Genomic DNA, 144,179 nt, shown 5'->3' with positions numbered 1-144,179 from the left:
CAGCGGTGGGACTAGTCATGCGCAAAACCCCTGGCTTCTATGGACTGCATCAGCTGCAGCCCTACGATGCCGGCTAGGGCTGATGGGGCAGGGAGTGGCTTTCTATAAGATAGCTCAGTTTGGCAGTCCCGGAGTAAGGAAACACCTCCCAATGTGACTGCCTGTCCTGCAGATGACTGGCAGGTAGGACTTCCAATAGGAAGTCACTGCCAGTCACACTGTAACTAGTGCAGTCTATTAGACTGCATCTGTCTTACTGAACTGAGGTGGTGGATTTTACCTGGGTCCTTTCTGTACTGTACATTACCACCACTTACGAACAGGGCATTTCTGTACTGTTCACTACCACCACTTAAGAAGCTTGTCTCTGCTGTCTTAAAGAAGGTGCTGCCTGATATAAGGCTTTCACTGATCAAATATCTGCAGAATTAATTTTTACATTAACAACTCCTGCTAAATTATTACCTCACATTGATGTACTTATCATTGAGACATACTACAATGACTTCCTACAATGATAATCTTTATGTACTAGTGAGCAGTTAATGAGAAAAGGCTATTTTAATTCAGATTTATATTTTAATGCCAGCTCAAAAATCTGTATGATATGCTTGACTCGGGTTCCTAATCTTCTTGCATTCTGATGACCCAGGAGCACAGCGTGTTCCGTGATCATGCTACTGACCTCATTTTCCTGTTTTCCCTCAACCGGAACATTTTCTGTCCAGCAAATGCAACCATCAGCTTTATTTTTCATTATTATTTATAAAAAGAATGTTGATATTTTACAAGCTCTTAGACGTATAAAACCCATAGAGCTACAATCTTTAATTTCAGTAAAGGAAACAGCAAAGTGGATACAAAGAACAAAACAGGATACAGCATAGAAAGTTATTTTAGTTCTATGTATAGTTTAGCAGTACATCATGTAAGTAATACAATCTAGAGTAATAGAGTGCAATTCTTCTGATCATATAATTTTTGAGGTAATATAAATTGGTGTGACCTACTAGGGGAAGGAACAAATTACATAATCTATTACTTGTGTAATCTGTAGCTTTATACATAGCACTCATTCTTTAGATTGTAAGCTTGCGAGCAGGGCCTTCCTACCTATATGTCTGTCTGCTTTTACCCAGTTTTGTTCTATTACTGTTTACCAGTTTTGTTACTGTTGTTCTAATTGTAAAGCGCAACGGAATATGCTGCGCTATATAAGAAACTGTTAATAATAATAATAATAATTTATGCAGATCATCTGCAATACAAACTTCAGAGACATTCTCACACTGTCAGTAGACAGACTCTTGCTTACTGTATGTATGTAAGTAGATATTCCCAGTCCATAAACCTTAACTGTAGATTGTGTGACACCCAAATACAGTTTCAGCTGTATTAAGATAAAGACATTTATTTGGCTGAAATGCTTATGTAAGACAACAGTGCATCAAGATGACTACCAACATGACAAGTACAAGGACACTAGGCCATCTGTTCCAATTATCTTAGAGTACTTACTGTATGTAACATATACAGCACATGCTGTGTCACCACAGACTTTTTGAAAGAGCAGTGCACTAGCGTGCAGACTCCAGTCTTTATTTTCTCAGGAGAGGCTTCATGATTTAATCCAATATGGCCACTGAGCCTGTTCAGGGGCCATCTTGATCTTTACTGTGTGAGACTGTGTGAGAGCATCACAGTGAAAGACACATCCTTCACTTACTCTAGCTCCAGAGAGACCTGTGAAAGGTTGGGATGCTCATCGGATAGAGAGCATCCAGTTAAGACGGGGAATTTCACCTGTGGTGTTCGGACAACAAGCACGGGCGCCCCGCAGGGATGTGCTCTCTCCCTCATCCTCTTCTCACTCTACACCAATGACTGCACTTCTGACGACAAATCTGTGAAACTCCTTAAATTTGCGGATGACACCATGCTCATTGTTCTCATTAGGGATGGTGTAGAGTCTGCTTACAAGAAGAAGGTTGTGCAGCTGGCCACCTGGTGCAGAGCAGACAATCTAGAGCTAAATACACTAAAAATGGTTGAGATGACTGTTCATTTTAGGAAGCATCCTCCTACTTTCTCCCTACTCAGAACGGCAGACAATGTAGTAACTGTAGTGGAATCCTTCAGATTCCTGGGCTCCACAATCTCCAAGGATCTGAGGTCTAATATCGAGGGCATTGTGGGGAAAGCCCAGCAGAGACTGTACTTCTTATACCAACTTAAGAAGTTTAAACTGCCGCAGGAACTTCTGATCCTTTTCTACTCGGCAATCATCCATTCTGTTCTTTGCACCACAATAATAGTGTGGTTTGGCTCTGCCTCAACCCACAACAGAAACAGGCTACAATGAATTGCAAGGGCAGCGGAAAAAATCATAGGGACAAATCTTCCGGCAGTCAAGGATATCTATTGGGCAAGGGTTGCGAAGCGGGCCGGGAGGATCATTGATGACTATACCCACCCTGCTAATGACCTGTTCCGGCTGCTGCCATCTGGCAGATGGAACAGCTTGCGGCTCGTGAGAACTGCTAGACACAGGAACAGTTTTTTTCTTCAGGCAACTAACTTGGTTAATTCGGCAATCGCTTAGTCATATTCTCATATTAATTCAGTACTCAACTCATAACCTATCCGTCATGTGTTCGCCCTTCCTTTATGTTTCTTGTCGTATATGTCTTATACTGTCTTGGAGCTGTGGTTATCGGAAACAAATTCCTTTTATATTATATACTGATATACCTGGCAATAAACTCATTCTGATTCTGATTTATTTCTGAAGTGTTCAGAATACCCTACATTATGTGACAATCCCCCCAGCATGGCATTACGTATCTGCAAAAGTTGGAAGGTACAAAATATTAATAATATTATTTTGTATTTATAAAGTACCAACATATCACACAGCCCAGTACATTGAGAGAGTCATGATACAAACAAATCCGTAGAGTAATGTGAACCAGAAGTTACAGATGGCCCTGCTCAAATGAACTTGCAATCTAAAAAGTGTTGGGAACACGATTCATAAGGTAGAAGAATAACAAATCTAACTACTGGTGGGAAGAATAAATGAATTAGAACACTTTATGTAAAAATAAATAGCTAAACAGTCACATTTTACTATGTTAACAGCATATACCAGTGTAATATTCACTTCTCATTAGTAACACACAGCCAATTTGTGAGAGATAGCAGGAGGTCTGCATGTCAACATTAAACATTATTAAATGCACAACACAGCCTTTTGGTGTCTCTGCACAGCACACACTTGTTATATCATATGATCCGAAAAATAAGCAAATATATTCACAGTGACCTCACCCAGAGTTTTAATTTACAAAGGAGTTCATATTTTTCTGCTCCATAGCAATTATTACGTATAAAGTGGCTTATTGGTGATATAAATACCCACAGCCAGCTGCAATTGCCATAAGGTTCGATCACCTGATGGGCTGGTCTAGCCATTTGAAGGCCTAGCTGGCAACTCCACCTCCTTGTGCTCTGCTTGGCTCGCATGCTGTGAAGCCAAGCACTCGTGATTCATGGCATGACCTGTGACAAGTGGCCATGTCCCCCACAACACATACACGGAGACAGTACCAGGGCCACATTTTAGCCCCAGTCTACACCTGTAAATACCTATAGCACATACCTATTAGTAGGGACTTAGCAGGACAATATTCTGCCCTGTGCTGTCCTTGCTGGCACCCTGAAGGAACGGAGTTTCCAAAGCAACCCAAATACACTTCGGATGGCTCTTTGGTGGTGACCAGAATTGGCTGTCATTCCAAGCACCTTCCAATCCAAATGTTATTGCCACGTGGAAGCATGGAGCCCTGGTAACTCAAGAGACTGCAGAAGCCAGTGTAGGTTCAAGCCGCTGTTACTGACCCTGTCTGTGCTGCTGCAGTGAAAACTGCAGGGTGCTGGCATATTGAGGAAGCCTGGCACAATAAAGCTTATTTTCTCTTTGTGATGCAGCAAGTGTGATACCATGATGCCAGTGAAGAGTCATGAAGAGGAGCGTGAGAGGTACTGGGGGGGTTTGTAAACTAGATGTAATTATTAGCAGACACCAACAGATAACAGTTAGTAGACACACCAGTTATTGTACAGCCACACTGGCAGTTCTTATACACAGACAGTGGAGCATACAATGGAGGTGGTGCAGAGTATACAGAGGTCATGTATATAGGCAGGATCAATGGATGCACAGGTACATCAAGTTTCTAAGGACCTGAGGAGTACACTCATGTCTGTACCACTGTGGCTCTCAAGATGTTGAGCAAGGTGGTGTTGCACATGCATAAACTAACTTACAGTGGTCAACTTGATAAAGGTGAATGCTTCCATTGTGAGGCAACATGGAGCAAGCATAGTACATCAACAGTTTGCTGGAGCTTAAGAGACATGGGGAGCTTGCCATAGCCAGAGAGATACAGATATCTTGCTCCAGAAGTGGAGAGACACGGGGGGGGGGGGGGGGATATGCCGAAAGAGCGGGATGAGGCTAGAGAGACAGAAGTGAGGATGAGGATGAAGATGGAGAGACAAAGAGGGGGATGAGGATGAAGAAAGAAAAACAGAGAGGGGGATGAGGTTGGAGAAACATAGAGGGGGATGGCACTGGAGAGACAGCAATGAGGATGTGGCTGAAGAGACATGTGGAATTGTACTGAAGGCACTGGGATAGGACTGGGGAAGGAGGATGAGCCAATGGCCAACCCGCCTGTATTTACCTGAGAGATATCAGGCTTCTAGGCCCAGCACCCTTGGTGTCAGTAACGCTTGCCTACCCCAAGTTACAGTCCTTTTTATTAGAACAAAAAACTACGGTGCTGAAAGTGTTGATACAATCAAAGTGATTCCCTGTCACCTAACTATTCTATTTGTCATCATAAACTACTGGTGAATATTCATACCTAGGAAAATATATTGTGTGGCACCTGCTGTCCAACACAGTTTAGCAGAATTGCCACATATGGTTGGCCTAAGCTTACAGACCCTGAGGGAGATACACGGCAGCTTACCATGTATTTGCAAATATATGCAACAAATATCTCTGAATTTCTATTACCATATACAGATGGAGCCGTGCTCATCTGAGGCGGCTCCGTTGCAGGCGTGCCCTCCCGGCATGACTAGGCGATCTGTCCGCCTAGCCCCGCCAGGAGTGCACAGAGATGCTCTCCCATCCTAGTGAATGGGGCGCTTCTCCATCAGCGTCTACGTCACGGACGCACGTGCCCTGGACGGAGATGCTCTCCCATTCTAGTGCATGGGGAGCATCTCTGTCACAGGCGTGCGCACCCACCCAGATTGAGATGCTCTTTGCATTAGGCACACCTGGGCAGGTGCGCCCAGGCACAGATGGAGCCACCATCTGTAGCTCTCAAGTATTAGCTTAGTAGCTTACCATTTATTTGCAAATATATGCAACAAATATCTCTGAATGTCTATTACCATATACTTCTCAAGTAATTTTGCAAGCACTTTTTAGTGAGCAGGGGATGCCAGGGGGAGGAAAGTACCCTCATTTCTGTTTTCTGTGTGTGCAGATGCCAATAATTGCCAATTTTTTCTAGATACACTGTAATATACGAAGAGATGGCAACTCTGGATGTTCACTCACAATGTCAATATACTAAAGTTCTCAGTGACTACAAGGTGTTTTGTTGTTCTGGGTTTCAAGGCACATCAGCTAGAACTCAGTGTTAAAGAATAAAACAATAGGTTTAGTGACCCTGGTGAAATGCGCCTAAAATTCACTCCATGCTTGTATTTAAGTTGCTATTGTTATTAATCTTATTATGATTCTTATTATTCTTAAAATTATAATTTTAATGTGTGGCTTTAAATAAATACTCCAGATGCCTGTATCTGGTTTATGCAGTAAATATTATTACCTGTGTGTTTTTCATTTAGTAAATATGGAGACATGTATTTGAAACAATATGAATCATATCTTTGTAGTCCAAACCATAAATCTTTGTTTTCCTGCGGCCTCAAGTGGCTAGTAGAAACGCAATTATATCTAAATGCACTATTATATATACACATGGAACCACATCTGCAGTCAAAGGGTCTGATTCAGAATTGTATGCAAACCCAATGGTTTGTGTACTACTCAGATGGTGGATGGAGTGCACGTGCCAAGGTCAGTGTCTGTGTCTTTCGATGCAGATTTTTGGTCCCCAGCTGAGCATGAGGAGTTCAGGCGGCCATTCTGAATAAACTTAGGCTTACTCAGATGAGGTGATCTGATGCTGCATCTTCAGACACAGCACTTGTATTTGCAATATGATGCCTCCTACTCCGTTAGCATACTTTCACATTGCTGCTGCGTCCAAAGAAGCAAAAAAGTCACAATTAAACGATCTTTTAAAATTACATTTTTAACTAACAAATTCTGAAAAACAATTAAAAATAAGACATTTTTATTTAAAAAAATGCTTTTTAAACACATTGTTTTATAGAATAATTTTTTTTATCTTCAGTCATTAATAACAGACATCCAAGTTGGATTGCTGAACATAGAAACCCAATCTTGTCATTTGTACTGAGAGAAACAGACACTAAAGTAATTCATTTCTATTGCAAGATCTTTAAAGCACAACAGTTGCGGTAGACTGTCACCTATTCTGCAGTAGCTGCAGATTAATAACATTACTTTGTCTAATATATCTAAAGTGTTTTATAGCCCTATTTTAGGATGTTATTCTCTGTGAAAATTGTAAATAAGGTCTGCGTGATCAGAGCAACACTTAGTGCCACTCTGTATATCCCTTGTGTGCCAACATCTAACAATATAAAAATAAGGGGCAAATTTATAGTAGACCAGCTAAAAGTCTTTCAAAATTGTTAAACGTGCATGCAATGTTAATAGAATCAGTCAGTCATAGATCAAGCAGAAATACTTGGGTGGATGCTACTAAAAAATGTAACCTTAATGGTCATTTCAAGGTCATTCTGTTACCAAAAAAGGTCACATTTTAAAGTCATCCAAAATATAGGGCTTAATTCAGACCTGATCGCAGCAGCAAACTCTTTATCTAATGGGCAAACCCATGTGCACTGCAGGGGGAAGCAGATATAACGCGCAGAGAGAGTTAGATTTGGGTAGGTTATATTGTTTCTGTGCAGGGTAAATATGGGCTGCTTTATTTTTACACTGCAATTTAGATTTCAGTTTGAAAACACCCCACCCAAATCTAACTCTCTCTGCACATGTTATATTTGCCCCACCTGCAGTGCAACATGGTTTTGCCCATTAGTCAAAAAGCCATGTCCCTTTTCCTGAGGCCATGCCCTTTGTTGGGAGCGCGCGTGGCTTCTCCGCGCAGAAGTCCCTCTTCAGTAAGGATAAATATTGGGAGGTATGCTGTATACAATAAGGGTGTGTTGACTCAACAGCTCCTGTTGGCACACTGATGCTAGCAATTTGCATCTGATTGGCTGATTGCAGATTCACCTCTTAAGCTTACAGTGGCTTTACTCAATTGTTCATGCCTTTTTTGCTAAATTCATTCGTGCACCAGGAGGAAGATTGAACCAAATAGGAAAAACACTTATGTGCTGGTTGGGTGTAATTGTGGCTAGAGAAGAGCTGTATGTATCTACAGTATATGGGCATACATAATTTTATAGTATGTTCAGCTTTTTAGAGTTTACTTTTTTGAAACATCCCCATTGTGTTCTAATTTTTTTTAACACCTTTTCAAATCTTAAGCTAGGTACACTCTATACAATTATTGGACCAAATTGCCAAGAATCAGGGTCTCTGCCAATTTGATCGTATTGTGTGTATGAATGATCGTTTTGGAGTTTCACCAATAAATTGGAGATGATCATACACCTTCACTTATCCAAGACAGAACATCTCGACCTCAGTCTCCTGAAATTGTGCAGTGTGCAGGCATTATCAAAAATCTGACCATGTTTGTCACGTTTTTACTAGAGATGTGCACTGGAAATTTTTCGGGTTTTGTGTTTTGGTTTTGGATTCGGTTCCGCGGCCATGTTTTGGATTCGGACGCGTTTTGCCAAAACCTCCCTGAAAATTTTTTGTCGGATTCGGGTGTGTTTTGGACTCGGGTGTTTTTTTACAAAAAACCCTCAAAAACAGCTTAAATCATAGAATGTGGGGGTCATTTTGATCCCATAGTATTATTAACCTCAATAACTATAATTTCCACTCATTTTCAGTCTATTCTGAACACCTCACAATATTATTTTTAGTCCTAAAATTTGCACCGAGGTCGCTGGATGGCTAAGCTAAGCGACACAAGTGGCCGACACAAACACCTGGCCCATCTAGGAGTGGCACTGCAGTGTCAGGCAGGATGGCACTTCAAAAAAATAGTCCCCAAACAGCACATGATGCAAATAAAAAAAGAGGCACACCAAGGTCGCTGTGTGACTAAGCTAAGCGACACAAGTGGCCGACACAAACACCTGACCCATCTAGGAGTGGCACTGCAGTGTCAGGCAGGATGGCACTTCAAAAAAATAGTCCCCAAACAGCACATGATGCAAAGAAAAAAAGAGGCGCACCAAGGTCACTGTGTGACTAAGCTAAGCGACACAAGTGGCCGACACAAACACCTGGCCCATCTAGGAGTGGCAATGCAGTGTCAGACAGGATGGCACTTAAAAAAATAGTCCCCAAACAGCACATAATGCAAAGAAAAAAAAGAGGTGCACCAAAGTCACTGTGTGACTAAGCTAAGCGACCCAAGTGGCCGACACAAACACCTGGCCCATCTAGGAGTGGCACTGCAATGTCAGACAGGATGGCAGATTTAAAAAATAGTCCCCAAACAGCACATGATGCAAAGAAAAAAAGAGGTGCAATGAGGTAGCTGTGTGACTAAGCTAAGCGACTCAAGTGGCCGACACAAACACCTGGCCCATCTAGGAGTGGCACTGCAGTTTTCTAGCGAGAGGATGAGTGCTTCCATCCTCATGTGAATCTGAACCACTAGCCATGAACATAGGCCAAGGCCTCAGCCGTTCCTTGCCACTCTGTGTCGTAAATGGCATATTGGCAAGTTTACACTTCTAATCAGACGCTTTTAATTTTGATTTTTGGGTCATTTTACATGCTCTCTACTATGACATTGGGCATCGGCCTTGGCAGACGACGTTGATGGCATTTCATCGTCTCGGCCATGACTAGTGGCAGCAGCTTCAGCACGAGGTGGAAGTGGATCTTGATCTTTCCCTATTTTAACCTCCACATTTTTGTTCTCCATTTTTTAATATGTGGAATTATATGCCAGTATCAATAGCAATGGCCTACTACTATATATACTGCGCACAACTGAAATGCACCACAGGTATGGATGGATAGTATACTTGACGACACAGAGGTAGGTAGAGTAGTGGCCTTCCGTACCGTACTGCTATATATACTGGTGGTCACTGTCAGCAAACTGCAAAACTAAAATGCACCACAGGTATAGAATCTAGATGGATAGTATACTTGACGACACAGAGGTAGGTAGAGCAGTGGTCTTCCGTACCGTACTGCTATATATACTGGTGGTCACTGTCAGCAAACTGCAAAACTAAAATGCACCACAGGTATAGAATCTAGATGGATAGTATACTTGACGACACAGAGGTAGGTAGAGCAGTGGCCTTCCGTACCGTACTGCTATATATACTGGTGGTCACTGTCAGCAAACTGCAAAACTAAAATGCACCACAGGTATAGAATCTAGATGGATAGTATACTTGACGACACAGAGGTAGGTAGAGCAGTGGCCTTCCATACCGTACTGCTATATATACTGCTGGTCACTGTCAGCAAACTGCAAAACTAAAATGCACCACAGGTATAGAATCTAGATGGATAGTATACTTGACGACACAGAGGTAGGTAGAGCAGTGGCCTTCCGTACCGTACTGCTATATATACTGGTGGTCACTGTCAGCAAACTGCAAAACTAAAATGCACCACAGGTATAGAATCTAGATGGATAGTATACTTGACGACACAGAGGTAGGTAGAGCAGTGGCCTTCCGTACCGTACTGCTATATATACTGGTGGTCACTGTCAGCAAACTGCAAAACTAATATGCACCACAGGTATAGAATCTAGATGGATAGTATACTTGACGACACAGAGGTAGGTAGAGCAGTGGCCTTCCGTACCGTACTGCGATATATACTGGTGGTCACTGTCAGCAAACTGCAAAACTAAAATGCACCACAGGTATAGAATCTAGATGGATAGTATACTTGATGACACAGAGGTAGGTAGAGCAGTGGCCTTCAGTACCGTACTGCTATATATACTGGTGGTCACTGGTCAGCAAAACTCTGCACTGTACTCCTCCTATATAATATACTGGTGGTCCCCAGTACCCACAATAAAGCAGTGTGAGCACAGATATATGCAGCACACTGAGCACAGATATGGAGCGTTTTTCAGGCAGACAACGTATACTGGTGGTCACTGTCAGCAAAACTCTGCACTGTACTCCTCCTATATAATATACTGGTGGTCCCCAGTACCCACAATAAAGCAGTGTGAGCACAGATATATGCAGCACACTGAACACAGATATGGAGCGTTTTTCAGGCAGACAACGTATACTGGTGGTCACTGGTCAGCAAAACTCTGCACTGTACTCCTCCTATATAATACTGCTGGTCCCCAGTCCCCACAATAAAGCAGTGTGAGCACAGATATATGCAGCACACTGAGCACAGATATGGAGCATTTTTCAGGCAGAGAACGGATAAAACTGGTGGTCACTGATCAGCAAAACTCTGCACTGTACTCCTCCTATATAATACAGCTGCTCCCCAGTCCCCACAATTAAGCAATAAGCACAAATATTTGCAGCAACATTAATAAACGGAGAGGACGCCAGCCACGTCCTCTCCCTAACATTTCCAACGCACGAGTTAAAATGTCGGCGACGCGCGGCTCCTTATATAGAACCCGAATCTCGCGAGAATCCGACAGTGGGATGATGACGTTCGGGCGCGCTCGGGTTAACCGAGCCATACGGGAGAATCCGAGTATGCCTCGGACCCGTGTAAAACGGGTGACATTCGGGGGGTTCGTTTTCCGAGGAACCGAACCCGCTCATCACTAGTTTTTACGCCATCCTCCTTGTGGGGGACATATGCTAATTCAATGTGGTGTGGAAGACAATTGGTCACATTTTTTAAAAAAAAAATTCACTTAGTGTGTAGCGCACGTATTGGGGCCTTCAATTTGCTGAAAAATCACCCTGATTGTTGGGATGACCAAAAAACTGTGTATATGGCTTTATTTCTCACTATTGTACAGTATAATATGTTGTATTGATAAAAGTGCAGCTCATGAAAAGCACATTAGGAACACAGTAGCTAAAAGGCCTAATGCACATATTTGTTTTTATACCTTTTTGCCCGTTTACCAGTGTGTACTGTATTTATGAATGAGCTATGGAAATCATACGTGGACAATACTGTACAAATTGTTAGCATGACATAAAGGATATTACAATAGCCTTACTTTATCTTCAGATAGAAATTAGCCAAGCAGGAAGCAGTGCAAATGGCTGTGTTATCTATTTCATACAGCTTTTCCCATGTAACTTAATTATAAATAAAGTGTATAAAGTTAGACAGTCAAGATTACAACTTTTCATAATTGAGTAAGTGACCAGAAAACAGGTATGTACAGAAGGGAGGATACACATGGTAAAGCCTTTTAACATGATCTCAATTATTCCCTCTATAATGAACTATTAACAAATACAATTGCTGAATATTGAAAATATGTCATGATCAATTACTCAGCACAAAGAACATGCCGTTGGCAGTATGAGATAAATAAGGGAGCCTGGATTGAGTTAAATCATACTTTTTAATGATGCAGGTCCATATAAAAGAAGAATATGTGAAGATGAGTGCTTCAAATAAAACGTATATACTGTACAACACAAAAATGTTAAAACATAGTACCGTTATGTTCATTACCAAGTGTCAAGGCTGTCAACGCAATTCAACCATGTGGAAAAGCTGTCTGTGGTAGCAGTTTATTAGGGGATGCAGAAACAAAACCCCCCCTTACACATTGATAAATAGAACAGTTACCATGTACTACTTCCTGCATTGACTGCATGAGAGTGTTTTCTTTGTAATTCTCGACTCCTGCTTTGTTGTGCAGCCCATACAGGTGAAAGAGGAAGTGCAAAGTGATTGGTCTATTTATATATGTGTTATTCCTCCTGTAGTGATTGAATAAGAGGTATTCTTACTTCCCCATAATTCTCTACTCCTACACAGGGCTGTCTTTTCATATGGGCTGAATGGGCACTTGCCCAAGGGCCCCATGAGTATAAGGACCCTAGGCTGATAGCAGAGTGTCCCCTCTTTCCAGGGGTACCAGATTTTTGAAAATTGTCCCTTGGGAGCCGGAGAAATCCGACTTCAAATCTATGGTCCCCATCGAAGCCTGTTAATTGCTCTTCCCAGCAAGATATCTTTTGTTTGGTCGAACTTAAACTTTTTCTGTGGGTATATTCCAAAAACTGTGAATCTCCCCTTTTGGTGGACATTGGCAGCTTGTCTCTACTATGCCCAGTACCAGAGCTATCAGCCTTCAAGCAGCTGGTCCCTGCTCCAGCTCCACACACCAGGTATGCAGTTTTATATTATTGTTGGTAGATTGCTCTGGCTCCTGAACTTTGATCCCCACATCCCCAGTACTTCCAGAAAGGTGTGACTCTCTCGTTTTTAATTCCAAAGCTAAGAAATCTACTTCCAGGAACTTGAGATATCTGCAGTCAAACAAGTTGCCCTCCCCATTCTACAGTTTAGTATTCTCCCTCCCGCCCCATCTCCCACCATTTCTGCAGTAAAGGAGTAACTAGCAGAAATTATTGCTCTAGGTCCTACATGCTGAGCGGAAGAAAGAGCACCACTCACCCTTACCACTGGTGAATGGGTAGGGGCCCCAGTGTATTGCTGTGCCCATGGGCCTACACTGCTGTTAAGATGGCCCTGCTACTACAATGTTGTCCTTTCCATACAGGTGAAAGAGGAAGTGCAAGGTGATTGGTCTATTTATCTCTGTGTTATTCCTCCTGTAGTGATTGAATAAGAGGTATTCTTACTTCCCCATAATTCTCTACTCCTACAATGTTGTCTTTTCCATACAGGTGAAAGGGGAAGTGCACTGTGATTGGTATAACTGCCTCAGTATATTTCCTCCTGTATTGATTGTATAAAAGGTATCCTTGCTATACTGTAATTCTCTACTCCTGCTGTCAGTCAATGGTGTGTTTCCCATACAGATGAAAGAGGAAGTGCACAGTGATTGGTCTATTTATCTATGTGTTCTTCCTCCTGTAATGATTGAATAAGAGGTATCCTTACTTCCCAGTAATTCTCTACTCCCACAATGTTGTGTTTCCCATACAGATGAAAGAGGAAGCGCACAGTGATTGGTCTATTTATGCCTGTGTGCTTCCTCCTGTAGTGATTGTATAGAAGATATCCTTGTTAAACTGTAATTCTCTACTCCTGCTGTCAGTCAATGGTGTGCTTATCATACAGTACAGGTGAAAGAGAAAGCTAATAGTGTTTTGTCTGATACTCTCTGTGGTCTTCTTCTGGCAGTGACTGTATGAGTGTTAGGTCCTGCATGGGCCTGAACACAGACCTTGCTTTTTCTCTCTGTTTTGTATTTGTTTATTGTAGAGATGAGCGATCAGGGAACCAAACCCTACCGAACCTCCCTACCCGAGTCCAGATCCGAGTAAGGCTCGGATATTCCCGCCTGACTCGGAAACCAGAACAAGGCAAAACATCATCATCCTGCTGTCTGATTCTCGCGGGGTTTGGATTCCATATAAGGACCCGCGCGTCGCCACCATTTTCACTCCAGTCTCGGAGAGTGTAGTGAGAGGACGTGTCTCTGTCCAGCCAGTGACAGTGGTGGTGTCCTCTGCTGCTATATGTCCCCAGTGCTGCTGTATAAGTCCCTTGCAGTTTTGCTGTTTTGTCTTGCATCAGACATGGGGTAGTGTCTTGTGCAGCATCTGTCCAGTGATCAGTCACAGTGGTGGTGTCCTCTGCTACCATATATCCAGTGTTACTGGCATATAATTCCTGTGATACTGGCATATAATACCCATGATATTGCCGTATAATTCCCGTGATACTGGCTTATAATTCCAGTGATATTGCTGTATAATTCCTGTGATACTGGCGTATAATTCCTGTGATATTGACATATAATTCCTGTGATACTGGCACATAATTCCAGTGATATTGGCGTATAATTCCAGTGATCCTGCCGTATAATTCCAGTGATCCTGCTGTATAATTCCAGTGATCCTGCCGTATAAATCCAGTGATCCTGTTGTGTAATTACAGTGGTACTGGCATATAAATCCAGTCCAGTGATACTGCCGTATATATATATATATATATATATATATATATATACCCTGTTGCAAAGCGGATTACTGAGGCCATAACAACTATGCTGGTGTTAGACGTGCATCTGGTATCCGCCATTAGTGCAGTGTTACTGCGGTGTAAACCCTAGATGGGCCAGGTGTTTGTGCCGCACACTTGTGATGCTTAGATTAGTCATACAGCAACCTCATTGCCCTTTTTCTACTTCTTAGCATCATGTGCTGTTTGGGTACTATTTTTTTTAAGTGCCCTCCTGTCTGACACTGCAATGTCACTCCTAGATGGGCCAATTGTTTGTCGCTTAGCTTAGTCATACAGCTACCTCATTGCACCTCTTTTATATCTTTGCATGATGTGCTGTTTGGGTTTTTTTTTTAAATCTGCCCTCCTGTCTGATACTGCATTGCCACTCCTAGATGGGCCAGGTGTTTGTGCTGCACACCTGTGTCGCTTAGCTAAGTCATACAGCAACCTCGGCGCACCTCTTTTTCTTTGCATGATGTGCTGTTTGGGGCATATTTTTTAAATCTGCCCACCTGTCTAACACTGCAGTGCCACTCCTAGATGGGCCAGGTGTTTGTGCCACACACTTGTGTCACTTAGCTTAGTCATACAGCCACCTCGGTGCAACCTTTTGGTCAAAAAACAATATTGTGAGGTGTTCAGAGAAAGCTGGAAATGAGTGGAAATGACTGTTATTGAGGTAAATAATACCATAGGATCAAAATTATGTGATTTTATCTGTTTTTATGGGGGAAGGGGGGGGGGGGGGGTTCAAAAATCATCCAGATCCAAAACCAAAACACGAAAGGGTGGTTTTGGCAAAACCAACTCAAAACCAAAACACGAGCGTCGAATTAGAACCAAAACACGAAAAGTGCCCACCACACATCTCTAGTTTATTGTGTGTTTTGTGTGTCAATTCTGTGCAACCTAAAAATCTAAATAAAGCCTGAATAAATAAGTCTAAATAAAACTCTAAAACAAGCTTCTATGCATTATTAGGCTGGGTTCTTTGTGTTATCTAATTTTTGGATCTTGTTTATTCCTGCAATTTATCCTTGATCTTGAGCTATCTGTGTAAAATTTAGTGTTTGTTTTGTTACTCTGTATGGTATTGTTTATCCTTTACTACTACCATACAGTATCTGTCCTTTTGTGCCTTTAGCCCAGTATCTTTGATAATGGGTAATAATGATAATATTCAGTGGGGTCAATCCTACTTGCCATAATTTACTCACGGGTGCAAGTAAGTGCGGCTATATAAAGCTGCATACGAAAATCCACAAATATGGGTCAATATAGAAGAGGGGTGAGTTCCAATTAGATTGCTAGCATTTACATGATGTCACAACACTTGTCCACCACGCAAGTTTAGGTGAGTTAATTGGATTAAGCCCAATGTTGTAGATTCTGTATGGTTTTGGCAGTGGCAATGGGAGAAGAGCAGAGGAACTTTAAAGTACAGTAGAATTATATGGTGCTCTAAAGAACTTTCCTAATCATTACCTAGGATCAAACCTTGATTCTATATTTACAGGGTATGAATATGTTTTATACATACATATTAGAGATGTGTGCAGACCACCATGTTTTGGTTTTGGATCCAGCTTCATGTTTGTGTTTTGGTTTTGCAAAACCACCCTCAAGTGTTTTGGTTCAGATTTGGATTTTGGTTCGGTTTAAAATCGATACAAATTTTTATAATCATTGATAAGAATAAATACAAATCGATAAAAACAACTAAAATCTTTTAATTTTTGCCATTCAAAACCTGAAATTTGGATGCTAAATCCCAATTCCGAACCGCAGGAAGATCCTAAAGGGGACTTGTTTCAGATTGGATCTCCTCTAGAGATCCATACCTAGTTTTGGTTCAGTTCGTATCCACAAAATTCAGGTAGATTTGGATTTCTGGAGAAACCAGGGTGGGTCAATAAGTAAGGTAACAAGACATCTCATGAGTATAATGTTCTCTTTTTGTATTCTAATTTCCTGCCAGATGTGAGCAGGTAGACCACTGCCTCCCCTCACGGCCATTAGACCAGGGCCGGCGCTACCACTAGGCAGCTTTAGGCAGCTGCCTATGAGCGCCGGCCACTGGAGGGCGGCACAACACGCTGAAGATGAGAAAATGCTTTCTCTACAATCCTGTCGCCCCCCACCTTTGTGATAGCACCTTACATATTCACCTGAGAACTCAGGCATGCAGGCAGCATCCCCCCCCCCCCCACCCCCACCGGGCCTGGGCACTTTTATTTCCCCTTTGCAGCCACATGCTGCAGTGTGCTTATGCAGATGCCGAGCAACTACCTTCCAATGCTCTGCTGAGCTTGCTTCCTGCATTGACAGGAGGAGCCTTCAGACGTGAGGAGCAGCAGCCCAGCAGGTCTAGCAGCCAGCCATACCATACGGGGGAGCACAGGCTCAGGTACATTCTGCTGCTGATACAAGAGGGAAAGTGGTAATTTTACTGTGTGCTGGGGAGGGGGGGGGTGGTATACAAGTGTGTGCTGGGGAGGGGGGTTGGTATATTAGCGTGTGCTGGGGAGGGGGGGTGGTATATTAGTGTGTGCTGGGGAGGGGGGTATATTAGTGTGTGCTGGGAAGGGGGGGTGGTATATTAGTGTGTGCTGGGGACCGGGGGTGGTATATTAGTGTGTGCTGGGGAGGGGGGGTGGTATATTAACGTGTGCAGGGGAGGGGGGTGGTATATTAATGTATGCTGGGGAGGGGGTGGTATATTAGTGTGTGCTGGTGGGTGGTATATTAGTGTGTGCTGGGGAGGGGGGGTGGTATATAAGTGTGTGCTGGGGAGGGGGATTGGTATATTAGTGTGTGCTGGGGAGGGGGGTATATTAATGTGTGCAGGGGAGGGGGGATGGTATATTAATGTGTGCTGGGGAGGGGGAGTGGTATATTGATGTGTGCTGGGGAGGGGGGTGGTATATAAGTGTGTGCTGGGGAGGGGGGGTGGTATATTAGTGTGTGCTGGGAATGGGTTGGTATATTAGTGTGTGCAGGGGAGGGGTGGTGGTATATAAGTGTGTGTAAGGGACGGGGGGTGGTATATTAGTGTGTGCAGGAGAGGGGGGTGGTATATTAATGTGTGCAGGGGAGGGGGTGGTGGTATATTAATGTGTGCTGGGGAGGGGGGTGGTATATTAGTGTGTGCTGGTGGGTGGTATATTAGTGTGTGCTGGGGAGGGGGGGTGGTATATAAGTGTGTGCTGGGGAGGGGGAGTGGTATATTAGTGTGCGCTGGGGAGGGAGGTATATTAATGTGTGCAGGGGAGGGGGGATGGTATATTAATGTGTGCTGGGGAGGGGGGGGGGTATATTGATGTGTGCTGGGGAGGGGGGTGGTATATAAGTGTGTGCTGGGGAGGGGGGTGGTATATTAGTGTGTGCTGGGGAGTGGGGTGGTATATTAGTATGTGCAGGGGAGGGGTGGTAGTATATAAGTGTGTGCAGGGGAGGGGGGTAGTATATTAGTGGGTGCAGGAGAGGGGGTGGTATATTAATGTGTGCAGGGGAGGGGGTGGTGGTATATTAATGTGTGCAGGGGAGGGGTGGACGGTATAGTTATGTGTGCTGGGTTGGGGGGTGGTATTTTAATGTGTGCTGGGGAGGGGGAGAAGTATATTAAAAATTTGTTTGGGGGAGGGCCATATTAATGTGTTTTTGTTTTTTAATTAAGGCATTTTCCCACTGCCTATCACCCACTGCCTCTCCCTGCCCATCACCTCTCTCCTGACCCCCTCTCCCTATCACTCACTGACTCTTATACTGCTTTTACACCAACAGCGCGGGTTGCAGCCGAGAAACTGACACGGGTGCTACCCGGCTGCGCCCCACGTCAGCCCCCTTTCCCACTGCACTCACCAACCCGGCATATTGCCAGGTTGGTGACGTTGCCAGTGACGTGGCGGGGGGTGGCGATTGGAGATCACGTGATCTCCAAGTGCCGCCCGCGCATTCACTGTAAACGGGAAGCCGGGTCTATGCAACCCGGCTCCCGTTTACACTGCACACTTTGCTGGGTTGAATACGTGTTCAACCCTGCAAATCACCCGAATTGGAATACCGGGTCACTCGACCTGGATTATTCCAACTCGAACCTTTTACTCCAGCCAGCAACAAGGGTTCGGCACCTTCATGTGCAATAACCTGTTATACAGTATGCTGGTGGTGTAAAAGGGAATTACCCTCACCCCGTCACCTCTCTTCTGTTACACTCTTCCTGTTGGCAACTGATTCTCACCATTTCCCCATCACCTCTCTCGCTTGTTACCCAGTGACTCTCACCCTCTCCATATCACCCAGTGACTCTCACCCTCTCCATGTCACCCTCTTTTTTCACCCTCTGCTTGTCACCTTCCTCCACTCACTGGTCACTGCCGCTCCCTAGCTTCACTCTCTGCCCTTCTCCTACTGCCTCTCCCTGCCATTACCCTTTCCCCATCCGCTCTCTCTCCTGTCACCCTCTCCCTGTCACCAACTGACTTTCCTGTCACCCACCGACTCTAACCCTCTCCCGATCACCCTCTCTCTCTTTTCACATTTCTGTTTGGTCTATTCATGAAGCAATGATAAGTGTGGAGATGTAAGTCAGTGAAGAAGTTGCCCATGGCAACTAATCAGCTTATATAATTTTATAAAATACACTTTATAAATGTTACCTCAACACTGATTGGTTGTTATAGGCAACTTCTCCACTGGCTCACTTCTCCACTGTTTACACTGCATCATGAATAGACCCCTATGAAACATAGTAAAGAGACATGTCAAGCAGACATACAGCTGTGTCCCTCCTCAGCTTAAAGGCTAATAAACCTCCTACTGGCTGAGGGGTGTACCTTCCTCATGGCAATGAACAATTCCAGACAACTTATACTATAAAATAACGACACGGAGACATGTATTTTTGCAGAAAGTTGTTAGCTATTTATTAGTAATCTAATAAACTAGAGAAAAACCTGTAATAGAATGATATTAATATGTAAATTTAATAAAAGAGTATGGTGGCCAGAAAAAAAGAACGTCTGAAAACCAATGACAAAAAACCCAAGCTAATTAAATCTAAACCAATCAAAATCACAAAACATAGGTATCCACTCAGACCTTCATCTTGACTACCCACCCTGTAGGGTGATGACACTGCCCCCTGAAGGGTGGTCCAGCAGATATAACAGTCAACGAAGGAGAGTGCACCTAAACAGCACCAAACCGACTGAAAACTGTGACTAACAACTCAAACACGAGAACCTGCCGCTCTTTTCCGCCAACAGCGAAAGGCTCTTCTTAAAGAGGCGTGCACCGCCACCATACCCACAACCAAAACGAACCAAAGCCGAAAACATATCCTCCAGGAAAAACACCAACCCTTCCTCCGACAAGTGCACACCATCTGCCCAAAAAAGGTAATCGCAGCGATACTTGATCCTATCATGGCGAACCACCGCACCATCGTGAGCTAGAACCCACTTTGCCACTGCTGAATTCGCCTTTTTTCTGGCCTCATCAATAGGGCGACCATCCAGCACTCCACGCCAACACAATCTGGGAACTATAAAAGAAAAAAACAATGTGCAGTGAGGCCAGGCCACGGCAATACTAACCAAATCCTTCACCATAGAACATCTCAAATCTAACAATGTCCTCTTACCTAAATCATTGCCACCCAGGTGCACCAACAAAACACTAGGGATACCATGCGCCGAGCTTTACTCAATAGCCTACCCTTAAGGTCCTGCCACAACATTCCACGTCAACCAAGCCAACGAATACCACGAGCCCGTGGAAAAATCTGTGCCCCCTTAGAGGCCATAAACCTGGCTGCCCAGTACACATAGGAGTGTCCAACTACCCACACTGAAATTTCATCCTCCACCGAACCTAAAATGAAGGAAATGAAATAAAAGTATGTTAGTAAATTCGGCCCAAATGAATCAATACCTGCAATAAACCTGAAGGATCTGCCAAAAAGAAATTTTTTTGGGATACCACGGCCTGGCCGTGCAAACAAGCTTCAAGCCAATCGAAGCGAACATAAAGACATAATGGGAAAGGAATAAAATAAATTAAAAGAAAAAAGACAAACCTTAATGGTCCAAAAGAAGTGTAGGGGGGGAAGGGGGGGGGGGGGGGGGGGGGGGGGAGGGAAAATACAGAGAAAACTCAGCTGGAGGTGAAACTTAAAAAAACCTGCCGAGGGACTTTCAATTGGAGTCCAATTAGCCGAATTAAAGAGATTAAACCGAATAGGATGAACAGGGGATAACACACTAACATACTGGACATTGACGTGCTTAACAAGTGAAACAAACAAATCGCAAACAACTGCAAACCAATAACTCATAACACTGGGCGAATATAACGTTTGTAGCTGGAAGATTTCCAACGGCCCAACAATTGGATCACCCTGACGAAAAAGCCTGCCGCCGCGGCCGACGTAGCTGCTTTGATCCTAAACAAATGCGTACCGAAAGCTGCGGGTGAAAGGCCCACGCTGGCCAAACAGCAACTTAACATCCACCGAAATTGGTATCTCGTCAAAGGCAACCCGTCATAATGCAGCAGCCAGGACCCCCGCAAGGAGTGCCAAACTGCCGAGTAGCGGGGCCGCCAGAAACACCTGGCAAATGCGGTCATTCAAAGATGAGACCAAAGTAACCCATCGACCTCTACCCAACTGGTCCGTCTTAGAGCGACGCAGTCTACACAGCAAGGACCTCTCACCCACAACCACATCCTCCCGAAGCATGGGCGAATCTTTCCACTTTGACGACGCCACCAACTCTGAAATGCGAAAAGCCCCATGATACGCCATGGAAAAAGCAAATTCAAATAACAAAGTCTCAAAACTTGAAGAAGCTACGTCGGCAACAGCTCCGATAATTGCTGGCAGAAGGGCCGCATCAATTGTGCGTCTCCTATCAGGCCGCGTTGGCGCCAACCGTGCCCAACCTTTCAGAGCCTTCGCAAGGAGGAAACTCTTTGTGACATCAGGGAGACCCTTCAGCTTAGCGAAAAATGAAATCCCCGCCAGGTACCTTGACATGACCGCTCTAGACCTACCAGTGACGAAGAGTTGCCAAATGAAAGAAAGCATCAATCGATGCCCACTCTTACCTTCGCGCCCCCGTCCACGGGCAAACTCCTCCCATTCACTGCAAGCCTGGCTGTAAGCCTTGAGCGTACTCGGAGCTAATGACCGCATCGCTAATCCCTCCAGGCCGGCCCGATCACCTGCCAAACATAATCGGGACAGCGGATTCCAAAAGCATCAGCCTCAGGTGCCAAAAACCGAAATCTCTCCCACTGCCCCCGGGACAAAGCGTCGGCAACTCCATTATCTTCCCCGGGAACATGCTGCGCGCGAAACCACACATTCCAATGCAAACAAGCCAACACAAGCTGCGCAAGCACCCTCAGCACAACAATCGACTTTGCCCTCTGACTGTTAATCGCATGCACCACGCCCAGATAATCACATCTGAACAAAATGCTGCGATCAGACAGACGCTCTCCCCACACCTCCAAGGCTACCATAATCGGGAAAAGCTCGAGCAGCAAAAGATCCTTAGTGAGACCCTTCTGAAACAACTCCTCAGGCCAAGAAGCCACGCACCAAGATCCCTTGAGGTAGCACCCAAACCCCGATGAACCCGCCGCGTCGGTAAAAAGCTGTAACTCAGCATTGCGGACAACCGGAGCCAACCAGATCCGCACCCCATTGAACTCCTCCAAGAAAGCCGCCCAAACGGACAAATCTCGCTTAATCTCGGAAGACAAACGAATGAAATGATGCGGCCTGGAACACCCCGCCGTTGCCCTTTCCAACTTTCGGCAAAAAACCCTGCCCATCGGGATGACTCGACAAGCAAACTTCAAAAGGCCCCACAAAGACTGAGCCTGCCGAAGCATGACCTTGCGCGATGCTAAGAACTGCCCGATAACCTCGCGAAGCTTGGCAACCTTGGCCTGGGGAAGGCGACACAAACCTGCCCCCGTATCAATTTCGATACCCAAAAATGATAAGCACGAGACGGGCCCTTCAGTCTTATCTTCAGCCACTGGCACTCCGAAATGATACAAAAGCGCTCTGATGCTAAATAACAATTCACCGCAACGCCCGTAATCTGCAGGCCCTATGCACAAAAAGTCATCAAGGTAATGCGCTACCCCGTGACCCCCCGTAGAAGACTCTACGCACCAATGTAAAAAGGTGCTGAACTTTTCGAAATATGAGCAGGAAACGGAACATCCCATTGGCAAACACTTGTCAATGAAATATTCCGACCCGATACGAAAACCCATAAAACGGAATGAGTCAGGATGTAAAGGAAGTAACCTAAATGCGGATTCCACATCAATCTTAGCCATCAGGGCCCCTGGACCGTAAGCCCGCACAATACCAAGAGCCTCGTCAAACGACTGGTACACCACCGAACATAGCTCAGGAGGTATCCCATCATTGACGGATGACCCCGATGGATAAGACAGCTGCTGAATGAGCCTAAAGGAACCCGGAGTCTTCTTAGGGACCACCCCCACCGGAGAAATAACCATATTCTCCAGAGGGGGCAGAGCAAACGGCATGGCCATTCTGCCCAATCGAACCTCCTTCTCAACTTTTTCACGTAAAACCAATAGAAAAGCGCGAGCTGACTGAAGATTCCTCGGGCCCGTATTTGCACCTCGCCCGCAACCGTCAGGCGGAAACCAAACTGAAAACCTTTCAACAAAAACTCTGCGACCTCCTGATCTGGATACCAGCTGAGCCACTTGGCCATAGTATCCAACCTAACTGGTGTCGGAGCCCTACTGAGCACCCCCGCCGCCGGTGGGTTTTCCTGATCCTGCCTTCCCTGTTCTTGGTGCCTGACGACTCCCTCGAAAACAGTTCGAGGCCGATTGAAACCCACTGCAGCGCAAGCATAAGTGTCAAAAACGACACTTGTGGCCTAACGAGCACGACGAATTATTGTACGCGAAGCATTTCCCTTTCGCTAGTGACCTCCAAACCCTCGACCAGCAGCCCCCGACTTCCGACCAGACGCATTCTCCGCACCAGTCCCCTGTGTAGGAAGGCCAGCCTGCTGACCATCATCCCCCGTACTCCGGGGCTCCTTCGAATCTTGAGTAGCCCGAGTGACGTCCAACCACACTTCAATGTCCTTACACCCGAAATCGATGATCCACAAACAGTCCTGCTTGCGCCAAAACTTCTCATCATATGTACGCCATTCCGATCTCTTGGACGTTCGCTGCATATTGTGAATAATATGTAAGTACCGAATGATGTTCATATGCTCATCCGGCCTATTCTCCAAATAAGAGGCGGCAAACATGCAAAAGCCAGCCAGCCAGTTATCATACGACCGAAATGCATCAATGCCTATGCCTCCTTTAGCTCTCGCCACCTTTTAACTCCTTTTTCGCATCTTCAATCAGCATGAAAATATCCACATACTCACCCTTACTAATCTTCCTACGGCAGCTATCCCGCAGGCCCCTCAAAACCGCTGTATAATCGCAGTGCACCACTCCCGGCAGATTGCGACGCTTCTTAGCTCTGCGCTCGCTCTCACTCAGCCGCTTGCGCCTCTTCCGACACTCGCGCTGCACGGACGCTCTTTTTGCGTACTTCAACGGACGCTTTTTCGCTCTCGACGCACTACTAGCCTTTGACGCCTGCGACGATAAGGACTAAGAAGCGTAAGTACTGTCAGAAACAGAAGAGAAGGTGGAGGCCGAGGATGACTCCTCCCCCTCGCCAATAGAAAGATACGACACCTCACCTGACGCCTCCGACTGTGCCGACTCAGCTGCCTCCGCCGCGTAAACATCAAAATCTTTGTCGTCTTCACCATCCACCTCACCACATCCATCTGAAAAAGAAGACACAACACGGGCCGAGGCCCCGGGAGCAAGCGACCTGGCAGGAGCAACAGCAGCCCGCACAACGCGCCTGCGCGAAATCCCCTCCTGCTGACTGCCCCACTGCGCAGCGGCGTCCCCCAAATCCTGGCAGGCACGCACAATCTGCCCCACCGGCGAACCCGGCATAACGGCAGAAACCCCTCCGCCGCGTTGCCCGGCGGAAAGCCCGGCAGCATCAGTGGACACAGCCGCCACCAGCGGAGCCAAAGCAGCCGCCACTGATGACAGCGCGGATGTCAAGTCAACCACGCTACCCTGCTCTTTCAAAACATCCCGGTGTCTGGGGGGCAACGGGGAGGCCCCCCCAGCCACAGCATCGCAGCCCCGCGTGGGAGGCCTGCGGCTCCATCCCCTATTCACAGCCCTGCCCAACGGAGGCTCCAACCATCCCGCAGCATGGCCACCGCCACCCAAATAGCCCCGCCCGCTGATCCCTCTTGCGCCGAAACGGAAATCATGTCGGGAGCTACCAGGGGACTGCTCCCTGGAGCTCCCCCAATCAGCAGCAGCATCAGGGAAAACATCCCTGTTAATACTGAAACGCGCGCACCCCGCGCGCCCCTGATCTCTGCACTGCCCGCTGCCGCCCACGGCCGAGAACAGACTCTGGCTCAGCGGGAAGCGGCAGGGGAGAGACACTATGATAAGCAGCCGCTGCGCGCTCCCGTGGGACGCAGCTTGCCGTGGCTAGTCATCGGCGCAATGTGGCTGCTTGCTGGTAGGATGAGAGTGGCCACATCTGTATTTGTAGGAGGGTGCAAAATGTATAGTTTGCAGGAGGGCACTGAACACCCTAGCACCGGCCCTGCCTGCAACCCCTGCATGATGCCCGCATTCCTTCTTCCCCACAATTGCAGAATCGGGCATAGTGTCCGCACCTCGCCCATTCGCAGACTCTGGCATGTTGTCCGCATCCCCTTTCCCCACCACACACCCCACGATTTCAGTCTCAGGCGTGTTTTTGACTACCACCCCTTCAGTGATTGCAGATTCCCACATGTTGCCCCCCCCGCGATTGCAGACTCTCGCATGTTGCCCGCTAGCCCCCACCCCCACAATTGCAGACTCCTGCATGTATGGCATCTACCACGTACCACTGTGTAAGCATGGGGAGGGGGTGGGAGCAGGCTAAAGTTTTGCCTAGGGTGTGGAGAAACCTTGCATCGGCCCTGCATTAGACTGTGCCTCATATCAGTCATACATTCCCAACATCAGATGTACTGTAAGGTGGAGGGCTGGTGGAAACATAGTAAATCATTGAGGTGCGTAGTGTGATCAGATTTCTGAATCTAAAGATTAAATTAATTACCAACTTGTCAACCTGTACAGTGATAACATCATGTCATGGAAACTGGTTTGGGTTTTGTTATAGTAACACAATAAAATACTGTAGTTGATGAGGTTAAAAAAAGACAAAGTCTAGGATTTGTATCATAAAATTTTATTTCATTTAAATGCTGTATCCTTGTATATTTCTTTCAGTTAGGAATTTATCTAATCCAGAGAATTCCAAATCCTTACTGATCTTACTGTGAAGAACCCTTTCCTCTGTTGTGTATGACAATTTTTTCTCTTCTAACCTCAGGGGGTGTCCACATGTTCTGTGTAGCGTTTTTTTTATCTGATAAATCCTTGTATTGTCCCTTTATGTATTTATAAATATTAATAATGTCCCCTATCAGCTGCCTCTAACCTTGTAGGTCTTTCCTCATAATTCAGTGCTTCTAACCCCTTAACCAGTTTGGTGGCTCGCCTCTGAACCCTTTCGAATTCCAAGATATCCTTTTTATAGTGAGGTGCCCAGAACTGTACACAATATTCCAGGTGTGGCCGTACCAATGATTTATACAGTGGCAGGATTACACTCTTTTGGTGCACTGCTCTTGAATATGGCAGGACAGACATTGAAGTTGAGCAGTGGTCTAGCCAGCCAAGCATGTCCACCACAGTCAGCACACCAAACCCAAAAAAATTTCCATAACATGATGTTATCACCATACACATCGACAAGTTTCCAATGAATTTCAGCTGCTGATGTGCCCTTTAGATGCAGAAATCTGATCACACTGTGCACCTCAATGTTTGACCATGTTTCCACCAGCCCTCCATCTTACACCTGATGTTGGGAATGTATGACTGATACGAGGCACAGTTTCATGGCCATGAGGGGAAGCAGTAGTCTCCCTGCTCTGGCCTGGTGGAAATTACAGTAAATAGAGAACATTACACACCTGAGAGGTCTTGTTACTTTACTTATTGAGCCACCCTTATATAAAAAAAACAGAAAAGAAATATGTTGTTGCTCGGTTTTACCCATAGTGTATATGGAACCAGCTATGTGGCAGTATTAATGCCATATAGAATATGTATACAAAACAAATACTTTTGCTTGATGATGGGCTGCAAGCTTTGATCAAAATATGAACTAAATCCCCTTGTTTTTATTTGCAAATACACACAGATTTGCATTATATTACTATTAGCACTGATAGCAAAAGTATTGTTTTATATACATATATGACATTAATATGGCCACGCAGATGGTGCCATGTACAATACGGGTGAAATCAAGTGCAGGAATATTTATTTTCTGTTTTGCTTCAAATTTTGCTTAGTGCTATGATGGCAGATTCCCAAGGCTATAAAAAGCCTCATTGGGTGTGGCTCACAAGACAGCCCTTATATAGATGTTCCCCTCTATATCTGCGAAGTGAGTACATTTAATAGCAATGCAATGGTGTGCTGGCCTAAATATTAAGCAGCGTGCACTGGGGGTCATTCCGAGTTGATCGCTCGCTGCTATTTTTCGCAGCATAGCGATCAGGCTAAAAATCGGCTGTTCTGCACATACGTATGGGTCGCAGGGCGCATGCGCCAAGTAATTTCACACAACGTGGGTGTTTGTGGGCGGAAACTGACCGTTTGCCGGGAGTGTGCTAAAAAACGCAGGCTAAAATGCAGGAATGGCTGGAGAAACGGGAGAGTGGCTGGGCGAACACAGGGCGTGTTTGTGACGTCAAACCAGGAACTAAACAGTCTGCAGTGATCGCAATCTAGGAGTAGGTCTGTAGCTACTCAGAAACTGCAGGAAAAGATTTTCGAGCAAATCTGCTAAGCTAAGATACACTCCCAGAGGGCGGAGGCTTAGCGTTTGCACTGCTGCTAAAAGCAGCTAGTGTGCGATCAACTCGGAATGAGGGCCACTGTCCCTCCCTCCCATCAATCAACCTGCCGCGGTGCTCACCTTAATTGATACATACAATTGTGAGATATTGAGAATACCGCTGAGCACCACATTTTGGGGGTCATTCCGAGTTGTTCGCTCGCTAGCTGCTTTTAGCAGCATTGCACACGCTAGGCCGCCGCCCTCTGGGAGTGTATCTTAGCTTAGCAGAATTGCGAACGAAAGATTAGCAGAATTGCGAATAGAAAATTCTTAGCAGTTTCTGAGTAGCTCGGGACTTACTCGTACACTGCGATCAGCTCAGCCCGTTTCGTTCCTGGTTTGACGTCACAAACACGCCCTGCGTTCGGCCAGTCACTCCCCCATTTCTCCAGACACTCCCGTGTTTTATCCTGGCACGCCTGCGTTTTTCCGCACACTCCCAGAAAACGGCCAGTTTCCACCCAGAAACACCCACTTCCTGTCAATCACACTCCGATCACTTCAACGATGGAAATTCTTCATTCGGACGTGAGTAAATCTACTAAGTTTTGAGCTAAAATACTTAGTGTATGTGCGCTGCGTACCATGCACATGCGCATTTTCGCCTTAATCGCTCCGTTGCGAAAATCGGCAATGAGCGAACAATTCGGAATGACCCCCTTTTTTATGTATATATATATATATATAGAATCCAAGTGTTTTCTGCATACAGCAGAACACAAAACACGGCACTGCAGGATACGGTTCAGCAATCAATATTTACTTCTTCAACGTTTTGGGGACTCGCACCCCGTCTTCAGGAAGGTACAACAAACATTACAACGAAGAATTGAATCTTACCTTTACCCCACACCACGTGAAAAAGAGGATGCTCCGGTCCCTGGTCGCATGTTCAGGTTGCTGGGCGGCGGGCCTTAATGACGTCACTCACTCCAGTCCTGAGCGGTTGCCACAGCAACACATCAGCGTTCACAGGGAACCGGATACTGCAAGCCAAAAGTGCACATTAAAAACAAACACCATGCTGTGCAGAGACATGAACTGACACTTATAACTGTGTTGATTACATTGTAACACTAACATTAGACTGGTTACTTTTACTGAACTTGTTACTGATTGAACTATCTGTAACTAGAGAAACAGTGCAGATATATTAGCTGGGTGTGGTATTGAAAGTCGACAGTAACTAGGTCGACAATGTCTAGGTCGACCACTATTGGTCGACAGTAACTAGGTCGACAGGGTGTCTAGGTCGACAGGGTATTTAGGTCGACATGTTCTAGGTCGACAGGTCAAAAGGTCGACATGAGTTTTTCATGTTATTTTGGTGTCGTTTTCTTCGTAGAGTGACCGGGAACCCCAATTAGTGCACCGCATTCGCTCGCCATGCTTCGGGCATGGTGCCTTCGCTTCGCTCGGCACAGATTATCATTCAATCGTAGTCCACGTGGATCGTTAAGTATGAAAATGTTCAAAAAAAAGAAAAAAATTGTGAAAAACTCATGTCGACCTTTTGACCTGTCGACCTAGAACATGTCGACCTAAAGACCCTGTCGACCTAGACACCCTGTCGACCTAGTTACTGTCGACCAATAGTGGTCGACCTAGACATTGTCGACCTAGTTACTGTCGACTTTCAGTCCGGATCCCATATTAGCTATATCAGAATTTAACTATGCTGGCCATTCTACCTGAATAATCCTTACAGTATCGAACTGTTATAGATGACTATATATGCATTATTATAATATGCCAGTGTCCCAGAAAGGCGAACATAGAAATAGATTGTTCCTACAGATCGTCGTTCAGACTCGGATATCCCCTTGTATAACCACAAGAGTAGACAATCACTAAAGTAAAATGTTCCAGGAAATTCTTTCATTTAGACCATGCGGAGCCACTGTATTGAGTCTATAAATCCATGACGCCTCTCTTTTAATTAGCATAGCCATTCTATCACCACCCCGGAATGGTTGAGGGATGTGGTCAATGATTTTGTATTTTAATGATGACATTTGGTGCCCTTTATGTTTAAAATGTGATGCTACCAGTTGGTCCATGGGTTTGCCGTCCAGTGCTGCCTTTATCGCAGAGCGATGTAACGCCATGCGTTCCTTAAAGGCCAGTGATGTCATCCCTACATAGTATAGTCCGCATGGACATATGATGATGTACACAACAAATCTGGTATTGCAGGATACTACATGTCTAATGCTCAGGGTTTTACCCGAATGTGGATGGGAAAAGGTCGCTCCTGGTACCATGTAGTTGCATGTGGTGCATGAGGGACATTTGTAGCATCCCGGTTTTTTGTTGGAATAATTAAACAAGCTGTAGTCGGTCACATCCATGCGAACTACCCAGTCACGTATATTGCGGTTCCGTCTATAGCATGTCATAGGACGAAGTTTTTGTAAACCCGGTAGGGTTTTATCTGTGGCAATAATTGGCCATGTGGCTTTTTGAGCTCTTGGAATGACAGCGCTAGATGAGTCGTAAGTGGTCAACCACGTGAAGTTTTGTGACTCTCGAGAAGATGGTTTAGATTTTAATAGATCCTCCCGCTGAAGATTCATAACTCGTCTTTTTGTTGCGAGCAAATCTGAATAACAATAGCTCCTCTCTCGGAACTTCACAATCATCTGATCTAATTGGCTTGGTACATCCATAGGATTACTAGTGATCCTTGCCACACGTAGCATTTGGGAGAAGGGTAAACCCCTTTTGAGAGGAGGTGGATGTTGACTGCTGGCAAATAGCAAGGTATTTCTATCCGTCGGTTTTTGAAAAATGGTTGTCGAGATCTTCCCATCTGATAAAGCTACTGACACGTCTAGAAAGTCAATACTGGTGGAACTGGAGCGATACGTGAATTTTACAGGTGAGTCTGCATTATTAATGGACATCATGAATTCTTCAAATTGATCTGTACCTCCATGCCAAAGCATGAAGAGGTCGTCTATATAGCGTGTGAATAGACCAATATGAGCAGTAAATTGTGGATGCTGAAAAAATAAAAGTTCCTCCTGGTGAAACATAAAAACATTCGCATACGATGGGGCCACAGGGGACCCCATCGCACACCCAGATACTTGAAGGAAATACTGACCATTAAACAGTCAAAATTAATGATAACAATTTCAAAAAATCGTTTTTGTCAAGACCAACATCATTTGAGGATATAAATGCTTCCATTGCATGCAGCCCAGCATCATGTGGGATGCATGTGTAAAGACTCTTGACATCTATGACACACATAATTGTGTGTGTCCTGATGTCTAGATCTCCCTGTAAAAGATTTAAAAACGTAGTCGTATCCTTTAGGTATGTCGGTCTTTGAGAAACAAGCGGTTGTAATAATTTATCCAAAAACTGCGAGATAGGGTAATACAGGGAGTCACGTGCTGAAATGATTGGACGTCCAGGCGGCTTAGTCAACACCAGTTCACAGTATACAAACACTATGGATGAAGCGACATCAGAACTCACCAATACCAGCACAGTACTGGGAATTTCTTCTATGTCAATACCAAGAGGAGAAACATTAACCTTTTCAGACATACAAGCTACAGATATCCTTTTTGTGGAGGAGGCTACAGATATATCAGCAGAGTTAAATGTTGAGACACTATACCATCAATTATTAAGTTTAAGGAGGCAACTGAACTTTCGTATGGGAGTGCCGAACCAACTTGCAAACTATATATATATATATATATATATTTATACACATATATGTATGTATGTATGTATGTATGTGTGTGTGTGTGTGTGTGTGTGTGTGTGTGTGTGTGTGTGTGTGTGTGTGTGTGTGTGTGTATATATATATATATATACAGTTTTGCTCTTAAGTTTACATACCCTAGCAGAATTTGTGATTTTCTGGCCATTTATTCATTATGATTTAAAAAGAGTAAACACAGTTGTTTGACAATAAATGGCTTCACCCAACCACTAACCATGAGTGAAAGAAAAGTTTGTGAGTTATCATTCATATTTTCTGACAAATGGCCAGAAAATCACAAATTCTGCTAGGGTATGTAAACTTATGAGCACAACTGTATTTATACTGTGTAATCATATACTCTATAAACTCGAGTATAAGTCAACCCGAATATAAGCCGAGGAACCTAATTTTACCACAAAAAACTGGGAAAACTTATTGACTCGAGTATAAGCCTAGGATGGGAAATGCAGCTCTAGCCGTACACAGCCCTCATACTGCCAGATATACCCCCACAGTGCCAGATATGCCCTCATAATGCCAGATATGCCCCCACAGTGCCAGATATGCCCTCACACTGCCAGATATGCCCCACAGTGCCAGATATACCCTCATAGTGCCAGATATGCCCCCACAGTGCCAGATATGCCCTCATACTGCCAGATATGCCCCCACAGTGCCAGATATGCCCTCACACTGCCAGATATGCCCCCATAGTGCCAGATATGCCTCCACAGTGCCTGATATGCCCTCATACTGCCAGATATTCCCCCACAGTGCCAGATATGCCCTCATAGTGCCAGATATGCCCCCACAGTGCCAGATATGCCCTCATACTGCCAGATATGCATGCCCCCTCAGTGCCAGATATGCCCTCACACTGCCAGATATGCCCCCACAGTGCCAGATATGCCCTCATAGTGCCAGATATGCATGCCCCCTCAGTGCCAGATATGCCCCCACAGTGCCAGATTAGCCCTCATAGTGCAAGATATGCCCCCACAGTGCCATATATGCCCTCATACTGCCAGATATGCATGCCCCCTCAGTGCTACATATGCCCCCCCACCCACCCACCCACCCTCCCAAGTGCCAAATACGCTCCCCCAGTGCTTGGTATAACTTACCCTCCGCCGCTCCTGCGTTGTCTTGTGAAGGAGGGACATGGAGGGCACAGCGCACGCCTCTCCTGTGTCCCTCCTGCGTCTCCGGCAGGCGCTGTGGGTCTGTTAAATAAAGTGCCAGTTCATGAGCCAATCAGAGCTCACGAACGGGTACTTCCTTTAATAGACCCGCCGCTGCCGCCGGAGACACAGGAGGGACACAGGAGAGGCGCGCGCTGCGTCCTCCATGTCCCTCCTTCCCACTGCACTGCACTGCCACTGCACTGACTCGAGTATAAGCCGAGGGGGCTTTTTCAGCACAAAAAAAGTGCTGAAAAAGTCGGCTTATACTCGAGTATATACGGTATATACACTGCTCAAAAAAATAAAGGGAACACTAAAATAACACATCCAAGATCTGAATGGATGAAATATTCTTATTAAATGCTGTGTTCTTTACATAGTTGAATGTGCTGACAACAAAAAATTATCACTGGAAATCAAATTTATTAACCCATGGAGGTCTGGATTTGGAGTCACACTCAAAATTAAAGTGGAAAAACACACTACAGGCTGATCCAACTTTGATGTAATGTCCTTAAAACAAGTCAAAATGAGGCTCGATAGTGTGTGTGGCCTCCACATGCCTGTATGACTTCCCTACAACCCACACAAGTGGCTCAGGTAGTGCAGCTCATCCAGGATGGCACATCAATGCGAGCTGTGGCAAGAAGGTTTGCTGTGTCTGTCAGCGTAGTGTCCAGAGCATGGAGGTGCTACCAGGAGACAGGCCAGTACATCAAGAGACGTGGAGAAGGCCGAAGGAGGGCAACAACCCAGCAGCAGGACTGCTACCTCCGCCTTTGTGCAAGGAGGAACAGGAGGAGCACTGCCAGAGCCCTACAAAATGACCTCCAGCAAGCCACAAATGTGCATGTGTCTACTCAAATGATCAGAAACATACTCCATGAGGGTGGTATGAGGGCCCGACATCCACAGGTGGCGGTTGTACTTACAGCCCAACACCGTGCAGGACATTTGGCATTTGCCAGAGAACACCAAGATTGGCAAATTTGCCACTGGCGCCCTGTGCTCTTCACAGATGAAAGCAGGTTCTCACTGAGCACATGTGACAGACGTGACAGAGTCTGGAGATGCCAAGGAGAACGTTCTGCTGCCTGCAACATCCTCCAGCATGACCGGTTTTGCAGTGGGTTAGTAATGGTGTGGGGTGGCATTTCTTTGGGGGGCCGCACAGCCCTCCATGTGCTCGCCAGAGGTAGCCTGACTGCCATTAGGTACCGAGATGAGATCCTCAGACCCCTTGTGAGACCATATGCTGGTGCGGTTGGCCCTGGGTTCCTCCTAATGCAAGACAATGCTAGACCTCATGTGGCTGGAGTGTGTCAGCAGTTCCTGCAAGACGAAGGCGTTGATGCTATGGACTGGACCGCCCGTTCCTCAGACCTGATCCAATTGAGCACATCTGGGACATCATGTCTTGCACCACAGACTGTCCAGAAGTTGGCGGATGCTTTAGTCCAGGTCTGGGAGAAGATCCCTCAGGAGACCACCCGCCACCTCATCAGGAGCATGCCCAGGCATTGAAGGGAGGTCATACAGGCACGTGGAGGCCACACACACTACTGAGCCTCATTTTGACTTGTTTTAAGGACATTACATCAAAGTTGGATCAGCCTGTAGTGTGTTTTTCCACTTTAATTTTGAGTGTGACTCCAAATCCAGACCTCCATGGGTTAATAAATTTGATTTCCATTGATAATTTTTGTGTGATTTTGTTGTCAGCACATTCAACTATGTAAAGAACAAAGTATTTAATAAGAATATTTCATTCATTCAGATCTAGGATGTGTTATGTTAGTGTTCCCTTTACTTTTTTGAGCAGTGTATATATATATATATATATATATATATATATATATATTGGTGTAGGGGCTTCCATGACAACTTAAATGTTTTATACAAAATATCTAAATCTCCTTGCTTTTATTTTCTACATACACAATGATCTGCAGTATGTTATTGTTATTGTCAATAATAGAAGTGTGTGTGTGTGTGTGTGTGTGTGTGTGTGTGTGTGTGTGTGTGTGTGTGTGTGTGTGTGTGTGTGTGTGTACTGTAAGTGCATGTATGTGTGTACTCTGAAACATGTTCTGAGTGGGAGTTTCAGAGCCATTCACTCCAGCTCACATATTCTTGTAAAAGGTAACACAACCTGAAAGTAATCCGGATTGTCAACTAGTACATCCCTCACAGAGGTGTCTTTGTTCCTATAACAGTAGTCTGGACACCACAGGTATCTACACAAAGACTTTTTTTTTTCTTTTATTTGTCATGAATCTTGAAAATCTGACAAATTCTGCAGTTCTGTTGAATGATGCGGCTTGTGCCTTAGTCTCTAGGCCAAATGCTACACAAAAGATTTCTTCATAAGGTATCGTCTATTAGACTTGTACCAAGTTCAAGTATGAAAGGACAGATCTCTATCGACTAAGCCGCATTTAGACAATCCACAATTATCAGAATATTATAGATGACATACAAGTACTACTTATCTAGATCAAACATAAAATTTTAAACATGAGGGAATTTTATTTTATATATGCAACCTAATGTATTATCTCAGTGTAACGAATTAGATACTGTGTGAAATGTATTATTATTATTATTATTATTATTATTATTATTATTATTATTATTATGTTTTAAAATGTAAAAAAAAGTATTTTGGGTTTAAAATATTCATGTAAGTTTACTAAAAACATCTCTAGCTCCATGGTACACGACCTATTACCACTAATGCCCATTTTTGTATAGCCCATTCCCCTGTACAACTTTTCTATAGCATATCAATCATGGGATGGTGTATATATGTGGCAGCCTAGTGCAGTAGTACCCAAACTTTCTTGAATCACAGCACTTTTTCCACGGAACCCCTAAAGTTTCTTATTATTAATAATAATAATAATAATAAGTAAATTTGTGCTTACCTATGTTCCTTAGGTTCAGTTATGTGGTGGTAGACAGGGTTGTGTTTCTGTTTGTCCACAAATTTTATGATTGGCAGCAACTACCATTGGGTTTGCCTATCACAGTGATAATAAGTAAGCTTGATTTGGTACTAGACCACCAACTTGTGGCACACTTGCAAGTGCTTTGCTGTACCCAATTTGGGAGCCACTGAACAAGTACAAGAAACAACATATGTCTGTAAGAGAGGAAAACAGAACAGTGCTTTGTAAGCCAGTCTGTAGACCCACAGTTTTGCTTTATCAACATATTCAATGTACAGTGTGAGGGCACAATCCAATAGTGTAACCCAGGATGTTGAACAAATTGGTCTCCACTAACTACAGTTTACAAAATTTGTAATAGTTGAGACAATAAACATAAAGAGGTATAAAGTATTGCCTCAGTTTTTTTTCTACAACTGTTTCAGTTTACATAGTGTTCCCCTCTAAACTTCAGGACCCCACTGCTACCTAACAGCGGTCATTGATTACAGGAACTAGGATCTTTTTGCATGGGGTATAGCTTAGGTGAGTAATTCATACCTGCCTACCTGCAGGTATGTAATGACTATGGAACCACATAGGTTCCAATCAGCTTCATGTTCATTTCAGACTTCGTTTTTAGTAGATTAAGTCATTAGGTTGGGTTCTCTCCTAAAAGTTCACTGGTGGCCATACTAAGATTGGCAAGTAATACACAAATAGAAAAAAGAAATAAGCGCTTCGTATGTTTGGTAATTCTGGTACTTGTAGTGCGGGAAGAGGGAGCATGAAAGGAGGGTTTAGGCAAAATGGGAAAAGGCTAAAATCAATACAAAAACAAGTGTGTTAAAAAAAGAGAAACATTGAAACAAAAAGTAAAAAAATAATAACTGTGAGCAAACAAATGTTTAACAGATTCTTTTTTGCAAAGTTGTAGTGGTGGGAGGTAAAAAAGGAAGGAGCTTCACTGCATGCCCATCTGGTCTAAAGTCGTTTGTATGCACTGACACTGTCTTACCCTATCTTCCCATTGGTGGTGTTTGCAATACCGCTGTGTCTCTACTAGAGATGAGCGTGTTCGGTTCCTCGGAATCCGAACCCCCCCGAACTTCACCCATTTTACACGGGTCCGAGGCAGACTCGGATCCTCCCGCCTTGCTCGGTTAACCCGAGCGCGCCCGAATGTCATCATCCCGCTGTCGGATTCTCGCGAGATTCGTATTCTATATAAGGAGCCGCGCGTCTCCGCCATTTTCACTCGTGCATTGGAGATGATAGGGAGAGGACGTGTGCAGCGTTCTCTCAGTTGTGTTCAGTGTGCTGCAAATATCTGTGCTCAGTGTGCTGCAAATATCTGTGCTCAGTGTGCTTGCAAATATCTGTGCTCAGTGTGCTGAAAATATCTATGTTCTCTGCCTGAAAAACGCTCCATATCTGTGCTCAGTGTGCTGCAAATATCTGTGCTCAGTGTGCTTTATTGTGGGGACTGGGGACCACCAGTATTATATAGTAGGAGGACAGTGCAGAGTTTTGCTGACCAGTGACCACCAGTATTATACGTTCTCTGCCTGAAAAACGCTCCATATCTGTGCTGCATTGTAGTATATAGTAGGAGGACAGTGCAGAATTTTGCTGACCAGTGACCACCAGTATTATATCAGTACGGTACAGTAGTCCACTGCTCTACCTACCTCTGTGTCGTCAAGTATACTATCCATCCATACCTGTGGTGCATTTTAGTTGTTGTGCGCAGTAGTAGGAGGACAGTGCATAATTTTGCTGACCACCAGTGTATAATATATAGCAGTACGGTACAGTAGTCCACTGCTCTACCTACCTCTGTGTCGTCAAGTATACTATCCATCCAGCGACTTGGTGCACCTCTTTTTTTCTTTGCATGCTGTTTGGGGACTATTTTTTGAAGTGCCATCCTGTCTGACACTGCAGTGCCACTCCTAGATGGGCCAGTTGTTTGTGTCGGCCACTTGGGTCGCTTAGCTTAACCATCCAGCGACCTTGGTGCACCTCTTTTTTTCTTTGCATCATGTGCTGTTTGGGGACTATTTTTTAAATCTGCCATCCTGTCTGACACTGCAGTGCCACTCCTAGATAGGTCAGTTGTTTGTGTCGGCCACTTGGGTCGCGTAGCTTAACCTTCCAGCGACCTTGGTGCACCTCTTTTTTTCTATGCATCGTGTGCTGTTTGGGGATTATTTTTTAAATCTGCCATCCTGTCTGACACTGCAGTGCCACTCCTAGATGGGCCAGGTGTTTGTGTCGGCCACTTGGGTCACTTAGCTTAGCCACACAGCTACCTCATTGCACCTCTTTTTTTCTTTGCATCATGTGCTGTTTGGGGACTATTTTTTAAATCTGCCATCCTGTCTGACACTGCAGTGACACTCCTAGATGGGCCAGGTGTTTGTGTCGGCCACTTGGGTCGCTTAGCTTAGTCACACAGCGATCTTGGTGCACCTCTTTTTTTCTTTGCATCATGTGCTGTTTGGGGACTATTTTTTGAAGTGCCATCCTGTCTGACACTGCAGTGTCACTCCTAGATGGGCCAGGTGTTTGTGTCGGCCACTTGGGTCACTTAGCTTAGTCATTCAGCGACCTCGGTGCAAATTTTAGGACTAAAAATAATATTGTGAGGTGTGAGGTGTTCAGAATAGACTGGAAATGAGTGAAAATTATGGTTATTTAGGTTAATAATACTATGGGATCAAAATTACCCCCAAATTCTATGATTTAAGCAGTTTTTGAGGTTTTTTTGTAAAAAAACACCCGATTCCAAAACACACCCGAATCCGACAAAAAATTTTCAGGGAGGTTTTTTTTCAAAATGCGTCTGAATCCAAAACACGGCCGCGGAACCGAATCCAAAACCAGAACACAAAACCCGAAAAATGTCCGGTGCACATCACTAGTCTCTACTGTAGAGCTCCGGGACCTCTGCGGCGGCTGCCGGGTGACATCAGATGTTCAGACGCTTAGTAGTGTACTCTCCCACCCGCTGCTGCTGTCACCAACGCGTTTCCAATTAAACACACAACAAAGTGAAAAAAAGCATAGACATATTGGATGTAGCAATACGAAAACAGAATCAAGGAGCATTAACCCCACATGGCTATTAGTATAAAACAGACAGTTGCGGTATAACATATATTTGAATAATGTGCTACAAATTCAGATAATGTTATAGTTCTGTAACAGACACCTCTATTATACATGGATGCACATGCAGTACATTCCATCAATATCTATCCCCTACATATACTACCCAGTAAGGGTCACCTGGTAACACCACAACTCCATACTATAACAAACTAAATGCCATTTGTATATTTGCTGAACTAATAATAGAGCAACTCTAAACAACCCCAGCCCAACAAGCTATAGACAGCAACTCTATAGGAAGCAATTTAACAGAAAATCCTCATTGAGCCCCCTTGGTGCAATCGTATCCAAACTGTGAATCCACTGTGCTTCCCTCCGCAACAGGGCCTTTCCCCTATCGCCCCCCCCCCCCCCCCTTAGTCGTTTAAGATATAAAATCATTGATTCGATCCCTAAAGTGGCCAGCCCATGGTTAAAACTCTTAAAGTGCCTAGCCACTGGCTGGCTCTGACCACTTTTTCCATCCTCCAGGGCCAACCTGATCGCAGACCGATGGAGCGCCATGCGCTCTTTAAACTGTTTCGTGGTCTTCCCTACATAGAGAAGACCACAGGGACAGCGAATAATGTAAATCACAAAGGTACTGCTACAGGTTAGCACCTGTCGGATGTCAATACGTTCACCTGTGTGTGGATGAGAGAACGTGCAACCAGGTTCCATGAAGCTGCACGTAGTGCAACCGGTACACCGGTAGCACCCAGGTTTACTTGTCAAAAAGTTTGTCTGGCCGCCCTTGTTGAAGGAAGAGATTGTTTTTGACTAACCAGTCCTTCACATTTCTATTCCGTTCAAAACTAGGCATCAGTTTGGATTTACTTAACATCGTAAGATCAGTGTCAGATGCCACCATTGGCCATAGTCTCTTAGCTGCAGCAGTAATGGCACAGCTGGCTGTAGTGTATTGTTGTTCAAAAGGGTTGAAGTCATTTTTCCTGACATTCTTCACCCCAGCAGGGGCCAACGTGGCAACCCTAGGAATGGCTTATTCTCTTTCCTTAGCCCGAATAAGTTCTCCATAATCGTATCCCCTCACAAGGAACTGTTTAATCATTTTGTCAATTTCCATAATGGTATTACTTATGTTATCTGAAATCCGATGGATCCTGAGAAATTGCGAGAACGGGAGTCCCTTTTTTGTGGATATAGGGTGTTGGCTGGTATAATGTAAAATTGTATTCCTATCAGTTGTTTTCTTGAATAATGAAGTGTGTAACCGTCCTTCAATCAAAGAGATTTGTACGTCAAGGTAATTTACTTTCTGTGTGCTCATAAGGTATGTAAATTTGATAGTGCCCTCCATCCCATTTATAGTGTCCATCAGAGACCTAAATTCATCCTCGGTACCCGTCCAAATTAGCAGAAGATCGTCAATGTACCGTGTAAAGAATGGAATTTTGGATGCTACCTGAGGGTCACTGAAGAATAGCTGTCGTTCTACATCAAACATGTAACTGTTGGTGAATGCAGGGGCCACGCATGATCCCATAGCACAACTCTGGCGCTGGCAAAACCATTTAGGGTCAAACAATAAATCATTTTGTTTTAATGTTAATTCTGGCAATTTGATGAAGAACCCCAAGTCTGGACCAGTATATAAAGTACTGCCTGTAAGTAAGCGAAATACAGCCTCCATACCCCCTGAGTGAGGTATGTTGGTGTATATGCTAACTATGTCTAAGGTACATAAAAACACCCCTGGGGCAATATAGGAAGTTTCTGTAACATCACTATAAGTGTAGTGGTGTCCTTGAGGTAGGTGTGGGATGGTTATGGATTTTTGGCAAGGTATACAAAACCGGAGCCACTGGATTTTGCTGTATTAATGCTGTACTCGTGTCCCGATTTATCACCCCATTCTCGACCGCTTCTTCCAATACCCCCTGTAACTCTGTATTAAACCTTGTTGTAGGATCTCCTGATAACTCCACATACACATTTGTATCAGACAGTTGCCGGTATACCTCTTCTTTGTACTTGGCAATATCTTGAATGATGATACCAACCCCTTATCGGCAGGGCGGATGATAATTGATTGGTCCTGGCTTAGAAATTTCATAGTCACGCGTTCAGCTATAGACATGTTGCTCCTCTTTCTCTTTTGATTCTTGACGGCAACTTTCACTTGTTGGTCAAGGGTTCTACTAAAACATTTAAGAGTAGTATTAGTACTTATGGGATCAAAATATGAGCCAACACCCTATATCCACAAAAAAGGGACTCCCATTCTCACAATTTCTCAGGATCCATCGGATTTCAGATAACATAAGTAACACCATTATGGAAATTGACAAAATGATTAAACAGTTCCTTGTGAGGGGATACGATTATGGAGAACTTATTCGGGCTAAGGAAAGAACATTAGCCATCCCTAGGGATGACACGTTGGCCCCTGCTGGGGTGAAGAATATCAGGAATAATGACTTCATCCCTTTTGTACAACAATACAATACAGCCAGCTGTGCCATTACTACTGCAGCTAAGAGACTATGGCCGAAGGTGGCATCTGACACTGATCTTACGATGTTAAGTAAATCCAAACTGATGCCTAGTTTTGAACGGAATAGAAATGTGAAGGACTGGTTAGTCAAAAACAATCTCTTCCTTCAACAAGGGTGGCCAAAAGAACTTTTTGACAAGGAAACCAGGGTGCTACCGGTGTACCGGTTGCACTACGTGCAGCTTCATGGAACCTGGTTGCACGTTCTCTCATCCACACACAGGTGAACGTATTGACATCCGACAGGTGCTAACCTGTAGCAGTACCTTTGTGATTTACATTATTCGCTGTCCCTGTGGTCTTCTCTATGTAGGGAAGACCACGAAACAGTTTAAAGAGCGCATGGCGCTCCATCGGTCTGCGATCAGGTTGGCCCTGGAGGATGAAAAAAGTGGTCAGAGCCAGCCAGTGGCTAGGCACTTTAAGAGTTTTAACCATGGGCTGGCCACTTTAGGGATCAAATCAATGATTTTATACCTTAAACGACTAAGGGGGGGCGATAGGGGAAAGGCCCTGTTGCGGAGGAAAGCACGGTGGATTCACAGTTTGGATACGATTGCACCGAGGGGGCTCAATGAGTATTAACTGTTAAATTGCTTCCTATAGAGTTGCTGTCTATAGCTTGTTGGGCTGGGGTTGTTTAGAGTTGCTCTACTATTAGTTCAGCAAATATATGAATGGCATTTAGTTTGTTATAGTATGGAGTTGTGGTGTTACCAGGTGACCCTTACTGGGTAGTATATGTGGGGGATAGATATTGATGGAATGTACTACATGTGCATCCATGTATAATAGAGGAGTCTGTTAAAGAACTATAACATTATCTGAATTTGTAGCACATTATTCAAATATATTAGAGATGAGCGGGTTCGGTTCTCCGAGATCCGAACCCCCCCGAACCTCACCTATTTTACACGGGTACGAGGCAGCCTCGGATCTTCCCGCCTTGCTCGGTTAATCCGAATGCGACCGAACGTCATCATCCCGCTTTCGGATTCTCGCGAGATTCGTATTCTATATAAAGAGCAGCGCGTCGCCGCCATTTTCACTCGTGCAGTGGAGATTGAACGAAGAGCACGTGGCTGCGTTCTCTCCCTGAAAAGCTCCGTAATCTGTGCTCAGTGTGCTGCAAATATCTGTGCTCAGTGAGCTGAAAATATCTACGTTCTCTGCCTGAAAACGCTCCATATCTGTGCTCAGTGTGCTGCAAATATCTGTGCTCAGTGTGCTTTATTGTGGGGACTGGGGACCACCAGTATATAATTATACTTATAGTAGTACAGTACAGTAGGCCATTGCTGTATCTTGCAGCTCTGTGTCACTGCAAGTATCCATTCTATATCTGTGCAGCATTTTTGTGAGCAGTATATATAGTATTACAGTGCAGCATTTTGGTGACCCAACAGTATATAGTTGTGTACAGTAGGCCATTGCTGTTTCTTGTAGCTCTGTGTCACTGCAAGTATCCATTCCATATCTGTGCTGAATTTTTGTGAGCAGTATATATAGTATTACAGTGCAGCATTTTGGTGACCCAACAGTATATAGTTGTGTACAGTAGGCCATTGCTGTATCTTGCACCTCTGTGTCACTGTAAGTATCCATTCCATATCTGTGCTGCATTTTTGTGAGCAGTATATATAATATCACAGTGCAGCATTTTGGTGACCCAACAGTATATAGTTGTGTACAGTAGGCCATTACTGTATCTTGCAGCTCTGTGTCACTGCAAGTATCCATTCCATATCTGTGCTGCATTTTTGTGAGCAGTGTATAGTATTACAGTGCAGCATTTTGGTGACCCAACAGTATATAGTTGTGTACAGTAGGCCATTGCTGTATCTTGCAGCTCTGTGTCACTGCAAGTATCCATTCCATATCTGTGCTGCATTTTTGTGAGCAGTATATATAGTATTACAGTGCAGCATTTTGGTGACCCAACAGTATATAGTTGTGTACAGTAGGCCATTGCTGTATCTTGCAGCTCTGTGTCACTGCAAGTATCCATTCCATATCTGTGCTGCATTATTGTGAGCAGTATATAGTAAGACAGTGCAGCATTTTGGTGACCAGCAGTATACATATATAGTACAGTACAGTAGGCCATTGCTGTATCTTGCAGCTCTGTGTCACTTCTAGTATCCTGATTAGTGCTCAATATCTGCGGCATTGTTGTGACCAGTATGTATACTGTACTGTGCGACGTGTGTTATATACCTGGTGATTATACATCCTGTAATCTGTACTGAGCGATGTGTGAGATACACCTGGGGATTATACACCCTATATACTGTACTGTGTGATGTGTGAGATACACCTGGGGATTATACACCCCATATTATTATTATTATCCTTTATTTATATGGCACCACAAGGGTTCTGCAGCGCCCAATTACAGTACATAAATAAACACAAAACAAACAGCAAAACAGCAACTTACAGTTGATGACAGTATAGGACAAGTACAGGGTAAATGCACATAGTTAAATCAGCAGATGACACTGGAATAAGTATCAGGTGGCAGAAGACTGCTGGATGTGGTACAGTTGAAGATTATTAAAGTAAGACAAAGGATAAGCACATGAGGGAAGAGGGCCCTACTTGTGAGAGCTTACAATCTAAAGGGGAGGGGTAGACAGACATGGGTGACACAGATGGGGTACATAGAGAACGTGGAACAGAGGGTTAGGATGAGATTTGGCTGGGTTTGGTGAAGAAGTGGACCCCCAGAAGGCACAAGTCAATACTTAACATTGCAACATTTTACTGAGCTATGCAGGAGAAAATTAAAAATAGGGGAAAATAAAAATTAAAAAAAGAATCGATAACTTCTACCGCTTTCAAAAAGGTCAATGGAAGCTGAAATAATGGACAACTACCTCATGGAAGCCAGATACAGTATACCAAACAGTACTTAGCAGAGTTAGGAATGAGTGCTTATGAAATACAGTAACATTTTGTCATAATATTTCAGAAACTGCATGGCTGGTCTTTTGCACTCTTTTGCTCTAATACACCACCTGCTTTAGGATTTATATTCAAAAACATTATGTCTCCATAATACCAAAAACGTCAGTCTTCTTGGAAAGTGGTTTGTTCCTTTGTAAGGGAAAGAGAACAAACGTTCTCAAACAACGATTTCTCAATTTCTTTTTCCTCTGGGAAGGGATTGTGGATTCACAGGAATATCTAAGCATTTCTGTAATCAGAAAGCAGTGACTTTCTACAAATGTTTACGAATAATTCCAGTGATTTTGTCATTTTCTTCCAGTGATTTAGACCAATAATACCACTGATTAGAACTAATAATTCCAGTGATTTTGTCATTTTCATCCAGTGATTTGGACCAATAATACCATTGATTAGAATTAATAATTCCTGTGATATTGAGGTGTTTGTGTCGCTTAGCTTAGCCGTCCAGCGACCACAGTGCACCTCTTTTTCTCTTTTCTTTGCATCATGTGCTGTTTGGGGCCAATTTTTTTAAGTGCCATCCTGTCTGACACTGCAGTGCCACTCCTAGATGGGACAAGTGTTTGTGCCGCCCTCTTGGGTCACTTTGCTTAGTCATCCAGCGACCTCGGTGCAAATTTTAGGACTAAAAATAGTATTGTGAGGTGTGAGGTGTTCAGAATAGACTGGAAATGAGTGGAAATTGTGGTCATTGAGGTTAATAATACTATAGGATCAAAATTACCCCCAAATTCTATGATTTAAGCTGTTTTTGAGGGGTTTTTGTAAAAAAAAAACACCCAAATCCAAAACACACCCGAAACCGACAAAAAATTTTCAGGGAGGTTTTGCCAAAACGCGTCCGAATCCAAAACACGGCCGCGGAACCAAAACACAAAACCTGAAAAATTTCCGGTGCACATCTCTAAAATATATGTTATACCACAACTGTCTGTTTTAAACTAATAGCCATATGGGGTTAATGCTCCTTGATTCTGTTTTCATATTGCTACGTCCAATATGTCTATGCTTTTTTTAACTTTGTTGTGTGTTTAATTGGTTGCTAGGTTACCACCCTTATGGCCGGGCACACGGAACATGCACATCGCAGACTTTTGAAATCTGAGGACCCGGTCAGCAGTATGATGGCTCCATGCGTGGGGAGGTAAGAGGGTATATAAGTTTGTGTCTTTATAGTATGTGCTTAATCCTGAATATATATCAGGATTTGCTGAAACAAATAAGCTATCAGGTGCAAGAAAGAAAACATAATTTGATCCATGGTGAAAATGGATCCTTTTACTTTTTTAAAAGAAAAAAAAAAGAAAACACATCAGTGCACATCAGTGCAAAGCTTATGAAATAATCGTCAATTGAAAAGGTTATCTTGTATGCTGAAGATGAAAAACATGAAAAAATTCCATGTGTAAGAATTGGCTTCGACTCATTTCTTTCCCTCTGTAATCCCAGCGCTCTATTTTTCGGAACTGAGCTGTAACTTCTAAGGTGTCTTAGAAAAGTTATGTTATTGTTATTACCACCAGCTATGATGTCTCTTGGCTTGTTGTCTGCAGTGTTCAAAGATGCAACGTGCAGCCTGTAGCCTGGAACTATCTATATCCAACAGTCCTAGCATGTTTTCATTAAATCAGTAACACCACATACCGACTCTGGAAATTAAAAAGCTTTGATACGTTTAGAATGATGTAAGAGTAGTAAAACTAAGTCTACCCCTGCGAGCTTAAAAAAAAAAATAGTTTATATGATGTTTGTACTGAACAGTATGTAAAATATTATTATTATTATTATTATTATTATTATTATTAGTTTTCATCTGGATGAACACTGTTAGAATATAGAAAATGCTGAATTTGATGGACATGTCTTTTTCAACCACATTATCTAATAATGAATGAACTAATTCATAAATAGATAAATAAAATAAGTATATAAATTTAAATGTTGCTGGGGGATTTCATATCCATTAAAACTAAAGTATATCTTTTTAAGCCTTTGAACCAAGACCTTATAATTGAATCAGACCTTCAAAGTAAACCTACAGATAGAACGGGGTTTATTGCAGTAAATGAAAAACCATAACACAAGTGGAATTTAAGGATAGTGTGAATGGAGTTTTTCATCACTTTTAAATGGCCTGTTCCTCTGCAAAATTAAAAAATAAATTATTTCTCGTTTCTTGGTTCCCTTTACACACAATGCTCAGTTTTTTACAGTACTCCTAGGCCAAAAGTTTCTTTTTGAGAAATTCTGAAAAAAATATTAAATTAAGTAAATTGTGCTTACCTGTAATCCTTAGGTTCAGTCAAGTGGTGGTGGATGAGATTACACTTCTGTGTGTTCACATATTTTGTGATTGGCAGCGACCCAGCTCTGGATTTTCCTATCACATGGATCATAAATAATTTGATTTGGTTCTTGACCACCAGCATTGAACACTGCACCACAAGAAAAGCACTCACTCTGCTTAATCCTTAGCCAGGATGCACTGTTGTGTAAGGGGCACTACTACTAATGTCTGGCATAACGTGAATAAGGGACACTAATATGTGACATAACATGAATAAGGGACACTACTGTGTGGTGTAATTTGAATTGGGGGTACTATTCTGTGGCCACGCTCCTTCCCAGCAAGATCTCTCCCCTTTTTGGTGCATGCTCGCTCTTTTTTTAAATATATGGGCTTGCCAATGTTGTTGCTGGGACAGGGCACCAAAGTGTCTAGTTACGGCTCCGTGGATGAAGATTGTTATTATGGGTGTTGCTGGCTGCTGCTATGATCTGTGTTGCCGGGTGATAGATCCTGTGCTGGGAGAGGGGTGCTTGGTCATAGGTGGAACTAGCACCATTGCTAGGTGGGACTAGCCAAAATCTTGCCTAGGGTATCAAATTAGTTAGGGCCGACTCTGCATTCACACAAGTACTTCTCTATAAGAAATAAAGACTCAGACAACTGAATTGGTGGTGAATGGGGTCAGCATTTTATTTTAAGGGATATGGTGGTGGGAGTAGGACAGCCTAGCTTAAGCACTTCAAAAACACCAAATTGACATGAGTCAACTGCCGCCATCACTTTCAACTTGAGGCGCTAACCCATCCACATATAAGGCAATGGACTCCCCTGGCCCGGTGGGGCCCATGAAACAAAATGCTATCCATGCCTGGCTTCCACCATAAGCCCTTAACACCGCAATGAAGTTCTCAAACCAGCCTCTTAAAAAAAAAAAAAGCACCATAAAGCTAACACAAACACAAAAATAGGTTGGGCAGGCGGGCAACATCAAACATGAAGAGAGAGACAGCCTCTCTTTTAAAATCACTCAGTAACATAAGAATCCACTCCCAGCTTTAAGAAGACTACTATGTTGGTACTGGCAACAGACTAATCCCTCCCAAACAAAAACGTAACCCCTTTGTGTCCGGAGGGAGTGCGGATGCACAAGCCAGGGTGTTTATACCACTGCTGTCATATTAAATGTCTTCCGTTCTTTCTGAAATTACTGTATATATTTTAGACTGTTGTGAACAAAGTAGATAAATGAAGCATAATTCATATGTATAACCTAGAATATATTTATATCTAAAGTTCTGCTGTGATACAGCATGTAAAAACTAAGATTGACTATCAATATATCCCCGCTGCCTCATATACTTATAAATTATGACTATACTGGCAATTCTATCTCTATTTTGTATTTTTATTTTATGTTAAGGCCTAAATACTGTAAGTGTACTGTCTTTGCTGCTTGCATTCAGGACTATTATTTATGAATGTGCTCAACCCTGAATGAATAACATAGTTTCCCTCATCAAGTTTTTTAATGTTCCAAGTTGCCCCAAGAAATACTTGCTGGTGACATGGGGGAGAAGCAGCAGGCAGCTTCTTACCACTAAGGCTACCAACTGCTGAGCTTCCAAATCTGTGGTTGTTTTCAACAATGTCAAAGTTAAGACCTACACTCCCACTCCGGAGAGGGGAGTCACCACCTTCAGCTTGCTAAGGTAAGAAGCAATAAGAGGTATGGGTGAAATGCCAAATGGAAGAGGTACTGTACCATTTCAGAGGGGGAGATAACATTATAGGTTTTGTCTTTAAAAACATTATCGTTTTGTTACTGACAAAGAAAAATCAATGAAAATTGATGTTTCTGAAAAACAACTGCTTAATAAATGAAGCTATCATCAATGGGTGCAAGGTGGGTGATGCACATGGGCTCCTGGGGCCAAGAGGGCACACACTGCACCCTTATAAATATATTTAACCCTCCAAAGTCCCATGGCAGCTGGCGCAATGGACAGAAATCACTGGGAAAATGGCGCAGCGCTATTTTCCCAGTGATTCGTTTATGCAGAACAAATGCCACCAGGAACAAGACACAGGCGCCATGTTCCCAGAGACCCACCCTTAATTGGGATCAATATGTTTGCATACAATAAATATGTAAATATTTATACAAATGAATTAAACAAATGTTTAGCTTGCCTTCTATGGTTCTTTATTTTTTGGGAACCCATTAATACCCATTTCACACCGCACAAATAACCCGGTATCGACCCGGCATATTGCCAGGTCGACACGGGTCGGTGTGCGGTGTAAAAGGGGCATAGCCGAAATCGCGGGGATCGCCTGACCCTGCAATTCAACCCGGAAATAAAGCAGTGTTATACCTGGGTTGAATACCGGGTCAGTGGCTGCGTAAACGGGCTCCCGGGTCGATGCGTCCCGGGACCCGTTTACTACAGCAGGAAGAGGCGGCGCGGAGATGATCTCATCTCCCAGCGCCACCTCCGCCCCCGCCGCCAGCTTCGACCCCGGCTACTATGGCAACCCGCCCGGCATATTGCAGGGTCGGGGAAGCCTGCAGCAGCTGCCAATGCCGGATCCCACCCGGGAAGGACCCGTTTCCAATTCCTGGGTGGGATCCGGCATTGGCAGTGTGAAAGTGGTATAAGCCAGTAAGAAATTATTTTACACATATCCACAGAGATTTTTCACAGCAAAGGTTAACCTTGAGCTCTTTTTGGTTCTTTGAGGTTATGTGTGTACTTTTATTATAAACTACTGTAGGTAACAGAGCATGACTACCTTCTGTTACTAGAGAGGGGATCAGTATGATATCCCAGCTGTCGGGATCCCGGCGCTTCATCACAGAGTTATATTCCCTATCGGGTGGTGGCATGGACCACTACCTGAGTGGGGATTCTGGGCGGTGGGCGGGATTTCGACAACCAGGGAAATACCAGTGATTGGTTTACCAACCGCCGGTATTTCTCTGGGTGTCGGGATTCCGACATCTGTATTTAATTTTAACTAAAAGTAATTGATAGATTATTTTATGACACAAATTAGACTACATTAGACTAAAATGAAAACTGAGATCCACTGACTAAATCATGACTAAAACAAAGCTAAAAATAGAGAATAAAATGTGACTTTAAACCAACTACAATTTAAAGTAAGTGACTAAGACTAAACTATATTTAAAATCCTTGTAAAAATAAACACTCCTTTGGACACAGCAGGAATGTGAAAATATGCAAATACCGCTGGATGTGTCTTATGTAAATAGATGCCTTCTGCCTCCTTCTGTGATCCGCTGCAGCATCCGAACACTCTGCAAAAACATTAGCCAAGATGCAGTCCCTTGTCTTGGCACTCCCAGGAAAAGAGTGCAATATGTCAGGCTGTGGATTTAGGAATCTAGAAAACTAATGAATGTGCAGTAAAGATCCTAAGTATGTGCTGATCTACTGACATCAAAATAGTACGCAAGCCAGTGACATGCGGTGAGGTAAATGGCTTAGGAGGCACTGGCTAGTACCAGAGCCAGATTTACACATAATGGGGGTAATTCCAAGTTGATCGCAGCAGGATTTTTGATAGCAATTGGGCAAAACCATGTGCACTGCAGGGGAGGCAGATATAACATGTGCAGAGAGAGTTAGATTTGGGTAGTTATTTTATTTCTGTGCAGGGTAAATACTGGCTGCTTTATTTTTACACTGCAAATTAGATTGCAGACTGAACACACCCCACCCAAATCTAACTCTCTCTGCACATGTTATATCTGCCTCCCCTGCAGTGCACATGGTTTTGCCCAATTGCTAACAAAAATCCTGCTGCGATCAACTTGGAATTACCCCCCAATATATGAGCCCAAGGGTTCATGTGGGCATCATACAAAGGTGCTGCATTATAAACTGCTGGAACTTTGGTAAGTTTTGATCAGAGATGTGTGGTCAGGTAAGGCAGGTGAGACAGTGCCTCACCTGTCATAGGCCCTCATTCCGAGTTGTTCGCTCGGTATTTTTCATCGCATCGCAGTGAAAATCCGCTTAGTACGCATGCGCAATGTTCGCACTGCGACTGCGCCAAGTAACTTTACTATGAAGAAAGTAATTTTACTCACGGCTTTTTCTTCGCTCCGGCGATCGTAATGTGATTGACAGGAAATGGGTGTTACTGGGCGGAAACACGGCGTTTCAGGGGCGTGTGGCTGAAAACGCTACCGTTTCCGGAAAAAACGCAGGAGTGGCCGGGGAAACGGTGGGAGTGCCTGGGCGAACGCTGGGTGTGTTTGTGACGTCAACCAGGAACGACAAGCACTGAAATGATCGCACAGGCAGAGTAAGTCTGGAGCTACTCTGAAACTGCTAAGTAGCTAGTAATCGCAATATTGCGAATACATCGGTCGCAATTTTAAGAAGCTAAGATTCACTCCCAGTAGGCGGCGGCATAGCGTGTGTAACTCTGCTAAATTCGCCTTGCGACCGATCAACTCGGAATGAGGGCCCTGTCATAGACCAGTATACTCCAGAGTTTTGACTATAAAAATGATTAGAATAATACAAAGAAGATATTGCATTTTTCATATAATTTTATAGTCAAAGCTCTAGATTAAACTGGAGTATGACAGGAGAGGCTATGCCTCACCTGACCGCACTTCACTGATACAAGATAACATGTTCGCATACTACTCTAGAGGCCTAATTCAGACCTGATCGCAGCAGCAAAATCTTTCTCTAATGGGCAAAACCATGTGCACTGCAGGTGGGGCAGACATAACATGTGCAGAGAGAGTTAGATTTGGGTGGGTTATATTGTTTCTGTGCAGGGTAAATACTAGCTGCTTTTTTTTTACACTGCAATTTAGATTTCAGTTTGAACACACCCCACCCAAATCTAATCTCTCTGCACATGTTATATCTGCCCCCCTGCAGTGCACATGGTTTGGTCATTAGAGAAAAAGTTTGCTGCTGTGATCAGGTCTGAATTAGGCCCTATATCAGGCCCTTAGAAAATTAATTCATAACACTTCTTAATTTCATTAATATTTAGGCACTTCATCCTGTTAGAGAGACATTTTCGAGCCTACAGAATTAGCTGATTAGGTAAAGAAATTCCTTTCTGAATAACGTCTGTAGTACATAATGCTCCAACATGCAATGAGATATTTAAAGAAGATTCAAGCGATGTTCCCCAGTTTTTGTGAGTTGCCAAGCTGTCATGTGACTATGGGAATTGTTTACCTATGACCTCTGAGATGGTACAGAATTGACCTCTACCTCCAATAGAATGCCTTTTGCACCTTCCAAGTGCACTTTTTACAGAAAGGATGTGACAAAATTCTACGTGTGTAACAAAAACTTTACAAAGTGCAATAGGTTAAGGTTACAATGGTCATTGCCACATGATTACTTGGCTGGAGGCAAATGAGGATCAACTAAATAGCATTTTCAAATAATAATAATAATAATAGTCCGCCCCGCATGTCTGGCCCTCCTCCTGCCGCACGGGTGTGAAAACATCGCACGGTGAGTGAGTCCCAACCTGTGCTGCATTGCTGCACTGGTAGGCAACTTTTTGCCGCGTCCTGGGTTGCAGCAGATGCGTGTGACATCATGCAGCCACCACGACCAGCCCCCGCACGGCCCGGGCACGGCCCAGGCACGCCTGCTTTGCCCAGACCACACACTCAAAACGGTGGCTCCTGCCCAGCGAACGCCTCTGCCTGTCAATCAGGCAGAGGCAGTCGCTGGGCTGAGATGCCGATCGTATCTCTGGCATGCACATGCACACTGCGGCACCTGCTCATGCGCAGTTCAGATCTGAACGCACAAGCAGCGATCAGGTCTGAAGTAGCACCATTGCCCATAGCAATCAGTCAGTATTGAGGTAACATTTATCAAGTACATTCTTTAAAAAGATAAGTAGAATTTGATTGGTTATTATGGAAACTTCTCCACTAATCCAGTTCTCTACACTTTACACTGCTTGATATATCTTCCCTATATTCCCTAACTCACATACTCTACATAGACACTAGGGTGTATTTTGTAAGGAACCAATTTACTTCCCACAATGGAGTATATTCAATTGAAGTCGGATCCATTCCGACATGCATTTGTCAGAATGGATCCGACAAGGGCTATTCAATGACCATGTCAATCCGACTTTAAAAAAAGTCGGATTGAGATGAGGGAGTTGAGAGGATGAGAGGGGGGAGACCAGCGGGGAGACGGGGGAGAGCAGCACTGCAGCAGCATTGTAGGATGATGTGGCACCGCCGCCAGACCTCATGGCAGCGTCCACCCGGCTCCAGCAAGCGAGACCTTGCTTGCTGGACCTGGGTGGACGCTGCCGTGAGTGGCGGTAGTGCCACATCCTCCTGCATATGCTGTGCTGTAGCCGCTGCTCTCCCCCATCTTCCCACTGGTCTCCCCCTTCTCATCCTCTCAACTCCTTCATCTCAATACGACTTTTTTTAAAGTCGAATTGAGATGGTCGGAAACAGATTTGGACCCGTTTCCAACACAAGCAGGTGGATCGGCAGCTATTCTGCCGATCCACGTGCTTGCCGACAAGTCGAATTCCCGGACTTGTCAGATTAAAAAGCAGGGATTGAATAGGTCGGAACCCCTTCCAACCTGAAAAAGTCGACAACTGCAGTCTTTCAGACGGCAGTTTCGACTTCAATTGAATATACCCCAATGTGTTTGGACTTTGTCAGAATGCATGTGGAAAACACAGAGAGAATACACAAATTCCACACAGATAGGTCTCTGCTGGGGTTCAACACTAAAGCACAGTGCTAGGAGGTGCAACGCTAACCACTGTACCATCATGCTGCAGGGCCATATTGAGGCCAATGCAAAATGTGCAACCCCCCTTGTGCCAAAATAAAGGGGGCACCATCCATAACCACCCTGTTAAGTTTATTTTACAGTTATAATGTGCCTCCACCGCAATCCGCAACCATGCTCTACACATATCAGAGATCTGTTGCTGTAAGTACCCTCTCTGGAAGTAATATCACTGACATTGGTGTGAGGGGTCAGTGTTCAGACCAACTGTCACTTTGTGTCAACTTGATGACATAATTACATGATAACTAGTAAAGGTACCTGGCATATGAAAGGTCACCTCAGTGTCTGGCCGGCCTGTTGCTTTATCCTGCTCTGCCGCCCACTTCATCCCACCTGCTCTCTAAAGCTGGATACACCCTGAGTGATGTCGTCTAATCTGACAGTTCGGACTGACATTTTTTCTCACAATGGGGCATATTGAGCAGTGTACATGCTCGATATGCGGGTGTCCTCGGTTGCTAATGACATCATCAGGATTGATGTGCTGCACATCAAACCTGACAATATCACTAGCATCCTGTAGTATGCTAATACAGGACAGAACATGATCATTCCTTTCTTCATTAGCATCGCTCAATGTGTACCCAGGTTCTGATATGTCTGCCCTGTCAGTCCCACGCCCCTCTCTCTGTCTACTGTGCTATATTCTACTCTATAAAACCCTCCACTGCTCAGTCCCACACAGCACTGCTGTCACACCACTGCCTCCACACTCTGTAACATGCCCCAATCCTGCCATGATACTTACTATGATCCCAACTGCATGTTCATCCTCTTCTCCTGGCTTCTGTGAAACTAAGGTCTGTCCCGTCTTTATAGCAGTGGGAACCATTGGGGCATGTGAATGTTGGAGAAGACACAGACCTTACACATTTATTAGATATATTACAATCTTCAGCTTTATAGATAGATAGACAGACAGGCAGACAGACATATAGAGGGGTATTCAATTGTTTGAAAAATCAGTTGGGTGTCTGTTTTTTTCCTATCTAATAGACAGGAAAAAACAGGCAGCCAACCGACTTTTCAAACAATTTAATTCCACCCATAGACAGACCAGACAGAGATAGATAGATAGATAGATAGATAGATAGATAGATAGATAGATAGATAGATAGATAGATAGATAGATAGATAGAAAAAATATTTGCTAGTCTACTGTTACTGTCTTTATTTATCAACTCTTTATTTATAAAAAAAAATAGCAGGTAATGTAAAGCAAAATGTAACAGCCTATAACAATTACACAAGAAAATTGGAAAAACACAGCACAGTAAAATGAGAAAACCATCTTGCAATGAAAGGTTGAAGGCCCTAGGATATGTCGTCAACTGGATCGATTGCAGGGAAAAAGTGAGTTAACCATTATCATTTTGTTACATATTCAATAAGACAGAGGTAAAGGTGGAAGAGAAAGAGGAAAAGGGGAAATGTGGGGAGGATATGCAAAGAATTTTTAAGAAAAATTGATCAGTTCTGTCCAGGGATTTCAGAGTTGTTCAATATGAGCCATGACTACCACACTTGGCATAAGTTGGGATGGTATTACTCCTTAGAGAAGTAATACATTTAACTTAGGAACTGATCCAAATGATATTTAGTAGTTCACTGCAAGTGGGGGAATGGGGAGGTTTACTGCCAGTTACCTCCCCAAATAGTCCTTTCTGTCAATCACTCTGCATTAAAAATCTCAGTGACAGCACAATAACAAAGACAGCTTGGCACATGCGATCGTTATACATGCTCAGTCTGCTGATACTCTAGGTTACGGAAGTGCTAATTATCGCAAGTGAAGCTGCTGCCCAGGAAAGAAGATGGACGCCCACCAGTGCCATTGCAAAGCCCTTCGCAATTGCATACCCAGACGTAGCACCAATGCAATAATGAAGAACATTGACTCCTAGGGTTGACCTATGGCTACGCAGACTTGCCATGGCAGTAGCGATGCTGGTGCCATGTTTCTGTAAGTACATGATAACAGCTGAAGGCAGATACTGTACCCGCCTCTAAAAAGGCCATGACACTTCTGCATTTTTGCCTCCCCTTTCACATTAACTACCTCAAACAGTCCCTGATCCAGGCTAGTACATCTTTGTCATTTTGTTGCCAGAACCAATGGGCAACATCTGTTCTGCCTGTCTCCTGGCCATAGCAGGCTGCAAGTATGTAGAGTCTGCCAGGCCTTCTGGTCTAGCACTTGCTTGGTGGATGTCTGTACAGCTGGGCATACACTATACAATTACCTGACATAACATCTGCCAGATCTTGCTGGTTGGAATTAAAATATGGAAATGGATTATAGTTAATGACAATCGACCATTTGCTCCCAAACACTGGAAAGTGGGCAAAAACTGTCATTTATACAAATTGGTTATATCCATGGTTTGACCAATTTGTCTGAATGGCAGATTTTGTCCAGATGATCTGCCAGATAATTGTATAGTGTATGCCCAGCTTTACAGACACCAAATACAGTGGTGGGATGTCTCTACACACTAATTGGGGGATATCTGGAGCTAATCCTCAATCAGTGTGTCCTACAGAAAACTATAAAGTCAAAGAGAGAGACCACTTTAGACTGGGAATGAAAGCAGGGTAAGTTTAGTTCTTTGCATAGGTCACCTTATAGATTAAGGTCTGATCTTTTAAGAAGGGCGGTGAAAGGGATGTGATAGCCAAAACGCAATAATATTATTATATTACAGGAATTAGTTTTAATACTCAAATCAATAAATTAGTTGATACGTAGTTTTGTTACTCTCAGTTGTTTTATTTATGTAAAGAAGATTCACAAAATGCAAAAAAAAGTAGCACAATGATTTGATAATCACTTGAGCCCCATGCATTCAGTAAGATAGCGAAGAACAGCCAAAATTGAACATTTTCTGTACATTCACCGTCTGTGACATGGTCTGTTCTTATATGGAACTCTATTCACCACAATTGAATTTCATAAAGAGAGTTATACAAAAGTTACAGTACTCAAGTAGTTTTCTGAGGAGAGCATGGGCACCAAGGAAAACAAAGCCAATTTGGCACATAATAAAATTTGCTGTACAACCAGTGTGCCCACATCCTATCTCAAGCACACATTTTTGAGGCTTTGAATGTAAAAAATGTAATTATGAGGCTCTCAATTTTTTTTATGAAACAGACAGCAATCAATATATGATAGAGACTTGTCTTAGATTATATTGAAAATCTCATAATTTAATCTTACTGTAGTTTGCAAACCCCCTTCCCAAATAATTGAGGCAAATTGAGTTTTTTTTTTAAATCTTAAACATTACTCCAAGGTCATTCTCATGAAATACTTGGGATTTTACAATGTAGAAGTAATGTGACTTATAGAATTCTGAACATGTTTTAGATTGGGAGAAATGTGACATAGAAGAAGGGTATATTATTGTAAATTGAAGCCTCTAAACTGTCAGCTAAACTCACAAAAATGCACAAGGAAACCTGCATTCACTTTACTGTCAATTGAGCATGCAATGTGCTAGCTTTAATGAATCTATAGAGGTTTCTGTTGACTGTCTGTTTGACATACTTGGGCATTATATTCAAAGAGGAAACATATTGGAAGAGATTGCTAGGGTTTCAGTGGTATATGTAGCCAAAAGCTTAATGAAAAATGATGTTTATTTCTTACAAAGTAATGCACAGAAAATATTTCGACAACACAACATGGGTTCTCCCTAGGGTACACAATATCTATCCACCAGAGCTGTACATTTGGTGAATATGTTTTGCTTTATTGAATTATGTGTCTAAAAAGATTTTTTTGTAATGTTCGAAGCACATTCTGAGTATATTAGATAGAAAGCAAAACGTAGTTTACTTATCCAACCACCAAATTGGGTCTTATATACTGTACATTTGTATAAATATGTTTAAAATGATTACTTGATATTAATTGGTTTTGCACAACACAGAGTATGAGAAAACTCAAATTGACTGCAATGATTTATAAAAATTGTTTATTGTTTATTTTTTTCCGCTTTTTGTTGGTTTTATTTATTTTTAAGAGTTACATATTTATTGCTTATTCTTTGATTGACTGATTCTAGGTACAGGAATCATAATAGATGCTATAAGTAGCAGGTTAGATCTGCTTGTACAGGGTAAGCCAAGGCAATATACTGTAGCATTCTTCCAAACATGGAACAATGCTTTATGTATTGATTTTTCAAGCTAGTACATTTTAAGCCCAATATATTAGTAAATACTTTTTCATTGACTACTACAATTCTAGAAACCCTAGAGATGAATGAATTCCCAGGAACAATCCATGATATTGGGCTGATACTTGGAAAATAGATAAACAAATCTTTATCACTGGATCCAGTAAAAAAACATTGTTTAAGAAAGTATTTTTACAGCTATAGAATGTTTCATTGTAGATTTCTTCCAGCATATACTTTGCAAAGTTATTGGGCAGTTTCTTCTCACTGAAATTTGGAGAATTTCAAACTTTTCAGAATATTTTTTTTCATACTGTATGTAGATTGCACTGCGGAAATTAAAGAGTTATAAATTTTATTCTTGAAAATTCAATTAGAAAATTTAACAAAAAAAAATTCTCGCCAGGTTTTTCATAAAGGTCTAGAGCATTTAGTGCTCCTAAAGGCATGAATTACAGTGAGCTACAGAAACACACATGATCTTTGCACTGTGTGAACTAAGTTTTGCTGTATGTCATCTGTTTATTGTATTCACTAATTATGTAATGTATTCTGGGTCCTGTGATGGAGAATTAAAACGAAAAAGTTTATCTACAGCTGGCAATTGAGTTTGGCATGTTTTTGCAGGAGTACCGCAAGAGAAATGATGTGGAAACACGCATTACATTTATGTCATTAAACCTCTTGAGTGCAACTCTATACCGTTTCATGTTGCTGATTGCCTATAACACATATAAAATCATTTGTGCAGTAGTTTCTTCAACTGTTGACAATGAATCCTCAACAGGAGCTAGATTGCTTTGGAAGATAAATATTATAAATTATTTACAGGTTTTCTTTGTTTTTTTATATAAACTTTCTGAATTTTGAATAAAAAAGGAAAGGAGAAAAGCACTCTATATAAAAAATATATGGACTTAAGCTAATTCAAACACACACACACACACACACACACACACACACACACACACACACACAGTGTTGCAGACCGGAGAGGTGAATCTCCTGCTTTAGTATACTAATTGTGTGTATAGAAAGTAGTGAACACCTAGCATTGCAATATAAAGAAGACATCAGTTTTGGACCACCTGTTAAATGCATCAATTAATGTTGATAATGGCATGGGCTTGTGAACCGTATATTAAGTGAGAAGTATGGAGACTAACAACACACACCCTGATGAAGTCCATATTAGACGAAATGCATTGGGCGTGGATAAACTACATAGATGTTGTAATGTCACCCGCCAGGTCCAAGACAAGGTGTGAGAGGATAGCCAGGCAGACTAAAGTCCTGACAGTCTCAAGGAGTGGCTAAGTGATTGCCTACTTCTGTGTTTTAAATTTGATGTACATGAGCAGTATTCTTAGTAAAAAGCATTGATTCTATTACACACATGAGTGCGCTCTCCAATTTCTTCATTCATAAATAAATAAATAAATACATATATATACTGTATATATATATATATATATATATATATATATATATAGATATTAGTCCCACAATCCGGCACTCCAATAATTAATCAGCTACCTGTGTGCCCTTGTTGAATTTGAATATGTCCAGCTAGACAAGCTGAATTCTGTCTAGAAACACGGCACTTCAGGATTTTTTTAGGGAAAAGATATTTACTATATAAACATGGTGATCCAAATCACATATACAGCTCACATGACTTAAGTAATCCTTGTATAGGTCCACGTTTCTGGGTCATATCCGATCCAGTCTTCAGGACCAAGGAGTAGGAGCAACAGGAAAAAATAAATATAGGATCTCACATAATTAAGAGCCACTGAAACTAAATAGTATGTGCTGCTTACCTTATAACCCCTCACCGTGATGAGACCTGTCCCGGAGTGCAGGGGCGGAAGAGCTCCGATGTCCGGAAGTTGAGGCCACGCTGACATCATCACGGCGCCGCTCGGCCGTTTCCACGGCAACCAGAGATGCTGCCTGGCACTCTGGGCACAGGCTGTAAACAAAAGGGAAGAAGTAAGGTGAAGCCCAAAGTATGCCTGTTATATCTATTACTGAGCATGATATATTCGTTCCTTATATAAATGCCACTCAGATAACATTGATAATCAGTCTTGGTGCTAATAAATGCACTACTAGATAAATTATATAAGTATTCATTTCTAATAGGTTACTAAATTAGAACCTACTAACAAATAACGATATTCATGAGATGTACTCAGATTATCATGCGAAGTAAGAGATAGGCTTGAGTTCTCATACTTAATATAAACCAACAAGACTAGGGGTGAGACAGTCAACAGAAAGTAAAATAAAAATAATAAAAAATATATAGGGAGAAAATATGTTAGAATCAGAGGACATTCCAATTATTTTTGTCATTTAATCCATGTGGGTGGATAGTGTTTAATTTAAAAATCCATATTGATTCCAACTTCTGTAGAGCTGCTTGTTTGTCTCCTCCTTGCGGCATCGGTGAAAATTGATCAATAATTTGATATCGTAAAGAAGCCAGTGTATGGTTGGTCTTGCAAAAGTGCCTCACTACTGTCTGGTCCATTGCCTGTCCTGCTAGGGCTTTAGTAATGGCTGAACGATGAAGAGTCATCCGTTCCTTAACCATTCGGCTGGTCATTTCTACATAGTAGAGTCCACACGGACACACTATGTAATATATTACATTTCCTGATGTGCATGTAAGGATATTGCGTATCTCAAAAGAACGAGCTCTATGTGGATGCTTGAAGCATGATCCTGTAATCAGATAATTGCAGGTTATGCATGACGGGCAGCGGTAGCATATTCCCGATGATGGTTTATATTGTGTGATATCCGCTTTAATCAGATGATCCAGCAGGTTATGGCCTCTCTTATAACATGTCATAGGATTGACGTTATGAAAGGAGAGAAGCTTAGGGTCTGTCTTTACTATCGGCCACAAGGCTTTACTGGCTATAGGTATAACTGGACAAGCTGTTGAAAACTGTGTTGTCCAAATGAATCTTGATTTATCCTCAGTTTTAGGTTTTGACTGTAATAATGCTGTTCGATTGATTTCCAAAACAAACTTCTTGTTCGCTTCCAATAAATGACTTCTTTGCAAGAACTTGATTTTTACCTTGTCCAGAGCTTCTGATAATTCTGTGATATCACTTGTAATTCTCATTACTCTCAACATTTGAGAGTACGGTAAACCTTGTTTTAGGGACTTTGGATGGTGGCTGCTGAAATCGAGTAAGGTGTTCCGATAGGTCGGTTTATAAAAAACTGAGGTTTTGAGGCTAGTTTGTTGTTTCTGTACTAACACATCCAGAAAATTGATATGTGTGTGGCTGATCTGGTAAGTAAATGTTATCAGGGAAGGTAGATGATTTATTTCTTCCATCATCTGATTGAAAAGTGAAACCCCTCTTTTCCACAACATGAAGCAGTCGTCTATGTAGCGAGTATACCACAGAATATGTTGAGAATAATCTGTTTTTTGAAAAAAGAAACGTTCTTGCTGAAATATATATATGTTAGCATATGCCAGTGCTACATTACTTCCCATCGCACACCCTGCTGTTTGTTAATAATATTGTCAATCGTAAAGAAAATAATTATGTGTGAGAACCTGACGAAGTAACTGCAAAAAAAAGGGAATGTCCAAATGAAAATGTTGGTCTAGATGTTCCAAAAAATATTTAATTGCTTCAATTCCTTCCTAATGAGGGATGGATGTATACAATGAAGTGACATCCATAGTGCATAGCAAGGTGTCATCACTAAGATCAGTGAACTGTTCCAAAAAGTGGGAAAATTAAGTTGTATCTTTTAAATATGTGGAACGGGTGACTACAAGAGGTTGGAGAAACATGTCCAAAAATTCAGCTGTAGGCTGATAGAGGGAACCTCTTGACGAAATTATAGGTTGACCAGCCGGAATTACTGTGTCCTTATGAATTTACGGCACTTTATACAGTAATGGCATGATCGGAAACTGGGGAAATAGTGCTTTGAATGTTTTGCTACTGATCAATGAATCTGCCACCGTCTGCTGTATTATAATCTCCAATTCATTACGAAATCGCAAAGTTGGGTCATTGGTTAGTTTTAAATATGTAGTACCATCTGTCAACTGTCTCTGTATTTCTTTCTTAAATTGGTCCAAATCTTGCAGGACGACCCCACCGCCTTTGTCGGCTGGTCTAATAGTGATACTTGTATCTTGACTCAAAGACTTAAGAGCTAGGGATTCCTCTCTAGAAAGGTTGGGATAGATACGTGCAGGTGCTTGAGTATATTTATTAATGGATTTGTCCATTAAACATACATATGTTTTTAAAGAGGATTTATTTGAGGCTGGATCAAAAGAAGATTTAATATATTTTCTTGTTACTTTATCAGGTACATCGTTGCTGTTACTCTCCATTTTATTCTGGTAAAATTCTTGTAACCTTAATTTACGGCCCATTTGATGCAAGTCCATCTGCCACTCAAATGGGTCATGATGGTTTGTTGGTACGAAGGATAGTTCTTTATTCAGCAAGGATGTCTCAGCTGGCGTAAGAGTTAAGAGTTCAATTCATCACCATGTTTATATAGTTAATATCTTTTTCATAAAAATTTGTGACGTGCCGTGTTTCTAGACAGACTTTAGCCTGTCTATCTGGACATATATATCAAATTTCCACCTGGCCTACACACACAGCAAACACAGGTGCTTTACAGAGGTCTAACTAATTAATAAAGATGTGCGGCGGACACTTTTCGGGTTTTGTGTTTAGGTTTCGGATCTGGATTTCCTTTCGTGTTTTGGTTCTGGATTGGTTTTGCCAAAACCACCATTTTGGGTTTTGGCTTTAGTTTTGGATCTGAATGTTTTTTGAAAAAAACCCCCATAAAAACAGCTAAAATCACAGAATGTGGGGGTAGTTTTGTTCCCACAGTATTATTAACCTCAATAAAATTAATTTTCACTTATTTCCAGTCTATTCTGAACACAGCACACCTCACAATATTGTTTTTAGGCCAAAAGGTTGCAGCGAGGCCACTAGATGATTAAGCTAAGTAACACAAGTGGGCGCACAAACACGTGGCCCATCTAGGAGTGGCACTGCAGTGGCAGACAGGATGGCAGTTTTAAAAACTAGGCCCCAAAGAGCACATAATGCAAAGAAAAAAAAGAGGTGCAAGATGGAATTGTCCTTGGGCCCTCCCACCCACCCTTATGTTATATAAACAGGACATGCACACTTTAACAAACCAATAATTTCAACAACATGGTCTGCCACATGACTGTGGCTGAAATGAGTGGTTTGTTTGGGCCCCCACAAAAAAAGAAGCAATAAATCCCCCCACCAAACAAGAAGCAATCAATCTCTCTTTGCACAAACTGGCTCTACAGAGGCAAAATATCGTCCTCATCCTATGATTCCTTACTCCTTTCAGTGTATACATCCTCATCCTCACAGAGTATTAATTCGTCCCCACTGGAATCCACCATCACATGTCCCTGTGTACTTTCTGGAGGCAATTGCTGGTAAAGGTTTTCCTGGAGGAATTTATAATTCATTTTGATGAACATCATCTTCTCCACATTTTGTGGAAGTAACCTCCTATGCCAATCGCTGACAAGGTTACCAGCTGCACTAAACACTCTTTCGGCGTACACACTGGAGGGGGGGAAACTTAGGTAAAATAAAGCCAGTTTTTGCAAGGGCCTCCAAATTGCCTCTTTTTCCTGCCAGTATACATGCCTATTTGGATGCTGTCACCAATATAATTCTCCACCGTTCTTTCAATGGTGACTGCATCATATGCAGTGACTGATGACATGTCAGTAATAGTTGGCAGATACTTCAGTACGGACCAGATGTCAGCACTCGCTCCTGACTGCCCTGCTTTACTGCCAGCGGATGGGCTAGGCAATTTTATTATTTTCCTCGCAGCCCCAGTTGCAGATGAAAATTAAGGTGGAGCTGTTGACGGGTCACGTTCCGCTTGACTTGACAATTTTCTCACCAACAGGTCTTTGCACCTCTGCAGACTTGTGTCCGCCATAAAGACAGATACAACATAGGCTTTAAATCTCGGATCGAGCACGATGGCCATGTATTGCTCTGATTTTAACAGATTGACTACCCTTGAATCCTGGCAAAGCAAATGAAGGGCTCCATCCACAAGTCCCACATACTTAGCGGAATCGCTTCGTATTAGCTCCTCCTTCAATTTCTCCAGCTGCTTCAGCAAAAGCCTGATGAGGGGAATGACCGGCAGCGTCTGAACTGACTTCATGTGTGGCAAGTTTGAAGGGTTGAAGAACCTTGCACAAGACGGAAATAATTCTCCACTGCGCTTGAGTCAGGCACATTCCCCCTCCTTTGCCTATATCATAGGTGGAAGTATAGGCTTGAATGGCTTTTTGCTGATCCTCCATCCTCTGAAGCATATAGAGTGTTGAATTCCACCTCGTTACCACCTCTTGCTTCAGGTGATGTCAGGGCAAGTTCAGGAGTAATTGCTGGCATTCCAGTCTTCGGCATGCAGTCGCTAAATGTCAAAAGTGGCCTACAATTTTTTGGGCCACAGAAAGCATCTCCTGCACACCCCTGTCATTTTTCAAAAAATTAGCACCACCAAATTAATTGTATGTGCAAAACATGGGATGTGCTGGAATTTGACGAGATGTAATGCAAGCATAATATTTGTGGCGCTGAAGGTATCACAAATCCCCAGGAGAGTCTAAGTGGGGTAAGCCAGTGTGATGATGTCCCTCAGTTTCCGTAAGAGGTTGTCAGCGGTGTGCCTCTTATGAAAACCAGTGAACACAGCGTAGATTGCCTAGGAACGAGTTGGCGTTTGTGAGATGCTGTTGCTGGTGCCGCTGCTGTTGTTGCTGCGGAAGGCAATACATCTTCCCAGTGGGCTGTCAGTCATGTAGTCTTTAGTTTGCCCTGCTCCACTTGTCCACATGTCTGTGGTTAAGTGGACAGTGGGTACAACCGCATATTTCAGGACACTGAGGACACTTTTCTTAATGTCCCTGTACAGTCCGGGAATCGCTTGTCTAGTGAAGTGGAATCTAGACGGGATTTTGTACGAGGGACACAGTATGTCCATCAACTGTCTAAATCCCACTGCACTAACGGTGGAACCGGATGCACGTCTAACACCAGCATAGTTGTTATGGCATCAGTAATCCGCTTTGCAACAGGGTGATTGCTGTCATATTTCATCTTCCTTGCAAAGGACTGTTGGACAGTCAATTGCTTAGTTGAAGTAGTACAAGTGGTCTTCCAACTTCCTTTCTGGGATGACAATCGACTCCCAGCAGCAACACCAGCATTGGCAGCAGCAGTAGGCGTACCACTCAAGGATCCTCCGGAGGAATCCCGGTTAGGAGAGGACTCCTCAGTCTTGCCAGTGACATGGCCTGCAGGACTGCTGACGTTCCTTACTGAGGAGGACATTGACGTTGAGGGCTCTGATGGTGTGGCTTGCAGGAGCTTGATAACAACAGGAAGAAGGGATTTAGGTGTCAGTGGACTGTTTATGCTCTTACCCAATGTTTCTGAACAATGACTTATGGTGAATGTGCTGCAGGTGACGAATAAGGGAGAATGTTCCTAGATGGTTAACGTCCTTACCACTACTTATTATGGATTGACAAAGGCAACACATTGCTTGACACCTGTTGTCCAGATTTGTGGAGAAATAATTCCACACCGAAGAGGTGGCTTTTTTGGTATTTTGCCCAGGCATGACAATGGGCTTTTTCATCCCATGGACAACAATTGTCTCCACTGGTGTCTTATTCACACAAACCACATCACCATCATAATCCTCATCGTCAACTTCCTCCTCAGCGCCAGCTACACCAATATCCTCATCCTGGTGTACTTCTACAGTGACATCCCCAATCTCAAAACCAGCAACTGGACTGGCGGTGCTCCTCCCAGCACTTGCAGGGTGTGCAAATGGTGGCAGAGCCTCCTCTTTCCATACAGTCTTGGGAAGGCCAGGCCTAGACATCGCAACTGCGGACACATTTGGACTCTCCTTGGGGATTTGTGATATCTGTGAACGCACAGTTGTTTTTTCCTTTGTTTTAACAAGCTTAACTTTTTTAATTTTTTGAGGAGGAGGGCTTCCATCCTCATGAGACGTTGAACCACCAATCATGAACATAGGCCAAGGCCTTAGCCTTTCCTTGCCACTTCATGGTGTGAATGGCATATTGCCAATTTTACAGTTCTCATAATTTTTTTCTGATTATTAATTTTTGCTTCTTGGATTTTACTTGCCCTCTATTACATTGGACATCGACCTTAGCAGACGACGTTGATGGAATTGCATTGTCAATGTCATGACTGGTGGCAGCAGCAGCTTCAGCACTAGTACTAGGAACTGGAAGTGGTTCCTGATCTAACACTATTTTTTCCTATAAATGTTTGTTTTCCATTTCACAGGACAGCACCCCTTTATTATTACAGCACACAGAACAGTGCCCCTTTATTTTCACAGTACCCTTGTATTTTTATAGCATACAGGACCAGTGTACTTTTATTTTAACAGCAACCCCTGTATTTTTACAGCATAGAGGGCCAGTGTACTTTAATTTTAACAACAGCCCCCCTGTACTTTTACAGCATACAGGGTCAGTGTACTTTTATTTTAACAACAGCACCCTTGTATTTTTGCAGCATGTAGGACTAGTTTACTTTATCAACAGCACCCCTGTACTTTTACAGCATACAGGACCAGTGTACTTTTATTTTAACAACAGAACCTCTGTATTTTTACAGCATAAAGGACCAGTGTACTTTTTTTTAACAATAGCACCTCTGTATTTTTACAGCATACAGGACCAGTGTACTTTTATTTTAACAACAGCACTCCTATATTTTTATAGCATACAGGACAAGTGTACTTTTATTTTAAAAACAGCACCACTGTATTTTTACAGCATACAGGACCAATGTACTTTATTTAACAGCAGCACCCCTGTATTTTTACAGCATACAGGACCACTGTACTTTTTTATTTTCACAACAGCACCCTGAAATTTTCTTCATACAGGTCCAGTGTACTTTTTTAACAGCAGCACCCCTGTATTTTTATAGCATACAGGACCAGTATACTGTTTTTTATCAACAGCACTCCTATATTTTTACAGCATACAGGACCAGTGTACTTTTTTATTTTTACAACAGCACCCTGAATTTTTCTGCATACAGGGCAGTGTATTTCTTTTTTAACAGCAGCACCCCTGTATTTTTACAGCATACAGGACCAGTATACTGTTTTTTATCAACAGCACTCCTATATTTTTACAGCATACAGGACCAGTGTACTTTTTTATTTTCACAACAGCACCCTGAATTTTTCTGCATACAGGGCCAGTGTGTTTCTTTTTTAACAGCAGCACCCCTGTATTTTTACAGCATACAGGACCAGTGTACTTTTATTTTAACAAGAGCACTCCTGTATTTTTACAGCATACAAGACCAGTGTACTTAATTTTAATGACAGCATCCCTGTATTTTTACAGCATACAGTACAAGTGTACTTTTATTTTAAAAACAGCACACCCATATTTTTACAGCATACAGGACCAGTGTACTTTTTTATTTTCACAACAGCACCCTGAATTTTTTTGCATACAGGGCCAGTGTATTTCTTTTTTAACAGCAGCACCCCTGTATTTTTACAGCATACAGGACCAGTGTACTTTTATTTTAACAACAGCACTCCTGTATTTTTACAGCATACAAGACCAGTGTACTTAATTTTAATGACAGCATCCCTGTATTTTTACAGCATACAGTACAAGTGTACTTTTATTTTAAAAACAGCACACCCATATTTTTACAGCAGACAGGGCCAGTGTACTTTTTTATTTTAACTAAAGCACCCCTGTATTTTTACAGCATACAGGGCAAGTGTACTTTTATTTTAACAGCACCCCTGTATTTTTACAGCATACAGGGCCAGTGTACCTCTAATTTTAACAACAGCACCACTGCTGTTTTACAGCATACAGGACCAGTGTACTTTATTTTTATAACAACCCTGTATTTTTACAGCATACATGACCAGTGTACGTTTATTTTAACAACAGGACCCCTGTATTTTTACAGTATACAGGACCAGTGTACTTTGAATTTTACAACAGCACCTCTGTATTTTTACAGCATACAGGACCAGTATACTTTATTTTAATGACAGCACCCCTGTATTTTTACAGCATACAGGACCAGTTTACTTTATTTTAATGACAGCACCCTTGTATTTTTACAGCATACAGGACCAGTGTACTTTCATTTTAACAACAGCACTCCTGTATTTTTACAGCATACAGGACCAGTGTACTTTTTTTATTTTAAAAGTACTCCTGTATTTTTACAGCATACAGGACCAGTGTATTTTTATTTTAACAGCACCCCTTTATTTTTACAGTATGCAGGGCCAGTGTACTTTTATTTTAACAACAGCACTACTGATGTTTTACAGCATACAGGACCAGTATACTTTTATTTTAAAAACAGCAAGACTGTATTGTTACAGCATACAGGACCAGTGTACATTTATTTTAACAGCACCCCTGTATTTTTACAGCATACATGACCAGTGCACTTTTATTTCAACAACAGCACCTATGAATTTCTACAGCATACAGGACCAGTGTACTTTTATTTTAACAACAGCACCACTGATGTTTTACAGCATACAGGACCAGTGTACTTTTATTTTAACAACAGCAGCCCTAATTTTTACAGCATACAGGGCCAGTGTACTCTTATTTTAACAGCACCCCTTTATTTTTACAGTATGCAGGGCCAGTGTACTTTTATTTAACAGCACCACTGATGTTTTACAGCATACAGAACCAGTGTACTTTTATTTTAACAACAGCAACCCTGTATTTTTAAAGCATACAGGACCAGTGTATGTTTATTTTAACAACAGCACCCCTGTATTTTTACAGCATACAGGACCGGTGTACTTTTATTTTAACAGCACCCCTGATGTTTTACAGCATACAGGGCCAGTGTAATTTTATTTTCACTGCACCACTGAATTTTTATAGCTTACAAGACATTGACAGTGTTAGATTTTTCTCACTGCACCCCTTTATTTTTACAGCATACAAGACAGGGCCAGCGTACATTTATTTTCACTGCACCACTCAATTTTTACAGCATACAAGACAGGGCCAACACCCGTTTTTTCACAGCATACCGGAGGGCAGTGCCCCTGCCCCCTGTACAACACAGTGACAGACAGGACAGCAACACCTATGTACAGCTGCAGCACCCCTAACAGCACATGAAACACCAGTGACAGCCAGGACAGAACCCCTAACAGCATAGGGACACCGCAGTGACAGGAACAGCACCCCCATAGAGCACACACTGACACCAACCAACAGCACCACCCACAGAGAGACAGATGTCTGTCTCTTTCACACTGCAAGTCTGGAGTGAAAATGGTGGCGATGCATGGCTGTTCATATGGAATCCAAAACCTGCAAGAATCTGACAGCAGAATTATGCCATTTTGCCTCATTCTGGTTTCCAAGTCTGACGGGAAGTCCCAAGCTGGACTCTGATTCTGGCTTTGAGCATGAAGTTTGGGGGGGTTTGGTTCCCTGATATCCCACCCCGTATCTGCTTTACTAATTAATGACAACTCCTAGTTGTCATTTTTCAAACACATGACAGTTAGGAGCGGATTGGCTGGAACACCATTTATCATACGTAATGAGTTTTAAATAGATAAACGGGCTCCCAACTTATAAAAAATACTGTAAAAAATGATGTTCCGTGCTATGGGGGACATTCAGACCAGATAGCACGCTAGATTTTTTCACTGCGCTGCAATCAGGTCAGAACTGCGCATGCGTATGCACCGCAATCTGCAGGCATGTCGTACGGGTGCAAAGCGAATCGTTGCTGTGCGATGAATGTAATGAAGAATCCATTCACAAAGCTGATCACAAGGAGATTGACAGGAAGAGAGTGTTTGTGGGTGGCAACTGACTGTTTTCTGGGAGTGGTTGGAAAAATGCAGGCGTGTCCAACCATTTGCAGGGTGGGTGTCTGACATAAATTCCAGGACCTGACAGGCTGAAGTAATCGCAGTGGCTGAGTAAGTTCTGGGCAACTCAGAAACTGCACAAAACTTTTTGTAGTGCTCGGCTGCACGCTTGCAAAGCAAAAATACACTCCCTTATAGGCAGCGACTATCTGGTCACAGTGCTGCCAAAAATAGCTACCAAGCGATCATGTTTGAATTAGGCCCTATGTGTATAAGGTGTATATAAAACATGAATGCATTTCATGTTTAGACTTGTGTCCCATCTCCAAGATATCTTATTATGGTATGCAAATATATCTTAATAAAAGAAAACCTAAATGCAAAATACTTCTGATCCCAAGCATTTCGGATACAGATGTATCCTGTATATTCATGGTTTGTACACTTGACATAATAAAAAAGTACAGTGGTGTTCTATCCTGCACACTAACATCTTATTAACCACCATGTACAATAATCAATTCTTAAAGGGCAAACTTTCTTCCACTACTGTATTAGATAAAAACAGATTTCATAACTTGGTCCCATCACTTTTATTTCTTGAATCGGATTACTTCAGTTAATATGAACATACTGCCCAAAGTATTGTACCTATTCCAATCTCATCCATTCTTATGTGTTCAAATTATTGTGCTGCCATACCTCCCATTTTATATGAGCAGGTAGATAACCAGAGGTGTGCCTCAATGTTTTATAGAGGTCCTACCTGGGGAGGAGGTCTTGGCATTCCTGATTTCAATTAAAATTACATGGTGGCATGGTTAGTTTAGTGCATTTTATGGATCAGTTTTGGACCCACTACAATCTAAATGCAAACATATGCTGAGATTCTGTGGATGCTGTTACCATTCTCTGGCTCCTTCAATCACCACACTCACTCAAGAATGGATTCTCATCATCAAATTATTTCTCACACTTTGGCAATCTGGGATCACGCTAATTGACTTTTTGTGCATACCACTCAATCTTTTCCAATCATTACACTTTATAATAACCTTAAATCCTGTGCTCAATGAGGCCCTGGTTGGCAGGAGGTATATAGTATATGATTTGAATTGTGATGCTCCATTTCCTTTCTTCTTAACCCATATTTGACACCCTGAGCTTTATTTATTTCCATATTCTTCAAATTAGGAATGTTTATAGAATGATGAAAGCACGTAAAAAGTAATAGGCCCTTCACATCCCTAGAATCACTGTTGTATCTAAGACAAGCTTCCACTGAAGGATTAATATTTATTCTATACCCAAGCTGACAACACCAAATTTAAATTCTCATGATCCTCGGGAACTTGCATGGGAGGCTGACTTGAATGGAAGACTTGACAATGAAGACTGGATAGAATTTATTGGAAATACTGCATTCAGCTCAATCTGTGTCAGAATAAAGGAGAACACTTAGAAATATGGTAGCGATCAGGCCTGTGGCTCTCCAACTGTTGTGAAACTACAAGCCCCTGCATACCCTCCCATTGATCAGCAGGTAAAGTATGCTGGGACTTGTAGTTTCACAACAGCTTGAGAGCCATAGGTTGGTCAGTCCTGGTATAGATTTTGCTAAGTACCAACTAGACTTACTAAGATACATCCAGACTCCTCTGACCGATATTGGCAAAGTAGTTCTTTGTCAGGAGTAAATTTTCACACTTAGTGGAGTTACCCAAAATTTTGGTTTCTGGCATGATGTGCACAATGTCATATATTCTGGGTCCTCCAGGTCATCATTTTCATAACACTTGACACTGAGGAAGTGCATCTCCATGGTAGCAGCACATCCCTGATTACAGCTGATGCTCTTTGGCCGGCCGGCCCTGTGACTTGAAACCCCAGTGCTAAGGGGAATCAGGTGAGCACACTATTATCACTACAAACATATATATTGGTAGATGCTCAATTAGCTTAGTGATATCATTCAGGTGCTCGAAAGGGAGGGGTATTTCTAAGCAAGAAAAAAGGCATTTGTTTCCCCCAGCACCCTGAATGATAACCGTAACCAGATAGAATAGAGAAATAGTGTTAAAAAATGAATAAGTGAAAAGTGTTAATAGAATGTAAAGGTATGCCACACTAAGGCCATCCAGCTCAGCCAGTCCAGAGGCACCACACCTCACACCTCCATTACCCCAATCTGGGTCTAAGATTTACCAGCAAGGAGCCACATGATAATGGCTCCTTACTACAATATGTCTAAGCTAAGAGCTACCAACCTTGGAGCAACCCCATAATGCTCCATGTGGCATGTCAGGGCCTGCACCTCCTTCCTAAATATTAATTTATTAACACTATAGATTTTTCACTGGTATGCTACGCTGGGCTTTCTGGCTTATGCTGGTGTTTTGGGGTGCCACACCCTGCACCTAGATATAGCGCTAGGGACCCCAAATATACAGAGACGCCTTGATGCGGCTTTGGGGCTTATTCACACATTTGCGCAAATATGTGTAACGAAGATCTCTGAATTCTATTATCATGTGGAATTTATATCTGGTTACGGTTATCATTCAGGGTGCTGGGGGAAACAAATGCCTTTTTTCACACTATTATCACTGCCTGTGAACTCCGGATAAGGTTGGGAGTGAGCGATCCAGCTGGGAGGGAGACTCTGAAATCGCCTGCACTTTTACAGGTTTATGCATGCATACTATATAGTAGTCAAAATTAATCATTGTCAGTAATATGGTATAAGAGGATATGGACTGCTCTATACAATAAGTATAATACTGTTGCATAAATTGCTTGAATACTAACCAAACAGCTGCATGTGCATGAATGATTATAACCAAAATGCATGATTCATCCGGATACTAACCAAAGCTTTAAAAAGGATACCAAGTATATCGTAAGATTGTTCAACTTCATTACTAACCTATGCTTGGATATTTGGACTATCTAATGACATTTTGCATGTTCCATTTCATTAGTGATATAAAGCAACAGATATTATAGTATCGGATGCACACAACAAATTATATACATAGCTAGTGTGATCTGTAATTATTCTTCTAAAAGGAGCTTTTTCTACTATATGTTCTTATTTTATGTTTTTAAATTGTGTGTGTTTTATTATTATTATTTTTCTTGTAATGCTGGTCGGCATTGTTAATATACAGTATATGTGTTATATTTACCTTTAAAATTAAAATCCACACCAGATTGAATATGCACATTCTCGTTATTCTTTATTGTTTTATTTTCAGAACCAACAAGTTTTTTCTCCTAGCCATCCTGAGATGTGTAGAGCCCTGGTTATGGTTGGCTACACAGTGTTTATTTAGAACAAACTCTTAAATGCGTTTTAACTAGAGATCAGCGGGTTCGGTTACCTGAGAACCGAACCCCCCAAAACATCCTATTCCGACTCCGAGCCCGGATCCGAGTCCGGCTCAGGACTTCCTGCCAGACTTGGAAATCAGAATGAGGCAAAATGTCATCATCCCCCTGTCGGATTCTCGTGGGTTTTTGTATCCCATATAAAAAGCTGCACATCGCCGCCATTTTCACTCCATACTTGGAGAGTCAGGAAGACTGACCTCTGTCTCTCACTGTGGGTGGTGGCTTCTGGTGGGGTTAGTGTGTGCTCTGAGTCTGTAGGGGTGCTGCTGCAGTTACTGTGGTGTACCTGTACTGTGTTAGAGGTGCTGTCCTGGCTGTCACTGGTGTTTCTTGTGCTGTTACGGCCGGGTCCTGCAGCTGTACATGTGTGTTGCTGTCCTGGCTGTCACTGTGTTGTGTAGCGTGCTGGGGCACTGTTCTCCTGAATGCTGTAGAATATAGGGGTGCTGCTAGCTCTGTATGCTATAAAAATTCAGGGGTGCAGATGTTAAAAATTGAAAGCACACTGGTCCTGTATGCTGTAAAATATAGGGGTGCTGCTGCTCAAATAACATTACACTGGCCCTGTTTGTTGTGCTGCTGTACAAATAACATTACATTAGCCCTGTATGCTATAAAAAATGCAGGGTGTGCAGTTGTTAAAAATTAAAAGCACACTGCTCCTGTATACTGTAAAATATAGGGGTGTTGCGGGCCCTGTATGTTGTAAAAATGCAGTGGCACAGTTAAAAATTAAAAGCACACTGCTTCTGTATGCTGTGAAATATAGGGGTGCTGCTGTTAAAATAACATTTCACTGGCCCTGTATGCTGTAAAAATATAGGGGTGCTGACTGTAAAAATTCTAGGGTGCTGTGAAAATCAATGTACACTTGCCCAGTCTTGTATTCTGTAATAATTCTAGGATGCAGTGAAAAACAATGTACACTGGCCCTGTCTTGTATGCTGTAAAAATTCAGGGGTGCAGTGAAAATAAGTATACACTGGCCCTGTCTTAAATGCTGTAATAATAATAGGGTGCAGTGAAAATCAATGTACACTGGCCCTGTCTGGTATGCTGTAAAAATTCAGGGTTGCAGTGAAAATCAATGTACACTGGCCCTGTCTTGTATGCTGTAAAAATATAGGGGTGCAGTGAAATAAATGTACACTGGCCCTGTCTTGTATGCTGTAAAGTTACAGGGATGTTGTGAAAATACAGGGGTGCTGGCAATGTCCATGGTTGTGATGTCTAGGCCTGACTTTCACAACACTGTATGGGAAGAGGGGGCTCCTACTACCATTTGCATGCCCCCTGCTAGTGCTGAGAGGAGCACTGCCAGTCCAGTTGCTGATATTGAGATTGAGGATGTCACTGTAGAAGTACACCAGGATGAGCAGGATATGGGTGTAGCTGGCGCTGTGGAGGTAGTTGACAAAGAGGATTCTGATGGTGATGGGGTTTGTTTGAATAAGGCACCAGTGGAGACAGTTGTTGTCCATGGGATGAAAAATCCTATTGTCATGCCTGGGCAAAATACCAAAAAAGCCACCTCTTCGGTGTGGAATTATTTCTCCACAAATCCGGACAACAGGTGTCAAGCCATCTGTAGACTTTGTCAATCCAAAATTAACAGAGAGATTTGGTTTGGTTCCGCACAGGAAAGTTATTATAGCAATGGACATGGGTTTGTACAAAACTTGTAGAAAACTGTTAGGCTAACCAACAATACTAAGCATAGAGATCCTTGAAGAAGGTACCTGATAATTATTATAAGTTGGTTGTGCTCCCAGAGTCAGTAATAGCTTGAATAGGAAAGAGAAAAAAGAGAGACTCTGTGTTGGGGCACGCTTTGAAATTTGTAAATTTATTAAAACTTAACTTTTAATTTAGTTCCACATAAAAGAAGGGGGAAGGTTTGATACAGAAAAATGTTCAAATACACAAAATATACATATATTTGTAACAATCTTCACAGAAAAAGGGTTCAAATGTATAAAGTATATAAATAAATAAATAATTGATAAATCCCACACAGGGAAAGAAGAATCTGATTCAGAATTAGCAAAAATCAGGATAGGCCTGATAGTAAATTAAGAGCACCTATGGTGAAAAACATATGGAAAACAAATATATGCCTGGTTGATCAAGATAAAGGACACAGATGGATGAAAATGAAATGCATTTACAATTGTAGTGACAATAGGTTATTAGAAATCCATTAGCCTAATTGATCAAAAACAGAGCACAGGTAGGTATAATTAGAAATATAATTCACTAATAATTAATTGATGGTAATCCCCTGGTCGAGGCTGTGTTTGCTACCGTGAAGATCCTAGTAAGAATTGGTTCCAATACGGCATTCATAAGAAAACAAAACCAAGATTGCCAAAAATTAGTAATGATCTAAAATTATTGGGAAGTAGCCAAGAGATAGATACAGACTTAGAAAATTCGGAAGTTGCTCTAACGCTTCTGCTGTTTGTGATCAGAGGTTAAATCTTTACTGCACCTGATATTCCCAAGTGGTCACCCAGCTGGGTACTAATCAGGCTTGACAACGCTTAGCTTCCAAGATCGGATGAGATTGGGTGTTTCCGCTGAAATATGGCAGTAATTGAAACACTATGACACAAATGAGAGAGTGTAGTAGAGGATGAGCAACAAGAGTACTTCTGCTGTCCAGTTAATAGCGCAGATTCTCTGTTACTACAGGCATTGCAGAGAGTGGTCTCGCATCTGGATGAGAGGGTACCGAAATATATGTGAGATAGGTAGAGGATAGGGAGGGGACCCCACCTTCTGCTGTCCACCGTCTTATATGTTATAGCGGACAGTGGATGAGAGAGGTAGGTTAGGCTCACCTATTGAAAATAAAAGTTTAAAGACAATATGATGTACTCAAAAAAGTCAATTTATAACAGGCTACTTTGCTGAGCCAAAGGAGCAGTATAGAGAAAATTACAAAAAAAGGACAAAAAAAGGGGGAGCCTAAATTAGGTTACATAATAATAGTTGTGAAATAACTAGGTAACAAAATAGCCATTGATATAGTGCTGGTAAATAACATGCATAGATTACAAATAAGTAGGCTTAATAACAAGTTATACGAAATACTGCTAAGCACGTATAAATGCTAAGAGACATAAGCATTTTAAATTAAAAGGAAAAAAGTGGTCTGCGGCAATCTAAGAAAAAGTCATAATGATCACTTTAGCAAACAAAGAGAGAAAAATATGTGAAAATTAAATGGTAGTAATGCAGAAAGTCCCAGTGGACACATACAATACCAGGGGATACCAGGGAGTGATCTGAACTACAAAAGGTTCAGCATCACTGAGCACAGACGGCCGTTTCACCAGGGTGGCTTGTTCACTGTGTCAGGGCATCAGGAATAGCTAGGGGGACAGAGGAGGCTTGGCGTCATTCTCATTGCGGATTGGTTGGAGACCGGAAGTCAGTACCTGTGACATCATCTCCGTATTGGAGGAACTGTGCTGTTAAGTAAATCAGGTATCTGAGACCTGTTCTTGCAGTGAAAGTATAGGGTCATGTAGAAGTAGCTAATATGTAGTCAGATCATTCATTAGATCTGCGTTGGCAGTCCCACGATCGCGTCTGACCGGAAGTCACGTCTGACCGGAAGTCTCGCGATCGAGTTTATCCGGAAGTCGCATCTGGCCGGAAGTTACGTCTGACCGGAAGTCGCTTCTCCGGTTTCACTGGTGCGCGGTGCTCAGCAAGTTTGTTGATCTTGAGTTGCTAGGTAGCCGTTGCTTGGTAACCAGGTTCACAGAGAGGTATATGTCAGAAGCTAACAGCGGTTTGCTGCATTCACACTGGTTAATGAATCATCAGGTGGCCACAGCATACACGGGGAAATACTCCAAAAGATTGTTATGACAGATCCTCAAAGCTTTACTCGGTTATGGGTCACTGAAAAAGTAAATAGAGATTTAAAATTCTGGAGACATGATAGGAGAGAAAGGAAGGAAAAAATGATGAGAAGACAAATATCAAAACATATTATTGGCTGATGTTAATAAATACCAGACAGTGAATCAATATGGACAGTTGGTTCCAGAGGGAGCTAGATAAGAGGAAAAAGGCACGATTGTTGTTAATGAGGTAATGATAGTTGAGTATAAAATATAACTTCAGCAAGTGCATTGTTTATATATAGGAAATGGAAGATGGTATGTAATGTAACCATCTTATAATCAAATTCAGCAGTTGCTGGGCAGCCTTAACATATAATTTCCCCAAAACGTGGGAATGTGATAGGCTGTGGTTAAATTATGAAACCTGATACCTGGGAAAGAAAGTGAAAATTAACAAACGAAAATAGACATAGTTCTAAAGGAACATGAAGTAGAGGGAAGGTCACTGAAAAGGTAATTAATTATATGACCTTGTAGTGATGATTAAGTTATAATGGGGCTAAGTAAGAGAGGCGGGTGTGGGATTAGATGGGGTAACGTGTAGGTGTGTGAGGTTTAATAAGGTGTCAGTAAATTATAAATACCAACGATGATGGCTGAGTGCACAAAATGAGGAAAAGAGAAGGTCTTTTGGTGCTAAACAATCCAGTTTAAATGTCCGTTCGGATTCATGTCTGAGTAGCTCCTTCATGAGGTCACCGCCACGTATTCCCAAACTGATTTTCTCTAATCCAAAGGCTTTCAAGTCGTTTGGGTTACTCCCATGATGATAGTGGAAGTGCCGTGCGACAGATGTCAATTTTTTATTTTTTGAGAGATCGACTGAGGCATTCCTTACAGATCCGACATGTTCTAAAATGCGTTGTTTAAGGGTTCTTGTAGTAATGCCCACATATTTCATGTCGCAACTGCAGTAGTTACAGTACACGACTCCAATAGTGTTGCAGTTGATGAATTGTTCAATGGTGAGTGAGTTGCCATAACGGTCCCGTATAGTGGACATCTTGGTCATATGTGAACATGCTTTGCAGTTTCCGCAGGGAAAAGACCTCTTGAGAGTGATGTTTTTCTTGGGATTCTTAATAAAGTGGCTACTGGTGAGTCTGTCCTTGAGATTTCTTGACCGTCTCCAGCTCATGGATACCTTCTGTCCTATAGTCTTGGAGAGGTCCTCATCCAGGTGTAGAATCGGCCAATGTCTGTCAATAGATTCTTTGATCATCTTCCACTCCTTAAAAAAGGTTCCCACAAATCTCAGGGTGTTCTCTTGTTCAGATTTATTCACAGTCTTCTTGTTGGGAAAGAGCAGCGTGTCTCTTGGTATTTGGTTTGTATGCCATTTTGCTCTTTTGATAGAGCGGTGGCTATAGCCTCATTCTAGTAATCTGGTTGTAAGTTCCTCACTCTTGTGTCTGAAGGTGTTGAGGTCTGAGCAGTTCCTTTTAAGGCGCAAGAATTCCCCCTTAGGGATGTTTGTGATGGTGGGTGGAAAATGTGAGCTGGTTTGATGGAGAAGACTATTGGTGGCTGTTGTTTTGCGGTACAATTCAGTTTGTATAAGGCCATCTGGGGCTTTGTATACATTGAGATCCAAAAAGGATACTTGATTGGTACTAATATGGTGTGTGAGCTTAAGGTTGATGTTATTGCAGTTTAGTTCTTCAATAAAGGATAGTAGTAATTTCTCATCTCCTTCCCATATCATGATGATATCATCAATGTAGCGCCACCAAGCTACTATGTGTTGGGTAAATTTGTCATTGTCAGGATGCATGACAATTTCTCGTTCCCACCAACCAAAGTATAGGTTGGCGTATGTGGGTGCACAGGCGGCACCCATCGACGTGCCCCGGATCTGAAGGTAGAAGTGGTCATTGAAGGTGAAATAATTGCGAGTTAAGATGAATTCCAGAAGTTCAATCAGTAAGTTGTGGAAATCACTGTCGTCGACCATACCAAGGAAGTACTGTACTGCTTGTATACCCACCTGATGATTAATGCTGGCATATAGAGATTCGACATCGAGGGTAACCAGGAGATGGTTATCATCCAATCTGATGTCGTGCAATTTTTGAAGTACATCAGTGGTGTCACTCAAATATGAGGGGAGGTTGAGCACATGCTGTCGTAGGTGTAAATCCAAAAAAGCGCTAGGTTTTTCGAGTAGTCCCCCTTGTCCAGATACAATGGGGCGTCCAGGTGGGACATTGATGTTTTTATGTATTTTTGGCAGTAGGTAAAGGGTGGGAGTTTTGGGTTTATCAGTCGTGAGGTATGCCTTTTCTTCTTGAGTGAGAGTGCCCATAGAGAAAGCCCTATCCAGAATCCTATTTAGAGCAATCCTAAAGTTGTCAGTGGGGTCGAAGAGTATGCGTTTGTAGCATTGTGTGTCTCCTAGCTGTCTCATGGCCTCAGTGGTATATATTACCGATGGCCATAATACTATATTGCCCCCTTTGTCGGAGGGTTTAATTACTATATCCGACCAGGATTGTATCTCTTGTAAAGTTTTCCGCTCCATTGCGTTCAAATTGTCTCCATAGTTGGGGTTCTTCCTTGATTGTAAATATATTTTGTCTAAGTCTCTAGACACAAGTTCTTGAAAAATCTTTATTTCAGGTGAGATGTGTTCGGGAGGGAAAAAAAAACGATTTATTCTTGCATCGTGGTCTGGACTGATTGTCTGTAGAGTCTTGGTTAGACATTTGCAGTTCTTCCAAAGTATTAATGGCTTCTAATTCTTCAGTGGTCAGTGATTGAGAAAAAGAGATTTTGTCTGGATCAGAGACTTTGTCAATCCATAATAAGTAGGGGTAAGGACGTTAATCACCTAGGAACATCCTTCCTCATACGTCATCTGCAGCACAATCATCATAAGTTAAGTTCAGAAACTTTGGGTAATAGCGTAAGCAGTCCACTGACACCTAAATGATGTGGTATTGTTTGAATATTATTTCTATGTGATGATGAGGATGTAAACACTGAAGAGGGAGGGGTGAATCTGAGGATGAGGACGACATCTTGCCACTGTAGAGCCAGTTTGTACAAGGAGAGATTAATTGTTTTTTTTTTGGTGGGGGCCCAAACAAACCAATCATTTCAGCCACATTCATGTGGCAGACCCTGTCGCTGAAATGATTGGTTTGTTAAAGTGTGCATGTTCTGTTTATACAACATAAGGGTGGGTGGGAGGGCCCAAGGACAATTCCATCTTGCATGTATTTTCTTTGCCACATCATTCCAGGGGTGCTGCCCTATATGGAGTGCTGTTCTTCTGCCCTATCAGTTCAGGGGTGCTGCCCCACTGCCATTTAAGTCCAGGAGTGCTGTTGCCTGTCTGCTGTGCTGTGTAATTCACCAGGGGTGCTGCTTATACTGCTGCACTTGATCCTAGGTTTAAAAAAAAGCCTAGAGCAGATTTGAAACAAGCTTCAACACCTCAAACAGATTTGTGAAAACTAGCCGCAAATGTGGAAATGGAAATTGCCGAAGTGTTTTTAAATAAAGTCAGGAGAGACCACATTTGTGGCCAAAGTCAGTGTGTCTCTGAAGAGACTGAATCATAATCCAGCGCAACTGCTGGAGAGGTAAAAGTGAGATTTTCTGCCGGAGCATTAGAGAGAGGTTCTTCTCAATTATTTCATGTTAAGTACTCACTTAAATGAATGGCTCCAATTCGTCAACATTCATTTTGATTTATTATTTATGTTCCACATTTTGGGATTATTTATTTAGAAGATGCGCATCTGTTGTACAGGGATCTTCTTCCCCTAAGGGCTGCGTAGGGTTATCGCAAGACATCATGGTGTTAGAAGAACAGTTTCAATGATCTTGCATTGCACCAGATTTCCATTGCACTGCAGCACTAGATGGGCCAGGAGCTCCTGTGAGGCACAAACAGTTACTGAATAAGGCCAAGTATGGCGTCTCATGGTGGCTTACAGCCAGGAAGATGTCTGGCTTGCCAGGCTGAGGCATGCTGTGGGCACAGAGGTTAGCATTGCTTTCTCCCACAGTCCTTATAGTATGAAATGAGTTTGGACTGTAGAGTGGTAAGCTCCACTAGGGCAGGGGCTCAATAACAAAAAAGATTTACTTCACATTCATGCTTAGTACTTTAGTGAACCCACCCGAACTCAACTTGCCCCATCCGGGGCTGCTGTGGGGGCTCAGGAGGGGCTGCCAAAACATATAAGGGGATGCTTTATTTAAAAGTCAAGTATGAATAAAATAAACAAGTCACACAGGTATGCTCACATGCGTGTAACGGGGACAAACAGGTATGCTCACATGCGTGTAACCGGGAGCTGTGAAAATCAAAAATAAGGCATCTGCCACAAGATATGTAAATAAAAAATAGAAAAAAAAGAAACCCACAAGATTTTCACAAAATAAGTCTCTAGACTCTATGGAGGGGAAAATATCCAATCTTGATCCTGTGATATACACCAGTTTATTTGCATCCCAGCATTAATTCCGAGATTATATTAATCCCTGAAAATGGAGAAGGGGGTACAATTTTGGAGGCTTTGGCACCTAGTTTTTCAGTTTGTCCAATAATGTGGTAATTAATAATTATATATTTGCTTGGTTAAAGTCCTTTCTGTTCCACACCAATATAGGAGTGGAGGTGAAAGCCTGTGTGTTGCTCCTGATTGCATGTGTCTCTCTAATTTTTAATCACCTTCTTGAAACTGTCCTCTTCTTCTTGCCTCTTCTCATAATGTGAAAAGTCATCAAAAATAGAGGTGGTATGTTTGTAGCTAGCTATGATTTGGAGAACAAGCTTTTTCCATGGGGACCACCTGTCGCTGAAATTATGGGTTTATTAAACTGTGCATTTCCTGTTTAAACTACACAAGGGTGGGTGGGAGGGCCCAAGCCAATTCCATCTTGCACCTCTTATTTTTCTTTGCATTATGTGCTCTTTGGGGCCTAGTTTTTTAAACTGCCATCCTGTCTGTCACTGCAGTGCCATTCCTAGATGGGCCAGGTGTTTGTGCCGCCCACTTGTGTCGCTTAGTTTAGTCATCCTGCTACATTGGTGCAACCTTTTGGCCTAAAAACAATATTGTGAGGTTTGAAGTGTTCAGAATAGACTGGAAATGAGTGGAAATGAATGTTATTGAGGTTAATAATACCATAGGCTCAAAATTACCCCTAAACTCTAATGATTTTAGCTGTTTTTATGGGGGTTCTTTTTTTAAAAAATCATCCATCCAGATCCAAAACCAAAACCCGAAAGGGTGGTTTTTGCAAAACCAATCCAGATCCAAAATATGAGCAGGGATCCAGATCCAAAACACAAAATAAGAAAAGTGTCCACCGCACAGCACATCTCTCGTTCTAACATGCAGATTGTACAGGGGGGAAATGAAGTTGAACATTAATTTTAAAGGTTTATTTAACGACCAGGTGTAATCAGAACTATTGTGCTGTAACACATAGCAACCGATTATTTATGTGCAATCATTAGCCTATTTTGAATTTGAAATTTCCCAAATCTTTGAAATTTTCAAAATCTAAAATATGACTGATTGACTCCAATCATATATTTGCACCATGCTATTTTTGAGTTTTGTGTTCCAAAATGAAGTACAGGGAAATAATTAAATAAATAATTAAAACTTCTAAAATTCTATTTTTGGAATGATTTCACCAGTTTACTCCATAAAAGTAAAACACTGAATCACCAAATATGTAAGTTAAATATACAAATGTGTTGTCTTGTCTTTCTTTCTTTTTTTAGAAACAAAAATCCAAATACGTAAGCTTTTCTGCTATGTTACGGGATAATACAATTAAGAGTCAATGTCTTTATTATACATATTATCTACCCATTTACAAAGAGTAACTTTCTTCTTTACAAAAGTAGTGATATTGAATATGTCCCCAGTGCATGTACAATTGATCAATTTCTTTAGTGAACAATGATAAACAGAGAAAGCCTATCCCCTAATTGTGGTTTCCTTCAGGTGTCTGTGCTGGGTTTGTGGGAAATCAGAATAGGCAGCCGTGGTTAAGTGCTGTGATTTTGCCACTAAGGATTTCTGAGTGATCATTCCCTGCGGAGTTGCTAGTAATGCTTAAATCCATGTCAATGTACTTATACATCCATGAGTTCCAGCTCTGTGTTAATATTTCTGATGACCTTACAAAAGCTGCACCTAAACTTAGTATTCTTATCAGATATCATTATCATCAACTGTACACACTGCTATTGTCTTGTGGCTTATTACAGGATGTGTTTTAGCATAAAAAAATGTCAATTGTTTATTAACATCATATTGCAGAAAAAACCTCCAAAAATAAACTACGGTTTCCCTCAAAAATTAAGTATTCTGTATTCCCAGAATATTTTTAAGGGTTGTCCCTCCATTGTTTCAGTATAAAAGCCGCCACAATAACTGTATGGGGGCTGCTAAATTGTGAAATGCACCAAGCTCCAAAAACTTACAGTTTTTGGGACTTTCCCCCAAGAGGGAATGCCATCTCTAAATATGGTTAGTCATTGTAACCCAGCTGTGAAATTTTCAGGACAGGAATCTGAAGCTATTGCTTCACTATTCTGTCTTCTTATTGAGCCAGTGTCTCTGCAAAACATTTTTAATGCATTCCACCACAAAATAACTTCTAATATACAATGATATAATATTATACTTTATCTGGGTCAAATCCAGAGCATAATAATTTTGCTTCTTTGTCATCCTGTAACAATTGCACCAACAGTGTGAGGTCCCCTTATCATAAAGTGATAACAGCTCCAACTTGGTGAGAATGAGGAGCAATTCTCTAGGGCAGAGGTTCTCAAATGCATTTCTCTAGACACCCCAATGGTCCAGAATTTAGGTATATCCTGGCTAAATAAAACTGACTAAGGTGCTAATTAAGTCACCTGTGGGTAACAGGATAATGCTTTAAAGTGGAAAAACATTCCAAATTAAACTGCATAGAACTATATTATCCAGCAAGACCAGGCAGCGATTGGCTGCTTGGGTGAGTTGGTGAGTTGGTGCTTACAGAACTATAAGTGTCACTATGGCTGTGGCTGGCAGAGCATGCTGAAACTTTAGGATGTATGTACAATACAAGTGCATGTGTCAGACTTAAGTCTAACTCTAAATGATACTAGATATAAACAGAATTTGGCAGAACTAAAAAGCCGGAAGGGCAATTTCTCCCATATCTGGTGCTTTCCATTTTCTAAATGCCAAAGATTCATTTCCATTTTGGTTTTTTTAAAAGTGAAACCTGATCTCCTGCAAGATATCTACGTAATCAGAATATGGAATCCCTATAGAATTTTTTTTTTTTTTACTCTTGTATACACTAAAGATATTTTGTGCTAACCACTTACAAATGTACATAGTGGCTGTATAGCTCAGCTCCATATTATTATTATTATTTTTTTTCTTGGTTCGAAATACGTGTTGTGAACGAGTCATTAAAATTCATTGACAATTTTCCAAATGTTTTATACATGAGATAGGTCAGAGACAACTATTATCCATCACATAGATAAAGGAACAAATGTTACACCATCATATAGAATAAACCAGGGGGCATTACTATTCTGATTGTAACTATCTTCAAATTACATGTAAATGCAATAGAAGGAAGTATCCAAGAAAACATATACTGTATTGTTCATAGAGAAAAAGTGACTAAATGACATACAGTATAAGTGCAAAGGCAAACAAAACTTTAATTCTTTTAGATAATACAAACATATACATATATGACGATAAACGTTCATGCCATGTTTTGCTGGATTACAAAGGATATTATTTTTGTTGCAAACACATACGCTCAATTTGGAGTTAGTAAAAATATAAATAATTTTGAGAAGATATAGGATTAGGATGCCAGCTCATCTCATGACATGCAATGGCCTCTTCCGCCACGACACTATAAAGAGGTGCTCTGTTCCCATACATGTCTCTTCAGGGAGGTGTCTACAATCGCACAATGAATGAACTATGCAGCCAGTACATGGATGGATAAATAACTTCAATATAATTTTAATATTTTTGTCAAGTGCGTACCTGCAACTAGAATCTCCACCATGTTTAAGTGTCCGTTGAAACTACAGTATTTAGGGGCAGATGTGCTAAGCCTTGGACAGTGATAAAGTGGAGAGAGAGAAAGCATCACTACCAACCAGTCAGATACTGTCATTTTTCAAACACAGCCTGTAACATGGCAGATAGGAGCTGATTGGCTGGTATATCCCTCCACTTTATCACTCTCCAAGGCTTAGTACAGTGGTTCCCTAGCTCGATTATCAACGAACAATAACAGTCTAGGTTTTCATTGTATCCATGCTTGGCCACAGGTGACTTAGTTAGTACCTCAGTCAATATGATTTGATCATCTGTGATGAGACATGGACTGTTAGTGCTCCTTGAGGACTGAATTTGGGAACTATTGACTTAGTACATCTGCTCCTTAATCTGAGATAGGTAGAACATTCCATAACAAGCTATGATAGCCTTCACTGAGTGATTTACGTTTTCAATTGCTCATAATATCCATATTTTGCAGCCTTTGGAGATTGATATTGTGCCCGACAACATTTTTTCATACAGAATAATTAATGCAAACAAATCTATTGCTTAAATGTCCAACTGCAAACTGTAGAGTAATAAATTTACATCTAAGCCTGAATAAAATATGTTAAGCAGCCCTTCACCTGCCCAATGCTAAGCAACACATGCTCTTTTACCAACAATAAGAAAATTATAATTGCAGACAGACATTTATGCACAAATAATGGCATGCCTGTGCCTCCGCCAGCCGGCGAGCCTACACAGACGCTTCCATTCAAAGTGAATGGGGTGCGTGAGCGTTTACAACGCACGCGCGCCCCATTTGTTTCCCATGATGCATCCAACGGGGTGCACCTAGTCGCAGACAGAGCCACGAATAGCGTGGCTCCATGCAAATATCTACATCTAGACTTGTGTGTATTTTATATGTATGGGTATGCCTGGAGAGCAGGGGAAGGAAAATGTAAAAGTACAGTTAGAGTATGCACATGTAAATTTAACACACCCTCTGGAGTAAGAAGAAGGAGTATTGAGCTATAAGCTCTCTCACCAAAGATGTCCTATAAGCGTGGGACACTCAGGAGGATTTTGTCGATCTTTTCTAGTTGAACAAAAGAGATCTGTGAAATTTGATATTAGACGTTCACAAACATATCAGAAGCAGAAGCTGATTTTATCAAATGAATCATTGAGTCTCTACCTCCATTATTGGAAAATAATAGGTGTCAATTCCATTTTGGTTCAATTAGGAGAGGTTGCATAAGGCAAGATACAGTAATCATCCTTCTAGACTCTTTGGATTTGGAATTTTTTGAAAAATTGACAAAAAAAAGCTAGTATCACTTAATTTTGACTTTTTGTTCCTAGCATATTATTAACCATAATAACATTAATTTCCGGTAATTTCCACTCAGTTTTGACCACCTCACAGCTCACAATATTGTTTTGACCAATATTGGCCAAAGACTGGCTGGCTAAACTGTGTTACACAGTGTGGATTGGATACAATGCAAAATACAGGACAGGTAGCATACAGTGCTGGATACAGTGTGGGTTGGATACAGTGCTGGTTGGATACAGTGTGGGTTGGATACAGTGCAGGATACAGTGTGGGATACAGTGTGTGTTGGATACAGTGCGGGTCAGATACAGTGTGGGATATATTACTGGTTGGATAAAGTATGGGATACACTGCAGGTCATATATAGTGTGGGTTGGATACAGTTCGGGTCGGATACAGTGCTGGATACATATAGCTGGTTGGATACAGTGCGGGATACAGTGCCGGTCGGATACAGTGCGGGATACATTGCTGGTTGGATACAGTGTGAGTGGGTCGATACAATGCAGAATACAGTGCAGGGCGGATACACCAATAGTGCACTTACTGTGACAGGGGATGCCAGCGATGTCCACAGTGCAGGAGTGTCGGCAGTGCAGGGGTACTGGCAAAGTCCTCAGTGTGGGGTTGCTAGCAGTGTTGTTACTGCTGGGGTGCTGGCAGTGTCGGTGGTGTCCTCAGTGCAGAGTTGGTGGTGTTGGTAATGCTGGTTGTGTCAACAGTGTGGGGGTGCCAGGGGTGTCCTCACTGCATGAGTGCCAGCAGTGTTGGCAGTGATGGTGGTGTCCTCAGTGTGGGGGTGCCGGCACTGTCCTCAGTGCAGAGTTGTTGGCAAAGTCAGTACTGCTGCTTGTGTCAACAGTGTCGGGGTGCCAGGGGTGTCATCACTATAGGGGTGTCGGCAGTGCAGGAGTGTCGGCGATGTCCTCAGTGCAGGGGTGCCAACTTTCTACCGCTCACCCCACTGCCAGCATACTGGTGGCCGGGATGTCACTGTCGGTATACTGACTGCCGGCATCCCGGCCGTCGGTAATTCATACTGAAGCCGAAAAATGCACTGTGCATCAAATTCAGCATGATTACCTGAATCCAGGACTGGCTCTTGCCGCGGTCAAGCAGGCTTTTTGCCAGGGGCACCGCAGTCCTGAGGGCAATGGCGCCGCTGCCACCACCTGGCACAGCTACTGGGGGCACAACTACTGAGGGCACAGCTACTGGGGGCACAACTACTGAGGGCACAGCTACAGGGGGCAAAACTAATGGGGCCACAGCTACTGGGGTCAAAACTACAGGGGGCACAACTACTGGGGCACAACTATTGGGGGCACAGCTTCTGGGGGCAAAACTACAGGGGGCACAACTACTGAGGGCACAGCTACAGGGCAAAACTACTGGGGGCACAACTACTGGGAGCACAGCTACTGGTGGCAAAACTACAGGGGGCATACCTACAGGGGCCAATCTACAGGGGGCAAAACTACAGGGGGCACAACTGAGGGCACAGCTACAGGGGGCACAACTCTACTGAGGGCAGAACTACAGGGGGCATAACTGTGGCCACACCCCTTTACTTTGAAGCCACACCCCTATTTTTGCTGCACGCCTGTGGAGCACACAAATCCTGTTTTGCCTAGAGGGGCAAAGGAAACTTTCACTCTGGACGTCACAAGGTCTAGAACCGGCCCTGCCTGAATCTAGACTATTATAGTAAATTGGATGAATCTTATAACTGAATTACTATCAGCAAGCTAACACTCACACTGATTACCCATTTCCTGTGACCATAATTTACATACAGTACATGACATAAGCTACTCCAATTGTTTGGATCATTACATTTTGGGTCATACATGATGGAGGACATATGTTTTCAACTTTTCATTGATGATTATTTGAGCAGTGTTACATATTCCCTCTTGTGTCATTCTCCACGATGATTCTGCAGTAATGCTGATATTAAGTAAGAAAAAGACGATAAAGTGGAAGTAGATTTAAAATGTAATTGGTGCCAACGTATTCCGTTTAATGCATTATTTTCCTTTACATGCTTAAATGTTATATATTTGAGAACTATGTATTATTTAATTGTATAGGACATTGTATGGTGAGTTCTATGCATTTATTTTAATGGGAGAGTGTTATCATTGGTTAACACATAAAATGGGTTTAGTACTGTATATATACTGTACACTGAATATTTCTTGAAAGCCATCTTTTTGTCCTATTTTGACGTCTTTTACCCTCAGTATCTTAACATAACGGATGTGTTTGTCTAGGTTAAGTCATGGCATTCAACATCATAATATAACAGTAACTTAGACAGCATACGTGAGCCCTGCCACAAAAGTTACAAGAACATGGTGTAATAGGGTCAAAACTGTCACAATCGACAAGTCAAATGCCGTAAATGTAGCAAGTCAATAGATATATAGTAAAGAGGTCACGGCTGATATATGTCTTGAAAGTACAATGGTTTTATCTGCTGAATGTTTGTATGTGCCAAAGCTCAGCTGGCAGTGAATTATATCCTGCCTCTTTTCTAAATTAAAACAAGTTGGGCTTGTGTTGTAAATGGGTGCAAATGCAATCTATAAGGTCTCATCATTTTATTCAGAATGGGCTATAATTAGCATGCTGTTTACGGCGCTGTCAATTGTAAAATGCTGCCCATGCGAAAAGATACAGGTTAACTGTAATTTGCCATGTGACATCCTGTGATGTATTTCTTTATTGAACACAGACTAAATCATATCACCCAGGTAAGAGCTTATTTCTTGCGTAAAGGAAGAAAGGGTCATTTATGAACTGCAAAAGTGCAGTCTGGCTGCCAGACACTCTTTTGTGCCATCATTCGTCTCCTTTTGCAGAAATGCACTTGGCTTTACAGGAATGGCTACGGGGTTGCAATGCAGAAGTTTGCTATTGGTGATTGGAGTAGCTGTACAGGTCTGAAGCATTCTTTCTGAGTACAGAATAGGTATATGAGTGCCCTTACCTTTGCAAGCTTAAGCACGTACTATACAAGGAGCTTCTGAAGCCAAGTGTAGAGTATTTTTCTCCGCGCAAATGCACCTTTATTCCCTACCACCTTTTCCTCTTCTTTCATTGCAAAATAGTTTGCACCTTATAGTTGCCATTCTCCTGGAAAGTGCATTTTTTAACCCATATTTCAAAAGTATCAAACACACAAAATAGATATACAGATGTAGCCATGTTCATCTAGTGTGCAGCTTGTTGTATTGACGGCAAGCAGGGCGCGGCAAGTATGCCTGTGACTAGGATGTGCGCTTGTGTTTAAGTATGCACACCCGTAGGAATACATGGGTAACGTACTAAGGTGGGGCTCAGTGTACTAAGTCGCTCCCGTGCCTAGACGTGGCACGTGTGCCCGTGCGGCCTTGGCGCAGGCTGGATGAGCGTGGCTATAGTTGTAAATAGTGAAAAAAAAAAAAAGATTTTTTTTTTTAAAATAAAAGGTGTTCTTAATTGCCAGTTAAGGACATAGACAGGGGCGGATTGGCCCACCAGGACACCATGACAGATTCCGATGGGCCAGTCCCATACCCCCCTCAGCCAGGCTGATTCACACTCAGGCTGGGCTGGCTCACACTGCTTCCAGTACTTGCAGTTCATTGGAACAGAATCCAGAAGTTAGGCTAGAAAGGACTTCTGGGTGCCGCTAGCCGTGAAAAGTGGTCAAGCTATTCTACCAACGGGGGACCTGGAGAAAGTTAACCAGCCCTGCAGCATACTCTCCCTGGCCCCAGCCAAAGGTCTCTTCAATGATCCTGCCTCAGGACCAGCAGCATAGCGATGGTCGGAGCCGGTTCACTATACCACCTCCACCTTAGCTCCCGCACTCTCACTGAACTGGCCAGAGCGGCAACTGAGCACTGAAGGGGACCCAGCAGAGAGATTATTTTTAATTACATTATTTGCATTGTCATGTTGATATAAGGGTTAGGGCGTCCCCAGTCAGTGTTTGGTTTGGGGACTGGACAGGAGCAGGACGTACCTTGTTCTCAGGATGCCAGCTGATCAGGCAGCACTCACAGCCAGCTTTGTAGCAGCATATGCATAAAGTCGCAGGTAAACATTAACATAATGTAAAGCAAAGGAGGCCCTAACTGTGTCTATCTCAGAATCAGGACCGCTGAGGAGTGACCCCTCCCTCTTAACAGACCTCTCCCCATCAACAGACTCCACCCCCATTAGGGCTGCTTCCATAAATATCCCGGTCTGGTGTTCGATCCCAATCCGCCCCTGGACACAGATTACCGAATCTCAAAGACACAGATTTCAAGATACTGACCAAAATAATTTTTCGTATGTCCTCTGTATGCGCACCACAAAGTAACCAAGCAGGAAATCACTTGAAGAGAGTGATCCTCCGCACCCCCAAATGTGAAACACAAATAAAGGAAGAAGTAATTTCAGTGTCGGCACTAACGTGAAAGAGAAATGGATACAAAAGTAAATGATACATCCCTTAAGTATTTACAGCAATTCACTGAGTGTTCAGTACCAATATTTCTTGTTTCTTTCACCACTCGCAGGGTGATATACGTGCAATACCCTCCATGGGTTCACATGCAATATAAAAGAGTGGTTCCCCACTGACGCGTTTCCACCCCTTCTGGGGTCTTTGCTGCAAATACTCTCTGTCACCACGCTGTATGTCAGTCACTTCCATACAGCGTGGTGACAGAGAGTATTTGCAGCAGCGGCTGTGCCCATTGTTGGGACAGGGATTGGTCAGAGCTAGCTTTAAACACATTAGTGGAACAGAGAGAGAGCACTCATCACCTTGACAAAGACCCCAGAAGAGGTGGAAACGTTTTGGTGGAGAACCAGCAGTGGCGTTTTGGAGTATCTTTGCCAGGGAGAGCAGAGGTCCAGGAGGCGTTATCCGGATCGCAAACTGGTGAAACACCATTCCTCATGCTCTTATAAGAAGTGACAGTTGCCGGTTCTTTCTTCCTCTGGTAATTTGATTCACTTCTGCCACTTACTGATTCCAGAAACCTCTCTGAATACTTGTTATCGTGCTTTGGATTCATGCGTTATTAATTGTATTTGTGTTTGTGGAATTAAATTGTATTATACTATGCAATTTTTCCCACTCTTTTATATTGCATGTACACCCATGGAGGATATTGCATGTATATCACCATACGAGTGGTGAGCGAAACAAGAAATATTGGTCCTGAACCCTCAGTGAATTGCTGTAAATACTTAAGAGACGTATCATTTACTTTTGTATCCATTTCTCTTTCACGTTAGCGCCGACACTGAAATTACTTCTTCCTTTTTTAGATTTCAAGACACTGTTTAAAGTATCTCCTAGTTTTTTCTCTGTTAAGCAGTGGCAGAATAACTAACTGTGAACTTTCAAGTCAAGTAAATCACCTCGTGTCATTGCTGGTTCTTCTACCAAGAATCAGAGAAGGAGGATCTGAAATGAGTAGCTTTGAGGAAGAGGCGAGAACCTGGCCAGTGCTATTTCTACTGATATTCTGTTTTATCACTTTGCAGTTACTATGAATCCCATTTTATCACATTCAATAGAAGTACCTAGCAATCAATCCATTAAGTGGCGTCTTTTCACAGCGCTACTTTACTGACCATAGTGGCACCTTTCAGGGGGTTACACCTCAGAGGGAAGTGTGGCTGTCAGGGCTACATCTGGTGTGCTCTGTTGTACATACAAGCTCATCCACTTGGGACCTGCAAAACAGGAAATAAAGTCAGAGATTAATAGAGACATAAAGGTACTTATGTAGATTAGGATGAATACTGAACATGATTCAGGTCTCAATGGAGGTGCATTCCCAAGTACTGATGTTCGGAACTTTGCGAAAGCGCCTGACCCATACTGTGCATGTGCGATACAGGTCTGCGGAGTAGGATGCAGATTAGCAGCAGTCAATGATTGACAGTCTGGTGTCATTTGGAGGTGGGAGGGGGTGGTGATGGCCTCTGTTTCCCAAAACCCCGTTGTGGGGGAGAGGCAAAGCCAGGATCTCTGTCTGATGACAAAGATTTCTTGGCTTGTTTGTTGGATCTGTGGCCACTGGCTTGCATGACCCTATGGGCCAAGCAGTCATCCAATGGTGTTGCAGGTGATCCAGTGCTGCGTTCTGGGTCTTAGCTCAGAGCACTATCACAAGCAGGAGGCATTAACATATTAGTAAATTGCTGCTGCTTCCATGTAAGCAGTTTTGATAGCTACTTCAACCACATCTGAAGTAGTGTGGCCAGCCACCACATACTGTATGCTTGGCCAATCATTAAAGGGGACGTAGCCTGCAGACAACATGGATAATGCAGATTATGCACTGTGTGTGAATAATCCATAGTACTGAAAATGCAGTATAATGTAACTAGGGAATCCAGTCCCAAAATGATTTACAAATACTAAGATTTTTAGGATTATGGGTTTACAATTGCAGGATCTCTGAATTAATTTTGGGATTGGGATTATGAAAAAAATATAAAGAAAAATGTTAAAACAGCCCAAATCTCTAAACTGAATATAGTTGACTAGAATGATGATGTAATGCACACTGGAATCGTCTGAAAAAAATATTGAAGTCTTTTGTTATATGCTAAAAGTCCGACCTAAGAAAAATAAGAGCTTCAGATTGTATTTGCTATGTACCTACCTTCCGGCTACTGTGACAAGTTTTATTCAGCATGTAGAACAACACGATTTTTGATGGGAGACTTTTGAACAGAAGACCAACCTTCCAAACATTTTTGACAAGTTTATTTATGTTTTGCTTATCAGATAGGTGAAAGATATTATTTTCTTCTGAGACTAGAAGTACAGTTAATCCCATGTCCATATATTCAGATGCAATATCACCTTCTGATTCAGCTGTGTCAGACTCATGGCAGGATTACATTATGATCATCATCATCAATGACATCATCTATACAAGAGGAGGATGGAACTGCCAGTTTTATGGATGAAGAGGGCTTTGTAGCGTGTGAATGTTTAGAAGTGTCCTTTTTGTAGAGAATCATATAGTGCCAGGTGTATGCTGTGCACTAAACACAACTGGTGTTCAGTAGCTGCAAGTTTTTCAACTCGTACCATTACAACGGGACCAACTGTGATGATTGCGGTAATTTGCGGAAATATAAGTTTCAAGCATCACAATGAACATACAGTATGTAATGTGTTTCCAGAATTTCAACACATTGTTCTGCAGTCATCGATCTGTGAACTTTGGGCCTAATTCAGACCTGATCGCAGCAGCAAAATTGTTCTCCTTTGGGCAAAACCATGTGCACTACAGGTGGGGCAAATATAAGATGTGCAGAGAGAGTTAGATTTGGGTGTGGTGTGTTCAAACTGATATCTACATTGCAGTGTAAAAATAAAGCAGCCAGTATTTACCCTGCACAGAAACAAAATAACACACCCAAATCTAGCCCTCTCTGCACATATTATATTGGCCCTACCTGCAGTGCACATGGTTTTGCTCATTAGAGAACTATTTTGCCGCTGCAATCAGGTCTGAATTAGGCCCTTTGTCCAGACCCAAACTACAGAATTTGTTTTGATCATGTAAGATAATATTAATATATCTTTTGTTAGAAGTAGAGGTACATACATCAATTGCAGTGAAAAATCCTCCCCATCCCACCCCCCTACCCCCACGTTAAATGCTGTTATGCAGAAAAAAATGTTGAATGCCAGTCCATCTAAAGCTGTCATTTGTGCTAATGTTGCATCTATGGATGTATTTTTTTAATACCTAAAAAGGGTTTTTTTGTGTTTGTTTTTTCATAGTGTATTCATTTCACTTGAACTTACTATGTCCATGGCCTCTTTTGGTCATACTTTCAGTTTATGTTTGGCAGTTAAAAACATATTATATGCAAACCTTTTGTAGAAACGCCAGAGGTTTTTAAAATAGCATAGCAGGGTTTGCATTTTGCTGTTTGATTATCAACAGCTGTCAAAAATTTAAAACAAACAGACATCTCACATGTATCTTTTTTTATGAGTACAAAGTTGGGATTTTTGTGCTGTTATATAATAATATAAAATTATAAAGTTGCATTTTAAAATGCAAGAATAAAGTTTTTTAAACACCTAAACAGTTATTTAAATTGGACAATAAGTAAATGTATCAAGCCTTGGAGAGTTATTAAATGGAGAAGTTGCAGAAGCAACCAATAAGCATCTAACTGCCATTTCAAATACTATGCTAGACAAATGACAGTTAAAAGCTGGTTGGTTGTTTTGGGAAACTACTCCACTTTATCACTCTCTAAGCCTTCATACATCTTTCCCTAAGTATGGCACAGTAATGGTAGTCTATACAGAGGCAGTTAAAGTTTTTTTTTAATATCAATGTGCTGCTATTAAACACCAGACAAGGTGGTCATTCTGAGTTGTTCGCTAGCTGTTTTCGGTCGCTGCGCAGCGATCAGGCAAAAAAACGCACGTGCGACGCACTTTCACAACAGCCAAAGTAGTTTCACACAAGGTCTACCGACGCTTTTCAGTCGCACTGCTCGCCGCAGAGTGATTGACATGAAGTGGGCGTTTCTGGGAGGTAATTGACCGTTTTCGGGGAGTGTGTGGAAAAACGCAGGCGTGCCAGATACAAACGCAGGCGTGCCGAGGGAAACGCAGGCGTGGCTGGCCGAACGCAGGGCGTGTTTGTGACGTCAAAACAGGAACTAAATAGTCCGAAGTGATCGCAAGGTAGGAGTAGGTCTGGAGCTGCTTAGAAACTACACAATCTCTTTTTTGTAGCCGCGCTGCAGTCCTTTCGGTCGCACTTCTGCTAAGCTAAGATACACTCCCAGAGGGCGGCGGCTTAGCGTTTGCACGGCTGCTAAAAGCAGTTAGCGAGCGAACAACTCGGAATGAGGGCCCAAGTCAACAAATAAAGTTCCACAATGGTATTATTGCCATACTTTGAACAGCAGGTAAAAAGTTTGTGTGTTTTGTTTTAGTTTTAGGTATACTTTTAATATAATCATTATATACAAACTGTAGGTATGATTATTATATCTTAAGATGGTGGATCCCTCAGTCAGTAGGGTCTACCAGAGCTGGATTATAAAATCATGGGGCCCTAGGCAAGTTATAGAGTAGAGGTTCCTCCACCTTTGATCTGCCCCTGCAAATAAAGTAATTTAAGAAACTGTAACTGAAGGCAGAGACACAGGCTAAAAAGCATCTTCTCCACACCCCTGAAAGAATTCCCAAACGTAGAAAGATGGATCAAATGTGTTGGATATTGCTTGGACCCGTACTGTTTAACTACCTTTTAATATAGATATACCCAATTTGTTTTTAATTAAATGCACATATGCGGTATATTATGTTGTGTGTGTATATGTTTACTAAAAGATTCTTTTTGAACAAACTACACTATTGGAATTACATTTTTCCCCTGAGTTTTTATGTGGATCATTGGATGTTCTAGATTGTTTCAAGAACATTGCTAATGCTTCTGGTACCAGAAAGATTGACGAACATGGGGCCTAATTCAGAGTTGATTGCAGCAGCAAATCTGTTACTAGTTGGGCAAAACCATGTACACTGCAGGGGGGGCAGATATAACTTGTGCAGAGAAAGTTAGATTTGGGTGGGGTGTGTTCAAACTGAAATCTAAATTGCAGTGTAAAAATAAAGCAGTCAGTATTTACCCTGCACAGAAATAAAATAACCCACCCAAATCTAACTCTCTCTGCAACTGTTATAGCTGCCACACCTGCAGTGCACATGGGTTTTGCCCAACTGCTAATAAATTTGCTGCTACGATCAACTCTGAATTACCCCCATGGGTGGTCATCCCGAGATGATTGCAGCCAGCAACGTTTTGTTGCTGCTGCGACAACTAGTACACGCAGTGGCGTAACTAGAAATTTTTCTCCCCCAAGCCAAAAAATCCTTCGGCGCCCCCCCCCCATACCCCCCATAATTGGCACTAGTAGAGGGTGTGTGGCTTCGTTGACATGGGCGTGGCTTCGCGTAAAGGGGCGTGGCATTGCAGGAAAAGACTACCTTATACCCCAGTTTTGCAACCTGCACGTCCACACGTTAGCCACCACAGGAAAGAAAAATAATCCTGATTCATGCCCCTTACATTATTTGTCATTTTTCCTCCTTATAGTAATGCCCAGTATACATTATGCCACATACTGCAATGGCCCTTAGACATTATTCCACGCACAATAATGCACATGACACAATATGCACACACCATAATGCCCCCGACACATTATGCCACACACCGTAATGCCTGTGACACATTATGACAGGAATCGCAATGCCCGTTATACATTATGCTACACACTGCAATGCCCCTGATACATTATAGCACATACAATGTCTGTGACACATTATGACACACACCACAATGATCCTGAGACATTATACCACATACCACAATGCCCGTGATATAGTATACAACACACCGTAATGCCTGACACCTGACACATTATGACACACACCGCAATGTCCGTGATACATTATGCCAAACACTGCAGTGACCCTGAGACATTATACCACATACCACACAATGCCCGTGATATAGTATACCACACACCGTAATGCCCATTACACATTAAATTCTACAGTAAGGCTTCCAATTACTTTTAAATTACCTGCTCGTTGCCAGGGGTTTCATGCTCTTGGTTCCATGCACGGTGCCAGGGGTTTTCATGCTCAGGGTGTCATGCTCGTTGCCAGGGGTTTCATGCACTGGGTGTCATGCTCGTTGCTAGGGGGTAGTGCTTGTTGCTAGAGCCGTGCTCCCAGTGCCACATATGCTCCCAGTGCCAGATATTCCCCCACAGTGCCAGGTATATGCACCCAGTGCCAGATATTCCCCCACAGTGCCAGGTATATGCCACCAGTGCCAGATATTCCCCCACAGTGCCACATATGCCCCCTCAGTGCCTGCTCCCCCCAGTGCCAAATATTCCCCCACAGTGCCAGGTATATGCCCCCAGTGCCAGATATTCCCCCACAGTGCCAGGTATATGCCCCCAGTGCCAGATCTTCCCCCACAGTGCCAGGTATATGCCCCCAGTGCCAGATCTTCCCCCACAGTGCCAGGTATATGCCCCCAGTGCCAGATCTTCCCCCACAGTGCCAGGTATATGCCCCCAGTGCCAGATCTTCTCCCACAGTGCCAGGTATATGCCCCCAGTGCCAGATATTCCCCCCAGTGCCAGGTATATGCCCCCAGTGCCAGATCTTCCCCCACAGTGCTAGGTATATGCCCCCAGTGCCAGGTATATGCCCCCCCCCAGTGCCAGATATTCCCCCACAGTGCCTGCTTCGCCCCCAGTGCCAGATATTCCCCCCCAGTGCCAGGTATATGCCCCCAGTGCCAGATATTCCCCCCCAGTGCCAGGTATATGCCCCCCAGTGCCAGGTATATGCCCCCCCCAGTGCCAGATATTCCCCCACAGTGCCTGCTTCCCCCCCAGTGCCAGATATTCCCCCCCAGTGCCAGGTATATGCCCCCAGTGCCAGATATTCCCCCCCAGTGCCAGGTATATGCCCCCAGTGCCAGGTATATGCCCCCACAGTGCCAGGTATATGCCCCCCCCAGTGCCAGATATTCCCCCCCAGTGCCAGGTATATGCCCCCAGTGCCAGATATTCCCCCACAGTGCCAGGTATATGCCCCCAGTGCCAGGTATATGCCCCCCAGTGCCAGATATTCCCCCACAGTGCCTGCTTCCCCCCCAGTGCCAGGTATATGCCCCCCAGTGCCAGGTATATGCCCTCCCAGTGCCAGGTAGTGCCAGGTATATGCCCCCAGTGCCAGGTATATGCCCCCCCAGTGCCAGATATTCCCCCACAGTGCCTGCTTCCCCCCCAGTGCCAGGTATATGCCCCCAGTGCCAGGTATATGCCCCCAGTGCCAGGTATATGCTCCCCCAGTGCCTGCTTCCCCTCCCCCTCCTTTGTGTTGGAGGGACACGGAGCGCATAGCGCGCCTCTCCAATGTCCCTCCTGGCTCTCCCCCGGCCGGTCTAATAAAGGAAGTGCCAGTTCGTGAGCCAATCAGAGCTCACGAACGGCACTTCCTTTATTAGACCGGCCGGGGGAGAGCCAGGAGGGACACAGGGGGGCGCGTGATGTGCGCTCCGTGTCCCTCCGTACACAGTAGGCAGCAGCGGAGGGAAGGAGGGAGAGGAGACCGCAGATTGACATGCGGATGCTCCTCCGCATGTCAATCTGTTCTGTCAGTGGCGCCCCCGCAGCCCCTCGCCCCCAAGCCACCGCGAGGGCTGCGGGGGCAGTAGTTACGCCACTGAGTACACGCCTATGGGGGAGTGTATTTTAGCTTAGCAGGGCTGCGATCGCTTGTGCAGCCCTGCTAAGCTAAAAAAAAATTCAAGCAAAAGATGACTAGCCCTATACATACTTACCCTGTGCGACGATCCCTGCGATGCTGAAGCCGGCTTTGACGTCAGACATCCGCCCTCCGTTCTTCTGGACACGCCTGCGTTATACTCACCACTCCCCAAAAATGGCTCCAAACGGTCCGGATCCGCCCTGGCACACCTCCTTCTTTGCAGTCGGCTCTGTGACCGCTTCCTTTGTAAGTCGCGACGTAACCCGGCGACCCCCGTCACCGGGCAACGTCGCGCATTTGCACTGCGGCCGCTGCGCATGCGCATTACGCACCCGTTCGCATTGCAGTGATAAACCGCTGCATGCGAATGGGTCGGAATGACCCCCATGGTACGCAGTTCTAACTTGCATATTTGCACATGTCACACAACTTGACACTGGTATTATTGCTCACTGAGTGTAGGTGTTGTGTTGAAGGGTTTATTTTGCACTTTACACATATGGCATACTTGCACTTTAAGTCAATGTAAAAGATTTATGCTATGCACCATCATTTTTCATTTTGATGGCATTCAAAGATTTTGGACGCAAAGGAAGGCAGAGCCAAGAGATCATACAAATAAGTCTGACTATTTTATAAACTATACACACACACACACACACACACACACACACATACCTGTATGTAGCCAACTGTGCAGTGGAATGGGTACAGTTCAGTTGGTACCCACATCATGCACAAGGAAAATACCATTCCAGTAGTCAGTGGTACTAGAGACAGTATAACATGATGGAATATCCTTGCTGCACTGTCAGTTTAGCTGGGCCTGTGTCTTTTTACTGTCATTAACCCTATTGGTGCCAGTCTGTCAGTACATCCGGCAGATGTCCAACCTCAGCCTTCGAATCCAGACCCCACTTACCTCTACAACATTTGTCATTTAAAAAAAGTCATGTGACCTGTCTACAAATTTCTGCCTCTCTGTGCCTCTATTTTTGCCCCCTACTGCCTCTCTGTTCCCTCTTGTACCTCCTTATGACAGTTTTCCTTTGCTGCACTTTCTATTTTTTATTTCATACCCCCTGTTTTCTCTCCTGGACACTTTGACACACACACATAACCAGGGGTGCAGGGAGTGCAGCTGTTATGGGGCCCAGAGCTGAGGGGGCCCACCTTCCCTGTAAAAGTTACATGTGTTATATACATTCCTCTCAAGTCATTATGCGTTAGTGATAGAGATAAATATTTGCCTCTTCCCGTTATTGCTTTGTGACATGGGAATCTCTTTCTAAAAGACATGAGACACTCATTAGGAAAAAAAATGTTTAAACTACCTATCGTCAGATGCTGTATTGCAACAGCTTTAACCTTAACATAACAACTTACTTACATTTATCTAAATGAAGACACTGACAACGTATATGGTGTTTAAAACTGGTCAATCCTTTATTACTAAAAACCAAAAAGAAAAAGGCAATTGAATTAACCTCGTGAATAATGGTGGCAGGGAGAAAGAAGGGCAAATGTCCAGTGGCTAAGAACTTAGCAAAAGCTCGATGACACCTATTGTAATACTTGAATGGCTAATTGCCTTGTAGAGCAAGGATACTTTACCGGGCTCCAACCTCCCAACAATGCCAAGCAGAGCACGGCCAGATAGCCAATGCTGGTGATCTCACAGAGGAACCAGCGAACCTATGTATTGCTAGAGAGCACAGCCAAATGAATCATGCCCCTGACATCGCCACTGGCCAGCCATTCTGTCGTGCTAATGCACCAGGATTGACAACAAGGGGAAAATAGGGAAGGGAGGGAGGAGCCCTGTCTCATACACAAGAAAATTGATGCCTAGCCCCACCCACTATACTTCCTCACAGCTCCATCATTGGACCGCTTTAAACATACCATGAAAAACTTAACCCTCACACTCCCTGCCTAGTGACTGCAATGCATCCCAAGTCTAGGTGTTCAAGGGCCTAATTCAGACCTGATCTCTGTTGTGCGAATTCGCAAGGCGGCCAAATATTGAACGACTGCGCATACATATTGATCATAATGCGCATGCGCGAGGCCAAACTGCAAGTGATCACGTCTGAATTAGGCCCTAAGCTCCTTCTTGCTCAATCCTGAGCACTCACTCCTCATTTACAAAGCTAGTGATATAAGTGCACTATTGGACATGTCTATTCAATCAACAATTCAAATAAGTATCTGTTTCTGGCACCGCAACACAAAGGTTTACACTTGTATGTAATTAATAGTCTTCATTTGCATTTTGGTCTTGTGTGAAGTTACTATTCTATTATGGCAATCTGTGCAACAATGCCTCACAAATTTTAAATTCTATATACAATACACACCACAAACTTATCCTTAAGAAATATTGTACAGACACGGTTCTGCGTGACAATTCAACAACCATAGCAAATGCATCATAGTATTGTAAATGAGGAGGCTCTCTTATTTTTAATACTTTATTATACCAGGACACACTGTTATCAAAAGATAAGTGTTTGAGAGATCTGCAATATTAAGAGGCTGGTGCTACTGTTATGAGATATATTTTACGTAGTGGTTTAATGTGTCGTATGCTTGAGCTGCAATGACATGCCTGCTCAGTTCAATTAAATCCAGGGAGATAGAAGCATCATTTTATCTGTTGCTTCCGGAACTGTGACTAATCATTTCAAACACTCAGCAACAAACTCATGAATCAGGGCTCTTCCTTCTGCATTACCACAATAGGGGTTATCTAATAATATAGGACTGTGTAGACAAATGTGCTGTAATGAATTACAATATATATGAATGTGTTGAGCTTAACGTATCTCAAGATTTGATCGTTTTCAAAAACGTTAGTATTTACATCAGGGGGAAAGTGTAAATTTTGGTTGATTCGCCGTTTTTTTGTGTGTTTTTTGCGATAAAACCAAATTTTGCTAAATTGCAAAGTTAGCAAAATTGCGGATTTATCGCAATAAAAAAAAACCGGCAAATCAATCGAAATAACACTTTCCCCCCTGATGTAAATACTAAGGTTTTTGAAAACTATCAAATCTTGAGATACATTAGGCTCAAAACAGTCATGTCTTTCTTTCTTTCTTTCTCTCTTTCTTTCTTTCTTTCTTTCTTTCTTTCTTTCTTTCTTTCTTTCTTTCTTTCTTTCTTTCTTTCTTTCTTTCTTTCTTTCTTTCTTTCCACCCACATCTAAGCAAGGCCAGCTGACTGGTGTTCTGATGGCTTTGTGAGCATGCAGTGAAAGTGTCTCCAGTTAAAATGTTGACATTCACAATGTTGACATCAGAAGGTTGACATTAATGATGTTAATATCATTAATGTTGACACCTACAAATTTTGAAAATTGACAGAATGACGACATTAGAAATGTCAACATGGTAAAAATGTTGACATTTTCATTAGGGTTAGAGGTAGCATTAGGGTTACCCTTAGGGTTAGGGATAGCATTAGGGTTAGGCATAGGATTAAACCAAAAGCCCACTGTGGACATTTCCATGTTGACATTACATCCGTGTTTGGCATGATGAATGTTGACATTATGAATTTGTCAACTGTTGGCATATTGAGTGCGCTACTGCAGTGCCTCCATGATGCTCCATAACTGAAGCATCTCCTCCAAGATGGCCACTGTTAACTAATTTGTGCATTTACAGTGCAGGGGCGTAAATATGTGCAGAGTGTGCCACCGCAAATAGCGCTGCCGAATTTGGGTCACTGTTGGTGGCACTTGTCAATTATCTGTTATCATTTCTTTCACTTGCAGCTTCCCCCCTTTTAGAATCCCAGAATCTCCTGACTGCCCCGTCTCCTTCCCCCACTCCTTCTGTCACTAATACCTATACAACATTCATGAACTTAATTTGATAGCTTTGTTATTCAGTAACACTGCCCTAAATTACATTTCAAGATGCTGACATACCCATGATTCAAACCCATACCCTGTGGAATTGCAGTCAGACACTCTATTCCTTAAGCTATCGGCCCTTGCATAGAAAGGTAGGTAAGTCTAAGGTAGAGAATTCTATTTGAAGCTTACAGTACCTTGTACTTTGTGAAAGACTGATCAGCATTGCAGCTGAGCAGATCTATGTTGTGTGGCTGTACACTTAATAGATCTGCTCAATTGCTGATTATTTTTATACAAGTAGCTTCATATAGTTGTCATAGGTTTTATGCCGGATCAAATAGCTCAATGAGTAGGGTGTTTGACTGGAATGAAACAGGTTATATGTTTGAATCCTGGGTATGACGGTGTAATATAAAGGGTAATGTAACTGAATAACAACAAGCTCTCGTTAAGTGCACAAATGTGGTAAAAGAGGATTTGGTGTCCAAATTAATTTTCTTGCAGTGTTCTATAAATGTGTGTGTAATATACATATATATATATATATATATACACATATACATTATCCACTGCGGCACCACTCAGGAATAAACATCAGGACACAGATTCCTTTCAGGTCACCTGAAAGGAATCTGTGTCCTGATGTTTTTTCTTGAGTGGCGCCGCAGTGGATGATGTATGTAATTCTACCTACATGATTATTTATGTGTAGCAACGGAGGGCAACGGGATTACTACTGTTGAAATATATAGAGTGCCGGATACAACGTGTATGTGTGTGTGTGTACATATATATATATATATATATACACACATACACACACACTGCAGCGGCACTCAGAAGAACACATAATGAAGCAGGTCTCCTGGTCAACATTTCAATGAAAGACTCATTTTTGTCAGAACCTGACGAAAATGAGTGTTTTATTGAAACCTTGACCAGTAGGCCTGCTTCATTGTGTTTTCTTCTGAGTGCCGCTGCAGTGTAAATCAGAGGGCACCGGAGCTACTGCTTTGTACATTTTTTACTATGGTTGAGTGCCAGATCTAAGACTGTTTTATATATATATATATATATATATATATATACAGAGAGAGAGAGAGAGAGAGAAAGTTATTGTGGACCGGCACTCCCTCCTTGTTGATGATGTTGCTCCGGTGCCCTCTAACGTGAATGGTACAATATGGCAAAGAAATAGCGGCACTCAGAGGCTGTTGAAATCAAAGATGTATTCCACACAAGTAGAACCAATGTTTCGGGGTGCTTACGCCGCCTTTGTCAAGGTGAACACTCTGGAGTAAGCACCCCGAAACGTTGGTTCTACTTGTGTGGAATACATCTTTGATTTCAACAGCCTCTGAGTGTCGCTATTTCTTTGCCATATTATATATATATATATATATATATATATATATATACACCAGTCCACATATCGGCTCTCTCCTATATTTAGCTTTGCCGGGTGCCCTCAATGTATCAAACATATGTATACTGGATAAGCGGCACTCACGGCATTATTCAAAGAAACAAACAGGACTCACAAGTAGCTCATCGTTTCAATTTAATTATAGAAATTTTCGTCACGAGTTATCAATAAACAAAAGTGTATTCTTTGTCACTTAGCAACCACACTCGAGTCATGTATGACGTCATGATGGGTGCGACTAGTGCAGCACGGACGCCGGGACCACGAGTCTGGAGGTGGACCCTGCACTAGGGTAATTGTGGATAAAAGGTATGTTTTGTCTTTTGTTTATTGAAAACTCCTGACGAAAATTTCTATAATGAAATTGAAACGTTGAGCTACTTGTGAGTCCTGTACATTTCTTTGAATAACGCTGTGAGTGCCGCTTATCCAGTATATATATATATATATACACACATTTATTATTGTTTAGGCACAGCACTATTGGAATGTGCTGATAGAGGTGAGGATAAGTGAGTTGTCCACATATGCGTGGGATTAGTGTTGCACACATGGTGTTTTAGTACATCCTCCTGAACATTCACCCTTAGCCACCTGCTCTGGTATATTGGTCTTTCTTCTATTTTTGATAATTTGCTGCATGAGTAGTAGTAATTTCTGTAACAATTAGTGTTACTATTATTGTTACTTATTGGGACCTGGGAGGCTTAGTCATGTTTTGTTTCATTTTTTCTAGATATATACTTTTAACCATTGTGAATCACTTTATCAAGATTGGATTTGATGATTTATGTATGGCCTTTCTTGAAAAAGATCCTGGTTCTGGATCGAAACGTCGAAACCCATGAGGCTACAATAAATATTTTGTTGTGAAGTAATGTTTGGACTTTGTATTTAGTGAGAGTGCACCCTCCACCACATGGAATTCTCGTCTACATACATATATAGATATAATGTGGGAATGGGCATCAAAGCATGAGCTATCTCTGGGATCTTGTCATGCCCACCCATTTTGTCATGCCCCTTCACCACGAGACATGCTGCACTACAATATGCTGCACTAGCTGCCTACATACATCACCAGCTCATCCGCTGTATGTTCCATGCCTACTTGTGAATACAGTGAGCACACTTAATGTGGCACCCAGGAAAATTGTGTGTGCCCCTTTAAAAATTTAAATAACAGTGTTTGCAACTTGACAGTTTGTTTTGCTGGTACAGCAAGCGTTAAAGGACAGACCAAAGTCAGGTCACGTGTCCTGTACTGGTGAGGTGGCAACAGCCGATTGGACAGATAACGAACAAGCTGAGCTTTATCAGAAGAAGGTGACAGAGGAGTTGTAGAGAAGCTATTGAAGGAACTGGACATTTTATGGAGAAGCAAAGTGGATCGGAGCAAACTGGGTGGTCACGCAGGGATGTGGAGCCCACCACTGCAGAGCTAGAGCAGTGGGGTGCTTGCGTGAGTGCAGAGAACCAGGAGAGTGGGCGTGTGATGTCGCAGCTGGAGACCAGACACCGCCAGGGCTATGCAGAGGCGCAGATGCTACAGACTCTTTAGAAGATGAAAACCGTTGAGACAGGTCCATTCAGAGAGCGGAATAACCTGAGAGGTACAGAGTGAGTAAACAGACACTGTTCGTGTTGCAGACTGCAAGTGGGTGAGTGCTAGACCCAATTGTCCTATTGTCACACACATACTGCTCAAGACTGCATGGAGAGAAGAGGTGCTACCAGGCCCTTAATAGAGAATCCCACAGAGTGACCCCTGCTCGAACACAGTTTACCACTATAGAGACATTACTTTTAAGAGGAACTTGAAAGAGACAATAAGTTGCTTTAAAGAGTAAAGACTGATTTATCTGTTCAAGGAATAATTACTACAGAGAAAGTTGCATTTCTAGAGATTACAAGATACCTTCACTATTTACATTTATTTAGCAATACTAAGAACAGTGAATTTCTGCTAATAACTCCCAGGATTAATATGGCTTCACAAGTGCCATTACCCCCATTGCAACACTGTGGCTCTGTAGCACCTTCATCCCTTGTGCAACAAGAACAGTTACACCATATCACCATTGCAATACTGTGGCAATGTAGGATCCAAGAGCTCCAATGTATATTGCCAGTGAAGAGTGGGACATTCTTATTAGGGATGGTTAGAAAATTAGTAATTGTTATTGAAACAGTATTGAGTATTGAGACGCTGGAATACGAGGAAAGGCTTGCAAGACTGGGCATGTTTACATTGGAAAAGAGGAGATTAAGAGGGGACATGATCAACATTTACAAATATATAAGGGGACAATATACAGATCTTGCGCAGGATCTGTTTTTGGTTAGATCAACACAGAGAACTCATGGACACTCGCTCAGGTTAGAGGAGATTCCGCACAATACGGCTTAAAGGCTTTTTTACGGTAAGGACGATATGTGTTTGGAATTCCCTGCCTGAGGGAATTGTAATGGCCGACTCAGTCAACACCTTTGAGAATGGGTTAGATAAATTCCTAATGGATAAGGATATCCAGGGTTGCGGGGCATAGTCACGCATTATGGTTATTATAAAAAAAGAGGGGTAAAACGTAATGGCAGTCATCAACTTCAGTCAAAATTTTATACAAAATAATCGTGCATAGGAGACCACAAATAGGTTGAACTCGATGGACAATTGTCTTTTTTCAACCTTAGATACTATGTTACTATGTATTCTTAATCACTTTCTTCATTGTCCTCATTATTGTCTTATTTTTCTTGGAATATGCATGTATATTAGATTGATTGAACCATTGAAATTTTGAGTGTTCCAGTGTATTGTGAGCTGTTGTCAAATTTGATCTTCTTGTCTTATTAAAATTATCAATATTATTGTGGTTGTACAATTTAGCCAAATAACTAATCATCATCATCTTTAACTCAGAGTTCTCTGCTGCTCAATAAAAGAAACGTCCTGTTGTGTATCAATCTATCCTACCTCTCTGAACAAGATACAAAGAACAAGGTATGGGGGGGGGGGGGAACAACTTAGGGAAAGGGACTGTCACATAGCCACTGAACACCTGTGATACCTCTTCCAACCACTCAGATACCTGCCAACCCGGGGGGGGGGGGGTTACAATAATACCTGTGCACTGCAATAAACCCAACAAAATACGTCTATCCAGCTTGTGTGTCTACAACATTTCCTTCTGATGGGGTCTACTATTTACTGTGTACATCACAAAACAGTACACAAATGTCAACATCGGCAAAAAATAGCACATGATTTTTGTGCACCCACAATCGTTTACAGACAAATCAGAACTTACTTTTTTAAATGATTTTATTTATTGCTTCCAAAATGCCATTACCATGCATTCCTCTATGGACATACTGTACTTGCCTCTAATGCATTCTGAATAGGATGCTTGCAGTGACTCAGAATAATAGTCTGCTACCTCCTGTTATGAATAGCAGCTGAAACATTTCTGAGGAAACAACAAATCACCCTCCAAACATGTATGAACAGACAACTTGGAAAATACTTCCCATATGCCCAGGAAACACTCATTCCTCAGAAAGCCCAGCTCCCAAGAAATAAATCAAGAATAGGAGAGGGCCATTAATCTCGCCTATTTTACTTTTACTGGGGCTACATATTAAATCAGCAATGAGATGTACCATGTAACATGATAATGAATGGTATTTGTTTTCAAAGAAATATTATAGAAACATTTTGGTCCATAATAAGCTCGTGTACATAGGGTCAAGTTAAACTGTGTTATAAATGGGTTTAAGGGAACTTATAAAAATAGTGAGAATTCTCTGAAACAGTGCATTGTCTTTTCTAAAAGCATACAGAGATGTGGTGTGTTTCTACTGGAGAACAGAGAATTGCTCCAGCACAGTTTGGGATTGATTAGGTCACAAAATAGCACGGTCCAAAGTTCAAATAGGCGAGCCATACTAATTGCCAGTTAGTCAGTTTGGGATGAAAATTGGTGGTAGTTGGTGTGGCTCCCCTATTTGAAATTTGGACTGTGCTGCAGGCCCATCTCTGGAGCCGCCACTGATAGGGATGTTGTCAAAAGGTCGACAATCACAATGAAGATGGCTCTGATGTCAGCCTTATGGTTAGGCCAGGGGCATTTTAACAGAGGAGAGGACCCATGGGTAGACTCTGGGTGGGCTTCCTTCTCTTCACGGCACAGTAGACTCTAGAATTGTGCCAGAGTCTACTGCACATGCACAGGTCTCCGGAAATATGGCGCCTGCCATGTTCCAGAGACTAAACCCCTACTGCGCATGTGCAGTGGCCATTTTGCCATAGATTTTTTACTGTGGCTGCAACTCCGATGCAGGACTCAGGAAAGGTAAGTAGAAAAACGTGGGTGTGGGGTGCCCCCCCCCGAAACCAATTCCAATGGGTTAGGATGTGGGTGGGAGTGCTAGGGTGAGGCTGGAGGAGGGGTTATAGTAAAAGCTGCTGGGGATAGGGTTAGGCACTAGAGGGAGGGTTAGTGGCAGGAAAAAGGGATGGCAGAAAAATCCTCATCTGAGCGCCAGAGGATCAGAGGTCAGACCCGGAAGTTTCATAATCACTAGGAGCTGTAAGACTCAGAAAGGAACAGCTGCAGCCAGGGGGATTTTAAAAGAGGAGGAGGCCTGTGTGCAGCCTTCTGCATCAGGGGCCCCCTCCTCTCTGACAGATACACAGGTTTTAATACTTACCTCTTCGGAGTCCCCCGGCGGTGCCATCCTTCTCCACAGCAAAGACTCTATTGCACATGCGCAAACTTCCGGGAACATGGTGCAGCGGCCATTTTCCCAAAGAATTTCCTAATGCGCATACGCAAATCTCCAGAAAAAAGGAGTTTTCAGCAGGTGCAATAAAGTTTGTTCCCCCTAGTGTTCAGACTCTATTGCGCCGCCGAGAAGGGATGGCTCCAATGGGGGACTCCAGAAAGGTAAGTATTAAACAATTGGGTGCAGTGTGTGTGGGGTAGGCCCCACTGGACCACGAAGCCCGTGTGCCCCGCACACACTGCACCCATTATAGATATGCCAACGGCTGCAGCCAATATGACCAGATAGATGGCAACTGGGCCACTAGAGAAAATATGACAACATAATATATATATATATATATATATATTTAATTTGAATTAACTTAATGATATTATTTTCTTCTAGGCAATACCTACATTTGTAAAGAAATAACATCTTAAAGACTGCTGTCTGCCTACAATTGTTACTCCATTGACTGTTACCATCCAGCAAGACTCCAATACTGAATACAGGGGGTAATTCAGAGTTGATCGTAGCAGCAAATTTGTTAGCAGTTGGGCAAAACCATGGGAGTCATTCCGAGTTGATCGCACATAGCAACTTTTTGCTGCTCGTGCGATCAACTAGATGCCGTCTAAGGGGGAGTGTATTTTAGCATAGCAAGGCTGGGATCACTTCTGCAGCCCTGCTATGCTAAAAAAGTTTTGTGCAGAACAAGACTAGCCCTGCAGTTACTTAACCTGTGCAATGGATCCAGCGATGAAGGTCCTGGAATTGACGTCAGACATCCGTCCTCCAAACGCCTGGACATGCCTGTGTTCGGATCTCCACGCCCGGAAAATGGTGAGGATCCGCCCCAGAACGCCTCCCCACCGTCAATCTTGCGATCCCGCTAGCGATCCCTTTCTTCTGGTCATTGCCCGGCGACGAATGCATGCGCGTTGTGGGCGCAGCACATGTGCATTTCCGACCCGTTTGCACCACAGCGATGAACTGCTGCGTGCAAACGGGTCGGAATGACCCATGTGCACTGCAGGTGTGGCAGATATAACATGTGCAGAGAGAGTTAGATTTGGGTGGGTTATATTGTTTCTGTGCAAGGTAAATACTGGCTGCTTTATTTTTACACTGCAATTTAGATTTCAGTTTGAACACACCCCACCCAAATCTAACTCTCTCTGCACATGTTATATCTGCCCCACCAGCACTGAACATTGGGGGTAATTCCAAGTTGATCGCAGCAGGAAATTTTTTAGCGGTTGGGCAAAACCATGTGCACTGCAGGGGGGGCAGATATAACATGTGCAGAGAGAGATAGATTTGGGTGTGGTGAGTTCAATCTGCAATCAATTGCAATGTAAAAATAAAGCAGCCAGTATTTACCCTGCACAGAAACAAAATAACCCATCCAAATCTAACTCTCTCTGCAAATGTTATATCTGCCCCCCCCTGCAGTGCACATGGTTTTGCCCAACTGCTAAAAAATGTCCTGCTGCGATCAACTTGGAATTACCCCCATTGTTTTGCCCAACTGCTAACAAATTTGCTGCTTCGATCAACCAATTAGGCCCATAGTGGATAACTAAAGCAAACAATGTCACAAAGGGTCAGATGCACTAAGGGGTAATTCTGAGTTGATCGCAGCAGGAACTTTGTTAGCAGTTGGGCAAAACCATGTGCACTGCAGGGGGGGCAGATATAACATGTGCAGAGAGAGTGTGTTCAATCTGAAATCTAAATTGCAGTGTAAAAATAAAGCAGCCAGTATTTACCCTGCACAGAAACAATATAACCCACCCAAATCTAACTCTCTCTGCACGTTATATCTGCCTCCCCTGCAGTGCACATGGTTTTGCCCAACTGCTAACAAAGTTCCTGCTGCGATCATATCAGAATTAACCCCTAAGCCTTTGAAAGTGATAAAGTGGAGAGAGATAAATTACCAGCCAATCCACTCCATTTTTCAAATACACAGTCTCATACCCTCCAACATTTTACACATAAAAATCGGTACAATTCCCCAAAAAGGGGCGTGGTCGCGGGTAAAGGGGGCGTGGCTACGCCCATTTTCCTATACTTTCAATGGAAGTCCGCAGAGCCAAAAATCGGTACAGACCATTAAAAAAAGGTACTGTACCTATTAAAAAGGTACAGTTGGAGGGTATGCAGTCTGTACCATAGCAGTTAGGAGTTGATTGGCTGATACTTGATGTCTCTCCACAGTTTACTACATCTACCCCCAAATAACCAAAATGAAGCCCATTCATATATGGTAACTACACATTCAGGGGTCTATTTACTAAGCATTGGATGGAGATAAAATCACTGGAAATAAAGTACCAACCAATCGGCTCCTAACTGTCATTTTTCAAACACAGCCTGTGGCATAGCAGTTAGGAGCCGATTGGCTGGTACTTTATTTCCAGCGACTTTATCTCCATCCAAGGCTTAGTAAATAGCCCCCTCAGTACAATGGGGTAAATTTACTAAGATGGGAGTTCTATTTAAGATGAGATGTTGCCCATAGCAACCAGATTCCAGGCATTATCTTCTAGAAGGTGCTAAATAAATGAGAAGTAGAATCTGATTGGTTACTATGGGCAACATCCCATCTTAAATAGAACTCTCATCTTAGTAAATTTTCCCCAATGTGTGCGTTTATTTTGTTGACTATAAACACATAAATAATTATACTGTTATAAACAGAAATCCTACACTGTCCAACTCTGACTACATAACATTGCCATCCCTATGTGTGAGAAGGACCTACTGTCAACACTCACCAAAACCGCTTTTCAGTACAGCACTCACTCTGAGCAGTAATGGTGTTTCTCTGCAAGCCAGCAGCTTTCTCCTCAGGCAATGATACACACCGGGGGGAATTCAAATGTTTGAAAAGTCGGTTGGGTGTCTGTTTTTTACTGTCTATGAGATAGGAAATAACAGACACCCAACTGACTTTTCAAACAATTGAATCTCCCCCACCATGTCCATGCTGACAGGATTTTAACACACCCACGCTGGTACAAACACTGATTAGCCTACTCTGAAGGGGGGTACTCACGGAGAGATCCATGCTTAAAATCTAAGCAATCTGACTAGATTGCTTAGATTTTAAGAACAGATCACTTGTGTGTAGCCCCCTCAGCGATAGCGATGCGCGGCCCCGCACATCGCTATCGCCGGTGCTAGATTGAGCCTGCATGCAGGCCAATCTAGCACGTCGCTCATTTCACCCGCTGGGTGAAATGAGCAGCTCCCCGTCCTCCCCCCGCATCACTCAGCACACATCTCTCCCGTGTATATGGCCCTTTAGGCTAAAACTGGGCATGCACTGTTATCTGCCAGATCTGGCTGGTTGAAATGAAAATCTGGTACTGGATGACAGCAAATGACAATAGACCATTTGCTCCCAAACACTGAAAAACGAACAAAAAATGTTGTTCATGCAAATTGGTTACAGTAAATCACAGATATAACCAATTGGTATGAATGACAGGTTTTGTCCATTTTCCAGTGTATGGGGGCAAATGGTCGATTGTCATTTGCTGTCATCCATTACCAGATTTTCATTCCATCCAGCCACACACATACTACATACTGATAGGTACCCCTTGACAGAGTCCACTGGACGAAATGCTTTAAGGACTCTGAGTTCACCTCATTCCTAAAGATGAGCAATTCTTTATCCTGATCTTTCATGTCTCTTATGTCGTGTTTTCTTTTATCACCCACATTTTTCTATTTCTAAACATTTGGGCAAAGTTTACCATTTTAAATTTAAAAAGTTGTTTTATTTGGTGCCAAAAATATTTCTGTTACACTAGTATATTAGTGTGCGGTTTTATATGTTTTTTGTAATAAATTTATGTTTTATGTTTTATAAATCTCTCACAGTTTTTATATACATTAAGGATAGTGATCGCTCTATTACCCTATCCCTTTTGACATATACCACATATACCACTTCACCATCGCCTTTGATACTTAGGACAAGAGCAGATAACCCCTTGTTTATAGGGTGTGTCGTATGAGACGTATTAACCCCTTAAAGGATTGTGTTAACTAGACCACAGCACCTTGGAGCTGAGAATTCCCTTTGTGTACAAATAGTATATATATATATATATATATATATATATATATTTATTTATTTTTTTCAAGTAATTTCAACAGGGATAACATGCAGTATACAAAAACAGCTTACAGTATATAGACATTACCACATGTACACACACATCTTGATAGTGCACCCTGGATACCATTAATTGACATTGGGGTCTATTTGCTAAGCCTTGGATAGAGATAAAGTGTATGGAGATCCCAACCAACTAGCTCTTAACCGTCATATTTCAAACACAGCCTGTGACATGGCAGTTAGGAGCTGATTGGTTGGTACTTTATCTCGGTCCACTTTATCCAAGGCTTAGTAAATAGACCCCATTATCATGTAGCACCACAGCGCTCATCACTCAGGTGGAGAGACTGCTATCTAAAGGAAAACTATAAGACAACACTTCATTTAGACACAATGGGCGGGGTGCAATGCCATCGGAGTTCGGCGGCCGTGCAGGATGCAGGCCGAATTCTGACTTATTTTAAAGGGGCGATCAGTTACACCCCTTTTCCACTGCCTAAAAACTCTGGTAATTGCCGTGTCTACCCAAGTGGAAACCGCTCCTAGGAAAAAATCCCAGGTCTACTTACCCAGGACTTCTTCCCAGGTATCGAGCAGGGTTTTTAGCAGGTAAACCCCGGGAACACTGCAGTGGAAACAGCTCTTGTCCGGGTTTTTTGACCCAGGTAATTGCATAAACTGCTAATTGGTTTTCCAGGGCAGAAAAGGAAAGTCAAAAATATTAGTTCACTGAGCATAGTACTGCACTTGCACATCTGATTTTCTGCCTTAGCAATGTTAATGAATCTAAAATCCTCCCAATAATTAGATGAGTGAATTGCTTATATTTTCAATCAGATGGGGATACTATAATGAAATAATTGACAGGGAATTTAGGAGTGTCTACACTAGTAAATTGTTTATGTTGAAACAAAAAAATATATCCCAAATAACTTTAGATTCAGATCAATGGAAACGAGGCAAACCCCAAAAGTTAACTTCACCCGGTAATTTACAAGTGCTAATATTTGTTAAAAGAAACAATAACATGGTGCTGTTTAAGCATGTTTTGTACTTATTTTCATTATACAGGTTGAGTATCCCATATCCAAATATTCCGAAATACGGAATATTCCGAAATACGGACTTTTTTAAGTGAGAGTGAGATAGTGAAACATTTGTTTTCTGATGGCTCAATGTACACAAACTTTGTTTAATACACAATGTTATTAAAAACATTGTATTAAATGACCTTTAGGCTGTTTGTATAAGGTGTATATGAAACATAAATGAAGTGTGAATGTAGACACACTTTGTTTAATGCACAAAGTTATAAAAAATATGGGCTAAAACTACCTTCAGGCTGTGTGTATAAGTTGTATATGAAACATAAATGCATTCTCTGCTTAGATTTAGGTCACATCACCATGATATATCATTATGGTATGCAATTATTCCAAAATACGAAAAAATCCGATATCCAAAATACCTCTGGTCCCAAGCATTTTGGATAAGGGATACTCAACCTGTAATAACAATTTTTTTTTACATTTTGGTCTGTTTTGTCCTCTTTCTGTGACCTCATCTTTGTGAGCCTGAATAAAAGCCATTTTATTTCAGTGGAAATGGAGGCAGCCTGAGAAAAACTCAGGACGATGGTGCAGTGATAACAGAGCAAAAGTCGTGTATGACCCGGCAAAATGGCGGGTAAAAAATCCCAGGATTTTGGTGGAAAAGGGGTATTACAAGGCAAAAGCATGCCCTGTAAATTATTGCCCCTTTAAAAAAACGTCTGAGTTCAACCGGCATTCTGCACGGCCACCAAACTCGGGCGGCGTTACATTCACGCCCAATAGTTGAACTGTATTTAAACGATATATATATGTTGTCTCTAATTACAATAGATGAGTGTTCACACAAAACAATCAAAAGGATGAAATGTTTAAAAAAACCAAAGGTATATATATTTTTTATAAACATGAAACCCGCACCATAACCTAATTATTAGATGCGGTTAATATACTGGGGAAACGTCAGCGGTCGGAATCCAGACCACAGCCTGGTTTTTCTACTCGTGTGGTGGGTCAATGCCACCACCCAAGCGAGAATATAACCTGTGGTGAGCGAAGTTCGCCACTTGGCCCGAAGTGTGGCGAGTAGACTCGGGATGCCACTATCGGTATAGTGACAGCCGACATCCCGTCTGACGGTCTCCTGTATGTATTCCCTAATTATTATCAAGCCTAGTGCTGCCTGCCCTTAGCAAACTACAATAGGTGGAATCATCTTTTCTGGAGAGACAGGGATCAAAAATGTTTATCTCTGGAACCTCACCTTAATGGCGGAGATGCACAGGAAACCAAGGGAGTGCTCCCAGAAATATTCCCGTGGTTCAGGTTTGCTCTGCAGTTACCACCTCTGAATTGTAATCCTTTTAATAAATAACCACACTGCAGGCAAATATGAGATGCTTTGTAGTATGCTGAAGATTCGTCTTGCTCAAAATCTAAATTATTGCTGCCTGTGGGTCAGATGATGTATCATTGTATGTTTTCTTCTTCTTTTTTTCGGTTGAAATGGATGAAACTAATGATCCGCCAACCTCACCTATTTCACCTACAAAAAATATTTTTTCTGAGAGACCTTGTTGTTCAATGTCAACATTCTCATCAATTCTTTTGTTCAGCCCATGTAACTACAATAGCAAATTAAGTAGAAGTATGTATGCATGTATATATATATATATATTTATAGAATTACATTGTATACATATATGTAGATTGTATATACACTATATATATATATATATATATATATAAAACATATATATATATATATATATATATTACATATATATATATTACATATATATATATATCTCATACCATTGTAAATTAGTATATAGTATGAGAACATGACTCAGATATTTTTTATTTAGCCCTAATATGTAAGATCCCGTGGAACTTGAATAGTCTGTTTACTTCTATTGTTCATTCAGGTTCTCATACTATATGCTATAGTGGTGTTTTTTCTCTATGTAATAAACATTAATCATTTTGTGTTTATTATTACTATTTAATTCATGACCTACAGGTAAAGGAAAGGTCAACTTTCAAAACATTTATATGGAATAGAAAGACAGCAGGGCTTATCCTTCACACACCTTGTGGCAATAAAGACACCTTAACTGATAATTAGAAAAGCTTAAGCAGAGATTAGTTTATATGTTGATAACTTGCAGCACCTGAGATAACATTCCAATTCTTGATTAAATAGAACAGAGCAATTCTGCAAGCTTGTGTTAGGACCACATGTCAGTCATCTCCCAGACACATGATAATCAATGTTTATTACATCTATACATTGGAGGGAAAATGTTTACAATGTATAATTACGCTGTCTAGTATTTATTAGTATTTACACATAAGGCACAAATTTGCAGGTGTAAAATATAAAGAAGGTCTTGTGTTTTAAGTTCTCAGGAAGATCACATTTACATCCCAGGAAGAGCAGAATTTGACACATTTTTACAGAGAAAAGCCAATTCTATGCACACATGCATTTAAAACATTTTACATGAATACTGCTTGACACATGTCAGCAGTGGCAGGAGTCATAACAGCAGCAGGTGTCAATGGTGCTGTCAGCCAGGAAAATGGTAAATGTATAAAAAAGCATATTACTTTTGATTTATTTATTTTTTTACAACTTAAAGAGGTTCTGTCATTTCTGAGGTAAAGTCCGTTATATTATATATGGTGCCTTGTGCACTAGGTGCAAACTAAGAAAAAAACACATTTCCCAAAGCACACCATGCACGGGATTCTCTATGCATATTCCAAAAATTGACCGTCTCCACAATGGTAGACTGTGCACAAAGCACTTGGTAACAATGGGGGTAATTCCAAGTTGATCGCAGCAGGAAATTTTTTAGCAGTTAGGCAAAACCATGTGCACTGCAGGAGAGGCAGATATAACATGTGCAGAGAGAGTTAGATTTGGGTGGGATGTGTTCAATCTGCAATCTAATTTGCAGTGTAAAATAAAGCAGCCAGTATTTACCCTGCACAGAAACAATATAATTCACCCAAATCTAACTCTCTCTGCACATGTTATATCTGCCTCCCCTGCAGTGCACATGGTTTTGCCCAACTGCTAAAAAATTTCCTGCTGCGATCAACTTGGAATTACCCCCAATATCTTTGTCTGACGTGATAGTTTTTTTAATGATGATTTATTTATTTATTTTGACAAGTTATTGTGTTTAGTCGCTATGGGTGGTATCCATTTAGCCCCAATGCCATTTTGGCCTATCAACACATCTGGATATCGCGATTAATGACTGGCGGTCATTATCATGGTATCCAATTAGAGGCCATTTTGATCGGGCACAGTAGGATGCGCAATTGCGCAAAAAAATGGGATCGGGGTATGCCGTTAAAATACCAATGCATGATCCCGACAGGGGTACTATCCCACCGGAATACTGCCGAGGTAGGTGAATCTCCCTCTGTAGATGTCCACAACACCCATAGAGGTAGAACAGAACCTGCAAAGGGCCTCAATGCGTTCGCTCTGCTGCCGGCATTCTGGCGCCCAGGATGTCGATGTCGGTATAGTGACATTCACCATCCCGTGTGCCGGGATCCCATGTCGATACTGGCTCGGGGATAAGTCCCCGATCCTATGTGTTATCGTGTCTCCGGCAGGCCACTTATCACGGATTATGCTTTGGGTCCCTGATAAATGCCAGCATAGGGAAGAGGAGTGTGCATCATCAGGGTTAATAAAGCAACTAAACAGGTCAAAAAACATAACAGATATATAGGCTAATGCACTGAGTATTAGAAACCACTGAGGACATATATGACCATTGTGAGGGAAATCAACTAAGGAGGCCTGTATATAGTAAAGTGAGTATGTCTACTTTTAGAAATCAAACATGCATCTCCAAATATGTGAAACAATATTTAGTTTGAGAGTGGTGGGAGCAAGCTGGTGTCAGAGCCGGTAACGCAGTCAGAGGGTGGTTAAAGAAAGCTAGGATCTGAGCCATATACTGTAGCAGTCTGTGAATGAAAGCAAGCAGGGTTCAAAGTCAGGCATCAGTTTGAGAATGGTGAGAGCAAGCCAAGGTCAAACTTAGTAATCAATCTGAGAATGGTGGGAGCAAGACAGGTGAGTAAATGGAATGAACTGGAAAATAGCACATCACAACCATGAAGCAAGTTAAAACCTATCACAAGCACCTCATTGAGAGTTATAGAGGGCTAGATAAAGGTTCATCACCTAATCAATGAAAGGGATTAGGTGACATTAGCGGCAGAATGACAAAACAAACAGACAGATGAGAATGAACGGGTTGGACATGAAATCCTGGCAGTTGGGATCCCAACAGTTAGAATACCGACAGCAGGATCCTTATGGGCAGAATACTGATGAACCACACTAAATGGGTGTACACAAGTAGCGATTTTTGCTTAATTTCTAAGCAATCTGACTAAATTGCTTAGAAATTAAGCACACGTCGCTCCGTGTGTGTGACCCAGAGCGATAGTGATGTGTGGCCCCGTATGTCGCTATTGCCGGTTCTAGATTGGCCTGCACGCAGGCACAATCTAGTCATATCGCTTACTTCACCGCTAGATGAATTGAGCATCATCGTCTCCGCCCTCCCCCCTCGCTCAGCACACATCGCACTGTATGCTGAGTGGGGGGGGAGATTTGTGCTGAGCGGTCTGTGATAGTATGCTCAGCACACATCTCCCCGTGTGTACCGCCCTTAAGTATTTTTACCCAACTTCCATCCCTAATTCTACAGTTAACCCTAACCATCCCATCCCACAGCCTAACCTTTCATGCCGCTTAACCATAACCTCTGCCACCCTCTCAGCCTAACCATAACTCTCCCCCTAGAGCCTACTCCTACACCGAAAGGCCAATACTTGCCTTCGGGATCCGTCAGATTTCTGACCGTCGGGATCCCCCTGTCAGTTTTCTGACATTTAGGATCCTGACTGCATCCAGAATGAACTATACATTTCTGACTGTTCATAACAATTACGCTTTCTTTTAGTTAGTGTCAGGCCCAGTGTTCTAAGATAGATGAAGAGACATTGTTTTCTTGTGATGAATAGATTTATTAATTTCTTTATATGGTACACGCAAAGTCTGCAGTACTTTACAGAGTCATTTACTGTATATCAGTCCCTGTCTTAATGGAGCTTGTAATCCATATTCCCTACCACATGTTCACACTCGCACAAATACACCAGGGTAAATTTTTACTCAGAAACCAATTAACCTACCAGTATGTTTTTGGATTGTGGGAGGAAACTTCAGTATACTGAGGAGTCCCATGCAAACACATGAAGAACATACAAACTCATCACCTTTGACAACTTTCAGCTATATGAGTGGTCAGCCATTTTTTATTTGGACTTTCCACATGGATTCTGCAGTGAATTTCATACAACCAATCCTACTGTTGGTCCAATTATTTTGTCAATGTGGCTTGGGCCAGGGAATCATTTAGAATCCATTGCAATCAATTGATAAGGTATTGAAGGTCAAGACTGGAGAGTGATACTGTTGGAGAGGACGGCATAAGTGTTAACATTCATAGTTCATTCTACACACTTTTCAGCAAACTTGTTTCTCAAGATATCATTGTGTCTCTCTGACTATCCTGCATTTCTCTGTTATCTCTTGCACATGATACACTTACATTTCTTTTACCTCGCAGGCAATGGACGTCTTAGTCTGAGTAGATGATCGAAGGTATCCCAAACCAAGAAATACAATTTCAGGTAACTCTTCTTGTGCAGTGGGGGTTTCAATGTATAGATAGACAGTTAAAAGATAGTCAGTCATTAGTCAACACTATATGGTCGATAGTCAAAAAGTCAATGGGGTCAAAAAGGTTGATGGTCAAAAGGTCAGCACATGGTTTTTAGGTTTTTAATATGGTTTTACAACTTTTGCTTCATTGACTATACATGTCAAAAACTATTACCTTTAGTAACCTTGTCCGAAGCGTGGCAAGCGGAACGAGCCCACGAGGAGATGTATTTTCAACAAATTTGAGTAAAAAATGTTTGAAAACACAAAATAACCTTTTGGCCCTGTTGACCTTTTGACTGTTGTCCTTTTGACCCCACAGACCTTTTGACTGTCGACCTTTAACGGTTGACCTTTTAACCGTGTTGACATTTTGACCCTGCTGACCTTTTGACTGTCGACCATATGGGGTCGACCTAATGACTGTCTATCTTTTAACTTTCTAACTTCTATACCACATCCGTCAGTGGATGCATTTGCTTTGCAAATACTGTAGGTAAGCTTCAACGTAATAAGAATACATAGGCCTCTAACATAAGTATCCTTGTCTGGTTAGTTTGTAGGGAGTATAGGCTTTTTTCAATGTTATACTCGAAGAATTATATTCTTTGTGTCATATGTCTTATATTAGAGGCACCACCAGCCTTTGCAAATGTGGGGACTAATTCAGATCTGATTGCAGCAGCAAATTTGTTAGCTAATGGGCAAAACCATGGGGGTAATTCCAAGTTGATCGCAGCAGGAAATTTTTTAGCAGTTGGGCAAAGCCATGTGCACTGCAGGGGGGCAGATATAACATGTGCAGAGAGAGTTAGATTTGGGTGGGTTATTTTGTTTCTGTGTAGGGTAAATACTGGCTGCTTTATTTTTACACTGCAATTTAGATTGCAGATTGAACTCACCACACCCAAATCTAATTATCTCTGCAAATGTTATATCTGCCCCCCCCCCCTGCAGTGCACATGGTTTTGCCCAACTGCTAAAAAATTTCCTGCTGCGATCAACTTGGAATTACCCCCCCATGTGCACTACAGGAGAGGCAGATATAACATGAGCAAAGAGAGTTAGATTTGGGTCGGGTGTGTTCAAAGTGAAATCTAAATTGCAGTAAGTATTTACCCTGCACAGAAACAAAATAACCCACCCAAATCTAACTCTCTCTGTGAATGTTATATCTGCCCCACCTGCAGTGCACATGGTTTTGCCCATTAGCTTACAAATTTGCTGCTGTGATCAGGTCTGAATTAGGCCCTCTGTGCAATATCCATTACTGGTCATACAGGGCAGGTCATCATCCTGTGAGTAGTTGTCTATTCTGTTCCATGAAACCACTAACCACATATCTAGATATAATTTAGCCCAAGTGTGTTCTATACTTATAATATTGGTTGGGTATTTCAATATAATTATTATTGATAAAATTACATTGTCCCCCTGTACGGAATTACTTCACCTTTTTTTTGAAGGAATCAGGTGTTCAACCAAATTACTGAAAATCGATACTGCACAAAAAGCAGAGTAAAATATACTTATTGTATTTAGAATGTTAGTATTACATGACAGTTTGAGATATGTACATATAGATGTACAGTAGTAACAAAAAAAATAAATGTAAGTGTATTTGTGCAACTTCACTTTGTGTTTTTTTGTACATTTTTTGCTTTTTTTTTCATGTGAATGTTATGTACTAATATTTAAAGTTGCACATATGAGCCTTCGACTATCAGAGGTGGTAAGGAACACCCATGTGCAAGTGTAGTGCAGTAATCATGTGTGTCCTATTTTGGGTGAAATATATGTTTAGATAAGCTTTAAACAAGATATAGGGATCTGTGTACTAAGCCTTGGATGGAGCTAAAGTGGATGGAGATAAAGTACCAGCCAATCAGCTCCTAACTGTTATGTTACAGGCTGGGTTTGATAAATGACAGGAGCTGGTTGGTATTTTATCTCTGTCCACTCTCTCTCTCTCTGGGGGAAATTTACTAAGCTCCCGATTTTGACCGAGATGCCGTTTTTTCATCAAAGTGTCATCTCGGTAATTTACTAAGCACTAATCACGGCAGTGATGAGGGCATTCGTAATTTTTTGCAAGTTCAGGTAAAAAATTACGAATGAATACACCATCGGTCAAAACGCGGCTGTTTAAGTATGAATCTCGGTCATTTACTAAGAAGTGCAAAGCAAAAAAAGAACAAACACTGCCGTGAAAAATTACAACTCGTAAAAAAGTGCTAAAAAAAAACAGACCTTTTTTTTTCCCCCGTGATTAGATAGGCATGCAGGGATCCATGAGATCCGTGCATGTATATCAATGGGAAGGGGTGGGAAAGTGCTTATTTTGTCAAAAAAAATTGCGTGGGGTCCCCCCTCCTAAGCATAACCAGCCTCGGGCTCTTTGAGCCGATCCTGGTTGCAAAAATATGGGGGGAAAAATGACAGGGGTTCCCCCATATTTAAGCAACCAGCATCGGGCTCTGCGCCTGGTCCTGGTCCCAAAAATACGGGGGACAAAAAGAGTAGGGGTCCCCCATATTTTTAAAACCAGCACCAGGCTCCACTAGCTGGACAGATAATGCCACAGCCGGGGGTCACTTTTATATAGTGCCCTGCGGCCGTGGCATCAAAAATCCAACTAGTCACCCCTGGCCGGGGTACCCTGGGGGAGTGGGGACCCCTTCAATCAAGGGGTCCCCCCCCCCAGCCACCCAAGGGCCAGGGGTGAAGCCCGAGGCTGTCCCCCCCCATCCAATGGGCTGCGGATGGGGGGGCTGATAGCCTTTGATGTAAAAGAAAAGATATTGTTTTTAGTAGCAGTACTACAAGTCCCAGCAAGCCTCCCCCGCATGCTGGTACTTGGAGAACCACAAGTACCAGCATGCGGCGGAAAAACGGGCCCGCTGGTACCTGTAGTACTACTACTAAAAAAATACCCAAAAAAAGACAAGACACACACACCGTGAAAGTATAATTTTATTACATACATACACACATACATACATACTTACCTTAAGTTCCCACGCAGGTCGGTCCTCTTCTCCAGTAGAATCCAAGGGGTACCTGTTGAAGAAATTATACTCTTGAGATCCAGGGGTCCAGGCTCCTCGGGAAATCCAGGGGTAATCCACGTACTTGAAAAAAAAAAAAAAATGGTGTCCCGACCACGAACTGAAAGGGGACCCATGTTTGCACATGGGTCACCTTTCCACGAATGCCAGAAACCCACTCTGACTTCTGTCTAAGTGGGTTTCTTCAGCCAATCAGGGAGCGCCACGTTGTAGCACTCTCCTGATCAGCTGTGTGGTCCTGTCCTCACTGACAGGCAGCACACGGCAGTGTTACAATGTTGCGCCTATGCGCTACATTGTAACCAATGCTGGGAACTTTCTGCTCAGCGGTGACGTCACTTTAGGTCAACCGCAGGGCAGAAAGTTCCCAGCATTGGTTACAATGTAGCGCATAGGCGCAACATTGTAACACTGCCGTGTGCTGCCTGTCAGTGAGGACAGGACCACACAGCTGATCAGGAGAGTGCTACAACGTGGCGCTCCCTGATTGGCTGAAGAAACCCACTTAGACAGAAGTCAGAGTGGGTTTCTGGCATTCGTGGAAAGGTGACCCATGTGCAACCATGGGTCCCCTTTCAGTTCGTGGTCGGGACACCGTTTTTTTTTTTTTTCAAGTACGTGGATTACCCCTGGATTTCCCGAGGAGCCTGGACCCCTGGATCTCGTGAGTATAATTTCTTCAACAGGTACCCCTTGGATTCTACTGGAGAAGAGGACCGACCTGCGTGGGAACTTAAGGTAAGTATGTATGTATGTGTGTATGTATGTAATAAAATTATACTTTCACGGTGTGTGTGTCTTGTCTTTTTTTGGGTATTTTTTTAGTAGTAGTACTACAGGTACCAGCGGGCCCGTTTTTCCGTCGCATGCTGGTACTTGTGGTTCTCCAAGTACCAGCATGCGGGGGAGGCTTGCTGGGCCTTGTAGTACTGCTACTAAAAACAATATCTTTTCTTTTACAACAAAGGCTATCAGCCTCCCCATCCGCAGCCCATTGGATGGGGGGGGACAGCCTCGGGCTTCACCCCTGGCCCTTGGGTGGCTGGGGGGGGGGACCCCTTGATTGAAGGGGTCCCCACTCCCCCAGGGTACCCCGGCCAGGAGTGACTAGTTGGATTTTTGATGCCACGGCCGCAGGGCACTATATAAAAGTGACCCCCGGCTGTGGCATTATCTGTCCAGCTAGTGGAGCCCGGTGCTGGTTTTAAAAATACGGGGGACCCCTACTCTTTTTGTCCCCCGTATTTTTGGGACCAGGACCAGGCGCAGAGCCCGATGCTGGTTGCTTAAATATGGGGGAACCCCTGTCATTTTTTTCCCCATATTTTTGCAACCAGGATCGGCTCAAAGAGCCCGAGGCTGGTTATGCTTAGGAGGGGGGACCCCACGCATTTTTTTTAATGATTTTACAGTGTTTAATTAAAAAAAAAAAAAAAAACCCAGCACGGATCACACAGATCCGGCCGAGATTGATTGTAAAAAAAGTCGGCAGTGTTTTGCTAATCACTGCCGTAAAAATAGGTAAAAAACCACGAATGACATCGACATCGGAAGAAAAGAAAAACCCGAATACGACAGCTTAGTAAATCCATCGTAATCAATTCAAAAAGTTGCAATTTTACACTGTCGATGTCATTCGTGATTGAACTTGGACATGATTCTGGAAAATACGAATCTTAGTAAATGTACCCCTCTCTCTCTCAGGCTTAGGGCTTAATTCCGTGTTGATCGCAGCAGCAAATATGTTAGCAGTTGGGCAAAACCATGTGCACTGCAGGGTGGGGAGGGGGGCAGATATAACATGTGCAGAGAGAGTTATATTTGGGTGGGGTGTGTTCAAACTGAAATCTAAATTGCAGTGTAAAAATAAAGCAGCCAGTATTTACCCTGCACAGAAACAAAATAACCCACCCAAATCTAACTCTCTCTGCAAATGTTATATCTGCCACACCTGTAGTGCACATGGGCCCTCATTCCGAGTTGTTCGCTCGTTCTTTTTCATCGCATCGCAGCGATTTTCCGCTAACTGCGCATGTGCAATGTTCGCACTGCGACTGCGCCAAGTAAATTTGCTAAGAAGTTTGGTATTTTACTCACAGCATTACAAGGTTTTTTCTTCATTCTGGTGATCGTTGTGTGATTGACAGGAAGTGGGTGTTTCTGGGCGGAAACAGGCCGTTTTATGGGAGTGTGTGAAAAAACGCTGCCGTTTCTGGGAAAAACGCGGGAGTGTCTGGAGAAACGGGGGAGTGTCTGGGCGAACGCTGGGTGTGTTTGTGACGTCAAACCAGGAACGAAACTGACTGAACTGATCGCAGTGGCAGAGTAAGTATCGAGCTACTCAGAAACTGCAAAGAAATTTCTATTTGCAGTTTTGAGAATCTTTCGTTCGCAATTTTGCTAAGCTAAGATTCACTCCCAGTAGGCGGCGGCTTAGCGTGTGCAATGCTGCTAAAAGCAGCTTGCGAGCGAACAACTCGGAATGAGGGCCATGGTTTTGCCCAACTGCTAACAAATTTGCTGCTGCGATCAACTCTGAATTACTCCCTTAGTGCAGTGCATAGCCACCACATTTCTGTGAATCTTTCATTTGTATGCAATTGTAAAAGTTGTTGATGATGATGATGATAATGTAACCCCCTTCTACATAATGGGAGTTATGGAAAGAGCCAGAGGGAAAGTGCATATTCAGCTGTAGCAATGCTCATCTGGGTATATTTACTAAGGTGTGAGGTTTTTTTTTAGCAACCAATCAGATTCTAGCTATCTATCTTCTAGAAGCAGCTAGATAAATGTTAAGTGGAATATGATTGGTTGCTTTAAAAAAAAATACACCTTAGTAAATATACCCCATTATAGCTACATCTGCCGTGTACATGCACTACCGTCATGGCTAGGTGCCGCCCCCATTAGACTGCCACGTGGTCATGACAAACGAGGTGTGAATGCGCCTAGATGTAGCATGATGAGTGTAGCTACATTTGTATGTATAATATAGATGTACTGTATTTTATTGTACAGGTACTAAGATGTATATTAAATGTATTATGGTGTCATTGTACATAGAAAATGTACATAATTATAGTAGTACGAGCAGAGAAAGTGGCAGAGACTTTTCTAGAAACTCCTGTGTGCAGTGAAAAATAATTGCCATAAGCCCTGAGCAGGAGAGAGGACGCTGCATCGGACGGCAGTTAAGAAGTTCAGTTGAGGTTAGTAGGCAGAGGAGATTGGATATGTGGGGCTGTGCTGCTTGCCTCAGGGGAAAAGCAGTAAACAAACCATGGGGAGATGACCTGGTTGTTGTAGTCAAGTGGCTGGGGGAGAAATTGGAGATCAGAGCCACATCCTGGAGGTGGTCTAGTAGGAGATGCCAGGTGGTGACAGACTGACTGACAGAAGTGTCCCATCATTCTGCCATAGGAGGAATCTGGACAGTGGGAGCTAATCTGTGATGCTGCAAAGGAAAGCAGGTCTGATTAAGCAATCCAAACCTCACATTCTATTGTGAGATACCTAACACTCCATTAACTAAGCATAGCACAACTTCAGACTGTTACCGTGGTTGTACATACTGTATAGTGAAATCTAGTGAAAAGTATAATAAGCCCAATACCTTGCTCTTAGATCTTAGATAAGCCAGTCATACGGTAATACACATTAGTTGTCATAAACATTAAATCTTGGTGTCTTGGTGGGGCTATATTCAGCAGCTAACAAGTCAGATAGGGAAGTATAAGTTGGGTTTGATTTGCCGGTGGCCGGGATGACAGCGGCATCCTGATGATTGTAATCCTGACAGGGGAAGATAAGTATACTTTCTTTCCCTCCCTGGCCCCCTAAACCTAGCCCCCCATACCCGCAGCCTAAACCTAACCCTCCCCCCACAGCCTAACCCTAGCCCTCGGTGCTGGTGCCTAACCCTAACTTTCCTCCCTCCCCACAGCCTAAACCTAACCACCTGGGGCCACAGCCTAACCCTCCCCCCCCCCCCCACAGCCTAAACCTATACTCCCCCCATGGCTTACCTGTCCTGAGACATGCTGGCTTGTCGTTCGGCATCCTGGCTTTTTGGACTCCAGTGCCGGGTTGGTGAACCTATTCATGATGCCGGTGCTGGCATTGCGAATAGTGTTGGGATTCCAACATCAGTATCCTGACAGCCGGGATCCTGCCCAGATCCTGGGCGTACAGTTAACATTATTAAAAGAGGACTGCACAATCTAATATTAAGAACTAGGGGGGTAATTCAGACCTGATCGCTCGCTAGCATTTTTTGTAGCGCTGCAATCAGGTCAGAACTGCGCGTGCGTATGGCACGTCGCACGGGTACAAAGTGGATTGTTGCTGTGCGATGGGTTTTAACGAAGATTCCATTTGCACAGCCGATCGCAAGGTGATTGACAGGAAGAAGACATTTGTGGGTGGCAACTGACCATTTTCTGGGAGTGGTTGGAAAAACGCAGGCGTGTCCAAGCGTTTGCAGGGCGGGTGTCTGACATCAATTCCGGCCCCGGACAGGCTGAAGTGATCACAGCGGCTGAGTAAGTCCTGGGCAACTCAGAAACTGCACAACGTTTTTTGTACCGCTCGGCTGCACATGCGTTTGCACATTTGCAAAGCAAAAATACACTCCCCTATGGGTGGCGACTATCTGTTCGCAGCAGTGCAAAAAAATCCTAGCGAGCAATCAGGTCTCAATTAGGCCCTAGAACCACAGTAGTGCATAGCATCCCAAAGTACTTTCAAGAGACTATTGTTTATTAGATTCTGTTTGGGAGGACAGCTACTGTATATAATTTTATGGATAATATAATACTAAGAGGACAGGCTTACGGAAAGATAGAAACAGCAGTATTCACAAAGGAATTCACGTAAAGGGCCCCAACGTTAATATGCCCCTACGTACTATAGACCATAAAGAACTAATGAGACAACCCAAGTTTAACCGCATAACAAAATTTTGCAAAGGTTTTTGTATTGCATGCAACAAAACTGTGTTTTTAATATTTAATAGTGAGGTTTGGCTAATATTATTATTATTAAATTTTATTTATAAGGCACCACAAGTATTTTGCAGCACCGTACAAAGGACAGGGGGACAAAACTTAGCATTACAGTAAATAAATAACAAGAATAGAGTACAGGTAACAAAGAGCACCACAATTCTCAAAACATAATACAGCTTAGATGTAAGTAGTGAGGGAGTAATCATCATACTACTTGGGGCTGGTGGCCATATATAGAGATGAGCCTTTACCAGCAGGAGAAAAAGCGGGTAAAGATGGTCGCTGAGTAGGAGAGAGCTGTGAGTGAAATGTGTCAAGAAGAGGGCTTTGACAACAAGAGGAAAGAGGGCCCTGCTCTGAAGAGCTAATAATATAGTGGGAAGGGGCGACAGACAGATGAAATGAGGTGCAAGCAAGCAGGAGGTAGCCTGATGGCAGGATGTAAGCAAAGCAGAGATGTTCAAGGCATGAGGCAGGGGGATAGAGGAGCAGCCTCAGGACTAGGTTATGCATCGGAAGGGTACGCTTTCATGAATAGGTGGGGTTTCAGTGCCCGTTTGAATCTTTGCAAGGTCAGGGGAGAGTCTAATGGAGCAGGGGAGTGCGTTACACTGAATGGGTGCAGCACGGTCAAAATTTTGAACTCGAGCATGGGAAGCAGTGACCAGGGTAGAGGAGAGGGGACGGTCATTGGCCGACCGTAGGGGGTGGGAGGGAGTATGAAGGGAAAGGAGGTTGGAGATGTAGGGAGCAGTGGAATTAGAGATGGCCTTGTATGTGAGTGTGAGGAATTTGATAATATATACCTACAGTAACTTGAGTAAGCTTTTTAATAACAGTTAATGCTGTTAACATTGATATATGTTAATAACTATATTAAAATCTATATAACTACTTGTTATGTAAAGTTTCTGAGGAACTTTCTTTGGAAGTTCGGAGAGAAAAAGAAAACAGGTAATACTGGGTAATACAACTGTGAATAGTGAATACACGTGCACAATACAGGTTGAGTATCCCTTATCCAAAATGCTTGGGACCAGAGGTATTTTGGATATCGGATTTTTCCGTATTTTGGAATAATTAGATACCATAATGAGATATCATGGTGATGGGACCTAAATCTAAGCACAGAATGCATTTATGTTACATATACACCTTATACACACAGCCTGAAGGTCATTTTAGCCAATATTTTTTATAACTTTATGCATTAAACAAAGTGTGTCTACATTCACACAATTCATTTATGTTTCATATACACCTTATATACACAGCCTGAAGGTCATTTAATACAATATTATTAATAACTTTGTGTATTAAACAAAGTTCGGGTACATTGAGCCATCAAAAAACAAAGATTTCACTATCTTACTCTCACTCAAAAAAGTCTGTATTTCGGAATATTCCGTATTTCGGAATATTTGGATATGGGATACTCAACCTGTATTAGCATTGTTTTATGCTACTCCATTATACACAATTTAAATCTGATACAACAACAAACATACACACATGTATAGGCTGTCCCAAGCTAGCCTATTCCTGTAAACTACAATAGTTACAAAAACAGCTTGGTGTAGGCACTATAAGTAAAGTTGGAACCCATTCTAGTAAAAGGGTGTTACAATGATCGTCATATCTTTTCTTCGTATGCATCTGTGAGGTTTATTTTAGGCTGTATGTATTTTCCGTATTTGGAACCAACCAAACAGATGCAAAAAAAATGCAAGTGTGCAGATTATGTTGGCTCAAACACCAATGCAACCCAAAGGCCCATAGTGAATGCCTGTCTACTTGCAGTATCAGGTGCAATGTGGATTGATGGAGTTACTTAAAGATGAGTTATGATGCATTGTAAGAACTCCAGTAGATCAGTAAAAAATTACTTTGGAGCATGTTAACATGTTAATAGTGCGGTATATTGGGTGTATCTCAAATACTTTGTGAAAACTTACACATTACCCTCTTTTTCTTTGGCAACATTACATTTGTTTAGTGAGAGTGTGAATATCCCCCTAGTCTAATGTCTAAATAATCAGAACAAAGCTACCATCTGGTATAGTTCAAATAATGTTAACAAGGTGTAACCTTTGCTCCTTTGAATGTGCCTTCAGATCCTGTATGGAAAGATTACGTCCACTGGCAGCTGCTTCTGCTGTGCGTGATTATATGGTGAAAGGTACCACACTTCTCCTAAACAGTTCAGTCCCTGGAAACTGAAATAAAGTATGTCTGATGAAACAGAGATGAGACTAAAAGGAAGTTATAGAAGCAACGTGTTTTGCACACATTCCCACTATAGTAACTTAAGAGAAATAGATTATGATCAATCAGTTTTCTGCTTGGCAATTAAACAAAATGTACAAAATCTTCTCTATCCTTTAAAAAAAATTCCTGAACATAAAATAATGGGAAAATGTTGCTACACATGCCATACATAAATTCTGCCTTCTTATAGTTATGGGGGTGATCATAAATGAGTTTCTCTATGGATGGTCTACAGCAGTGGTTCTCAAACTGTGTGCCATGGCACCCTGGGGTGCCTCAAGGCACTTGCAGGGGTGCCATGTATTGGTGGTCCCGGACCAATTCAATTTATTTATGGTCAATGTAACAGGCAAAACAAGTGCTTGTGAGCGCCAATCGTGAAATATGTGGACAAACGAAAGCACATCTTGTCCCTCACCACACAACATTTGGATGAATGGTGCCCCCCACATAATAAAAGCAGTACAATAGGTACTGTATGTAGTGTGCATATTAACTGCTCCATGTGTACTTTACAGTATATATTGTCAATACTGAAAGCAAAATCTGGCAACACTAGTTGGTGGGTCATAGATAGATAGATAGATAGATAGATAGATAGATAGATAGATAGATAGATAGATAGAGGGTCATAACTAGGGTGGTGCGACCGGGACCATTGTGCAGGGTGCAAGACCAATGGGGCACCACTATGGCTGCCCGCCATTGCCCTGTTGCACCTATTCCTACCTGGTGCCTAACTAAAAAACTGGTGCGCCCCCTATCTCTGTATTCCCTATTCCCTTCCACATCAGCATCCTCTGTAGAACTCATCTCTCCTGGGCTGCTGCTTATCCTGTGTGGAGCACTGCCATCGCATATCTACTTCCAGCAGTAAGACCATGTTGTAGTGGAACTGCTGTACCCTCTCCAACTTGCCTCCTGACAGCTGTCCCCACAGTGCCTGCCAGATATGCCCCCCAGTGCCAGATATATCCCCAGTGCCAGATACAGAAATGCCCCCACAGTGCCTGCCAGATATGCCCCCAGTGCCAGATACATATATGCCCCCAGTGCCAGATACATATATGCCCCCATTGCCAGATACAGAAATGCCACCACAGTACATGCCAGATATGCACCCAGACAACAGTGCCAGATATGCCCCCAGTGCCAGATAAAGAAATGCCTGCAGTGTCTGCCAGATATGCCCCCAGTGCCAAATACATATATGCCCCCAGTGCCAGATACAGAAATGCCCCCACAGTGCCTGCCAGATATGCCCCCAGTGCCAGATACATATATGCCCCCAGTGCCAGATACAGAAATTCCCCCACAGTGCCTTCTAGATATGAACCCAGTGCCAGATACATATATGTCCCCAGTGCCAGATATGCCCCCACAGTGCCTGCCAGATATGCCCCCAGTGCCAGATATGGCCCTATTGGCAGATACAGAAATGCTCCCTCAGTGCCTGCCAGATATGCCCCAAGTGCCCGGTACACATGTCCTCACAGCCCCGGGCCCCCTTCTCACAAAACACACAGTCACAGACAGAGACATACAACATATTTACCTTTACAAATCCGTCCTCTCTGCTCTCTCTCCCACGCTGTCTGCTACTGCCGGCCTCCTCCTGTCCCTAGCTCCGCGGCTCCTCTTCACATTTTTTTTGTAAACGGCAAATCAAAAAACATCACATAAAAAATGCATTAGAGTAATATAAACGACTCAGTGACCATTGGGCCCTAGACATTAGGTTAAATTGTATAGTAACAGTTCTCTCACCTTCACAGAACCTAAGATTACTGTGTTGTTTTTTTTGTACTTGTCCTGTTTTTTTGTGCCTGTCTTGGTGTGTTAAAGAAACGACTGAAAGGTTATATAGTTTCTTCAAATGCTAAGTAAAATATAAATCATGGTACTATAATATATATACACAGCTATAGCTAAGAGCCCGAGTCAAGGCAGTGTGATATGTGCCAACTTCAGACGTGGCTGCTATTGCTCCTACCAAAATGGAAGCGAAGGAGAGGAGGGGTTTGACTGTGTTCTCTCTTGCTCAGGGCACTAAAATGTTTCGTTATGAAGATAGATAGATAGATAGATAGACAGACAGACAGACAGACAGACAGACAGACAGACAGACAGACAGACAGACAGATAGATAGATAGATAGATAGATAGATAGATAGATAGATAGATAGATAGATAGATGAAAATGTATCAAAGCTTGGAGAGAAATAAAGTGGAAAGAGAAAGACAGCTCCTGAACCTGTAAAATGAACAGAAGCTTGTTGGTTGGCACAGGGGTTCCCAAATGTGGTCCTCAAGGCACCTTAACTGTCCAGGTTTTATGGATATCCATGGCTGAGCAGAGATGGTTCAATTAAACTGATTGAGATACTAATAAATTCACCTGTGCCCAAGCTTGGTTATTCCTAAAACCTGGACTGTTAGGGTGCCTTGAGGACCGCTATTGGGAACCTCTGGGTTAGAACTTATCTCTCCACTTTATCTCTCTCCAAGCTTTTGATAAATCTCCCACTTATTTTAATATACAATCATATTTTAAAGAAAAAGTTTATGAAAACAAAACATTCACTACTGCATGTGAGCCCTGGAGGATTATGGGACCTTACGCACCTGCAAAACTCTCATGAAACATGGAAACCCTTGGTTCTGCCAGGTGGGTTTATTTAAAAAAAATATTTTCCATGAAGAGGTGGTTAATAATAGCCTGTGGTTCAGCGGCTGCTAGAATTTACAAGTCTCCGTATAATTATTATTATTATCTGGTTGGTTGTCATTTTGGGACTTGTAGTTCAACAGCAAATATCCTGTATACTTTGAAACTGTTAAGATTGGTTTGTCTTTTTCAAAAGCTAAAATTCTGGAAAACATTTCCCTAAAGCACTATTTATTCTTTTAGAAATCCTATTTTATACCACACATTTCTCCAGCACAAGTGACTGATACTGTGTGCAGGAGATTTTCTTTCAAACTGTTTAATGTTGAAAGGGCAAAAGAAAAAATATATTGGCCAAACAATTAATCCAACGTTGTGCGCGTTTCCTTCTAACTGTACCATTTTAATCCTTGTCCTGTTTCCACCGTGTCATTTAAAATAGATCTTGTGAATTTGTAGCTGGTGGACTCTATATGCGGCTGGCTCTGTGTGAATGAAATATAGGCAATGTTAATGCTCGCAAAACACAGCACTTCAAAGAATTATCCACTAATGTTTAAAAATCTTCTGCTATATCCCTTTAGGCAGTTCAATCGATGCTCTGGACTTTTTTCAGATTCCTAAGACACCCCTGGAGGTCACCTTTCGCACACAAAAGAAAAACAGGTGTTATGAATCAGAAAAACGTGCATTTCCAAGTAATCTCTATTGCTTAAATGATGTGTAACTTGCATAGAGAGATTACGTTTAAGAGCTAAAAAACTAAATATGCAGATCAAAAGAAATCTACAGTTTGCGTGTTTGTCAATGAGAACATTTTTATGCTCAAATAATTTAGATTAATTGTTTTCTTGTGGCAATCGTTTTCAGAATCCTTCTGACTGGTACTTTTATCTGGTGGAAAAGTAATGTCAAACCTGATGTCACAATTGAAATAAATGTATTTTTCTTAGCATTGTACTGATATGATATAACATCATCTGTAAACAATTTTAACATAGTGAGAGGTATAAGTGGTGTAAATTATTTATCAGTATATGGCAAGCTCTCTTCCAGTTTCCATAGCAAATTGCACAAGTGTTCCTTTTTAACTTAATATATCTTATATATTTGCTATTTTAACCATTCTAAAACTTAATGGAAGCTAACAATAGGACAATAGGAAGTATAAATTAAGATTAATCACATGCTTTAAAGTGGTACTACCTCTGAATGTGTGCATGTCTATAGATAGATGTGGTTGTGGTATGGATGAGTATGGTGATATGGTGGTATGGGTGATTGACGGTGGGGTGAGGCAGGTGAGTCATATTAACGTTTGTGTGTTGACTGTATAAAGTAGATGAAAAATACAAATAATTTGTTTGAAATATCTTCTTTGCATTAGTCTAATCATTTTTATAGCCAAAACTTTGGATTAAAAAGTCTATGGCAGGTGAGGCAGTGCCTCACCTTTCTATCTTTTCCGCACATCTCTGATCAAAACTCACCAAATTTCCAGGAGTTTATACTACTGCACCTGTGTATAATGCCCAGATGTACCGTTTGGCTCATATATTGCATGTAAATCTGGCTCTGGGGCTAGCCAGTGCTTCCTGAGCCATTTAGCTCATCGCACGTCCCTGTGATTGACATATGTGACAAGGGTCAGATCGCATCACCTGTAATGTTAAACTTATCACTGATTTAGCTACACATGTACTGTATCTAGCAGATATACTGTATGCAGCCAATGTAACAATACCAGATGCTCAATCAGCTAGATCAGTGGTTCCCAACCTCAGTTCTCAAGTACCCGTAACAGTTTGTGTTTTCCAGGTCACCTAGCAGTTGAACAGGGTTATTCATTACTCACTGACACATTTTAAAAGACCCACAGGTGGAGCAAATTATTTCACTTGCAATCCTGGGGAGGAGACCTGGAAAATATGAGCTGTTGGGGGTACTTGAGGATTGCGGTAGGGAACCACTGAGCTAGATCATCTTAAGTGCAGACAATGCTGTCTATAGTAGGTAAGAAGGCACCAATAGATTGAACTATTCAGAGAGTAAATGCCAAGACAAAAAGCTTTGGGGGAGATGTATCAAATCTTGGAGAGAGACAAAGTGGAAAGAGATAAATTACTAACCAATTAGCTACTAGCTGCCATTTTTAAGGCAAGTGGCCAGATGTAATGGAGGCCGAAGATGCAGGAATCCAGCTGATCTTTGATTTATTTTTTTAAAGGGGCAATCATTTACAAGACAAAAACATTTGCCCCTTTAAAAACAACTTCCGAGATCCGATTGCATCCTGCACATCGGGCGAACTCAGATTCATTACATCCCGCCCTGAACAGAAGCTGATTGTTTGGTAATTTATCTCTCTCCTACTTATATATATAGCGTTGAGGCGGCACTCACCAGACTTGTAAACAATCAAAAGCATCCTTTATTGGAGTCCTACGTTTCGGGCCTCCGCCCATTGTCAGGGACAAATATCACAAACTGACATACATTACAACAGACATAAATACCCTCCCCACAACCAATTACCCCTACCCTATCTCACCTGAGGATCCCCGCCGTCAGAACGCCAGCGTCCGTCCCAGAGATCGCGGCTTTGCTGACGTCATCCGCCGGCACCCGTCAGCGTGAGAGGTGGGCGGTTACATTCCGTAACTAGGTTACCAAGACAACATTAAATTAAAAACCAGCAAAATAGGAACATCACATAATCAAAAACAAAATATATTGAGAAAAGCAGTATATTACTCACAGCACAAATACTATGTTAATCTCAATGAAGTTGTTAAATCACAAAAAACATTGTAACCCTAATATCTCATTGAGACCTCTAGGGGCAATAGTGTTTAAAGTATAGATCGACCTACTCTCAAGTTGTAACAGTGTTTTTGCTTTGTTGCCACCCCTAGATGGAGCCGGGAAATGGTCTATGATAATTGCTCTCATACTCATGATGTTATGTCTTGCTTGAACACAGTGTATCGCTACTGGTTGGTCACTGCGACCTGATTCCAATGCCTGCCGTATAGCTGTTCTGTGCAATTCCATACACTCCTTAAATTTTCGCTGGGTTGTGCCAATATAGGACAATGCACAGAGACAGGTGAGCATATATATGACATGCGTAGTACTGCATGTGACTATGTGCTTAATTTTATATATTTTGCCTGTGTGTGGATGGCAAAAAAAATCTCCTATAGTAAGGGACCTGCACGTTGTGCATCCCAAACACCGGTAGCACCCAGGTTTCCTTCGCAAAAAGTGTTGGGACTGTTGCACATCTAGCCCTGTAATATCTAGTTTAACCAATTTTTCTCTCAAATTTTTGTTTCTGGTGTAACAGGGCATAAGGCGTGTATCCAACAATAGTGGCAATTCGGCATCAGTGTTTACCATTTGCCACCATTGTTTTGCTTTTTTACTGACCACCCCACTATTAGTGGCATACTGATGTACCCAAGGTAATTTATGTTTCTCCTCCTTCTTCTCTTTCCTCTTTAATAAGTGTGACCTAGGAATAGCCAATACTTTATTCTTAGTAGCCTCCAGCTGTCTCCAGTTGTACCCCCTTACGACAAATTTTTCTAACATTGTCTGAAGTGATGTTTCCACTAATTCAGAGTTAGATGTAATACGTTTGACCTGAATAAATTGGGAATAGAGTAAACCCCTTTTAAGGGGTGCTGGGTGGAATATGTTGTATTTCAATAAAGTGTTCCTATCGGTACTCTTTGTATATAAAGAGGTGGAAAAACCCAGAGGTGTAGCAGTAATTTCTACATCCAGATAATGGATCTTACTATTACCAATGTCATACGTGAGTTTAACACACACTGGTGGAGTTATTTTGCCTTTCCAACACTGCCTTCAATTCGTCTGCTGACCCTCTCTCTATATATTAAGCAGGTCGTCAATATAACGAAGGTACATTGACACTCTGGAATCAATAGTGTTGTTAACATAGAACATATCATGTTCAATCTTAATCATAAAGGCATTTGCGTATGATGGGGCCACTGAGGACACCCCGCCCGCTGTAAGTAATATCTACCATCATGCAGAAAGTAGTTACGAGTCAATACCTTCATCAACAATAAAAGAAAAAAGTCCACAGATGGACCACAGTATACAGGATTATCCACTATAAGCTGTCTGAATAATGGATCAAGAGTGGTATATCTGTCTTATAAAATGGTCCCTGTTGTGACAAAATAGTTCTATGTGGAGACAATGTAGGGTGAAACAGATGTTTGCTGATTCTTAAGTTTTGAATAGATCATCACTGTACAAGTCATGTTTCATGAGGTCTGATGTGAAATCATTTGAGAATATAAGAAATTTGAGAAAAAAATAGAGTGGTTTGGTGGCAAAGAAAGAATTGCTAGAGCTACGTAATGCTGTAGGCATCCACCAACAAACAAGCCTAAATGGGGGCCAACTGCCAGTCCATCACTAACAGCTAAAACTATACAAGCTCCCCAACCAATGACACAAAAAGGGCCACCTGAACTGATGGTGCTACTATCTCTAGTAGGATAGAATCAACTTAAACCATGTATTAGAAGGGAAAGCACTTCAAGAACTACCACCAGACAGCCATGGCATCCACAACATGAAGACAACAACTAATCTTGGACCACACAGCCATGGCTAACTGCATCCACAACATACTGTAAAGACAACAACTAATCTTGCATGATAGGGAGGGAATATATGAAGGAGAAGGAGGCCAGGACTTTTACAAACAAACAACACAACAGTGCAACCACAACCATAAATCCACCCCTAAAATAAAACATGCTAAATAATCTAACCAGCAACACAGAACACCCTTTAAATGCCCAACTATTTGGACCTGTTTGCTAATGCGGCTTTGGAATTTAAACCCCACCAGAAATATGAAATGCCTTCTGTAATTCTAATAGGCAATCTCATTTAATCATTTGTCTTGACCAAGAAGAATCTGTTAGGCTTAGTAGCCAACTCTCATAGTGGATTTACAGTTATATTACTCTGGACTAACACAATTACAATTTCATGAATGATCCAGTTCCTTAAATCATTAAATACTGTATCAAGTACAAATGGATACCTTGTCATGTTTTCTCTCACCTGTACAAAAATAGCAGAATGTTTGAGCTCCACTTATTTTGTGTGCCAATTTCACAATCCACTATATCAGGTAATATAAATTAAAGTATAGAAGTTTGTTCAGGTATTCCTAATAAATTACAGTGTACTGGTGAAGCCTACAAATAGACAAAATGTATATATGTAGAATTATTTTTTAATACTGATATCAGTAACCTCCTTTTATATGTTTAGGTAGCACTGTGGACTTATATTTGGGATTTTGTTGGGACTTCTTTGGACTCTAAAACTTCTTATTACCCTAGTTCAGTAAAAGTTCTTTCAAGGTGCAGCATTGCATCACCCTGAGAGTGCCCGCAAAGCTCTAGATAACCCTGTATTTCTTTTTGATCTTCTATGTAGTTTGTGTGGTTTTATGATTAACGATTTATTTATAAAAAAACAAATCCACCCAATGTAGTGATTTATTTTTATCATGAGGTGAATGAAGATGTCACCACCAACTTGAGAAAAGGATGAGGACTAAAGGTAAAATCTGATCATCAACAAAATCTATTTTGCACCATTAACTCTTGTTTGGCACCATTAACTCTTGCACTTATTTGTGGCATTGGTAGAATATAATAAACTACTTCCAATGCAGTATTACACTTTTATGCACTTATCTTATATTTAAAATGTGTCTTCCATCAGAACCTTTGGGAAATGTGGGACCCTAAACAGTATGTTTACTGGAAGACCTTAAGAAATAATATTTATGTAAAATGCCTGGAACTAGTGATGTAACTTCATCCTGGTTGTCTGGAGGCAAGATAGATCTTGCCCCATCTCCCCCCATGCCAACTCATAAAACAAATGACTCACCCATAGCCTATGAAAATTTGTTGTATTGTGTGACTCGGGTGTAGTACTGGTGACCGGCGGTCTCCTGACCGCCGGTCACCTTACCGATGCCGGGATCCCGGCAGCATACCGACGCCGGGATCCCGGCGGGGAGGGGCGAGTGCAGCAAGCCCCTTGCGGGCTCGCTGCGCTCGCCACGCTGCGGGCTCGGTGGCGACCTGCGGTCGCCACGGGTTCTATTCCCACTCTATGGGTGTCGTGGACACCCACGAGTGGAAATAGTCCCTGTTGGTCGGCATGCCGACCATCGGGATAGTGAGCCGTCGGGCTCACGGAGGTCATGTGACTGTCGGTCAGCTGACCGGCGGTCACATGAATACCACCCGTGTGACTCAGTACTCACCGTGCAGTTACATCTCATTTCCCACTTACCTGTTATCACTCATGTTCACGCATGGATGCAGATCCATGCAAATTTGGACTGCTAATTTAATGCATGCCCAGAGTGAAATATTAGCCAATGACAAATGCGCAGTAGCGTGAAAAGTGCTGATTCCATCTGCAAACTGTGTGGCAAACAATATAGAGGACATTTTAGTGACCACCAGAGAATACAGAGAGCACTTTAGTGATCGCAAGACAATATTGACAGCAATATTGAGACTAAAAAGGGGGGCCTCGACTGCACACCATAATACTAAAGATTTCAAGAGGTGCTATCATGCTGAGGCTTCTAATACTATGCTGGAGGAAGAGAGATGCAGATGCACACTCCTAGCACTAAGAACACTGATAGTAATAATAATTTAAATAAACTCTCACAATTAAAATGGAGTATAATTGAAGTTCTTAGCACACATTTGAACAAATATGTGGGCCCATGTACCGCGGCCAGGGGACTTCATCACATGGGTCCCTAACATTCCTAATACTATCACATTATATAAATTTATACAGGACCTACCTCTCAATAGTGCCCTTTCAATGTGTCAGACAATATTGAGAGCAATTTAATGACCACCAAAATATACTGATAGCATTTTTGTGACTGTCATACACCACTTAAGGCATTTTTGTGACCACCAGACAATATTGAGAGCATTTTTGTTACTTCCATATAATACAGAGAACATCAGTGCCCATCATATAATGCAGAGTATTGCAGTGTCCACCATATAATGCAGAGTGTCGCAGAGCCCTCCATATAATAGTGTCGCAGAGCCCTCCATATAATACAGTGTCGCAGTGCCCCCATATAATGCAGAGTGTTGCAGTGCCCCATATAATGCAGAGTGTTGCAGTGACTGCCATATAATGCTGAGAGCATTGCAATGACCTCTTATTACACATATATATATATGTTGCAGTGCCTGCCAATACCACCTGCCCACTCGCCCACCCGCTCTGCTGCGTCCAGGAGTGCCACCTGCAGTTACAGACACATATACTGTATACAGAGTTACACAGATACACATACACAGTATATACAGTTACACAACAAATATACAGAGTTATATACAGTTACAGACACATATAGTTACACATACACATATATACAGTAACTCAGACACAAATATACAGACACATATATAGTTACACAGACACAATATAACTTAATGTTCCTCATTCCTTACATATTGACAGTTGTCACTGAATGAGCACTGTGGCAGCTCTATAACTCCTATGTCCATCAGTGTACAATGTTTTACTGTAGCAATCAGCGCTGGGAAGCCCTGTCTCCTGCTAGGGCACTGCTGCCTTCTTCTCCTGTCCCTTCTTCTGATCATTGAGGATGGATCCTTAAAGGAGGGTGGCCTGGAACACATGCCCCCAGAGGACCCCGTAATAGAAGTCTCCATTCTCACTGCAAGCAGCTGCCTCCTCCTCATCTGTGAGGCAGAGCTTCTAACTGCCTGGCTGGCAGGGAAGTAAGAATAGCAGGAGGAGGCGGAGAAGGGGAGCAGGGGAGAAGTGTTTCTTCAGATAGCGCCACATGCAGCTAATAAGTGCCGCAGACTGGAAGCTGGCTGGGACAATGGAGTAGAGGTGCCCCCTTCACAGCTGGAACATGGCAGCAACTGACTCAGTTGTCTCCGGCAGTTCTGCCCCTGCCTGGAACCATGACTACTATCTATACAGATAAGCCTGATGTTATAATGTTTTGGTGCACACATACTTAGCACCTTCTATATTGTTTCAAAAATGACTCATATTAGACTACATTATTGAACACTTGCCCTTCTCCAGTTTTATAAACTATACTAATAAATGTTTAAAAATAAACCTGAGTCCCGCATGTCCAAATAACCAGGGAAGGATGTACATATTTCAAAAATGTAATTGGATGTTACATACTTTCATATCTGTTGTGAGTATCCTAATGCCCTTGAGCTCCACTTTAACTACAACTCCCAGCATATTCTATGAGTTGTGTCCATTCATGTGTCTGATAGTCTGTCACTCTTACTAAATTAAATTCAGATTTGAAATCCACATAATCTTTGACGTAAAATGCTACAAGTGTCTGTCCAACAACAATTTGGTGAAAACTACATTCTGATGACTGAATTTAACAGAAATTTTTTCCTGGAAATTGCAATGTCAAAGTAATTTTGATGCTAAAATGTCACAATGCATTTGTGCTTTCCTGTCAAGTGAAATTTATATTTTTCATCAAAGTTATACATTTGTGCAGACTGAAAACACAGACTAAAAACAATACCAAACAAATCACCCCACTTTAAAAACATTTCATTTTTGAAAGCTTTGCAAAGAGTCAGAACTATCATATAACAAGATCACTATCAAAAAAAATACAAAAATAACATATATACTCTGTCATATAATGATGTTGTTATTAGAAATTATTCTGCTATATATACTACAGGTTGAGTATCCCATATCCAAATATTCCGAAATATGGAAAATTCTGAAATATGGAATTATTTGAGTGAGACTGAGATAGTGAAACCTTTGTTTTCTGATGGCTCAATGTACACAAACTTTGTTAAATACACAAAGTTATTAAAAATATTATATTAAATGACCTTCAGGCTGTGTGTATAAGGTGTATATGAAACATAAATGAATTACGTGTTTGTACACAAACATTATTTAATGCACAAAGTTATCAAAAAAATTGGCTAAAATTACATTCAGGCTGTGCGTATAAGGTGTACATGAAATATAAATGCATTCTGTTTTTAGACTTGGGTCCCATCACCAAGATATCTCATTATGGTATGCAAATATTCCAAAATATAGAATAATCTGATACCCAAAATACATGTGGTCCCCAGCATTTTGGATATGAGAGACTCAACCTGTATATACTGTATAAACTTACTTAAGGTCGATTTCAATCAATTTTAATCGATTGCAAAACTATTTAAATTGATCTAAATCGATGTGTTTCTGAGGCTAAATCTCACATTTAATAACACTTAAAAATCTAATTAAAAATAGAGAAGAACAGTTCAAATTTTTTCATAATCTGAACACCCCCAAATTTAGGGGATCCTAGAGATTCTCAGGCCGGCTCGAATCTTCCCGCCAAACTTGGATCCCAGAATGAGGCAACACATCATTTTCCCAGAGTTGTATCTCAAGTGTTTTTTATTTTCCCAGAGTTCGACCCAGCGTGTTTTGTATTCCATATAAGTCCCTCCCTCATAAACACCATTAAGTCCCTCTCTCATGAACACAAGCATCATGGTGCAGTCAGGACACAGAAGTTAGTTTAGCTTTACAGTTTTATTTGTATAATAGTAGTTGTAGGTGCCTTGGAAGGGTGACTGGCTGCAGGCATCATTGTCAGTGTATGCAATGTATGTGTGTTTGACACTACAGTGCAAAGCGTAAACATATGCAAACTGTGTGGTGTTGCAAAAACAAGTTTAAAAAGTTCCAAACGTTCTTGATTGTTTGTTAAAGTGTACCTGCACTTTTCTTATTTTTCCTAAAGGAAACTATTCTACAGTATTGCTTGTCGCATATTTCCCAACTTTTGTATCCTTCGATGCGAGAATGGCTACTCTGGAGGCACGACAGCAGGAAAAAAGAGGGTGGGGCTTCAAGAGAAGGGCAGGGCATTGGCAGAAGGGGCGGGGCACACCACATGATCGCCGTTTTTGTCATATTGGGGGTGTGCCCTGTGCTCCACGAGCAGCTGGGCAACCCCCTACTCACCTCCCCGCGCACGGCATCTATTCAGTGATCACCGGCTGCTTTGCAGAGGTATGCATAGTTTGTGTGGTATCCCATTATCTGCACCCTAAAATCATAAGTGGAAAAATATATTTTTTTTTGCTGGTGTCAACAAAATTCTCCAGTCTTTTAATAAAATTGCATGGTAAAGCTAAAAGTCATCCCTCCTTTCCCATCTTATAGTACGTTCACTTGGTTAAGTTCAACAACAGTAGCTTTACTCCTGTCCTGGTTTAAAAAATATAACCAATCCATGGATCATTCAATAGAAGAGCAGAAGCAATCCAGTACTAGTGGTGTGGCTGCTGACAGTCATAGTACTTCTTCAACATCTACTAAAGGCAGTCAAAGGGAAAGAAGGAGTAAGAAGGGGTATCTCGGACCTAAACATTATTTCACACTGGTAAAGAAAACAATACATCTAACTTTCCAAAATGTTTTACATTTACAACATGACATACACCACATGCAATGGCAATGAAAGGATAAGACCATGGCATGGTCTTTGCAAGTGGTGGTCCTGCTACAGCTGTTTCATGCAATAAAAGTCCTATTGTGAAAGCTCAGGCCAAACACAATCAAGAAACTTCTGTGACCTCACATTCAACACCTTTTGGCTCTAGATGTGCGACCTTTAAAACAGGCAAATCAGTGCACCCAAAGAAGAACACTAAGACTGAAGAACAAACTGTGTGTTCACAAACTTCAGAAATCCTGAGAAGAGTCTAAGGGCGTCCATAAATGCTTTGTCTAAGTCTGGTATTTCTGATTCTGATACTGTAAGTGTAGAGAAGCTGCCTTCCACCATTTCTGAACCCTCTGCAAATGTGAGGTTGAGTCGCATTAAAGGTAAGGATAGTGATGGTTTAGAGTCAGACATGTAAATTGAGGATGCTACCATGGTAGTGCAACAGTTTGTATATTTGTGTATCTGATGCTAATGAGGATGTTGATGATGAATGTGTTTGAAAAGAATACATTGATCAAATTCAGGAGGATATTGTGTGTGTCAAATGTAGTCAGCCACCAGTGGCAGCAGTTCTCGACAGTGATGACAATAAGAATTACAATGTCTTGTCTGGGCTAGGACTAAAAAAAATCCACCTCTTTCATGTGGAATCATTTGTACCCAAATCATGACACCATTTGTGAAGGCATCTGTACCATTTGTGAGGCCAAAGTAAGAAGTAGGGATGTTAATCATTTAAGCACATTGGGGCAGATGTAGTACCCCTGGAGAAGAGATAAAGCAGTGAAAAGTAAAAGGTGATAATGCACCAGCCAATCAGCTCCAATATGTAAATTTACAGTTATGAGCTGATTGGCTCGTGCATTATCACCTTGCACTTATCACTGCTTTATCACTTCTCCAGGCTTAATACATCTACCCCATTGTGTCTGTTACATTATTTGCAGCCAGTTCATGCATATTATTTATCAAAATCTGAAAAGTTCTGGAAAATAATTACAAGCAGTCCAACATCACCAGCAGTTTGACCAGCATATGCAATATCTACTGCTAACCTCCTCCTTAATGGTTGTAGGTAGTCTTGCTGTCTCCTATTTGCAAAAGCTGATTCCGC

General features: G+C 42.4%; 1 long non-coding RNA gene and 1 other non-coding gene across 2 annotated transcripts; one reads left to right on the top strand and one right to left on the bottom strand.

Moving 5' to 3' along the window:
- The first annotated feature begins 47,874 nt into the window (after positions 1–47,874).
- On the top strand, positions 47,875–133,410 carry LOC134928336 (uncharacterized). Its single transcript, XR_010177899.1, has 3 exons — positions 47,875–48,041; positions 119,343–119,406; positions 133,035–133,410. It is a non-coding gene; the product is annotated as an uncharacterized LOC134928336 (long non-coding RNA).
- On the bottom strand, positions 75,243–75,361 carry LOC134929913 (5S ribosomal RNA). The gene has a single exon (XR_010178648.1). It is a non-coding gene; the product is annotated as a 5S ribosomal RNA (ribosomal RNA).
- Positions 133,411–144,179: the final 10,769 nt, after the last annotated feature.

Source organism: Pseudophryne corroboree, chromosome 5 (assembly GCF_028390025.1).
Source record: "Pseudophryne corroboree isolate aPseCor3 chromosome 5, aPseCor3.hap2, whole genome shotgun sequence".
Classification (NCBI taxonomy): domain Eukaryota; kingdom Metazoa; phylum Chordata; class Amphibia; order Anura; family Myobatrachidae; genus Pseudophryne; species Pseudophryne corroboree.
This window is presented reverse-complemented; position numbering and strand designations above follow the sequence as displayed.